This window comes from Cetorhinus maximus, chromosome 2, assembly GCF_964194155.1.
Source record: "Cetorhinus maximus chromosome 2, sCetMax3.hap1.1, whole genome shotgun sequence".
In the NCBI taxonomy this organism is placed as follows: domain Eukaryota; kingdom Metazoa; phylum Chordata; class Chondrichthyes; order Lamniformes; family Cetorhinidae; genus Cetorhinus; species Cetorhinus maximus.
Window position 1 is genome coordinate 39404093 of NC_135880.1, and position 144179 is coordinate 39548271.

General features: G+C 44.0%; 1 protein-coding gene across 3 annotated transcripts; it reads right to left on the minus strand.

The window, feature by feature from the left end:
• Window positions 1-41627: 41627 nt before the first annotated feature.
• Window positions 41628-120007, minus strand: LOC144693639 (proteinase-activated receptor 1-like). Of its 3 annotated transcripts, none has more exons than XM_078563496.1 (2): window positions 119797-119997; window positions 41628-45278 (listed from the first exon to the last, which is right to left on the minus strand). In XM_078563496.1, the coding sequence occupies exons 1-2, from the start codon at window positions 119861-119863 to the stop codon at window positions 44059-44061; spliced, it is 1287 nt and encodes a 428-aa protein (XP_078419622.1). In that variant the 5' UTR covers window positions 119864-119997; the 3' UTR covers window positions 41628-44058. The 3 variants fall into 3 exon arrangements, with proteins under 3 accessions (XP_078419622.1, XP_078419613.1, XP_078419630.1); XM_078563487.1 differs by lacking the exon at window positions 119797-119997 and adding an exon at window positions 51965-52293; XM_078563504.1 differs by lacking the exon at window positions 41628-45278 and adding an exon at window positions 110486-112826 and having other exon boundaries at window positions 119797-120007.
• Window positions 120008-144179: the final 24172 nt, after the last annotated feature.

Here is a 144179-nt window from a genome sequence, read left to right on the forward strand (position 1 = left end):
AAATCCACAGGCCCGGGTGAGATGTATCCCAGGCTGTTGAGGGAGGCAAGGGAAGAGATATCAGGGGTCCTGGCAGTAATTTTCAAATCCTCTCTGGCTACAGGTGACGTGCCAGAGGACTGGAGGACTGCTAACATTGCCTCATTATTGAAAAAAGGAGGGAGGGATAGACCAGGAAATTACAGGCCAGTCAGTCTAACCTTGGTGCTGGGGAAGTTACTAGAAAGAATTCTGAGGGACAGAATATATCTGCACTTGAAGAGATGCAGATTAATCAGGGATAGTCAGCATGGATTTGTTAAGGGAAGGTCATGTTTGACAAATTTGATCAAATTTTTTGAAGTGGTAACCAGGATTGCTGATGAGAGTAATGCATTTGATGTGGTCTACATGGACTTTAGCAAGGCTTTTGATAAGGTCTCTCATGGCAGACTGGTCAAGAAAGTAAGAGCCCATGGGATCCAAGGCAAAGTGGCACGTTGGATCTGAAATTAGCTGAGAGGCAGGAAGCAGAGGGTGATAGTAGAGGGATGTTTCTGTGACTGGTAGTCTGTTTCCAGTGGGGTTCCACAGGGCTCAGTGCTGAGGCTCTTGTTGTTTGTGGTGTACATAAATGATTTGGACTTAAATGTAGGGGGTATGATCAAGGAGCTCGTGGATGACACGAAAATTGATAGGGTGGTAAATAGTGAGGAGGATAGCCGTAAACTGCAAGAGGATATCAATGGACTGGTCAGGTGGGCAGAGCAGTGGCAAATTGAATTCAGCCCAGAAAAGTATGAGGTAATGCACTTGGGGAGGGCTAACAAGGCAAAGGATTATACTATGAATGGTAGGACCCTGGAAAGTACCGAAGATCAGAGAGACCTTGGTGTGCATATCCACAGATCCCTGAAGGTAGCAGGGCAGGTGGATAAGGTGGTTAAGAAGGCATATGGGATACTAGCCTTTATTAGCTGAGGCATAGAATACAAGAGCAGGGAGGTTATGCTGGAACTGTATAAAACGCTGGTTAGGCCACAACTGGAGTACTGTGTGCAGTCCTGGTCACCACATTACAGGGAGGATGTGATGGCACTGGAGAGAGTGCAGAGGAGAGTTACCAGGATGCTGCCTAGAAGAGAGAGTCTGATCTATGAGGAAAGATTGGATAGGCTGGAGTTGTTTTCCTTGGAGCAGCAAAGGTTGAGAGAGGACCTGATAGAGGTGTATAAGATTATGAGGGGCACAGATATGGTGAATATGAAGGCATTTTTTCCATTAGTAGAAGGGTCAATACCCAGGGGGCATTGATTTAAGGTAAGGGATAAGAAAGCTAAGAGGGGAGTTGAGGAGAATTTTTTTCACCCAGAGGGTAGTGGGAGTCTGGAACTCACAGCCTGAAAGGGTGGTTGAGTCAGAAACTCTTGTAACATTTAAGAAGTATTTAGATATTCATAATGGGAAAATGGGATTAATGTAGTCAGAGTTTTGTTGACCTGCATGGACACGATGGGCCGAATGCCCTCCTTCTTTTATTCCCGGCCCAACCTTATCCTTTTCCGTAACTATCCTAAATCTAACTGAGTTGTGGTCACTTTCTCCAAAATGCTCCCCTACTGCCTACGGCCTTCCACCTGCCCGGGCTCATTTCCGAATATTAGGTCCAGAACTGCCCCCCTCCCCTGTCGGCCTTTCTACGTACTGGCTAAAAACGTTCTCCTGGATGCAACTTAAGAATTTTGCTCCTCCCTACCTTGCACACTAAAACTATCCCAGTTAATATTTGGGTACCTAAAATCCTCTACTATTACTGCCTTATTATTCTTACACTTCTCTGAAATTTGATTACATATTTGATCCTCTATCTCTCCCTGACTTTTGGGGCCTTTAGTACACACCCAACAACATGTTTGCCCCTTTTGTGTTTTTTACTTCTACCCATAAGGCCTCATTTGATGATCCTTCCAGGATATCATCCCTCCTCACTGCTATAATTGATTCCTTGATCAATATTGCGACTGCCTCCCCCACTCCTCTAACCCCCTCTTTATCTCATCTGAACACCCTATAATGAGGATTGTTGAGCTGCCAATCCTGCCCTTCTTTTAGCCAAGTCTCGGTCATAGCATTATATCATACTCCCACATGCCTATCTGTGCCTTCAGCTTGTCTGTTTTATTCCTCAAGATCCTTGCATTAAAATATATTCCTTTAGCCTTGCTGAACTCACTTTTTTCTTATCTAGCCTATGTTTCCTCTGCCTTCCCGATTCATTTACTAGCATTTCAACTTCTAATTCCACCTCAGCTTCTCCCCCCTCTAAACTACTTTTCAGGATCCATCCCCCCACCAATTTAGTTTAAATCCACCCTAACAGCATTAGCAAACCTTCCCGCCAGGATGTTGGTCCCATTCCTGTTCAGATGTAACCCGTCCAACTTGTACAGGTCCCACCTCCCCCAGAAACAGTCCCAATGCCCCAGGAATCTAAAGCCCTCCCTCCTGCACCATCTCTCCAGCCAGGCATTCATCTGCTCTATCCCTCTGTTCCTATACTCACTACTGCGTGGCGCCTGGAGTAATCCGGAGATTGCTACCTTTGAAGTCCTGCTTTTCAATTTCCTACCTAACCCCATAAAGTCTGCTTGCAGGACCTCATTTCCCTTTCTTCCTTTGTCATTGGTCCCAACACCCTTTCCCTTCAGAATGCCCTCTAGCCGTTCCATGACATCCTTTACCCTGGCACCTGGGAGGCAGTCCCATAAGGATTCTTATTTTCCAAGTAATGTGAGACCTGGTTAATTTTTTTTAACCAAACTTTAATACTTCACACTTATCTGTGATGAGCAGGTTCTTAAAGGTAGTGACCTGACCTTTGACCTGGAAGAAGGAATTTGTTTTTAAGAATGTTTGAAAAGGACTTTTAAGAGTTTGCATCAATTGTAAAGGAATCAATTGTAATTTTCTTTGATAATAAGAAATACTGATCCACGTTTTTTTATATATTTGTACATGGATGTGGGTTTTGCTGGCTAGGCTAGCATTTATTGCCCATCCCTAATTTCCCTTGAAAAGGTGAGCTGCCTTCTTGAACCACTGCAGTTCATGTGATGTAGAAACACCCACAGCGCTGTTAGGAAGGGAGTTCCAGCCAGGATGATATGTGGCTTGGAGGGGAGTTTGCAGGTGGTGGTGTTCCCATGCATCTGCTCCCTTGTCTTTCTAGGTGGTAGAGGTCACAGGTTTTGTAGGTGCTATCAAAGGAGCCTTTGTGAGTTGTGACCTGGCCACCCAACAAGCAGTGGAGCTGAAGGGCGAAGGTGATCAGCACACAGATACAGACACAAAGAGAAAGCAGACAGAGACAGAAAGGGGAACACAGAGAATTCTTTTGAGGAGAAGGAGCAAATCACCCTCAGGAAGAGGTTGTTTTACCATGTGGCAGAAAAGGAGTCAGGAGCTCTTGGAAGGCACATGCGAGCTGGCTAAAAAGGTTTAAAACCTGGATAGCTGCGTGAATAGCTCAGAGACTCTTTAAATCGGAGTGCTTTCCCAGTAGTGGCCAAACCAAGAGCCTGGGTTTTATTGGATTGTTGGCTGAAAAGGAATTCTGAAAAGTTACACCGCTGTTATAACCTTAGGGAGAAAGGGTTCATAGAAATGTGCCATGTTGATGATAATCATACCTGTGAAATTCAAAGATGAAAGTTGTTGAGGGATAGGACTCCTGACCTACCCTGCATGAATAAAGAACAATATATTGTGGAACTGTGTAGCTATGTAGTGCCACATGTCTGCGGGGAGTGATGCGGGTGCTTGTGGCTGCATAAGACATATCTTTATTGTATCAACTATTTAAAGTGAAATTTACCTTTTTTGAAGTATCATTTGCCTGTTAATTCACATTTAATTTACTTTAGTTTGATTTGTGTTAAAGTAAAAGTTGGAAAAAAATGAAATTTTGTTGGTAATTTCTTCTTTGGGGGTCATTCAGTAAATTTGTTTGTATTGGTTTACAATTTTCCCACGGGAATCATAACAGTTTAAAGAGGGAGTTTCAGAGGAAGTAATGAGGCAGCTAAAGGTTCTCTCAACAATGGTGAGACAAAAAGATCGGGAAATGCAGACAATCACGCAATCAACAGGCTAAGAGAAACAAGGGAATGTATAAAACTGATGGTGGCTGCATTGTCACTGGACTACTGATTAGGGATGTAGGTTCAAATCCCACCACGGCAGATGGTGGAATTTGAATTCAATAAAAATCTAGAATTAAAAGTCTATTGATGACAATAAAACTATTGTCGATTGTTGCAAAACCCATCAGGTTCACTAATGTCCTTCAGGGAAGGAAGTCTGTTGACCTTACGTGGTGTGGCCTACACATGACTCCAGATCCACAGCAATGTGGTTAACTCTTAAATGCCCTCTGAAATGGCCTAGCAAACCAGTCAGTTCACCACCTTCTCAAGGGCAACCAGGGATGGGCAATAAATGCTGGCCCAGCCAGTGAAGCCCACATCCCATGAATGAATTTTTAAAAATTGGGTGGATTGAGGTTGCGAAGGGATTTGAAGATACAGACAAAAATTCTAAATGTAAAACATGTTGGTGAACAGGCAGCTAAAGTTAGTTTGTGAATTTGGGGATAATGGGTGAACAGGACTGAGTGCGGAGAAGAATAAAAATAGTTAAGTGTTGCACAAGTCAGAAATTATGGAAGCTGGAGCGTCAAAGGCTAAAAGCAGGGCAGTAGAAAAATATTCTGTCACCAACAGAAGTATGGATAAATAATTTCAGCAGTGCAAGGGTTGAGGTAGAAAGAGGTAGTGCTGCAGAGGGAAACAAGAAGCTGTGGTGATGGGGGAAGTGGTGATTGGATCAAACAGAGGTCAAGTCCTTCTACCATCTAGTTCAGCCTGAATAAATGGCTGGTACATGGTTGGAGTCAGTGATAAGGAGCAAAGTTTATGGCAGTGGTCAAAAATAACAATAAAATGTATTGTCACTTCTGGGCTATCTCAGATACGGGAGCAAAATTTCCTGGGTCTTGACCACACATAGGCCTGCAGTGCACACTTCAGAGGCATCCTCTAATCGGTCACCTTCAATTAAGGATGGCAGCCAGATGCCTGAGGCTAGAGGCTCGGTCAGAGAGCCCGCAGCTTTGGAAGGTTGCCAGCCCAATTGAAAGAGGTGGCACTACTCAGGCAGAAAGGAGAGTGTGAGGGTGCATCAATATGGAGAGGCCCTCAGAAATATACATCAGATTCCTAAAATGCAGAGGGACGAAGCTAGTATTCCCATCGGACTGGAGGGAAAGCCCTCTGGAAGAGTCATTTGGGCAGCGGCAGCCTTTCCTGCCTGCGGTCATCATTGGGATATGGTGCCTCCAGCACTGATGGCTACCTGTCTTGCCACTGGGAGGCTACCTCCTCTTTAGAGCTAAAAATAAAAATACCTGGAAAAACTCAGCAGGTCTGGCAGCATCTGCGGAGAGGAATACAGTTAACGTTTCGAGTCCATATGACTCTTCAACAGAACTAAGTAAAAATAGAAGAGAGGTGAAATATAAGCTGGTTTAAGGGGGTGGCGTGGGACAAGTAGAGCTGGATAGAGGACCAGTGATAGGTGGAGATAGCCAAACGATGTCATAGACAAAAGGCATGCTGCCAGACCTGCTGAGTTTTTCCAGGTATTTTTATTTTTGTTTTTGTTTTGGATTTCCAGCATCCGCAGTTTTTTGCTTTTATCCTCTTTAGAGCTGCTGGGTTTAGCACTCAGCAGGGGGCTGCACTGACACCTGGGAGATTCCAGAAGAGTTCTCCACATCCCCATCATTAGGTCCTTAATTGGTCATTATGGCTACGCACCACTGCCGGGCAGATTGCCGCTACCATTGTTCATCCGACTGAGGCAAAATCACCCGGAAACGGTAATGCGCTGCCGCACCAACCAGCACACTAATCTCCAAGTTTGGCCCCCATCCCTGCCTCCTGCCTCCATAGCAGCAGGAAGATACCAGCCAACATAAATAATAGCATTGGTTTTGGTTTTGGTTTTAGCTCACAGGAAAATTGAGGCTTCATTTTAACTTCACGCATCAAATAGACTAGCAGTGGGTGAAAAGCTCGCCTATTCCTGCTGGCAGGTGGCTAAAGCTATTTAAAGGGTTGGATCTCATCACCATACAGTAAATGAAATGAAAAATTTGCATTTATACAGCTCCTTTCATGAGGTCAGAACATCCCAGAGTGCTAAGCCAATGAAATACATTTTTTTGAAATGTGGTGACAATGTGTAGGAAATGCAGCAGCATACTCACACCCAGCAATGTTCAATAACTAGTAATGTGATAATGGCTGGATAATCTGTGTTTTAGTGATGTTCATTAAAGGATAAATATAGGCCAGGACACTGGGAATAACTTGCCTGCTCTTCTTTGAAATAGTGCCATGGATCTTTTGTTGCTACCTGAGAGGGCAAAGAAGCCTCAGTTTTAATGTCTCATCCAAAAGAAGGCAACTCTGCCAGTGTTGCATTCCCTCAGTGCTGCACTGTGAGCCTCTGCTGCTTTTTGTGCTCAAGTTTCTGGAGAGGGACAATGAACCTTCTGCCCCAGAGGTGAGAATGCTACCTACTGATGCACGGCTGACGCCATGTCATCAGCCTGCAACATGCCTTCAACTGCAGCTGTTTGGCTCTGGCACAATGTCAGGCAGCCAATGTTGAGTCAGCAGGCAGGCAGGTAGGTCCAGGAGAGCTGATTGTGGAGAAGGTGCCTGAGATGACACTGCCCCTCAATAATCCTGTGAAACGCAAAGCAGTACACCTGATTCTTCTGGAGATGTAACAGGGTTTAAGCAGGTGCAGAGTCAGAGAAATGAGTAGGCTCAGGGAACAGCACTTCACTTTCTGAATTTACACTTTACAGCCTTTCAGCCGCAACACTGAGTTCAACAATTTCTGATGATGACCACAGTTCCCATTTTTTGGACACCTGCTATTGGTAATGATTTTGCTAGTTCCACTTACACCTCCTTTTGACTCATCTTTTGTTTCTTTACTTGTCCATCATCCCTTTTGTCATTTATGCTGGGATTTTCCATGCCCGCTGACGTCAGGCATGTTGGGTGGCATGAGCAGACGATATGGCGAGAAGGCCAAAATTTGGTTTCATGATGTCGTGAAACCAGTTTGTGATTGTCCGCTTCGCCCACCATTGGTAGGCCACGTTTCCCGCCATCGGATGTCAGGAGCCTCATTTTAATAGCTCTGCACATCATTATAAGCCCAGCCCGCTGGAATCGTCTCTCACCCGCTGGATCGTCCGCCCACGTCAGCAGGATTGCACGCTGACATGCTCAACAACAGCATATAAAAGGCGCGCACCTGGCGGGCTGCACTTTGAGGGAAACTCAGAGGTGAGCACACAGCAACATTGCACAGCACTTGCCCGGGTCTCCTGTTGGGCTTCAAGGTTGAGGCATGTTGAGTGCGGGGGTTGCTTGGGGCAAGGGCTGCCCTGCGATCGAGGCGACATGGGGGGGTGGGGGCAAGGGCTGCAGTGCGGTTGAAGGTAGCGCACAAGCAGGTGCGGGATGTGGGGATGTGGGCAAGGGAAGCGGCCACACATTAGGGAAACCTTGTATAAAGTGACCATTCATCTGCAGCTGAGATAGTTCAGGCGCAACCATATTGACATGATTGGAGTCGGACCTCTAGCATTTCTGCCCACTCAAGCAACGCAGAGGCATCAAAGTGCCACCAAGCGCTCCAGAGCTTTACATCCCTCGCGCACAGACTGCAAACTAATGAGCATTTTAGTGGACTGCAGAACAGCTGGATGACTGGACATGTTGTACAATCTCCTTGTGAAAGCTAGCCATGTAGCAGTCACTGGTGGAGATGCTCACAGCCTCTTGCAATGTCATCATCCTGGTTTGGACTAGTCTCCCCATGGCTCAAGCTAACAGTGCAGCATTGCAGTGCGGGTTAGGAGAATGCCTGCGACTGAGCTGAGAACACAGCATGCAGTCCAATGGGCAAATCTGTCATCAACCAGTCAGGTGGGGTGGGGTGGAGGAAGATGGGGTTTCAGGCAGCCAAGCAGCACATTAATCCCTGGCCATCCGAGTGATGGCCAGCACTCTCCGCAATGCGCTAAGAAGCCTTCACACTTAACCTAAGACAGGTTCTTCGTACACCCATGCTAACCACGTGTTTCTCTCTTTCATCCTGCAGGAGGAGTATATCAGGATTATGGAGCCTGGTGACCTAGCTGTATGCCTGGTGGTGAACAGAGAGTGAAGACGATGGAGAAGAGAGCAACTGAGGCACCTGCCTGCACAGTGGAAGGAACAACACCGCCGGGAAGATGGGGTGGCTGGGGCTCCTGCACATGCCGCTGAAGAACCACAGCGAGCCGTCATTGGTCATCACCTAGCAACACCCAGGATCTGTAGATGCCACTTTTCATTCCTGAAAATGACCGAGAACCGGTGTCGCTGAAAATTGTGAATATCTAGGGAACTGGTCGATCACATCTGTCAGCTGCTGCAGGATTTGGTGCCACGGGGACATGGAGGGCATCTACTGCCAATGGCCGTGAAAGTGACCACGGTGCTCAATTTCTACACCAGTGGCTCCTTTCAGGGCTCCACAGGTGACCTCTGTGAGATATCACAAGCCTGCACACACAAATACATCTGTGAGGTCCCGGATGCCATCTTTGCAAGGGCACACAACTTTGTACATTTCGCCCAGGACCAGGACAGTCAGGATGCAAGAGCGATTGGATTTTGCCATGTGGTGGCCTCAGGCTGCAGCAGAGCAAAGGTATAACGAGGCTCATGCCACAACTCGCAACTTGGTGGAACAGACCATTGGGATGCTGAAAATGAGGTTCCAGTACCTGGACCGGCCTGATGCAGCCCTGCAATATAGTCCACAGAGGGTGTCACACATTGTCATAGTCTGCTGCACCCTTTACAGCCTGATGCTGCAATGGGGAGAGGAGCTGGCTGAGGAGGAGATTCAGGAGCTGGAGGTCTCCTCCAATGAAGAGGACACCGATGGGGATGAGGGTGAGGAGGTCCTTGAAGGTGACCATGATGGTGATGAGGCCCTCACACTGGTCAGGCAAGGCAGGCGCACTCAAGAGGCCCTTATAGCTGTTAGATTCGTGGTGGATGATCACGGCATGCAGTGAAGAGTCACCATAGATCCTCACATTGCATCTATGAATGTTTGACTCCAATCTGGCTTATGGTGGTGCACATACACTCTATGATAAAGCTCCTGTCATGGAGACTCAGTGAAGGCCCTAATAGTCGCTCGATTCCAGGAGGATGATGACGACATGCAGTGAGGACACTCCATAGATCTTCACATAGCCTCTGAGGACGTCTGACTCCTGTCTGGCCGAGGGCAGCTCAACTGCACTCTCTGATCAGGGTCATATCATAGAGACCAGCCATGAAATTTTAAAAGCATTCTTTAAAAGCCTTCAGCACCTGAGCCCTTCAGGAGCACAGTCATCAGTCACAGATGCTGAATAGATGGAGGCCAACCCCATCTTAAAGGTGCTGAGAGCACAGAGAGAGAGAATGACGGAACTCTGTGTTGTCAGCCCACAACATTCTCGCAGCAATGACAAGCACCGTCAAGGTGCAGGCATCACTAATATGACCAAGGAGTGAGAGGTAGACCACCACTTTGGTCTGAAGGCTGCACAGAGCACAGGGAAGAGGCCCTGGACTGAGACACCTGCCTTTATCTTGTGCAGAAAGGTTTCATGCCTGAGTGACACGAACACTGCTCATCAGAACAAGGAGCCATAGACAGGGAGACATTCTTGGGAGTTTATTGACATTAGTAAACATTATGTACAAGTGATTAACACTCATGCCCAGGCTGTGCAACTACGTCTTCTTCACTTTCCTAACCCTGCCAATATGTCTTGGTGCTCCTAAGACATCCACAGCGGAGGCGTAGGCAGCCTGCTGACAGCAATACCCTGTCTGTGATGACCTTGGCGGGCGTCTGCTGGAGGGCCGAGACTTGGAAGGCCATGGCCTGCTTTCAGGGTCCTGCTGTGTGGCAGTGGCACCCTCCTCAGCCTGTGGAGCTGGAGCTGCTGAGGTCACAGGAATAGGGGATTCGGATGGGCCGGACACTTCCGGAGTCACCTGGGTTGATGGCCCCAGTAGGTGCAACTGCTGATCCTCATCCCTATGGGTGCCCAAGGGCCTCTGGCTGACTCCTTGAGGAGAAGGGGTAGCTGGAGTGAGATTGAGCTGCCCGCACCCCTCTTGCGCCAACACTGTTGGAGCCAACTATGGTGTCAGCGATGGAGTTCGGCCCGTGTAACAGTACAGGAGCAATATCCTGGACCAGGGTCTCCATGGCTGCTGCCATCCTACCAGTGTTGACCTCGGTGCATTAGCATGTAGCGCTATCAACTCAGGCTGAAGGCTGACAGACTCCTCCATTGTGCCTTGCAATCTGAGGAGTGCAGCGGACATCCCTTCCTGATATTCCCGAGCTTGCCTTTGCAGCTCCAGCAACTGTGACATGACCAAGTCTAGATGCTCATCAACTGACAATTTGAAGTGAAAAACAACTTGTATTCATATAGTGCCTTTACTGTAATGAAACATCCCAAGGCTCTTCACAGGAGCATTATAAAACAAAATTTGACATAGTGTCACGTTAAGATTTATATTAGGCTGGATTTAATGCATTTTGAGGCATCCCTGAGGTTTCCAACCTGTCCCAGCAGTGCCCACCTTTCACAGTGGCACTGCTGAGACTTCAGAGCTGCTGGCCTTCTGATTGGGCCGGCAGCATCAGGAGCTTGCCCGCCATCCCAATTGGATGTGAGCCCGTTGGCAGCCAATTAGCAGTCTGCCTGCAGTAAAATCACCGAGTCTGTCTCACTGCCCCAGGGGTGGGCTTGGGACCCGCTTTTTGGCTTGACATAGGGTTGCTGAAGCCAATGGTAAAGGCTTGAGACCTACACCTAACTGGGGGTCAGAGAAGTGGTGGCGGACCCATGAGGAAGCAGCCTGGAGCAGGAGAATATAAATCAGGACCAAGGCTCAAGGCCTACATTTACCTGGGACTCGGAGAGGCATACCAGTCAGATGCTGGGAACCAGCCCATTCAAAAGAAGAGTGAACAAAAATAGTGACATCACAACAAAGAAGTAAATTGACTGGTGGGAGAAGAAGCTAGCTGTTTGGTGAATATCTGGTAAGTGGCTCAGGTGTATTCTATTCCTAAGGTTTAAAATAGTACAGGAATTGGAGGTAAGGTTAATAAAATATATGAAAAAGGAAAATAAATAATTGAAGAAGATAAGTAGATAATTAAACACATTAATGATGGCATGTGATGTGTCAAGGCTGCCACATGTGGCAACTCATGGATTCCATTGGGCAAACACACCTGCAGTAAGTGTTTGCTGCTTGAGGAGCTTCAGTTCAGAGCCATTGAGCCTGAGGCTGAGCTGCAGACGCTGTGACACATCAGGGAGGGGCAAGGTTACCTGGGCACTTTGCACGAGGAGATGGTCACACCCCTTAGGATAGGGGCTTCTGATCTGGGAGATGGTCAGGTACAGGAGGATGTGACTGCAAGTAAAGCAGGTAAGGGGACCCAGAGGACAGGAGTGCAGGAGCCTCATTCTCTGCAATTAACAGCTTGGAGGTTCTCTCAGCTTGTTTGGATGAGAGTGGGGACTGCCGGGTGGATGAGCTAACTGACCGTGGCACAGTGGTACAGGAAGCCATTCAAGTGGTGGAGCAAAAAAGAATATAGTGGTAGTAGGAGGCAGTATAGTGAGGGGGATTGACACATTTCTTTGTAGCCGAGACTGAGATTCCAGATTGCTGTGTTGCCTGACCAGTGCCAAGGCTCAGGACACCTGATCAGGGCTGGAGAGGAAGTTGCAGTGGGAGGGGAAGGATCCAGTGGTCATGGTCCATGTAGGTAACAACGACACAGGCAGGACAAGGAAGGAGGTTCTGCAGAAGGAGATTCTGCAGAGTCAGTATGAGGAGCTAGGCACCAAATTAAGTAGCAGAACCTCAAAGGTAATAATCTCTGGTTTATTACCTGAGCCACATGCAAATTGGCATAAGGAAAATAAGATGAGAGAAATGAATCCGTGGCTCAAATAGTGGTATGGGAGAAGTGGGTTCCAGTTTGTGGGTGCTGGCACCAGGACTGGGGAAAGTGGTTGACTGCATAACTAGGGAAAAAGAGAGGGTTTTGAACTAAATAGCGGGTGCGAGAGATCAAAATTTGAAAGATGTGGTAGATCAAAGAGCAGAGACAAGGAAAGAAAGAAAGGTATTAATATGGGAAATGATAAACAGAACGTAACAGGAAGTAAAGAGTAAATCAGCAGTCAAAGCTAGATGTTACAAAATTAATAAAAGGGCATAACAAAAGGCTCTGTATCTCATTGCACATAGCATTCAAAGCAAAACAGATGAACTGATAGCGCAGAATAAATAACAAAGAAAAGGAAAGAAAAGTACAGCAGAGGAACAGGCCCTTCGGCCCTCCAAGCCTGCGCCAATCATATTGCCCGTCAACTAAAATATTTTGCATTTCTGGGGTCCGTATCCCTCTATTCCCATCCTATTCATGTATTTGTCAAGCTGCCTCTTAAACCCCACTATCGTACCTGCTTCCACCACCTCCTCTGGCAGCGAATTCCAGACACTCACTATCCTCTGCGTAAAAAACTTGCCCCGCACATCACCTTTATAGTTTTCTCCTCTCACCTTAAATCTATGTCCCCTAGTAATTGACTCTTCCACCCTGGGAAAAAGCTTCTGACTATCGACTCTGTCCATGCCACTCATAATTTTGTTAACTTCTATCAAGTCGCCCCTCAATCTCCGTCGCTCTGGTGAGAACAATCCGAGTTTCTCCAACCTCTCCTCATAGCTAATAACCTCCAGACCAGGCAGCATCCTGGTAAACCTCCTCTGCACCCCCTCCAACACCTCCATATCCTTCTAGTAATGTGGTGACCAGAATTGAATGCAATATTCCAAGTGTAGCCTAACCAAGGTTCTATACAGCTGCAGCATGACTTCCCAGATTTTATATTCAATACCCCTGCCAATGAAGGCAAGCATGCCATATGCCTTCCTGACTACCTTATCCATCTGCATTGCCACTTTCAGTGACCTGTGGACCTGTACACCCAGATCCCTCTGCCCGTCAATGCACTTAAGGGTTCTGCCATTTACTGTGTAATTCCTGCCTGTATTAGACCTTCCACAATGCATTACCTCGCATTTGTCCAGATTAAACTCCATCTGCCATTTCTCCGCCCAAGTCTCCAACCGATCTATATCCCGTTGTATCCTTTGACATCCTCTTCACTATCTGCAACTCCTCCAACCTTGGTGTCATCTGCAAACTTGCTAACTAGCTCAGTTACATTTTCCTCCAAATCATTTATGTATACCACAAACAGCAAAGGTCCCAGCACTGATCCCTGCGGAACTCCACTAGTCACAGCTCTCCATTCAGAAAAGCACCTTTCCACTGCTACCCTCTGTCTTCTATGACCAAGCCAATTCTGTATCCATCCTGCCAGTTTACCTCTGATCCCGTGCGACTTTACCTTCTGTACCAGTCTGCCATGAGGGACCTTGTCAAAGGCCTTACTGAAATCCATGTATATAACATCCACTGCCCTTCCATCGTCGATCATCTTTGTCACTTCCTTGAAAAACTCGATCAAGTTAGTGAGATACGACCTCCCCTTCACAAAACCATGCTGCCTCTCACTAATACACCCATTTGCTTCCAAATGGTAGTAAATCCTGTCACGAAGAATCTTCTCCAATAATTTCCCTACCACTGACGTAAGGCTCACCAGCCTGTAATTTCCTGGATTATCCCTGCTACCCTTCTTAAACAATGGAACAACATTGGCCATTCTCCAGCCCTCTGGGACCTCACCCGTAGCCAGTGAGGATACAAAGATTTCTGTCAAGGCCCCAGCAATCTCCTCCCTCGCCTCCCTCAGTACTCTGGGGTAGATCCCATCTGGCCTGGGGACTTATCCACCTTAATATTCTTCTAGACGCCTAACACGTCATCTTTTTTGATCTCAACATGATCCAGGCTATCTACACACTCTTCCCTAAGGACCGCTAAGTCCTTCTCTTTGGTGAATACGACCTAATAGCCATTACAGAGACATGGCTCGAGGTTGACATAAATTGTAAACTGAATATTGAAGTGTGTGTGACATTTAGGAAGGACAGGGAGTTAGGAAAAGATGGAGTGGTGGCTCTGTTATTTAATGATGGTATTAGCACATCAGGGAGGGATGACATAAGTTCAGGAAAGGTGAAATTGAATTAGCAGTTCAGAGAAGGTTTACTAGATTAATACCTGGAATGTGCAGCCAAGTCTTATGAGGAAAGGCTTGTATCCATTGGCATTTCGAAGAGTAAACGGAACCCAATTGAAGCATACGAGATTCTGAGAGGTCTTGACAGAGTCAATGTGTAAAGGATGTTTCCTCTTGTGGGAGGACCTAGAACTGGGGTCAAATAAGGAGCGTAATTTTCCAATCCTGCTGGCGGGGTGATAGGTGACGTGCGCAGGAAATATGGTGCGACCTGCTTCATGACAGCGTGAAGGCAGGTTGTGATTTTCCGCTCAGCCCGCCGATGGCGGGCCACATTTCCTGCCATCGGTCGGCAGGGAGCTAATTGTAATACATCAGCATATAATTAAAAGGCCATCCCACCAGGCTCTTGGAACCCCTCCATATCGTCCATCCATGTCGGCAGAAAGCACGCCAACGTGTTTCACAACAGCACGCAGGCAACGTGCACTTGGCGGCCTGCACTTTGGGGGAACTGAGGTGAATGAGCAGCAGCGTTCTCCACAGCTCACCCGTTGTTTACAGGCCTCAGGGGCACCAGGGGGTGGGGGCAACTGATGCATGGCCCTGGAGGCAACTGCTGAGGTGGGGGGATGTCCAGGGGCAGGTGTTTGCTGGCCTCGGAGGTGACCATTGTCGGTGGGGGGGTGGGGGTTGGGTCAAGCGTTGCCCTAGCGCTGCATCCTGCGCACAGGCAATCAAGGTGGGGGAGCAGGGTAAGTGAGGAAAGTGGCCACACATTAGGGACGCCTGTATAAAGTGACCATGCCTCTGTAACTGAAACAGATCAGGCACAGCCACAGGATTGGGGTCTGGCTCCTAGCCTGCCCCCTTGCAAGCAACGTGGAATCACCAAAGGGCCACCAAGCGCTCCATACCTTACCAGCCCCGTCCCCCACCTCCCCACGACCACCCCCGGCACAGACTTTGAGTCCACCACCTATTTATTGGACCGTGGAGCAGTTGGACTGCACACGTTATACAATCTCCTCGCCAACACTGGCCATGTAGTGGTCACTGCTGGAGGTGCTCACAGCCCCTTGCAATCTCAGCATTCTGGTTTGGACCAGTGTCCCCCATGTCGCAGGTTGACAGGACAGCCATGCAGCGCACTCATCTCTGGCCATCCAAGGGGTGACCAGCACTCTCCGGGAAATGTTAAGGGGCAGACACACAGGGCCAGGAAAGGTGCTAAGTACAGCCATGATAACCACATCTCTCTCTCTTTCATGCTGCATGAGGACCATATCAGGATCATGGATCCTGGTGACCTAGCTGTAAGCCTGATAGCCCACAGAGAACGGAGAAGACGGAGGAGAGAACGACTGAGGCACCTGGTCCACAAAGGCAGGAGCAGCAACCTCATGAAGAAGGGGCAGCAGGGGCTCCCGCACAAGCTGCCCAGGTGCGACAGTGAGCCGTGACTGGTCAGCGCCTAGTGACACCCAGGGTCTATACACGCCGCCTGTCATTCCTGCAGGTGACTGAGAACCAGTGTCGGTGACAACTGCTCATGTCCAGGGACCTGGTGGCTCACATCTGCCACTTACTGCAGGATTTGGTGCCAAGGGGACATGGAGGGCATCCACTGCCAGTTGGTGTGAAAGTGACTGCGGTGCTCAATTTCTACACCAGTGGCTCCTTTCAGGGCTCCACAGGTGACCTCTGTGGGATTTCATAATCCGCCACCCACAAATGCAGCCATGAGGTCACGGATGCCATCTTCTCCATGGCACACAATTTTGTGCATTTCACCCAGGACTGGGACAGCCAGGATGCAAGTACCATTGGATTTGCCCTGACCTCGGGATTCCCACAGGTGCAGGGTGCGATTGACTGCACTCATATGGTGCTCAGGTCTCCATCACTACACTCGGTGAACTTCATCAACCACAAGGGCTTCCACTCACTGAATGTGCAGTTGGTATGTGACCACCGGAAACGCATCCTGCAGGTGTGCACATGGTTTCCAGGGAATGTGCACGACGCCCACATCCTGAGCCACTTGCAGATCCCTGCAATCTTCCAGGGTCCACAGAAGCTGCAGGGTTGGCTCCTCGGGGACAAGGGCTACCCACCGAGGCCGTGGCTGATGACACCCGTGTGGCGGCCTCAGACTGCAGCAGAGTTACGGTATAATGAGGCTCATACTGCAGATTCCAACTTGGTGGAGCAGACCATCGGGATGCTGAAGATGCGATTCTGGTGCCTGGACCGGTCTGGTGGAGCCCTGAAATACAGTCTGCAGAGGGTGTCACACATCATCATCGTCTGCTGCGCCCTTTACAACCTGGCACTGCAACAGGGAGAGAAGCTGGTTGAGGAGGAGATGGAGAAGCTGCACATCTCCTCTGATGAGGAGGACACCGATGAGGATGATGTTGAGGGGGTCCTCGGTGGTGACAATGACGGGATGAGGCCCTCACACTGGCCAGACAAGGCAGGTGTGCTTGGGAGGCCCTCACAGCTGCCAGATTTGTGGAGGATGATGATGACATGCAGTGAGGTGTCCTCATAGCAGTAGTGAACATTTGACTCTAGCCTTGCTTATGGCAGCGCAAATACCCTCTGTGAGAATGCTTCTGTCATGGAAATGCAGTGGAGGTCCTAATAGTCACTTGGTTGCAGGAGGATGATGACGTCATGCAGTGAGGACATTCCATAGATCTTCACGTGGCCTCTGAGAATGTCCGGCTCCTGTCTGGCCAAGGGCAGCTCACTTGCGCTTGCGATCAGGGCCATCTCAGAGACACAGGCATGAAACTTTAGATGCTTCTGATGCTGTGTCCGCCTTCAGCACCTCAGCCCTTCAAGAGCTGGTGCATAGATTCACTGGTCACAGATGCTGGTGTGATGGGGGCCAGCCCCACCTTAAAGGTGCTGAGAGCAGTAAGAGAGAATGAGAGAACTCTGTGGCACCTGCCCACTACATCCTGGCAGCAATGACCAGCACCACCGAGGTGCAGGCAACAGTAATGTTTCCATGGAGTGTGAGGCTGGACCATCACTGTGGTCTGAAGGTTGTGCAGAGCACAGGGAAGGGGCCCTGGACTGAAACACCTGCCTTTTATCTTGTGCAGAAAGGTTTCACTTCTGAGTGACAAGAACACTGCTCATCAGAACAAGGAGCCATAGGCAGGGAGACATTCTTGGGAGTTTATTGACAATAGTGAACAGTATGTACAAGTGATTAACACCAGTGCCCAGGCTGTGCAACAGTTCATAGCACCCTCGCCTTTGAATCAGAAGGTTGTGGGTTCATGTCCCACTCCTGGAAACCAAGAACTGTGAATGTACTCGAAAGAGTTACATGCGATCTGTTGATAACTCGAAAGAGTTACTTTTACCTAACTTTCCTAGCCCTGCTGCTACGCCTTGGTGCTCCCCGGACATCCACAGCAAAGGTGGAGGCAGACTGCTGACAGTGACGCCCTGTCAGTGATTGCTGGAACCTCACTTGGTAGAGCAGCGCCGACCTCACCGTCAGCACAGGACCAGTCCCGGTCATCGCTGGCCAGCTGGATGGTTATGTTTTCGAATTCTGTCAGAACTTTAATCTCCAGCATCCCTCCACCTATCTTTCCACCAACCTTTCCCTCCTGTTGTGTGCCAGTTTCTGCTGTATGGATAGAGATGGGGAGAGTGTATCAGGATGCCTGCCAGGCCAGATGATAAGTATGCCTGGCCTGTATGGGTGGTGAGTGTGAGAGAGTGAATGGTGATGTCCCTTGCACTGGCAGTGAGTGAGGGCCCTGTGGATGTGTGATGGGTTTGTGAGTGTGTGAGTTGGGAGTGATGAAAAGAGTGACTTACCCTGGCAGAACAGAGAAGATCATTCATCCTTTGTGGCACTGGGTGGCTGTCCTCTTCTGAAGGGCATTTGAGCTGACCACTGCTGCCACCACCTCCCAAGCCGGGTTGGTGACTTTTCTGCCCATCCTGCGGCCAGAGCTGGGGTAGAGCACATCCCAGAGGGGCTGCATGGCATCCAGCAGTCGCTCAAGGGACCCATCGTTGAAGCGGGGGGCTGCAGTCTTTTTTCCTTTGCTGGCTATGTCTCCCGGGCAGCGGTGGTGAGCTGTTGGCAATGAGCGCTTTGCTGGCAGCTGCCTGTTAAAGATGGCGGCTGGCGTGATGCAACAGCAGGGTGATGGCGGGTGGACAAATGAAACCCTGCCTGTCATGGAAACAGCGTGTTTTGCAGGAGTGAATAAATAATGAGGCGGGTTCAGGATGATACAGCATGAAAATCCACCATTTTCGATGGTGGTGAGCTGCCTTCTTGAACTGCTGCAGTTCATGTGGTGTATATACACCCACAGCGCTGTTAGGGAGGGAGTTCCTGGATTTTGATGCAGCAACAGTGAAGGAATGGCAATATATTTCCAAGCAGGATGGTAAGTGGCTTGGAGGGTAGCTTGCATGTGGTGGTGCTCCCATGTGTCTGCTGTCCTTGTCCTTCTAGATGGTAGTGGTGTGGGTTTGGAATGTGCTGTATAACGAGGCTTAGTGAGCTCCTGCAGTGCATCTTGTAGATGGTACACACTGCTGCCACTGTGTGCCAGTGGTGGAGGAAGTAAATGCTTGTGGATGTGGTGCCAATCAAGTGGGCTGCTTTGTCCTGGATGGTGTCAAGCTTCTTGAGTTGGTTGGAGCTGCACTCATCCAGGCAAGTGGAGAGTATTCCATCACACTCCTGACTTGTGCCTTGTAGACGGAGGACAGGCTTTGGGGGGTCAGGAGGTGAGTTACTTGCCACAGGATTCCTAGCCTTTGACCTGCTCTTGTAGCCACAGTATTTATATGTCTAGTCCAGTTCAGTTTCCCAGTCAATGGTAACCCCCAGGATGTTGATGGTGAGGGTTTCAGCAATGGTAATACCAGAGAATGTCAAGAGCGATATTTAGATTCTCTCTTATTGGAGATGGTCATTATCTGGCACTTGTACGGCGCGAACGTTACTTGCCACTTGTCAGCCCAAGCCTGGACATCAGCCAGATCTTGCTGCATTTGGACATGGACTACTTCAGTATCTGAGAAGCCTCGAATGGCATTGAATATTGTGTAATCATCAGTGAACATCCCTACTTCTGATCTTATGATGGAAGGAAGGTCATTAATCAAGCAACTGCAGATGGCTGGGCCTAGGACACTAACCTGAGGAACTCCTGCAGTGATGCCCTGGAACTGAGATGATTGATCTCCAACAACCACAACCATCTTCCTTTATGTTAGGTATGATTCCAACCAGCAGAGAGTTTTCCCCATTGACTCCAGTTTTGCTAGGGCTCTTTGATGTCACACTTGGTCAAATGCTGTCTTGATGTCAAGGCCAGTCACTCTCACCTCACCTCCGGAATTCAGCTCTTTTGTCCATTTTTGAATTTGTATGTTCGTATGTAACATTCAACCCTAGGAGTGAAATTTAGAATCACAAACAGTAAAACAGATTGTAAAGCCAATCTGTAAAAGGGACTCTGTTTAAATTTTAAGAGCAACGTGCATTAAGGTAGGTTACATTTTTAAATCAAAATGAAACTCAGTCCTGATGAGTGAGAATTGATTAGTGTGTTTTTGCTAGTCGTGTGTACAAAAATAAACTTGTACGATAAAATGAATGAATAATATATTGCATCTTTCAGGAAGATAACAACATATTACTTGCTACATAATTCATTTCATCAATCTCCTCTACACACTATTTTCTGTTCCTTAAAACAGAGATGGCAGCACCTTTTGATGCTGTTTCTACCATCACATGCCATTGAGCATATAAAGGTATTTCTATATCAGCATGTCACTTCTAACATACATTTATCATTTAAACCAATGACTTATTCACTGATCTGATAAATCATAATTCTGTTCACCACGAGACACTATAACAAATTCCATGCTATTGTTATAGTGCATATGTCAATGGCGGAGCATCTCTGAAGCTTATTTGCTTCAGTTTAAAGAGTATTGGGAATTCTGAAAAGCTAGGTCATGCCAACAGGCACAGCTCCATTGATAAAGGAGGCCATGGTTGCAATAGAGAGTGAAGATATTGGCCAACAGATAGGGGTTGAAAATATTTCAATGGAGTGAAACAAAGGATTTGGTCCAGTGTTGTTCCTTTGCACCTGCTATGTGCCTCCATGGCAATAGCTTCAGGATGATGGGAATCTCTGTGAGCAAATTAAATGACAACCGGGGCAGTGTTGCTGTAATTGGAGATTTCATTTATTTATCTGTTAAGTGGATTGATTAAAACAACTACGTTGTGAGGGAGGGAAGACAGAAATGTGTGTTGATACTGTCAATGATTATTGAGTTGAATATTAGAGGGAATAAACTATTGGTTTTAGTCCTTAGCAGTGATCTTGAAAGCACATCTGATTTCTATGTAGTGAGCTTTCAGAGCGTAGTTATCAAAGTATCATCAAATTGCAGCTAATTTGGCAAATTATCGCTGCAGTTCATTCAGAAGAGTTCAATTTTCATATACGAAGGAAGATTTAAGGAAAGTGCAATGGAGCACACGGCTAAATAGAAATAATTGTGATACAGAAGTGACATTGGGGGTAGGGTCGGGATTTCCTATCCTGAATCAGGATGGGACAGAGGCATATGGCAAAAATATAAATAGTGCCAACGGCTCGCGTGCCAGTCTGCTGCCTTCATTCCCCACCCTAATGGCTTTCCCGAGGGGTGGGCATGGTGATTGGGGTGCAGGCGGGAATGTCGCCCGCCTCGTTAATTGGGCATCTTGAGTCACTTAGGAGTTGGTTAACAGGCTATCTTTACTTTCATGAGGGCCGGCAGTTGTTAGGCGCTCCCTGAAGCTGACCAGCGGGAACAGAGGTGCCAGTGTTGAAACAGTTTGATGGAAAAAAGTGAAAGTTTGAACAAAATAACGACTGAGCAACAATGAAGCTTTAATAGCAAACCAACCCTTATCCAGGGTCCCAGTTCTCCATTTACCTTAGCCATTCTGAAAATGAAGGTCCTCTCAATTTTTTAACGCCACACACAGATGGCAGCCACTGCAATAGTTGCCAATTCAGGCCAGATGTGGCCCCTTCTCCGGTGTCCTGCCTCCATTTCTGGCTACTAATTGGACCACAGATCCACCTCTAAAGTCGGTAAGACCCCAACCCATGAAATCCCACTTCCTGATATGCAGGCGATGGAGGTGGGAACGTGAGCCGGGATCAGTCCCACCTTCCAATTCCTGCCTCGAACAGGAAATTTGGCTCCAGGTTTTATTTAATCAATACTCCTGGATACATTCTTTTTTCAGATAAACAGGAGGGTTCAACTAAAGTGAAGTCTAAGCGCTTAAGAACATAGATATGTTTTACATTGTGTTTAATGCACAATGAAGACATGAAGTTAAGGTAAGATTATGGTTAACAACATGGGTAGATCAAAATGGCTTTATCTGTGAATGAGCAAATCCTACCTTTGATTATAATAACATTCCCAAGTCATTTTTTTGGGAAAGCAAAGATGCAAAGTTCATTGAGATAACTTGGAAAAGGATAATATAACCTTAGACAATATAACTATATATGGTTAAAGATAAGGCCACAATGGCTTTGCATGTTCACCAATCTGCTGATGTATGGTAATATATTACCTCCACTTAACACAATAAAGATATATGGCAATATCCTATATAAACCCAGCAAAGTGACTAAATAGAGAGAGAATGATCATAGAAAAATTAGGTATTTGTAAATAATGGTCTTAGTCAGAATTAAGGTACTCAAGATCAACTGTGAGGCTGAACCTGATACCATTTAATCCAGAGTGCTAAAGGAAAAATATTGTGCGAGCCATTAACTCACCTACTTCTAAGATATTTGAGACTCCACTGGTCAAACTTAAGTGGCAAGGAAATCAGACTTGGAGAATGGTAGGCCTGACAGTTGTAGAAAGTTATTTTTACAGGAGAGTTTGGCAGTTCTTTGAGTTTCAGTATGGCATTAGAAAAACAAAGAATCTGGCTGTGATCTTTGACAAAAAGATGAAATATGGATGATAGCAATCCATTATGTGATATATATCTTTATTTCCAAAAAGTAATCAGTTGTGTGCTGTACAGACAACTGTTTTGAAAAGATCACATTAAATGGGATTAGTAGGTAGATCATATCGCCAGACAAGTTACTCCTTGCAATCTTGTTGACATCAATTAAAGTAGATCCATGTGGCGCCCCTTTTTCTCTCTGTTTTTAAATCATTGCTGTTCATTATCTTCATAAATTATTTGGATGAGGGCATTAATGGAACATTAAAAGTTTGCAGATGACACAAGCAAATATGCAGTGCTAGACAATTTAGACCAAGTTAATGGGCTGAATCTTGCTGGAGCAGAACATCTCTTGGCATATACTGTTAAACTCTTTTCTTCGCCCTTCAGTTTGGAAACTGTTTGTGTCAGAACTTTCCAGAAATGTTAGCTGATAACAATGTGGCAAGGGCATCTGGGACCTCAGTGAATGGGTGGGGACCAATGGGGCATCTCCTCAATCAATGAGATTTTAGGGATTGGGAATGAAACAGAAGAATGACAGAAAAGGTGGGTGAATTGAAGTCAAATTCTGTACAGAAAGAGAAATAAGAGGGAAAATTAAAAAACAAAAAAAAGAGACAAAGGAAAAGTCAGAGAAAAAGGTAAACATTTTAAATTGAGATTTTTGAAATATCTAAGAGGAAATTACTGCAGGCCGGGATGAGACTCAACAGTTTAAATAATTCCTTTTCTGGGCTGGAAAAATTAATTGGCATTGTACTACTAATTATCATGTCATTACAGAGGCATTTAGACTGAAAGGCAGTTACTAGCCTTAATTTTCTGTGGTGTGCTTAATAGCAATTAATGTGAAAATCCTGCAAGCCCTTAAAAACAATGGGGAGGCTAAGGGCTAAAGCCAACAGCATAGTGGCATAAACTGATCAGCAATTTCTGGAAATTTGCAACTCGTGCTCTATCCTTTGTCGCTGAACTTGCTGGCCGATTTGTCCCTTAATAATGGCTTGCGCAGTTAACATGTTATTAATTCTCCAGCAAGACCTGGCCCAAGATCTGATTGAAACATGTAAGATCCTGAAGGGTCTTGACAGGATGGACGTGGAAAGGATGTTTCCTTTTGTGGGAAAATCTAAAACTAGGGGTCATCCATTTAAGACAGAGATGAGAATTTTTTTTTCTCTCAGAGGGTAGTGAGCCTTTGGAACTCTTCCTCGAAAGGTGTTGGAAGCAGAAACTTTGAACGTTTTTAAAGCAGATAGATTCTTGATTAACAGGTTATCGGGGGTAGATGGGAATGTGGAGTTGAGGATACAATCAGATTAGCCATGATCTTATTGAATGGCAGGTTCGAGGGGATAAGTGGCCTACCCCTGCTCCTAATTCGTATGTTCGTATGTAATATATTCCAGGATGATTTAGGTAAATTAAGGAGCTATGCCCCTGCAAGATAGATTACTTTCAATGTGGATAGATGCTATGTATCAGGTTTGGAAAACCATAGGCATGTGTATGGCATGTCGCGATGCTCACTGAAGGATCAAGAGGGGGAAATGGAGGTCATATTTGATAAATCATAAATCATTATCACAAATAGTGTGATAAAACCATTAGGAAAGCCCATAGAGGTTTTGGGTATATTGCTCAAGTAATGCAATATACAACTACGGATACTATACATGGGCTGTACAAGGATTCCACATATACCCTGTCAAGACCCTTCAGGATCTTATATGCTTCAATCAGACCTTAGGCCAGATCTTGCTGGAGAATTAATAACAGGTTAACTGCGCAAGCCATTATTAAGGGACAAATCGACCAGCAAGTTCAGCGACAAAACGAATTGCAAATTTCCAGAAACTGCTGGTCAGTTGCACTTGGAACATAGTGTCCTGCACCTGAGGCTGAGACCCTGAGTACAAAGAAAGACAATCAAAATAGGTTATCATGGTAAGGTTCAGGAAGTAGAATTATTTTTTTCAGAGAAATACAGGCTGAGGGGAATATGTTTAAGGAGTTTAATAATATAGGAATCAGACTCTGTTTGGTTATGGTTGGGTGAACTTTTTGAAATTGATAAGGATGATAAGACTTTGCGTTTTTATATAAAATCACCAGGCAAAGAATTAGATTAGATCCTAGGAAGTGTTTCTTTAAACAGAGAGATCTCAGCCTCTAGAGCAGATTGCTGAAGTATTCCCTACAGTTGTTTAAAAGGGTCCCCACGAGACTTAAAATCTCCTGTTGACTAGGCTAATTTGTCAATTAGCTGCCAATAGTCTCAGTATTATCACTAGAAGAATAAAGGGCAATGTTAAAAGAAGTACTTTCACACAGATGATTACTGGAATATGGACTGCTTTACCATAAATGGCTATTAACACAGGAACACTATTACAATTTAAAAGATAATTAGATAAGGATCAGAACAGAAAAAGCTATGAAAAATATGTGGAACGAGTAGCAAAGTAGGATTACAGTGGATAATTTCAGTTGAAGATTTAGCTCTGGGCATAGGTGTGATCTGCGTCTAATTTTATAATTCTATGACTCATCAGCAGCAATGTCACTGGAGATCTGCCAGTACAGCAAAATATTAAGTTAATTCAAACTCAGATATGATAAGCATAAAAATACCTCTGTATGACACTCAAGAAACTTTGTCCATCCAGGACAAAGCAGCCTGCTTGATTGGTACCCCACCACAAACATTCACTCCATCCACCACCGATGCACATTGGCATCTACAAGATGCCCTGCAGGAACTCACCAAGCCTCCTTAGACATCACTTTCCAAGCTCACAGCCTCTACCATCTAGAAGGCCAAGGGCAGCAGACACATGGAAACACCACCACCTGGAAATTCCCCTCCAAGCCACTCACTGTCCTGACTTGGAAATATACCACCGATCCTTAACTGTCGCTGGGTCAAAATAAGATATAAGACGACCATAAGACGTAGGGGCAGAAGTAGGCCATTCCGCCCATTGAGTCTGCTCTGCCATTCAATGAGATCATGGCTGATCTGATAATCCTCAATTCCACTTTCCTGCCTTTTCACCATAACCTTGATTCCCTTACTGATTAAAAATCTGCCTATCTCAGCCTAGAGTACACTTAATGACCCAACCTCTACAGCCCTCTGTGGTAAAGAATTCCACAGATTCACTACCCTCTGAGAGAAGAAATTCCTCCTCATCTCTGTTTTAAATAGATGCCCCCTTACTCTGAGATTATGTCTTAGACTCTCCCACAAGAGGAAACAACCTCTCAGCACCTACCCAGTCAAGCCTATCATCCTATCCACTTAACTTAGACACTGACCTTCCCTTGGCCTGTCAATTTCCCTGGCCTTTAAACTTACCTGCTTTACGGCAGCAAGTGCTGTAAAAAAGGGGGCGTGGCTTCCTTGAATATGCTGGAGCTAGACTTCACTGGGGTCTGCGAGGATTCTTTCGATGCAGGCCCCAAGCAGCTCCAGCGAACGGAAGTCTCAATGCAATTTTCAAGACCACGTAAGTGTGGCATTTATTTCTTCTCATTTCTGCAGGCTGGCACTTTCTGACGCTAGTCGGAATTTACGGCCCATTGTTCTAGGAAACTGTCCCGAATACACTCTTAAATTCTTGCTCATCCCTACCTCTGCCAATTTGATTTTCCCAATCTACATGAAGATTAAAATCACCTATGATTAATATACTGCCTTTTTACATGCCCTCATTATTTCCTGATTTATTCTCTACAGCATAGCTACTGTTAGGGGGCCTATAGACTACTTCCACCAGTGTCTTCTTCCCCTTGTTATTTCTTGCCTCCATCCATATAGATTCTACATCTTCCAACCCAAGATCATTTCTTGCTATCATACTTATTCCATCTCATACTAACGAAGCTATCCCACCACCCTTTCCTTCCTGCCTGTCCTTTTGAAGTCTCATACCCCTGAACATTTAGTTCCCAGCTTTGGTATCCTTGTAACCATGTCTCTGTAATGGCTATAAGATCATACCCATTAACCTCTATTTGTGCCACTTACGCATTAATTTTGTTCCAAATACTAGGTGCATTTAAGTAGAGGGCCATTAATTTTGCCTTTTTACCATTTTTTCCCCTTTGACCCTACTTGCTGCTGTTTTTTTATGTTTGTACATCTGTCCCTTCCTGTCACACTCTGGGTATCATTACCTAAATAGCTGCCCTGCAATGCTGCCACATCGTTTTGCTTTGTAAGCATACATATCCCCTCTCCAGAACCATTCCCCCTTCTATTTAGTTTAAGGCCCTCTCAACAGCTTTAGCTGTTTGATTCACCAGGACACTGGTCCCAGCACAGTTCAAGTGAAGCCCGTCCCATCGGAACAGCTCCCTTCTACCCCAGTACTGTTGCCAGTGCCCCATGAACTGAAACCCATTCCTCTCACACCAATCTTTGAGCCATGCATTTACCTCCTTGACTTTATTTACCCTATGCCAGTTTGCCCGTGGCTCAGGTAACAATCCTGAGATTATTACCTTGGAGGTTCTGTTTTTTAATTTAGCTCCTAACTGTTAAAATTCTTTCAGCAGAACCTCCTTTTTAGTCCTATCAACGTCGTTGGTACCAACATAGGTGACAACAACTGGATCCCTCCCCTTCCACTCCAAGTTCCTCTCCAGCCCTGAGGAGATGTCCTTAACCCTGGCACCAGGCAGGCAACACAGCCTTCAGGACTTGTGCTCATGGCTACAGAGAACAGTATCTATTCCCCCTAATTATACTGTCCCCTACCACTACTACATTCTTATTTCCTCACCCCCACTTGAATGGCTCCCTGTACCACAATGCTGTGGTCAGTTTGCTCATCCTCCCTGCAGTCCCTGCTGTTGTCCATACAGCTTGCAAGAACCTCGTAACTGTTGGACAATTGCAGGGACTGAGGCTCCTCGATGCAGGCTTCCCGTACCCGCCTCACCTGCAATCACACCCTCCTGTCCCTGATCATAGACCAAATTTGTATTACCTAATCTGAGCAGTGTGACTGCCTCCTGGAACAAAGTGTCCAGGTAACTTTCCCCCTCCCTGATGTGGCGCAATGTCTGCAGCTCAGACTCCAGCATCTCAACTCAGATCTGATGTTCCTCAAGCTGCAAACACTTACTACAGATGTGTTCACTCTCGATCACCTTGGCGTCCAGCAGCTCACACATGCTGCAGCAGCAACACATCACCTGTCTTGCCATCACTATCCTATTTAATTTAATTTATTAATTAATTACTCTAGTATCCCTGTTCTTTACACTTGAAGAGATCCCGCTCTTTACGCTTTATTGTAATTCATTTTTTTTACACCAAATCCTGGAACTCCTTCCCTAACAGTACTGTGGGTGTACCAGCACCACATGGACTGCAGCTGTTCGAGAAGGCAGCACACCACCACCTTCTCAAGGGCAATTAGGAATGAGCAATCTTACTGGGCTGGCTGGAAGCGGGCTTTGTGGTAGTCACCTGGCACAGAAGGAAGCGCTGGCACCATGTTTAAAGAGCCACCATCACATGCATCCTGATGCAAATAGTCTTTGCCTTAGTGATCCTCCCTGCAACCATCTTGAGAAGACTAAGGCCAGCAAGATTTCAGCAACCCACTCCCACACACCCCCAGCTTCCAGGAACCATTGATACGCTCCAGAATCCTCCAGAATGTACTATGCCCTTGCCACTTGGGCACTGCCAATCTGACTGGGATAACCATCTAGTAGCTGCACGGCCTAACCCTTATAAGGACCCTCTCTGATGAGCCCCTTGACAGGAATACAATCACATCCAGAGGGCCTTGAATCCAAATAAAATCAATGGCTGACCAACTCTTTTCAAGAAAATAAAGAAAAAAGACTCACTCCACGGCTTTCGAGTGTAGCAATAACAACAGGTGGCCTTTCCGTTGCCGCCCTATAAATCCTGCCAAGGCCCCTAACCTTTTGTCCTGTGTGCTCACCGTTAAATCCTGGGGAGTGACGGGGGAGGAGGGGGGGGGAACATATGTGTTCTATTGCCACATAACAAATTTAAGTGCTTTTCACTTGCTCATTTTGAAAATGCTGGCGGTGCCCCCCACATGGCTTGTCGTCCGTCATTCATAACATTTCTAGCCCGATGCCATCCCATGCAATTGTGCACCCTCCCCCACCCTCTCCTGTGCCTATTGTTGTCTTTTTCTGCTGAAACTATCAACATATTACTTGAGCAATCTTCATATGATTCAACTTGTGGAATTTGGATTTTCTTTCAGTTTTTCATGGGATATGAGTGTTAGTGATAAGGCCAGCATTTGTTGCCAATCCCTAATTGCCCTTGAGAAGATGGTAATGAGCCACCTGCTTGAGCCACTGCAGTCTAAGCACACCCACAGTGCTGTTAGGGAGGGAGTTCTAGGATTTTGACACAGCAACAGTGAAGGAACAGTGATATATTTCCAAGTCAGGATGGTGTGTGACTTGGAGGGGAACTTGGAAGTGGTGGTGTTGCCATGCACCTGCTGTCCTCGTTCTTCTAGGTGCTAAAGGTCGTGTGTTTGGAAAGTGCTGCCAAGGGAGACCTGGCAGGTAACTGCAGTGCATTTTCTATATGATACACACTGGTACAAGGGGGTGGGTGGTGGAGGGAGTAAATGTTTAAGGTGGTGGATGGGGTGACAGTCAAACGGGCTGCTTTGTCTTGGATGTTGTTGAGCTTCTTGAGTGTTGTTGGAGCTGCGCTCATCCAGGCAAGCGGATAGTATTCCATCACACTCCTGACTTGTGCCATGTAGATTGTGGACAGGAAGTCAGGAGGTGAGTTACTCGCCATAGAGTTGCCAGTCTCTGATCTGCTCTTACACCTGCAGCGTTTATCTTGCTGGTCCAGTCCAGTTTCTGGTCAATGGTAACCCCCAGGATGTTAATTGTGGGGTATTCAATGATGGTAATGCCATTGAATATCAAGTGATGGTTAGATTCTCTCTTGTTGGAGATGCTTATTGCCTGGCACTTGTTGGCACAAATGTTACTAGCTACATCAGCCCAAGCTTGATGTTTTCTAGGTCTTGCTGCATATGGACATAGACTGCTTCAGTATCTGAGGAGTTGTGAATAGTACTGAGTACTGTGCAATCAACAGTGAACAGCCCCGTTCTGACCTTATGATGGAAGAAAGATCATTGATGAAGCAACTGAAGATGATTGGGCCTAGAACACCATCCTGTGGAATTCCTGCAGCAATGTCCTGAGACTGAGATGATTGATCTCCAACAACCACAATCATCTTCCTTTGTGTTAGGTATGACTCTAACCATTTGTAAGTTTTCCCCCGATCCCCATTGACTTCAGTTTTACGACGGCTCTTTATTGCCATACTCAGCCAAAAGCTGCCTTGATGTCAAGGGCAGACACTCTCACCTCAGCTCTTGAGTTCAGTTCTTTTGTCCATGTTTGGACCAAGGCTGAAATGAGGTCAGGAGCCAAGTCGCTCTGGTGAAACCTGAACTGAGCATCATTGAGCAGGTTATTGCTGTGTATGTGGCACTTGATAGCATTGTCAATGCCACCTACACTTTGCTGATGATCAACAGTAGGTTGCTTGGGGGGTATTTGGCTCGGTTGGATTTGTTCTGCTTTTTGTGGGTCAGACATACTTGGGCAATTTTCCACTGTTGGGGAGATGCCAATATTTTAAATATGCTGGAGCAGCTTGGCTAGTTGTGGAGCACAAGTCTTCAGTACTATTGCCGGGATGTTATCAGGGTCCATAGCCTTTGCATCATCCATTGCCTTCAGCCATTTCTTAATATCGCGTGGGGTGAATTGAATTGGCTGACAACAGGCATTTCTAATGCAGCGAACCTCAGGAGGAGGCCAAGATGGATCATCTAATTGGCACTTCTGGTTGAAAATAGTTACAAATGCTTCAGCCTTGTCTTTTGCACTAATGTGCTGGACTCCCCCATCATTGAGGTTGGGGATATATGTGGTTCTGATTATTGTTTAATTGACTGTGATAATGCATGACTGGATGTGGCAGAACGACAGAGCTTTGATCTGATCCATTGGTTGTGAGGTAAGCTTAGCTCTGTCTATACAATGCTGTTTCTGTTGTTTAGCATACATGTAGTCCTGTGTTGTAGCTTCACCAGGTTTGCATCTCATTTTTAGGTATGCTTGCTGCTGCTCCTGGCATGTTGTATTACACTCCTTATTGAACATCATTAAATTTTCGGGTGTTATGTGCATACGACATTCGCAAACTTGGTAAAGTGTTTTACAAGATAGCATTTCAACTAACTCTGAATTTAATTAACTGAAGGACCAGTTAAACGGTCATACGTGTGATCAAAGCAGAGTTTCATCATGTGGCCAATAGAGATTTGTGTACATTAGTTTTTGATGAATGGATAAATTGAATGTGTTGTTAATAATTGATGTTAGGCAGCTACATTCTTTGGATTGGAGGAGTAGCAAAGTCTTAAAATTGTCCTGAAAATACCCATAAAGATGTGCTATCTACAAGAAATAAGCACATTGACCTGGAATTTGCTCTAATAATAAAGGTGAGACTACCATTATTACAGGCTAAATCTGACAGCAACTTCTGCCATCCGCACATGCACAGTTAAACACAGAAATCCAGAAGTTACTGTCAGAGATATTCTGCTCCCCCATAGGGTGCGCTGTTGCAGTCCTCCCTGATAAACTCAGCACTGAAAACACTATGATGACATGTACATGTGGTAATTACCCATTAGTTCCAGTCAAAAGTTGCCTGCAAAATTAGGGCTGGCACATTTAGGAGAAAGCGAGTTTTAATGGTGATAATTACCGTTGAACAATCTCTATAAAAATAATTTTAGAAGTGTGACGTCTCATTCCCTCTGAAGAAAATTAACAATTCAGATCTTTAATTGACATAATATCTTCCTTTTACTTTACATGTTTTTTTCTTTTATCTCTATCCCTTAATCCCTTTATTTCCCCACATAATTTAGCTTTAATTTATATTTCCTGCTTTAAACTCCCTAGTTTGAACTCTGCGACGCCTCTGCGGTGGCCAAGATAGGGCCTTAAGCTGCAATGCCAGTTTATCCCATGCTAAGCAGAGGGTGTCATCTTGGAGTTGTGCTAATTATGCTATTATTGTGATAGATATGGCCATCCAGAGAACTGCTAAGGGGATAGTTGATAATTAAATTGCCTGCTAGCACTCATTAAAGAGATTGCATGCCATATTGATGACTAGTGCTGCAATTAATGACATCTCCAAACAAAAACCATTTGAACAGGAGTAATTAATCCTTGCTGAGCATTTTGAGTGTGACTTAAAGCCACACTGAGTTCTAGGGCAGTTAATCAATTAATGCCCACTTAAGGGCCTCATCACACTGCCGCTGGTATTAAGCCAGTGGAGGATGGGGGCTGGCCATGCAGGAAGCAACCCGCATGGGATTGTTTCTGGGTTCCCATGGGGTGTTCCCTCATTCAAAGACATTCAGTGCCTGATCAAGGGACCTGGCATCGGGAAGGTGGGAGGGCCCCACTGAGAGCCAGCCCCCTGCTCTCGTTGCCGACCCCCCTCCCCCGCAACAACCCCCCCCAACCCCTCTCCCCCCACCATCCCACCATAATTCACCTGTGGCCTGAGATCCAGCAATGATACTACGCCTCGCGTGGCTGTTGTACCCGTAGCAGCCTCCGCCTTCACGGTGGCACTGCTGTTCAATAGAGCTGCCCACCTTTGATTGACCATCATCTCTTGGCAGGTGGAACTTCCACCCCCTGAGGTCCTTGATCCTGCGGAAGGCCTGTCACTGAACAGTTAAGAGCCTGAGTGGGCCTTCCCTGAAAGAGGCAATGCAGAGCTTCCACCAGATTTCCAACTGGCGGATGAGACCCCTGTTGCCTCCATTAATACCACCCTAGGTGACAGGGGATGTCATGGCTCATCTAACCAGACAGCAGCTGAGCACTCATACAACAGAAGCCACTTGACTACCTGATTATCAGGATGCTCAAGCAGAGGTTTAGATGCAGGAGGTGTCCTACAACACTCAGCTGAGAAAATGTCCAGATTCATGGCGATTTGCTGCAAGTTCCTCAGTTTGGCAATCAAGAAAGACCAGCCATTACCACCAACATCATACACTGTCTGGTGAATGAGGTTGCTGTGCCAGAGGGCCAAACTCAGGATGCGCAAGTGGAGCAGGAGGAAGGCAGACAAGGGAGAAGACCAGAGGCTTCTACTCGGACAGCCTGCACCTGGGAGTCACGATCTAATCATCACCATTTAAGTGAAGAGCGTTTTTGAGAGAGGTCCTCCACTGCAGAGCACTTTGCCACATGAGGTATCTTCCACAACTGAGGATCCAACAGGCAGTCCATCATCTTCACTCAATCTTTTCAATCGCTTCCTCATGAAGATCACAATAAAAAAAGATAACCAGTTCATCACTATCCTATTACCATAATCATTGTTTATATACATTAAAAAGAAACAATGTAAACAGGACACAGCCAACAGCATTTGTAAATATTAAAGGATTTACCATGGTGCTTACCCATAATGGCTATCTATAAGTGCTCTTACATAATATGGAGCTTTACAAAGTGCACCGCTAGTGAGAGCAGCAGGTGAGGTGTATGGCTGCTAAGAATCTGACACCCTTGAGATTCTGTGGGTCATGATGGCGCCATCTCAGCATAGGCTTCAGCAGACTGGGCCGCTTACCTGACAGGGAGCCACAAAGGTCATGGTGCAGTGGCCGGGCTAGGGAGTAGCAATGCTAGTATCTGGAGAGAGGCTGGTAGATTCCTATTCCAAACCACAACCTCAGGGCATATATTCAGCCAGCCCACTTATCTGCTGGAGGGAAGATCCGGCCATCAGAGATATTCTGCATTTCAAGTGAGGAACCCTGGACAGCAGTGCAACACTAGTAGATCTTGCACCAGGAAGCCTGCAATGAGTCTGGGTGTGAGGATAGGTGTGGGTGATCAGGAATAGTCATGTGCGTGTGTTTATAAGGAAGCTGGAGTAGTCACATACCTCAATGCCCCCTGCTCTAGCTCTGACCATGGCATTCCCCACTCACTTCCCAATCATGGCCACTCCTCAAAGGGGGTGATCTCATGCAGACATGGTTCACATTCACCATCAGGCCAGGTGCTGCTGTCACTTTCTTTCCTGGAAGAGAAATGGTGGTAATTGTGAATGAATGTATTGATATGTGTTCCAAAGAAAAGTCATATTGGACTTGAAACGTTAACTCTGTTTCTCTCTCCACAGATGCTGCCAGACCTGCTGAGTTTTTCCAGCACTTTCTGTTTTTATTATTGATATGTGTATTTGTGGGTGATGTCTCACAGGGTTGAAGTGCTGAGATGTATCTAAGGTGTCAGTAGTGTCTGCGGAGGATGCAATAGTGTTGGACATGTGAATGTCAATGTATGGTTAGATGATGGATGTTGTGTGTTTAGGTTGTGATGCTGGCGCTGGTGATGCAGTTACTGAGAAGTGTATTCACGAAATGGGATCCTACCTTGACCACACTTGTCAAGTCACTAAAGTTATTGTGTCACTGGAGCCATGCCCTGGAATTGAGGATAGGGCTACTGGCTGCAACCTCCTGGCTGATCTCTTTCTACATGCACCATATCAGTTGACTCAGTGTGGACTCCTTCCCTACTGGGGGTAAAGGGCCTCCTCCTCCTCCTCTGCCTTTCCACCAGTGTCGCATTGGAGAACCTGGATGTCCTGTCTCTAGCTCGTTCAGACACACTTCCATATTGGCTTCTCTCCCCATCAGTGCACTCCACACCTTCAGTGGAAGTGGGTGAGCACAGGCTACATATGAAGCTCCAGGCTTCATATCTAATCAGTGTTCGAGTGCCCAACAACACCCCTTTGTCCTTTTGTCTATGACATCTTTGGCAATCTCTTCTTTGCCTTCACCTATCACTGGCCCCCTATCGAGCTCTACCTGCCCCACCCCCCTCTACCAGCTTATATTTCACCCCATTTCTCTATTTCCTTAGTTCTGATGAAGGGTCATACAGACTCGAAACGTCATCTGTATTCCTCTCCGCAGATGCTGTCAGACCTGCTGAGTTTTTCCAGGTATTTTTGTTTTTGTCCTAGATTTCCAGCATCCGCAGTATTTTGCTTTTACATTATTGCAGTTGTCAGGTTCAGCACCCCCGGGCACATTGAAACAATCATCAATGAGCACCAAACAATTGTGTGCTAAATTTTAGACTTTCAAACAGGCATTCCTTATTAACAAGGCACCCACGTTCTCCCTGTTTGCAAGCAACAGCGAGGCTTTTTAATCAGACTGAGAATTACTTTGAAAAATGTGCAGAGTTGCCACAGATCCCCTGCAGAGGGCGTTGCACTGTAAAAGACTCAATGTTTTGTGGAATTTATGGATTTGTTGACAAGCCCATGAAAAGTTTGAGAGTTCTCAGTGAGGTGGACAGTTGGCACCGTTCTCATGTCACTACAGTCAAAATCTAGGCCATTGTGTTTAATATACAGATTATTTAAGAGGCGAGGTGTAAGGGAAAGGTTGCACCTTTCAAAGGCAGGCTCACCACACTCTTTGGAATGGCTCATTCTGTATTGGCCCTCACCTTCACACAAACTCTCACCTGTGCCTCCAAGTAGTTGTTAGCATGGGAGACCGGCCGTACCCTGGTACACTTCTTCGGGCAGACCAAACCAGGTGAAGGTAGCCATCGGGCCTCCTACATCAGTGACTTAGGGAATGGTCTACCCTGGCATTCGGAGACCGATTCCAAAGGACTGGGGGTATGAGACCAATCCAAAGTCCAATGATCTGGAAGGCGAATCAGCACAGTGTTGTCTAACGTGTAGAACTCAACAAGACACAGAAGACGTCCTGGTTACCCACTACATTTGGATCTATCACCAGCTGTCTGGACTCGTCCTGCCACTGGACCAAGATAGGTCAGGACGAGAGAGTGAGGCTAATGATATGCAACTCTGCTCACTATAATCCAGTTCACATGTGTCAAGTTCGTCATCTTTTTATCATCTGTCTTCCATTATCTATCTATCACAAGTCCTGTGGCAATGGGTGAGCAGCGAATCAGCAGGTGTGGAGTCACTGGGAGCTGTAGTCATGAACCTGTACACAGATGGCTCAGGGAATAGGGTTGTTTTCACTGGAAAGAAGTGGAAGTTAGCAGCCCCCTGAGCAATTGAGCAGCCCTTTTCAGGACTGGTGCCCTAAACATTGTCTGCTTCACCTTCTAGGCCAGCAGGCTGCAGCTAGCAGGAATCCCATCAATGTGGTCAAAAGTCAATCTCCAAAAAGAAAGTGAAGGTGACACTGGTCACTATTGGCACATGGAAAGTGCGTACCTTCATGGAATGTGCGTACCTTCATGGAAAGTGCGTACCTTCATGGAAAGTGCGTACCTTCATGGAATGTGCGTACCTTCATGGAAAGTGCGTACCTTCATGGAATGTGCGTACCTTCATGGACAACACCACAGCTGACAGACCTGAGAGAAAATAGCTCTGGTCGATAGAGAGCTGGCTAGGCACAACGTCTAGATCACCTCCCTCAAAAAGACTCATCTACCTGAAGTGGATCAGCTAAACATTCTTTTGCAGAGGCCATGGAAACGAAGAATGGTGCAAAGTTGGTGTAGGCTTTGGTGTCAGTGAGTTGACTTGCCTTCCCAATGGTGTTAATAATGGTCTGATGGTGCTTAAACTCCCCCTGCATGGCAACAATCAAGCAACTCTCACCAGTAGTCTTTGTCTGCACTGGAGTGCTGTGTTTGGCTGCAGTAGAGGACTTCAGTTGGAGTTTGGTGACTGAGGGAGTTTATCTAAAGTCTAGCCTTTCTTTAATTTAGCAATTAACTAAAAGTTGCTGTTAGGGTTGGAAGAAGGTGAGTTTTAGTCCAGTCTTAAAACAGGGCTCATACAGGCTCAGCTTGCAACTGCAACTAGTTAATTAGATAACCGGCTTAATCAGGTTTTCAGAGGCTAGGTTCAAAGAGTATAAAGTTAGGCTATCGTATAGTGCAGACTTTGTCTGCGCTGGAGTGCTGTGCTTTCCTGCAATAGAGAGCTTCATTTGGAGTTTGGTGACCGTGTAGGAAAGAAGGGGTGGTTTAGTCTAAGGGGGGGTCACCCCATGAACAGCAAATGGCAGCCCCCGAGGAGCGACTCCCCCGCCTCGCCCCCCCCGCACCGACTTCCTTCCCGCTCTTTAACCAGGTTAAAGATCAGGCTTCCTGCTCCCACTCTGCTGACCATGCCAAATGTATTATGGTGTGGGCAACGTATTATTAGGGTCAGTAGGCTTGATAACAAGCCGAATTGATCCTCAATTGCTCATTTTAATATGGCAGGCAGGCTGCCAATTTTGGTGCCTGCCCGCCAACAACCCTTCCCCACTGCGCCCGCCCCCCCCCCCCCTCCGTATTATGGGGTTGAGCTCCCAGGTGGGTGGGAGGGTGGTGGGATGGGCACCCACCACATTATACATACCCCTTTACCCCTGCCGGGAGTACGTAAAATTCAGCCCCCCATCTCTACAGTTTTTTCCTGAATTACAAACCATCATTATCCAAGCACAATGCCTACTGAAGCATCCACTGGACTGTCCAATGCAAGTTCAGAGGGATGCAAGACACTTGGCAGAATCAGAAAGCAGATGAACTTCAATCATATGCAAAAACAAAGATTGGAAGAGATTCTATGATGCTCTGAAAACTGTTTATGGTCTCCAGTCTACTGGTCCATCACCAATCCTCTGTGCTGATGGGCCAACACTGCTCACAGTAAAAGCCCAGATTCTGGAAAGATGGTTTAACCACTTCCTCAATTGGTCTTCACCCATCAATGAAGAAGCAATCAACAGACATTTGCCATTAACTGCTCTGTTGATGACCTTCCCACATTGTTAGAAATGACCAAATGCAAACAAACTCCTGTCTAGCGGCAAAGCTCCAGGAGCTGATGCAATCCCAGCTGAGGTCCACAAGGCTGGAGGTCAACGCCTGGTCAAGAGAGTCACTGAGCTCTTTCTGGCTATCTGGGAGCAAGGAGCCATCCGACAAGAATGTAAAGATGCCTCCATTGTCCGCCTGTGCAAACAGAAAGGAACTCGCCAATCTTGCGATAATCAAAGGGCAATCTCACTCCCCTCTATTGCCAGCAAATTCTTTGACCTCCTGACTTGCTTAGTGCAACATGTCAACCAGATCAAAAATAAAAATACCTGGAAAACTCAGCAGGTCTGGCAGCATCTGCGGAGAGGAACACAGTTAACGTTTCGAGTCCGTATGACTCTTCAACAGAACTAAGTAAAAATAGAAAAGAGGTGAAATATAAGCTGGTGTGGGGGTGGGGGGGGGGGGGGGGGGGGGGGGCGGGGTTATAGCTGGATAGAGGGCCAGTGATAGGTGGAGATAGCCAAAAGATGTCATAGACAAAAGGACAAAGAGGTGTTGAAGGTGGTGATATTATCTAAGGAATGTGCTAATTAAGGGTAGAAAGCCGGACAAGCAAGGTACAAATAGCCCTAGTGGGGGTGGGGTGGGGTGAAGGAATCAAAATAGGCTAAAAGGTAGAGATAAAACAATGGATGGAAATACATTTTAAAATAATGGAAATAGGTGGGAAAAGAAAAATCTATATAAATTATTGGAAAAAAAAGGGGGGGGGGATCTGAAAGGGGGTGGGGATGGAGGAGAGAGTTCATGATCTAAAATTGTTGAACTCAATATTCAGTCCAGAAGGCTGTAAAGTGCCTAGTCGGAAGATGAGGTGCTGTTCCTCCAGATCTGCTGACAGAGAGTCAGTGTAGTTCAGAAAAATTTGAGGAACCATTGATTATGGTGTTTGGGATTAGGGCAGCTCCAGAAAAATGCGAAGAACAGAACGTGGACCTCTACATCACGTTTATTGCCCTAACCAAAGCCTTTGACAGATAAAAAAGAAATTCAACTGCCCTGAGAAATTCATCACAATCATTTCATGGTTCCATAAACAGCATGCTCACGCATGTCCTGGATAATGGCGAGTCTTCTGACCCATCCCCAGTCACCAATGGAACTAAACAGGGCTGTGTGCTAGCACCAACACTCTTCAGCAGATTTTTCTCCACCATGTTCTCCAATGCCTTCAATGACAGTGATCCTGGCATCGAAATTAGATATCGCATGGACAGGAAGAAGCTCAATTGGAGATAACTCCAGGCAAAGACCAAAATCTCCAAGGGCATACTTCACAATTTCCTGTTTACTGATGACTGTGCACTAGCTGCTGGTTCAGAGCTGGACATGCAATGTAGCATGGACTTGTTCTCGAATGCATGTGACATACTCAGCCTTATGATCAGCACAAAGAAAACTGAAGTAATGTGCCTGCCTGCTCCAGGAAAGCCCTACCTCAAAGCCAATGACCAGAACCTGTCAGCACTAGGTAAGTTCACTTATCTTGACAGAACATTCTCTCGAGCTGCCTATATAGGGGAGTGGGAGTGGCAAATTGGTAATGTCATCTGGAGTAATCCAGACACCCAGGCTAATGTTCTGGGGACATGGGTTCAAATCCCACCATGACAGCTGGTGGGAATTTCAATTCAGGTAATAAATCTGGAATATATAAAGCTAGCCTCAGTAATGGTGACCATGAAATCATTGTGAATTGCTGTAAAAATCCATCTGGTTCACTAGTGCACTTTAGGGAAGGAAACCTGCTGTCCTTAACCAGTTTAACCTATATGTGACTCCAGACCCACAGCAATGTGGTTGACACTTAACTGCCCTTTGAAATAGCCTAGCAAGCCATTCAGTTCAAGGGCAATTAGGGATGGGTAATAAATGCTGGCCTTGCCAGCAATGTCCACATCCCATGAAATAATACATTTAAAAAATTGATAAGACAAATGCAAGAATTACCAAAGCAAGTTTATCAACATCCTGGGGGTCACCATTGACCAGAAACTGGACTGGATTAGCCATATTAATACTGTGGCTACAAGAGCAGGTCAGAGGCTAGGAATTCTGTGGTGAGTAACTCACCTCCTGACTCCCCAAAGCCTGTCCACCATCTACAAGGCATGAGTCAGGAGTGTGATGGAATACTCTCCACTTGCCTGGTTGAGTGCAGCTCCAACAACATTCAAGAAGCTTGGCACCATCTGGGACAAAGCAGTCTGCTTGATTGGAACCCATCTACTACCTTAAACATTCACTTCCTCCACCATTGATGCACAATGGCAGCAGTGTGTACTATCTACAAGATGCACTGTAGGAACTCACCCAGCCTCCTTTGACAGCATGTTTTAGCGATGGGCAATAGATGCTGGCCTTGCCAGCAATGCCCACATCCCATGAATTAATTTTTAAAAAGTAAAGAGACAAATGGAATCCATCGGACACTGAAAATGATTTCTGATATGGTCAGGTATCAAAAGCAAATAAACATCAGATTACTTCTCATAACTTTTCTACTTCGATGTTAGAAATGGTTAATGATGTCATTTCCTCTGATGGTTGAAAAGATTCTGTTCAGCTTTCAAATGAGCTTGCTTCAACGTCAAGCTCTATAATAGGCAGCAGCCTTAACATCTCACTGCTTGTTATGATTTGAACATTTGTTTTATTCTTTCATGGGATGTGAGCATTTTATTGCCCATCCCTAACTGCTGCCTTCTTGAACTGCTGCAGTCCATGTGGCTTAGGTACACCCACAGTGCTGTTAGGAAGGAAGTTCCAAGATTTTGACCCAGCGACAGTGAAGGAACGGCGATATTGTTCCAAGTCAGGATGGTGAGTGGCTTGGAGGGGAACTTGCAGGTGGTGGTGTTCCCATGTGCCTGCTGCCCTTGCTCTTCTAGGTGGTAAAAATTGTGGGTTTCGAAGATGCATTTGAAGGAGCCTTGGTGAGTTGCTTTAGTGCATCTTGTAGATGTTACAAACTGCTGCCAGTGTGTGTGGGTCGTGCAGGGACTGAATGTTGAAGGTGGTGGATGAGGTGCCAATCAAGCAGGCTGCTTTTGTCCTGGATGGTGTTGAGCTTCTTGAGTGTTGTTGGAGCTGTACTCATCCAAACAAGAGAGTATTCCATCACACTCCTGACTCATACCTTTTAGATGGTTGACAGGTTTTGGGAGTCAAGAGGTGAGTTACTCTCTGCAGAATTCCCAGTCTCTGACCTGCTTTTGTAGCCACAATATATGGCTAGTCTAGTTTCTTGTCAGTGGTAACCCCCAGGCCATTGATAGTGGGGGATTCAGTGATGGTAATGCCATTGAATGTCAAGGGGAGATGGTTGGCAAAGGTCATTGCCTGGCACTTGCGTGGTGCGAATGTTACTTGCCAGTTATCAGCCCAAGCCTGAATGTTGCCCAGGTCTGGCTGCATATGGACAGAGGTTGCTTCAGTATCTGAGGAGTCGCGAAAGATGTTGAGTATTGTGCAATCATCAGCGAATATCCCCACTTCTGAGAGCCCTTTCCATCCCTGCTTCTTGTCCTACTCTGTGTGTCGTCTGCTCAGTCTTTCAGCCATGCTCAATACCAAGAAGAAACACTACTATGCCACACAAGTCTGGAAGCAACTGCTTTGCACACAAGTCTTTCCACCACCAAAAATGTACTTCAGTACTTGCTATCCAGCTCCCTGTACAATTTCAAAACTAATCAATTATATGAGCACTCAAAACCTGTAATATTGCAGCAACAGCCAAAATAAATAAACCAGTTTCCAACCAGGAAGTCATTTATGATTCTTTAAATAGTGTTGATGGTGGTGCGGGAGGGGTCCTTCATGCTGATTAATGTTGTGTCCTGTTGTGTGGGGTTAAGAGAGGGCACAGGCTGGCAAAATAGCAGCACAGGTGTCAAATCAGCACTGCACGCTGGTTGACATCATGAACTGCCTGCTGTGCATGCTGCTGGATGGCAGATGTGCACACACTTACCCCTTTAACAATAAGGTGTCAAGTGCACTCTTCACTGGTAGTGTGTGCACGCACTTCAGCTGAATTCTGGATGTTTAAGAAGCCTCATAACACCCAAACGAAATGGTTGCTTCCAGGCCCAAATTTACCTTAGTGCCTTCTTATGGAACAAAGGTTGGAAATACTGGCAAATGTCCAAATTGTAAGAGTATGTGTCAATAAGGTAGCTTCCAATTATATCTGACTGAGTTTATAAATTTTTATTTTAAAACGTAAGTATTAGTTTTATCCATTTTCATGCAATTTTAGACAAAATATGTTTAAACATAGTACGATTACATACTTTATAAACTAACTGTAAAGCAACCAACATAAAATACCCATAAAATGAAACTTTACCTTTCCACAGCAATATAAGAAAAATGGAGCACAATCTTATAGCATTATATACAAACATACACAGGAATATAAAATATTATTCTTGTTCTCGCATCACTTGTAGCATTCACTAACATAATCTTTTCAACCGGAAAGTTATTTCACATTGATGCACAGACTTGTTTGAACCCATTTTTGTAACAAATTAAAAGAGTGGCAGGCTGATCTGGAATGTAGAGGCAACAGATAATTGAAACAATTCTAATGGCATTGTTTCATTTCTAATCACTACTAATACTATACTCGTATTTGGTTGTAGGAGCCTCTGCCAGTAACAGCTGTAAAACCTAATGAATATTCATGGAATTCTGGCCTATTGAATATGATTATGTAAATATGTTCCTCATAAAGAGTTGAAAATTACAATTCATATTTTCACATAACTGTAAGGGCCAGCCCTTGTAATAACAAAAGGAACTGAAGATCTTGTAACAGGAGCAGACCAATTACAAAGGGAAGAACATCTGCATTTATATAGTGCCTGTCGCAACCTCAGGATGTTCCAAAACGCTTTGCAGCTAATTAAATACTTTCTGACATGTAGTCACTGTGAGCTTCTATTTGATCATACATGTTTGAAGCAAATGAGAGACATAATGCACAGTTGAATGCATTCACAATTATACACTGGCTTTGATAGCTGCAGCAATATAAATGGGTACATCTTAGAGCAGTTACAGAATTATATTCCACTATTTCATCTTGAGGCAAGGTTTCATCTAGAGCATGTTACTTCTTCCACTTAATCAAAATAACAAAACATTAAATGCACTGTATTTAATTTATTCTAATCTTGAAAAGTTACCACATGTAATACAATTTAAAATAATGTTTTCAATAAGCTAAGAGTCCAAGTCATAGAAGATAGAATTCCAATTTTACTTTTCTAAGCGAGAGATTAGACTATCGCCTATCACTGAAGAGAACAATTTTGATCTTAACATCGTGCTGATACTTTGGGGCTCTTTGGGGCATTAGATTAAAAAAATATTGGCCTAGGTATTGTGGTCAGCAGCGAAGTAAAGGTACTGACTGCTGACCTCAAAGAAAGCTGCCCACAAAAATCTAACAATTTCTGTGGCATGAATTTCCCTTCTGCACAGTAGTTTAAATCTGGTGTCAAATGAGGAAATGTCCTGGCATCCAGCAATAATGATGTCAGCAAGCATGTAGGCAACCAATCAATTTTGAAGTATTCACACTTAAAATGCATCACTTTTAATTTAAAATTTAAGACAGTGAAATAAATGAGTGACCATATTAGGATAGAAGCTAAAATAAAGATAAACAAGCTTAAAAATATTTATGTTTTATGTTTGTAAAAATGTGGAATTTTTAATCATTGTGGAGAATTTGGTCTTCCACAAATATAAAATTAGCTTTTCGGGGCCAATGAGGGTGTTCAACAGTAATTATGAAGTCATCATGCTGTTAAAAACTTAGTTATACCTCAGTGAACCAGCTGTAACTTTTTCTGTGGTTTTACGGCAAGACTAACAAGGTTAGAGTGGGTGTTGTTATCAATTTATGGTTGCAAGGGAGACAGCAGTCTCTGGGGAAACTCCTACAGCGTGTCCTATATGGAGAAATATAGACTCACTAGCAGCAACTCAAGGTTTCTGGACTATTCTGCACATGTCCAAACTCTTGAAGTTGCTGTCAGTTTCAGTGGAGTGATGACGGCAAACACTGACAGTTTCACCATCCTTACCAAAGCAAAATCTGGGCCACTGTTTTTCTGATCAGAGGAGCTTCTTCCAAAACCCTTCACCCGGTTACTCCCCCATGAGAAACAAAAACAAAATAAAGGCTGCCCAGCAACATAAACCTTTAATAATAATCCACCAAACTAAGAATAGGAACAATTTCTTTTAATCCTATTGACAGGATTGGCTTGTGACAAGGCCAAGTCTGCATAGTAGTTTAAGGGTTAAGGTGATTATGAATCAATTACACTGAACTATAATGTTATTTCAGCAACAAATATGTTCTGAATCTACTTGATGAACAAACCATGCAATGTGAAATATAACCAGAACAGAAACATTTTAATTAAATCTGGTCTAAAATCATACTTTCTGTCACAGATAAATGTGAAACAAATTCACATTGAACAATAAAATCCAATGAAGCTACAAAGTTAGAGGACATTGTCACATAATAAGGCCAAATTGCAGGTTATCATGCCTTCATAAAATATAAAAATTAAAAAAACCCACAAAAAAAAATGCAATCAATTTAGGCTAGCAATTTTTTGTAGCAACTATCGTTGAAACTGGAGTTTCCTGTTTTACAGCTCTTAGGCTCTGTTTGACTACTCCCAGATTCAGTGACATCCCTAGGACACAGAAGATTCTGAAAATGCATCTGGAACATGGTTGAGGCATGATAATAAATCAAAGGGTCGAGGCAACAGCTCACACTGCCTATGCACACACAAAGCATGTAAGCAAAATAGAGAGAGTCACTTGGTGCATAATAAAAATGAAGATAATGTATGAGTAAAATAATGTTAGTTGGTGCAAAGCAAACAATGAAGACAGAAAGCACAATCACAGCCAAACAGATAGCACGTGTTTTCTTGCACTTGTTTGTTATGTTTGCTGAATGGAGGGTTGAGATAGTACATATGTAGCAGACTGAGGTCACAAGCAGGGGAATTACAAAGAGCAGAAAGCACAAAGTGGGAAAATAGTAGCTGGAAAAGTTTTGTAGTGTAGAGAGAGGTAGCACATCATGGCAGGTTGTAATGTTCAGCTCAGTAACATACACCGTTTGTTCAGTAAGGAGAAGTGGTGCAGCACCACCAATAGCTGCAAGCCAAACGACAAGGCAAAGTACAATGGCACGGCCTCGGGTCCTCCAGGAGGCAGATCGAATAGGATAAACCACAGCGAGAAATCGGTCAATACTTATGCACATCATCAGCAGCACTGAACAGTACATATAAGCATAAAAACCACCAGTAACTAACCGGCACAGGAAAGAGCCAAATCCCCAGTTATTACCAGAAAAATGGTAAGCGATTTTCAGGGGCAGCATCAGCACAAATAACAAATCTGCTGCTGCCAAATTCATCATGTAAATTATAGTCGGCTTTTTAAATTTCATTCTGAAGTGAATCATTAAAATTGCGACACAGTTGAGAAGCAATCCCACTGCAAATATAATGGTATAAACAGAAGGAATAAATGCAGTCATCCATCGACTGGTTAGGTATTGTTCTGCTGTATTTGAGATGGCTACAGCTTCCCCATAGCGTTCCTCAGAGTTTATATCAGGGACGATGAATTTATTGTCATCCGATCCAAATCCAGATCCATCTCTGAATCCACTTCCATCGTACTGGCCTGAACCTTCACCTTCAATTTTCCCATCAAGATCAACAAATTCTGAAGGTTCAGGGTTCGAAAAGGCTGCGAAGCTTTTGGGATTTACTTTACCCTGTGATGAGTGGCCTGAAAAATAACAATCAAAAGGCTAAAATTAATGTTTCCAATTACTCAACAGTGAAAACATTGTTTTTATGTTAGATTCTGTGTAATGTCATTTTTGGGAGTCAATGAAAGCATTATGTTTTGGACACATACTTTTCTAGAGCAGGGCAGCAGTCATAAGTAACATAGAACATCAGAAACAGTATTATATTGGACCACTATACTTTATTTACAGTCTACCATTGGAGATTATCACCAATCAGTTTGGAAAGGTTGGAGAGATTTCCTCGCATAAAAGATTGTTAGGACATGGGATACTCCTACCCATAACAGTGGTGGCTATGAGAATCTGCAATAACTTCTAAAAGGGAACAATTTGAAGTTTTATTTTCCCCAGTGATACAGGGGTTGGAACAAAATAAATAGTGCTTAATGTCTTCCTCTGTTTTATAAAAATCTAAGATTGTATGATTTCAGGGTGGTTTGTACTAATGTCTGAAGTGTAATATTAAATATGAAATCACCAATATAATTGCAATGAATAAAATCCCATGACTTTTTGAGCTTATCAATTCTTTATAATATTTTTGTAGTGCAAGATCAGTTATCCCATCCTTCTCCCTTTGCCACATATACCAAATCCAACTATTACTTGCTTTTGATTATTTTCTTCTTTGGAAGCAATCATCTTGTTGCAGATCATCCTTGGATTCTTATTCTAAAGGGGCTGCAGTGAAGAGCAATTAATTTTGGTAATGTTCTCACCTCACCTTGGAGTTCCAAGTGCATTGTTGAGTGAGACCCCAAATACTTATCAGCCAAGAAATTTTCATCCAATATTACTCTTAGCTGAAACACTCATTTTAACACTTGGTTAATTTTGTTATTTAGTTAATAAGCAATATGTTGGTATGGTAGTCACAGAGGCCAGATTCAAATCACAGAACAGTACACTAAATGGCACTTAATACTGTACAGCCTCCAAATGTTTCAGCTACTTACAGATGACTGAAATCCGTTATTTATAAAGTTTAATGGGGAACAATTGTCTGGTAAAACATTGCATTCTGATTGTATTGAACTGAAAGTTAAACTTAACATTTGATTTCAAAATTGATCATTTTAATCTGGCAAAAGTATTTGTTTCATAAGAGATAACTGCAATTTAACATTCACTTCTTCCAGTAGCAGCGACCTTACTGTTTCTGTGACAGATATATTTGTGATGCTTGAGACCTAAGCTTTGGGAAAGTCTACCAAAATGTATTTTGTGCAAACATTATAAGCAAAATTGCTAATTGCATTCTCTTCTAGGAATTGTCTCCCAAATCTATTTATGCGCTGAAGCAACCTAGGATGATTGCCTGTCTGGTTTGCCAACCTGTTCTCAGTCGAGAACAATACTTTTGCTTGTCTCTGTGGCCTGAGAAACCACTGTGGGGATAAATGCAGCACAGAATACATCCTTGCCAAGTCTGTTGTTTTGATTACATTTGTGCTGGCCAATGGGCGTTTTCACACTAACATGCAAAGCAAGACTTGCGCACACATAACTAAACCCATTTGCAAGAAACAACTAAGTATCCAACGGACGTCATAGCATTTCTGATTTACGGAGAGGCATTTCTCAAGCCAAGTTCGGGACACATTACATCAATTACCCTTGCCCAGAAATTAATCAACACGCACTCTCCACTCGAATTATAGTTCTTATTATATATGTTCATAAAATACCAAAGCCACATTATGAAACTTGCAGAAATAATCTTACCCACAATGTTTACTGAATATAACAGCTATAAAATAATTGGATACAAAAATACCACTGAAAAACTTCAGAGGCAAAATTAAAAATGCAAGAGGAGTGTTACGCTTGTTTCTGTTAGTTTTGCAGCCAGCTTCCACTGTAATATTGGGCAGAATTAATTAAACCATCACAAAGGATCGTGGAATTTACCTCCAAAACCATTTACACGCGCGCTTTCTAGAATCTTATAGGTTGGTTCAAGATTCAATCCACACAAAACTCGCCGTGCATCAAGGTCAAAATGGTGATATTTTGCCGATACCATTGGTTCTTAAAAGCTCTCTAAATTGTGTACATTTTCCGAGCGCACAGGCACTAGTAAGTATACTTCAAAAAGATTTTCAAATCAAATTATGAATAAATGGAGCTTTGTATATCAATGGAACTATTAACTGGCTCTACAGTCTTAAAGTCATGTTCAGTGCTCTTAAAACGGGTATCTTAACAGTGAAGGATTGCACGCCTTTATTAAAAACGCTCATTTTGATGATTAACCTATTTTCAGCTGTATTAATAAAATTGTACCGTTACCGCTTTTAAATACATCAGGAATACTTTCCAAGTGGAAAAAAGAAAAAAAAAAGAATTGTTTTCTATTGCACTGCCTGATTAAACTAGTTCATAGATGATTTTGATGTTTAAGGTAATGCAATTAAGTTTTCGAGGAAACTACCCAACCAACGCAATTTCAAGCGCAGAATGAGCGCAATTGTCCAATTGTGTCCAAAGCGGAAAATCTACCCCCAAATGCTAAAAGTCTCCCATAAAACTTGGAAGATACTGCAAGAATTTAGCTTGTTCAGCTAAAAAGAAAATGAACACTGATTAAGTATAAGCCTGTAGAATTTCACGTCCAATTCTGATTGCCAAGCCATGTAGAATGTCTAGAATGCACTCCCACAACATGCAAAAAAAGCAACTCGAGCCAGTTGCTCCAACAGATGTTTTTTTTAGAAAACCAACTTCCAAAAGCAACATTGGAGGAAAATAATTTGAAAATGAAAACAAAAGCGGAAAACAGCCAAGGATTTTTTTTACATCAAACAAGTCCCGCCACATTTACACCGGTCACTAATGAAATGAGCTGAATGAAAATCTTTCAGTTAATCTGAATATTTTCCTGTTCTGCGGTCTGCCACTTTGCTTTAATTTTCATTCGGGTTTCTTGTGTATTTTTCCCTGTAAGTGGAGCTGCATCAAGAAAACTTTCTCTACCATGTGTCCACCAGACACGGTTTCCATGTGTTATTCTGCAGCATTCATAACTCGCTGCTGACTGTCAACTGTTTCTCATCTCTCTCCCAGCTTCTCATTGCGTATTGCATTTCTTTACTGATTGCTTTCCTTTGTGTTTCTGTCTCTTTGCTCTTTACCTTTCTTCCCTTTCTTTTCTTCTTTGCTTCTCTTACTCTCCCTCCCTCCCCCTCTAAACTTTAATCTTTTCGCTTTAATCCTTGAGTTTCCATTCCGCCACCCTGGGCCTTAAGATAAAACAGCCGGAACAAAATGGCCATGAGACTTGGGGACAAAGTAAACAACCTGTGTTGTTTTCCCCAGAAATCTCGCTGCTTAGTATAATTCCAGTAACTGCATGGCAGCAATCCCACTGGTCATATCTGTGTTCTGATCATGAAACATAGGAGGCAGGAACATTGGGAACAATATGCAGTATCTCTTAGAGTATCTGTAAAGTCTTTGAAAATATTCTAATCGTTCTCTATCGATAATGCATTAGTCACACCTCAACACATTATTCCATCCATACAAAAACAGAATTACCTGGAAAAACTCAGCAGGTCTGGCAGCATGGACGGAGAAGAAAAGAGTTGACGTTTCAAGTCCTCATGACCCTTCAACAGAACTGAGTAATATTAGGAGAGGGGTGAAATATAAGCTGGTTTAAGGTTGGGGGGGGGGGAGGGTGGGGGGAGGGAAGTTGGGGGTGGTTGTAGGGACAAGCAAGTAGTGATAGGAGCAGATAATCAAAAGATGTCACAGACAAAGGAACAAAGAGATGTTGAAGGCAGTGATATTATCTAAGCGAATGTGCTAATTAAGAATGGATGGCAGGACATTCAAGGTACAGCTCTAGTGGGGGTGGGGTGGAAAGACTAACAGGGCATTAAAGGTATAGATTTAAAAATAATGGAAATAGGTGGGAAAAGAAAAATCTAATTAAATTATTGGAAAAAACAAAAGGGAGGGGGAAGAAATGGAAAGGGGGTGGGGATGGAGGAGGGAGTTCAAGATCTAAAGTTGTTGAATTCAATATTCAGTCCAAAAGGCTGTAAAGTGCCTAGTCGGAAGATGAGGTGCTGTTCCTCCAGTTTGCGTTGGGCTTCACTGGAACAATGCAGCAAGCCAAGGACAGACATGTGGGCAAGAGAGCAGGGTGAAGTGTTAAAATGGAAAGCGACAGGGAGGTTTGGGTCTTTCTTGCGGACAGACCGCAGGTGTTCTGCAAAGCGGTCACCCAGTTTACGTTTGGTCTCTCCAATGTAGAGGAGACCGCATTGGGAGCGACGAATGCAGTAGACTAAGTTAGGGGAAATGCTGCTTCACTTGAAAGGAGTGTTTGGGCCCTTGGACGGTGAGGAGAAAGGAAGTGAAGGGGCAGGTGTTGCATCTTTGGCGTGGGCATGGGGAGGTGCCATAGGTGGGGGTTGAGGAGTAGGGGGTGATGGAGGAGAATGGCGGCATTCCGTAGGGATCGTTCCCTCTGGGACACCCTGGTCCGCTCCTCCATCACCCCCTACTCCTCAACCCCCACCTATGGCATCTCCCCATGCCCACGCAAAAGATGCAACACCTGCCCCTTCACTTCCTCTCTCCTCACTGTCCAAGGGCCCAAATACTCCTTTCAAGTGAAGCAGCATTTCACTTGCATTTCCCCTAACTTAGTCTACTGCATTCATTGCTCCCAATGCGGTCTCCTCTACATTGGAGAGACCAAACGTAAACTGGGCGACCACTTTGCAGAACACCTGCGGTCTGTCTGCAAGAAAGACCCAAACTTCCCTGTCGCTTGCCATTTTAACACTTCACCCTGCTCTCTTGCCCACATGTCTGTCCTTGGCTTGCTGCATTGTTCCAGTGAAGCCCAATGCAAACTGGAGGAACAGCACCTCATCTTCCGACTAGGCACTTTACAGCCTTCTGGACTGAATATTGAATTCAACAACTTTAGATCTTGAACTCCCTCCTCCAGCCCCACCCCCTTTCCATTTCTTCCCCCTCCCTTTTGTTTTTTCCAATAATTTATATAGATTTTTCTTTTCCCACCTATTTCCATTATTTTTAAATCTATACCTGTAATGCCCTGTTAGTCTTTCCACCCCACCCCCACTAGAGCTGTACCTTGAATGTCCTGCCATCCATTCTTAATTAGCACATTTGTTTAGATAATATCACTGCCTTCAACATCTCTTTGTTCCTTTGTCTGTGACATCTTTTGATTATCTGCTCCTATCACTGCTTACTTGTCCCTACAACCACCCACCACCCCCCAACTTCTATCCCCCCACCCCCCACCTTAAACCAGCCTATATTTCTCCCCTCTCCTAATATTACTCAGTTCTGTTGAAAGGTCATGAGGACTCGAAACGTCAACTCTTTTCTTCTCCGCCGATGCTGCCAGACCTGCTGAGTTTTTCCAGGTAATTCTGTTTTTGTTTTGGATTTCCAGCGTCCGCATTTTTTTGTTTTTATTCCATCCATAGTTTGTCACACCCAGTTGATAACGCCAGCTTTTATCAACAGGAAGTGGACAGTCAGTGTGCGCAGAAACACAGGGACGCGGAATAAAAACAGTCACAGACCTGCTATGTCCCATCCATGTTCAAAGTTTGATTACTTCTGGTGTAAAGGAAGACATTGTCCGAAGTTTCCTAACAGGGCAGTCAGGAACTGAATCCCTTTCTCATACAGTGACGAAGTTTTTGTTTTCAGGCAAATGTTCAGCATTTGCAAGGTTCTCTTTATATGTCGAATTATTTAGGTACTTTGTGCCTTCGTCCAAGGAAGGGGGCGGGGAGCGCAGGGGGATGTGTGGTGTTTACGGATTAGCTCTCATAATCTAGAAGCACAGTGGCGGGGACTTCTCGTTGCGGTTGTTGCAGAGTAGTATCCAGGCGGATTTTAGTCAGGTTTATAAAGCAGCCTCAAAGCGCCCCACGGTGAATAGCTTGTCTGGGGTGTAGTGAACCAAATATACGCACAGACGATGGGATGATGTCTTCACACATAGAAAAAAAAAACAGTTGCCTACTTACGAATCAGCTTGCGGGCCAATAACCTTCAAAAGTGCTGAATCTATTTGAAGTAGCGCCGTACAATCTCGCCAGCACATCACTGTGTTACAGTGCGGATCGATGAACAACAAGCGTGAGAAAGCCTGAATCCCGACACTTGTCTAATCTTGGCTCTGCTCTGTGCGAAGGGACATCAGTGGACCCGTGGGTTGAGCACATACCTACCTACCCATTCCATCCCCCCCTTCTCCACAGCCTCCCTCCTGGATGTTTAAAAGGGTCGAGGTGTAGAAGGAATAACGGGGAGAGTAAGCAGACAGTGGACAGCAAGTCAGCGTCCACACCCCCTCAGCTCGGGCACTTGTTCAATTCCCCTTCTAGCTGCTGCGTAGATCTCAATCCCAGAAACTGAACAAGGCTAGAAACTAGTAAGAAGCACCCCAGGTCCGATTACTTTTACACTGACACAGCAGAACTTCCAGGGAGTTCATTAATTAACTCCATGTATAAATTAACTCAGTTTTAGTATCTATAAACTATTAACCCCAATTGGTTCTATTGTATCTGTTTTATATATGTGCATTTTTTTATAAAAAAGCTTCTATATTTTCACATTTTCTATATTTTCATCATTTAAGATGATTTCTTACCGTGTTTGAGAGCTGAGATCGTGGGCAGCAGCGCGACCCACAACACAAACTGAACTTTCCAAGCCATCCCGAGTGAATTCACTCCACAAAAAAATCCCCGCTCCAGCTCAGGTTAGCTCCGTTACTGAGCCCGAGTCAGATATAAATAACCAGCTCCCTTGGAGGGAGAAACGCCAGGGAAACCCGCAATATGAGGAAGGCGAAGTGAAATGCACGGGATTTTTGTTTAGCTTCTCCCGGCTCGGGTGCGCTTCTTTTGCTGTGTGTGCGTGTGTGAGGGCGGAGTGCCTCCGGCACCGTTCCTGGCGCTGCTTCTTCTCACCCCGAGCAGGCTTTGATTTCATAACTCCGCTATTTCCGGAGAGGATTTAAAGGAGCAACAGAGCCCGCCCTCTCAGTCCGCCTACAAAAGCCACTTCTCCCAGTCAGGAACACCACACCAGTTAGCAACTCAAATTAAAGTGTAATAAATCCTGCAGCCATTAAACTTGGTGATGGGGCGGGGGGAGTCAGGTTAAGTTTATGACGTTGGGTCCATATGGAGTAGACAGCGTTACATCCTTAAGGAATTCCCTTGTATTTCCATGAATCACAGAAACTGTTATGAATTAAGCTCTTTGTGTCTCTGCAGCCCCCCCCGCCCCCTGTGTTTGGTACCGTGCCGCTGGTAAAACCACACCGGTGGTCACATCTGATGTGTGTCATTTTAGAAGGGGGGCAAACAAGAAGAGCCACTGCAATGAAGCGGTGGCACTTCTTGATCCAGTGGAATTTCCGCCCTGAAAGGAGCCGCTCCAGGTCAGTTCCTGAGGGGGAAGCTGGAAATTCCTGGAATCTGAGAACCTTTGGAAGGGTGGTGGGCTGCTGATCCATCCAGGAGGCCAGCCAGATTCGTTCTATGAAGCTCACTGAAAGGGGAAGCGTGTTTATCCTTATGGACTTGTCTTTATTGAAGTTACTAACGTTGCCCACCCACCACAAGCCCGACAAGCAAGGGAGCTCCCAGCTTCTGCCTGTATTCCCGGCGCTGGCGGGGGAGCTGGGCTGGGACAGTGATGCTAGCTTCAATGGTACCTCAACATTCCTGGGTTACAGAAAGAGGCATTGGATTTGGAACAGGATCAGACTGGGTTTTGATGACACTTTCTGTGGCTTTAATGTCCTGCCGAGACTCAGCACCAACCGCCACAGACGAATAATTGTTATTTGGGCTAGGGACTGTAGTGTGAAGTGAATAAACATTGATAACCAGTTAACGCCCTGTCAAGGAATTTACAGCAGCATCTGTTTATGAGGAAAGCACTAAGATAAAAGCAAAAAACTGCGGATGCTGGAAATCCGAAACAAAAACAAAGATACCTGGAAAAACTCTGTTTAAGAGGAAGCGGGCAATATTACTAGGTAAAGATTCATGCACAAACAAGTCTCCAAGCTGACACAGTTCTGAGAATTCATTCCCCAATTCCAAGAGCCTGCTGGACAAGTTGTCGTCATTCTGAGGGATTGGTAGCAGTTCCTCTCAGTTATCAAGATCAATGTCACCAATGTACAGCACGTTGTAACGTGTATAATACTAACAACTCCTGTGGAGGTACTATCACTATAAGTGTTAACTCTAGACCTGTTAATACTGTGCGAATGGGAACGCTCAGCTAGTAACAGATAACACCTGCCTCCCGTAAAACAGAAAATGCTGCAAGTGTCCTTCAGGTCTGGCAGTATCTGTAGAGAGAAAAACGAAGTGAACAAAGTTTCTGAGCTGAAATATTCACTTTGTTTCTCCATCCACAGACACATAAGTTTTCTTGCTTCTCCTTTTATGGGGGTGGAGCTGAATGAGGTGAAGCAAAATACTGCAGTTGCTGGAAATCTGATGAAGGCCAAAACATTAACTGTTTCTCTTCACAGATGCTACGTGACCTGCTAAGTATTTCCAGCATTTCCTAAGATTACACATGTCACTATCTCCCTCATGACTTGATAATCAACAGGACTCAAAGTAACAAACATGTAGATCAAGCAGAAGACTGTTTGAATTGATCACAACTTTATCAGACCTGATCTCCCTCATGGAAACATAAATGGTGCGGAGACGCTGTGGCAATTGAAATTTTCCTCTATCGTACTGTCCTTCGTGATCTCCGCCATGATCTCCCTTACATGATCCCATTCATTTTGCTGGAAGTGTGCTCACTGCAATCAAATGAAAATGGGGGTGGTTAATTGCAATTCCGTCCCACAATCATCCCAACATTCACCACCACAGTGAAGTTGACAAATCTTTGGCCTGTATAGCAACTCAGGGGATTAAGGAAATTGCGAGTGTGAAAGATCACACCAAAGTAATATTCTGCAACACAGTTTTGATTGGAAACCATGCCCACTAGTTTCTGAACAGTCAAAAGTCTTTTGAGAAACTTCCATCTATGGAAGTAATAACTGTTGCTACTGCAGAAGTGACTACAGCACTTACCCCTTCTTCCTGATTTCTGGAGGCTGCAATGATCCCCTGGACTGCCATAGTCACCACTGCCTTCCTCGTGTCATGTCATATTTCCCAATGTAAAAAAATCTATCACCCAACTCTTTAATTTTGCAGATCTTGGCCATCTTGCTAACTATGCAACCACATTACCCATTAATGCACGTCCAGGCAAACAATGATCCCTTAACCAACATCACTAAATACAGTATCTGTTCATTTCCTTCATTCCTATTTGTGGAACTTTGCTATGTACAAATTGGCTGCCATGTTTCTCTGCATTATAACATTGGCTACATTGCCCCTCTTTCATTGATGAAGACACTTGCTGGTGTATAGTACATGGGTATTACCAGAGGCAGAGTTAGTGAGAATTCTGGAAGCTGATAGAGTCCTACCAGTTCCACTTCTGTTAATGACACCAGACTACAATCAAGTAAGAACAACAGCAACCCACCCCCCAAGGAAATCCTAACATAACTGGGTTCCCCCTATAATTCATCATCATAGGTCTTCACCCGCCTTAGTCAGCAAATCTGCCAGCATTAAGAGTAAGATTTCACATCACACTGTGTTTCCCAACCATAGAAAAATCAGGAAACAGAGCAAAGGGGTCTGTACAGTCATGCTTTTCAAATTTAACAACTTAGAAATTAGATGTTAAATTTAATTTTTTTTTTGATGCTATGTTCACATTTTTCATAATCCTGTTTTAAATAAGGTGTTATGGCGCAACGGATGGTAAATGCCGAGCTGCTCAAATCCCAGAGGGAAACTTGAAACAGCTGCCACAACTGTTTTTGCAATTTGTATTTTATTTTGAGATGCATGCCTTGAATTCAGTCGTAATAAGTCCACCAAGTCTTAGAGGTTTTTTTTACAAAACTAAATTAAACATTTATTAATAGAAGAAAAGATTTTAAGCACACACATAGGTCAAAAATTACCATTATGATAATTCTTAGCTCCTCTAATTAATCTGACTGCCAGTTACACCCCTGTTAAGGAAAAAGTAAAACAAGATAGATTTCAACAGACCCAGGCAAAGCACACAATATCCTGGACAGGGATATTCTCAATGAGTTTTCTTGGCTTCAGTTCCTATAGACAGCAGCTTGGTGCATAGAAACTGGAGGCTTTTCACACTTGTTAGATCTTAGAATTCTTCTCCTTACACATAAACTCATCTCCTTTATAAGGTTTCTCACTTTTTAATGTAAATTCCATTGTACCAATATGTCTTTGCAACTTTATTTTTTCCATAACATAAATCATCCATAGTACTCATATTATCAGTAATCTTTGGGAAAAATAAACACACTGTTTGGTTTAGCCTCTGTTGGCTAGGTGTAATACCTCACCATCTCTTTGAAATTCATGACTCTGGTTTATCTAAAAATGCAAATGTTTCTCACGCCTCACATTCTAAAACGTCAGCCATGTTTACATATTTAGCATTTCAAACCTAGCTTCCCTTTTGATAACTCAAAACCTCCAGACCAGCTGTTTCCAATTCAATTAAATCCCACACACACAACCTCACAAAGAGAAACTCATCTAAACCCCACTATTAACCTATCTTTACAATAAATCGCAATAATATGATGAAAATTATTATATTTTCATGAAAAAGGTCACAATTCTGGTAATAGAGCAGTAACCAGACAAAGTTAAAACAGTTGCAAAATGTTGTTAATTTTAGCTTATGTGACTGGTGTAACTGTAGTTTGCCTTAAAATGAGATCAACACATAGTCAAGTAGCACCAACAAAACACAAGTTGTATTTGAAAGCAAAAACATAGAAATGTTACGAGAAAACAACATTTGTTTTTTAAGACAGAAAGAAATGCTGGAAATACTCAGCAGGTCTCCAGCATTTTCTGTTTTATTTCAGATTTCCAACATTTGTGGTATTCTGCTTATCGATATTTTGTAAGCATTGAAAGTGTTAAAATATGTAAACACTACGATGCAGTTAAAATTGGTTGATTATAGAAGTAATTAAACGAAGGGAAACTTGGTTTCCATATTATAAATGAATAACGTTACAATGAATTCATAGAATTGTACAACACAGAAGGTGGCCTTTCTAACACAATATGGCTGCAACTGTTTCTCAGCAGGAGTTAACCTTTTAGTGCCACTCCCCTGTCTTTCCCCCATATTCTTTTAAACTTGTGTTTTTAAAAATACTTATCCACTTTCCCCTTTAGGGATTCTGCTTCCACTATTGCTTCTGGTAGGAATGTTCTAACAACTCTTTGCATTTCTTTAAAAAAACATCCGACTTTCCCTTTATTTATTTGGTGATGACCTTAAATGTACCATCTAGGTAGAAACACCCAAACCAGTGAAAATAGGATGATCGTTTCATGTTACCAATTGATTCAATAATGTCACCTTTTGCAAAGGTAAGGAAACCTCATTGGCGGCAAAGGGAGTAAAGTTTCCCACCTCATTCAGTCTCAATTTTATCCAATGGCAGCCAGATTTCCCTGCAGTATAGATTTTGAAACTCTGCCTTTAATAAGGAAGAGGTATAATAATGAGTGTCAAGGGAACAGCTCAAAATCCCCATGCACACTGACAGTATGTAAGCAAAATAGGGGGAGTAATTTTCTGCATGGTAAATGCGCAAATAATGGTATCAGTCAAAGAATATTTGTTGGTGCAAAGGATATAATGAACACAAGAAACATGATGAAAGTAAGATGGATTGCATGGCTTTTCTCTGAATGTGTTTGTCATGTTGGATGACCTAAGGCTTCTAATAATTGATAAATAGTAGAATAGGGTCACAATTAGAAACAACTGAAAGAATAGATTATATAGTATAGGGAAATAGAGGAAATATGTAACACAGCATCCATGAAGTGATATTGAGATCTATCACATAGGTGGTGTGCAAGGTAAAAACATAGGGTTTGATTTTACCACAGGCTTTGAGATCCCGATATTGGGATGAAATGGGAGTCCTGAGTCCACACTTTCCAGCACCAAGGTCGCCCCACAATTTTCTAGATAACGACATTAAGGGATATGGGAATAGTGTGCGAAAATAGCATTGAGGTAGACGATCAACCATGATCTAGTTGAATGGCGTAGCAGCCTCAAGGGGCTAAATGGCCTACTCCTGCTCTTTTGTTCATTACAGTCTCTTAACTGCCTGCCTCCAGTTAAGAATGGCAGGCAGGCTGCTATTGTTGCCAGTCCTATCAGAGAGCCAGGGCCTTTAACTATGGAGCGGGTAGCTGATCCAGCTCACAGCCGGCTACTGGGAAACTTCCCCGGTGCTCGGACTTCATTGGGGAACTGTCTCAATACAACTCCCTGCAATTTTACTGGACATCCCATCTCTGTTCCTGCCATGCAGAGGCCGGTAAAATTCAATCCATAAAGTCCCAACAATTGTTACTGGACACACGACACAGCAGAGTGCACCGCACAATTCCTAGTTTTCCACTGGGAGAAGTGGGAAATATCTGCCAACACTTACACAGATCAACAATAGCATGGAAAAATACATATTAGCATCTAATATGCCGTAACCAAGTGGCACAAAAAGGAATCAAAACACCGATTATTACCCAAAATGTAGTAAGAAATCTTTAGTGAATGCAACAGCATATAGACTGCGTCAACAAATGACACATTCACTGAGTATGTCACAGCTGATGAATGCAATCTAGTTTTAAAGAGAAACATGTAAATTGCCAGGCTGTTCAGAGGCAAACTCAAGGAGGGAATAAATATAGTTTCCAAGAACTATGTTAGTATCAACCCCACAGTATTTGGAATAATGTCACAATTATAAAGTTTATAACATTTGAGAAGGGATGAGTTTCTCTATCCCTGTAACTCACAGACACAGGCAGCCTGCCAGGATCTGAGAGAGGGAGCAGCTAAAGGCCAAATATCTCTATGGGGAGGATTATCCCCATGTTGGGCAGACCGACTGGGAGCAGGCGCGGGCAGGCGCGAATCCGATCACTGCCCGCGATCGGGTCCACACCGCCATTTTACGTGGACGGGCCAATTAAGACCCGCCCAGCGTATTTCTCAACTCCCGAGGGTAGCGGGAGTGGGCAGGCAGCGGCGGGCGTGCACAGACGGCCGGGTCCAATGGCGACCCGGTGGCCTGTTTAAGTGAAGTCCTGGCAGCCTTTGCAAGGCTGCTCACAATGGCCAGGAGAAGAGCACATCAGAGGGCCACTGTGCATCACACAAGTCCAGAGGGTAGGCCAACTGGGCAGGCCAGGCCGGAGGGTAGGGCTGCGGGGCAGGTCAGGCTGGAGGGTAGGCTATCGGGGCAGGTCAGGCTGGAGGGTAGAGCAGCAGGGCAGGCCAGGCTGGAGGGTAGGGCAGCGGGGCAGGCCAGGCTGGAGGGTAGGGCAGCAGGGCAGGCCAGGCTGGAGGGTAGGGCAGGGGGGCAGGCCTGGCTGGAGGGTAGGCTATCGGGGCAGGCCAGGAATGAGGGTAGGGCAGCGGGGCAGGCCAGGCTGGAGGGTAGGGCAGGGGGGCAGGCCTGGCTGGAGGCTAGGCTATCAGGGCAGGTCAGGCTGGAGGGTAGGCTATCGGGGCAGGCCAGGCTGGAGGGTAGGCTATCGGGGCAGGTCAGGCTGGAGGGTAGGGCAGGGGGGCAGGCCAGGCTGGAGGGTAGGCTATCGGGGCAGGCCAGGCTGGAGGGTAGGGCAGCGGGGCAGGCCAGGCTGGAGGGTAGGGCAGCGGGGCAGCGGGGCAGGCCAGGCTGGAGGGTAAGCCATTGGGGCAGGCCAGGCCGGAGGGTAGGGCAGCGGGGCAGGCCAGGCTGGAGGGTAGGCTATCGGGGCAGGTCAGGCCGGAGGGTCGGGCAGCGGGGCAGGCCAGGCTGGAGGGTAGGGCAGCGGGGCAGGTCAAGCTGGAGGGTAGGGCAGCGGGGCAGGCCAGGCTGGAGGGTAGGCTATCGGGGCAGGTCAGGCTGGAGGGTAGGCTATCGGGGCAGGTCAGGCCGGAGGGTAGGGCTGCGGGTCAGGCCAGGCTGGAGGGTAGGGCAGCGGGGCAGGTCAAGCTGGAGGGTAGAGCAGCGGGGCAGCGTGCCCCTTATTTCTCTGATGAGTGCCTAGTTGCCCTCCTGGAGGATGTGGCAGTGCGGCAGGAGGTCCTGCTTCTGAGGGACGGGAGGCGGAGGCCCCCCCACCTGACCAAACATGCGTGGGAGGAGGTGGCCGAGAGTGTGAGCTCCCATCGTGTGGTGCAGCGCAAGATTCAACGACCTCCTGTGCTCGGGAAGGGTGAGTACCATGTTGGCTGAGGTCACTTAATGCAGCCGTCACCCTTTCCCCCCAGCCGCCCCCACCCCCCTCCGCAGCTCTGAGTACAGAGTGCAGGCATTGAATCCTTCACGGCATGTTTGTGTGTGCCAGCAGATATTACCCATGCCTTGTTCACCCTGAGAGGGTTGAGCTAGGGTGGGTTCTGTATCCGCAGCATGTGGGACACTGACACTCAGAGTATAGAAAGTCAAGGATCTGCACCTAGGCAGAGTGCTGGAACGGGAAGCATGTCAAAGTCAGGGTGCTAACATGCTGGGAGGGGAGTTTCCCGGTGGTGTAGCACCAATCCATCTGCTGGCCCTTGTGCTCCACGTGCTTGTGCCTCTTTGCTTAGCAAAATGACACCTTATGGTGCCACATGTGAAGGAGGCAGCATTTGGGCAATGGGGAGGTGGTGGGGGTCAGCCCTGGCTTCTTTGAATGAGTGTGTGGCAGCTGCGGGGTGATGAAGAACTGGAATCCTGCAATGTCCCACTCTGGCTGGGTTGGCAGGGATGCGATGAGAATTCAGGTACAGGTTGGAATAATTGATGCTCTTCTCTCCTTTTCTGGAGAAGACTGTGCACAATTCCACAGAACGGATGCAGACTGGCGGAGGCCAGGCCCAGTTGGCAATCCTAACACCTTATGAGCAGCAGGCCATGGATCTGGAGAGGCACCATGCCCCCAGGTCCACCGGTGACGGTGAGGCTGGGGTACCACGGGGAAGTATGTTTGGCGAGCACTCAGGTCACCATGTGTGTCCCAAAAGCCATGGCACTGCTGAATGCTCAGTGATTGAAGTTAGCAACATGGGTTGAACATTGATTATGGAAGGATGAGCGCATAATGGTCCAGGGGAGCGGCATGCAAATTGACAGTGTCTGCACTGTAACTAATCAAATGTCCTTGTTCTTCCTTTCAGCATCACCGGAGCAGAGCCCAGGAGGAGGAGGCAGAGGGCCCACTTCTCACCCCTAAGGGCCCAGAGGAAATCCATTCACCAAAATCACATCATCTCTGCCAGGCAGGCACCAGCACAAATGCTAGCACCTCAGTGGGAATTAGATCTTCGGCTAGTGTCCTGGGGCACAGCGGTGAGGGCACTTCACACTCACTTGAGATGCAGGCAGAGACAGAGAGTGTCCAGGGCGCCGGCAGTCGGAGGACTGCTGGGGACCAGATACATGCTCAGTCCATGGCTGATGATGTGCCTCTGGAGTCATCCATGAGGCAGCAAACGCTGGATGTGCATCAGACTATGCGGGAGGATCTGGAGGAGATACATGAGACTATGCGTAGCATGGTGCCCGTTCTTGAGTCCACGCGGAGCATCACCAATGCATTGAGCCTCATAGCTGAGCACCATGTTTCCTCCATGGGGAGGGTGGCGACTCTTGTGGAAAGGCTCCTACAGGGGAACAATCAGGGCCTCCTGGGGTTACGCTCGGCTCAACTGGTCATTGCCCATGTGGGAGATGGTTTGGGCACCAAGTATCCCAGCTCGGTGCGTATCCATCCACGGTGAGCAGGGAGGCCCAAAGCAACCTCATGCTGGCGCAGCAACTGCCTGTTGTCTCTGTGGGCTCTTCTCAGGGCACTCGGATGAGGGCAGCAGCTCCTCTGCCCCTCTGCCAGTGAACATGGCATCTGATGAGGCTGCGGCAATTGGGGAGAAGCCACCTGTGGGACTGGCCACTCCCTCCCAGGCGGGGCCATCAAAGGCTACATGGGCCAGAGGATGTCCACCAAGGTCATCGATGCCAACAGGACAGCACAGTGAGCAGGCTGTCCCAGATGCCAATGCCAGTGAGGGGACAGCACCTAGACGTAGCACCCGTAAGCATAAATTTAAGGCACCTCAAGCACACCACGGGTTTCTCACTGGTACTTATATGCTGGCTCATAGTAGTTTATTGAAGACTTGGTGTGATGTCCAACACTTTTTTTTGGTTTATGAAGTTACATTTGTTTACTCAATAAATTTTGAAATGTTGCTATGCCTCAGGGTGATTCCTTACTTCTGCAAGTGGACGGGAACCCATGATGTTATAAGTGAGTTGTTTGACATGGAGCTTTATTGACAAAGGCCCTAGTTAATGTTACTGTCCAGGCAGATTTAGCACTCAGGTATCGAGTCTGGAGCCTACAGCCCTGTTGTGTGTTGAAGGTCCATATGTGCTGTGCTAGCCGAAGGTTCGTTGGATTAAAGCCCCCCGGGTGTCCCTGCCTCCCTGGAGTATGCCAGGGTCAGCGTCTACCCCCTCAGCGTTCTCCTGTGTGTGCTCATCCTTGGACTCACTGCTGGACTCATCGTGTGCATCCAGAGCCACTGCGTCTACATCTTCCTCGTCCACTGCATCACCCCTTTCCAGCGCCAAATTGTGGAGAGCGCAGCATGCAACCACTATCAGCGACACACAGTCTGGGGGGTACTGGAGTGCTGAGCGGTCCAGGCGTCGGAAGCGCATCTTGAGTAGACCAATGGTTCTCTCCACCACAGCCCTTGTGGTGCCGTGAATCCTATTGTACCGCTGCTCAGCTTCTGTCCTTGGATGTCGGAGAGGCATCATGAGCCACTTTTGAGGGGATAGCCCTTGTTACCCAGCAGCCATCCATCCAGTCGGGCTGGAGCACTGAGGAGCCCCGGCACCTGGGAGTGTCTGAGGATGTAAGCGTCGTGGGAGCTGCCTGGGTACCTTGCACAGACTTGAAGAATCAGCATCCTGTGACCACACACTATCTGCACGTTCATGGAGTGGAAGCCCTTCCTGTTGACGAAGGCACTGAGCTCACCTGCTGGCGCCTTGATGGCCACATGTGTACAGTCTATTGCACCCTGGATGTGGGGAAGACAGCAATGGCCACGAAGCCTCTGGCTCGCTGTGTCTGGCTTGTCTAGTCCCAATGGTAGTGGATGAAAGTCAATGCACGCCTGAACAGAGCGTCCGTGACATGCTTGACACAAGTGTGGACAGCTGATTGGGAGACACCGCAGAGATCACCCACCGAGCCCTGGAAAGAGCTGGAAGCATAGAAGTTGAGGGCAGCTGTGACCTTTAGCGTCACTGGCATGGGGTGCCCACCTACACAGGTAGCGGAGATCTCAGGGCCTATCATCTGACAAATGGAGGTGACTGTCTCCCTTGTGAGATGGAACCTCCTTCAGAACTGCACCTCAGACATATTGAGGTAGCTGCTTCATCACCTGTATACCCTTGCAGCAGGATAGTGTCATCTTCTGTGGCCCCTTCCGCCTTGGACTTCCTGTTGGCCCTGCGCCCCTTGTGTCTGCGCCTGTCCTCCAAAAGGTGGCTCCCCTGGAGGCAGAATGTGGACACCTGGCGTCCTCCACTTCTGGCCCTCCATCCCTCCTCAGAGGAGGTGCCTCCAGTGGAAAGCACAACTCCCATTCCCAAGCTACTGGAAGGTTTTCTGAAAGCTGCAGGCCCCAAAAATTATCTTTATTGTAGAGTCCTGACCTGACCTGTCCAAGCAGCTGGTATGAGTTTTGAAATATTCCTGCTCACACAGGCAAGTATAAGTAACTTTCACACTTAAATACCTGACAGATAACATTCACAACCCCACTCACCATCTTATCCCGCCCATGGATGAGGTTTATACAATGTCTCCTACCCGCCTGCCCATTGCGCCCATGCGATGCCCTGAAGATTGCTCAGGCCCCAAAAAACTGCAGTCAATTGCTGCCTCAAGGGCCTTAACTGGGTGATTAATTAATGACGGGTGTGCATCCGAGAACATCGCACGCCCGCCCACCTAAATATCACGACGTTGGGACACTTGCCCCCGCACGCCAACGGGAAAATTCTGGCCTATGGTTCACCATGCAGGAATACAGGTGGCAGCTCGCGCTTAGGTCAAAAAGACCAACTTCATGAGAATTGGAAACAAGGCTGGTTGTTCTAGAGGTTTCTCTAGAGGGAGAATCACCAGGAAAATAACCCACCGTGAAAGACAGCTCTGGGGTTAAAAGTTACGAGGCTGGAGAAAGGAAGTAAACCCTCAGGAGATAAGAATCACTTTGGACGGAGACCAGGAAATCGAATGACTACTTAAGGGACAGTGAAAAGTTTAACTGTGAAATGGGTTTTTTGGTTATGTCTCATTGAAACATAAGATTCTGACAAGGCTGGGGAGAGTGGATGGAGGGATGATGGTTTCTCTGGCTGGGGGATCTATTACGAGGGGTCACAATCTCAGGATATGGGGTAGGCCATTCAGGACTGCAATGAGGAGAAATTTCTTCACTCAGAGGTTGGTGAACATGTGGAATTCTTTACCACAGAGGGTTGTGGAGGCCAAGTCATTGAATGTATTTAAGAAGGAAATAGATAGATTTCTGGACTCTAAAGGCATCAATGGGTATGGGGGGAGAGTGGGAGTATGGCGTTGAGATAGAGGATCAGCCATGATCACATTGAATGGCGGAGTGGGCTCAAAAGTCTGAATGCCCTTCGAGCCTGCTCCTATTTTCTATGTTAAAAGTAAAAGGGGAAAGTTCTGTTCTGTAGTTAAAATTATAGGTTCCTTACAACAATAGTACTTTTAGCCTGTTTAGTTTATAGTAAAAGTCTTAAAACATGAAACATTGTCATGTCATCCTCTCAGCTGTCAAATGAAAGTTTGGATTTCTTTTTTTTAAAGACTTCTGCAGCGACCGTAACAACATTAATAAAAACAAGGCTGTCTTTGGAATTTCTGTTGGCTTCACTGTCATCAGGTAGGCAATACCTTCAAAGTCTGTAAGATGTCCTGTCAAAGTCCTTAATGCAATCAACATGGAAGAGTTATCTGAAATATAAACTCAGAAATTTAAAATTAAGATTCTTCCATAATGTGACAAGTAAAATAATTTAAATGGTTTACATTTAAACTGCTCCTTAATTAATTTAGAAACATTGAAATGTGTATTATTGAGAAAGGATTTTGTATGGGTTTCTGTAATATAAGAAATAGCGCTTGTTGAAATGCAATACATCTTGCTAGGGAATTTTTCAGATGTTGTTATTCCCTTTGTTGATTGCTTCTGTACTGAAGTTAAGTGCTACAGATTCTTTATCGGGCACTAGTCAAATAACTAAGGACACATTTCTTACAATAATACCCTCATAATTATTTTATAGTGGTTATAAAGAAGGCATTGCTGGATCTGGTGCTTGGAAATGAAGTGAACCAACTGTGGGGGACTAGTTGGGTAAGAGTGATCATTGTATTATGAGGTTTAGATTAGTAATGGAGAAGAGCATGGAACGGTCTAACTTCTAAATTAGAAGAGGGCTAATTTCAATATGATGAGAAGGAATCTAGCCAGTATAAAATGGAACCCGAGATTGACAGGAAAAACTGTAACAGAACAATGGGTGATCTTTAAGGATTCTAGACCCTTCTGCCAATGGGAACTGTTTCTCCTTATTTACTCTGTCCTGACCGCTCACAATTTTGAACACCTCTATCAAATTTCTTCTCAGCCTTCTCTTTTCTAAAAAGAACAACGGCAGCTTCTCCAATCAGTCCATGGCCAGAATTTTTCCGTCTGGCGGGATGAGGTTTCATGTCTGTTTTAAAAAACTTTAATAAACTTTATGTGATATTTATTAACATGTCCCATATCATGTGCATTGTCACATGAGGCGGACATGTTAATAATTTTTTTATTTTTCTATTTTTTAAGTTTATAAAACTTTCAGCCCTCTCCCTGAGACAGCACTTAGTCTCAGGGAGCTGTGTGCTCTTTCGCACTTTGACAGTTGGGGAATCCCTCGCTTCCCATTGGGTGGCCCGCTGGGCAGGCCTTAATTGGCCCGCCCACTCAAAATGGGACGCCCGCCCATCAAGGGCAAAATTCTGCCCCACGTAACTGAAATCCCTCATGCCTGGAACCATTCCTGTAAACCTTTTCTGCACACTTTCTATTGCCTTCACATCTTCCTAACATGAGATGCCCAGAATTAGACACAATGCTCCAGTTGAGACCAAACCAATGTTTTATAAAAGTTTATCATAACTTCCTTGTTTTTGTTCTCTATGCCTCTATTTTGTATCCTGTACAGTAAGTCCTCTTTTAATGGTGCCCAGTTTACTGTTGTTTTGCTTTAATGTAGGTAAGGGACTGCAGCGGTTCAAGGAGGCAGCTCATCACCACCTACCCAAGGGCAATTAGGGAAGGGCAGTAAATGCTGGCCTAGTCTGCAATGCCCACATCCCATAAATGAATAAAAACAAAGTTAATGGGGCCTATAATCTCATTAAGGGTTGCGAGATTCCTTTTAACGTCATTTCCTGTGAGACTCAATTGGCACCATTTTGGAGTGGCCTTTGCCCGCTCCCCCACTACTGAGTTGTGGCCTCCCCAGCCTCAGAGTTGCGGCTGAAACTCCCACTCCCTGCCTGATCCTCTCACCACTTCCCTCTCCTGAACCTGCATTCCCGTGTGAAGATCCAGCTCCGATCCGAAGCCAATGTTGTGGAAGTGCAAGTCCCGATGGTGCAGAAGTGCCGAACTGGGGCTGCTACAATCCATTTTGTTTTAATGCTTCTGCCTCGCTGCTTCACAGGCACGGGGAGTGGGAGGTTCGACCAGAGGGTGAGTCGGGGACTGGGGAGGGGGGGGCAACAATTCAGAGGTCAGGGGGGTTGGCGGGAAGGCCACAATTCAGAGGTTGGAGGGGTTGGGGGGGAGGTCAAAATTTGGAGGTCAGAAAGTAGGGAGTGGTGGAGGCCACAACTCGGAGGTTGGGGAGGGGAAAGGCCACAACTCAGAGGGCTGGGGGGCTTGAGGGAGGATCTGCAGTGACCTGGAGGATCAGGGAGCAGGATGTTTGGGAAGCAGGATTGACGGTAAGCAGGAGGTACCTTAGGTAGAAAGTTACTGTGATAACTTGATGGAGCAGCAGGTTTGATGAAGAAAAGACTAAACTTTATTTAGGAGACATCTCTCCATCAGAAGCCCCACCCTCAAGATTACCCGCTCAATAAGCTTATTGGTTGAAGCCCCTGTAATCACAACATATGATGAGTGATTGACAGGAGGGAGGGACAATACATCTAGTTACTACACTTCCTCCCCATTTAAGTTTCTTACATTTACAATAAAAATAATATCAGAAAAAGCAGCAAACATTTGTACAGTCTCTGGTGATTACAAATCAAGTCTCTGATGAGCTCCACTGTTAGAGCAGTGTAGCTCTACTGAAGGAGGTTCCTGAACAGGATTAACGGGATCTGGAGCTGCACTAGGAGATACATCGTTGGAACTGGGTAGTTCTATATTTGGCAACTCATTAGATATGTCTGGAATATCAGCTCTAGGATGATCACACACCTCAGAAGTTGGCAGCGAAACATCAATCACAGGCTGATCTTGCATTCGTTGGGATGTTTCTCTAGCCCTAATATGATCTACGTGTTTACGTACAATTCTATCTTCGACTTGCACTTGAAAAAATAATGGACCAGTCTCTGAAATGATGGCTTCTGGAGTCCAACAGGGTCCACTTCCAAAATTACTCACATACCCAGGGTCACCATATGGAAGGTACGAGCCTTGCTGTGTAGATCGTGGTTCAATTTTTGATTATTCTGGCTCTGTGCCACCTTCCCCTCGAGATTTGGAAACACCAAGTGTAAACACGTACGTAAACAGCGTTTCATCAGTAACTCTGATGGTGTTGAGCCTGTAGTAGTATGTGGTTTTGTACGGTAACAGGAGAAATCTGGAAAGGTGCGGCTCCAGAGTTACTCCAGGTAACTCCTTGATACCAGCTTTAAAAGTCTGGACAGCTCTTTCGGCGAGACCATTGGATGAAGGATGCCAGGGAGCGGTCTTTATGTGCCAGATACCGTTCAGGTCCATTCAGTGTGAAATTCCACACTGGTGAAACCTGTTCCATGACCAGAAACAATAATCTCAGGTAAACCATGTATACTGAAGTAATGGCACAGCTTTTCAATAGTTGCGGCTGAAGTTGGCGTTTTCACTTCGTAGACATCAATCCATTTTGAATGTGCATCGATGATTAATGATGCCTAGAAACGGTCCCACATAGTCAATGTGCTGTCTAACCCAAGGTCAACCAGGCCATTCCCATGGGTGAAGTGGAGCTGAAACAGGTAGCTTCTGGTGTTGCTGGCAAAGGGAACAGTGTTAAACCATGCTCTCGATGTCACTGTCTATCCCTGGCCAACAGACGTAGCTACGTACCAGCATCTTCATCTGCGGTTTGACAACCACTGTGGAGCTCTGCCTAGAGTGACTCTCTACCCTGTGATGGGAGCACCATCTTGAACACCACAGCAAAATTCCGTCTTGACAACTCAGTTCAATGCTTCTGGAATAAAATGGTTGTGAGTAATCAGACACAAGTGTTCTTGGCCATCCTTGTAAAACAAAATCTTTGACTTTTGACAGTACTGGGTCTCTGTTTGGCACATACATGTGATGAATCCAAGTAGTTTAACAATAACACTAACTCTTGTGTAACAGGCGTCCCAGTAACAGAAGGCGATCACGTGCATCTGCATTGGCTATATGCCAGTCAGGGTGGAACAGGAATATGTACTCATAAGCTGATGATGTCAAAACCCAATGTTGGATTCTGTCTGAAGCTATAGGTGGAATAGCTTTGTCTTCGCTGAACAAACCTGTCAGTGGCTTATGATCAGACACAATTGTAAAATGTCACCCGTGTAGCTATTGGTGAAACTTGTTGGGAGGCCAGGTCGTCAGGCAAGCACAGCAGGCGGGCCCGGGAGCAGCTGGGAAATTGTCCGCCGCCCGCAATTAGCTCCGGACCACGATTTCACGCTAGCTGGTCAATTAACGACCAGCCAGCATGAAAGGTGCGCTGAGAAGCGCAGTGCTGGCAGGGTGGGGGGGAGGGGTGGGAGGTGTGCGAGCGCAAAAGCCTGCACATACGTGAGGGAGCACGCACTGAAAGCTCCCTGAAGGCAGAGAGCTGCCTGAAGGAGCTGAAGAATTTTAAAAACAAAAGTAAAGAATTTGAAAATCATTTAAAAATGTCCCCACATAGGACTCACTTGCATGAGCAGAAACATAATAAAAACGATGACAAAACATTTATTTTTTTTTAAATTAATGTTGGAAACCTCATCCTGCCCGTGGATGAGCTTTCCTAAAAGATCCAAAGGCCGCCTTGCCGATTCGCCTGCCCACCAACCGTAAGGTTGGACGGGCAGCGAAAACTAGCTTTCTATTAATTGATTAATGGCTTTAATAGGCCTGTTAATTGTCGACAGGCGCACTGCTGACTCTCGTGCGTGCCCGCCAACCGAAATATCGCGCGAGTGCGCGATGACGTCAAGATGCTCGTCCAACATCATCGTACGCTATTTTACACCTGATCAGGTCGGGCACGCACCCACCCGTGGGACGTAAAATCCTGCCCCGACACCAAATACAACCGAGAATCCTTCTTTTTTAAACTGAGAGTAGCCCTTTTCAGCTTGGGAAATTGTTCTTGAAACGTGGCCAATGGTTTTTTCTGATCTGTCCTGAGGTGATAGAATGGCTCCTACACCATAAAGAGAAGCTTCACACGTCAACACTAGCTCTTTAGATGGGTCATAATGTACCAAAAAGCATGATGACTGAAGCAGTTTCTTCACAGTTACAAAGGCTTCTTCTTGCTCTGAACCCCCTGACAAGCAGTGGTTCTTCCTCAGCAACAAATGTAGTGGTGCCAGTACAGTGGATAGATTAGGTAAAAAACAGCTATAGTAATTAGTCATACCTAGGAAAGATTTAAGCTCTGTCACATTAGACGGTGATGGTGCATCTTTAATTGTTTGGACCTTGACTTCAGCAGGATACAACCCCATAGCGTCCACTCTGTGACTTGGGTAGGTTATCTCCGATGGTTGGAATGTGCATTTTTTTCGCTTCAAACACACACCTGCTTCCATAAATCTTCTCAGCACTTCCTCAAGGTTGGCTAAATGCTCAGCTTCGGTCAGTCCAGTGATGAGAACGTCATCTAAGTACACGACCCTGCAGGAGACTCTCCATGGTTCACTGAAAAATAACGTATGCTGATGAAACTCCAAAAGGTAATCGGGTGTACTGAGGCCTTTATCCGTATTAATTGTCACATATTCTCTTGACTGCTACCCAATTCCAATTGTTGATAGGCATATTCGTGTCTAGTTTTATATATGGCTTGCCTCCTGCTAACTTGGCATACAAGTCATTGATTCTAGGAATGAGTTTTTTGTCTAAATTTGCTGCTTTGTTAACTGTCAGTTTGTAGTCACCACACATACGTATAGTCTGGTCTGGCTTGACCTTTGGGACTATGGGTGCGGCCCACTCTGACCAGTCAAGTTTTATTTTCTGCAGCCAATCCCGACCCAAATGATTGGGCCCCTCCCCCTTTACAATTATCACAGACAGTTGGGCTGTCTGTTGTTTGTGGCAGACTGGGACAGCAGCAATGACTTTGACCTGAATGGATTCACCAGTGTAAATTCTCAGCTTGGTGGATGTCCGCTCTAATGTCAATGGATGACTCTCTTCACTGAGGTACTTGAACTTGTGCTCCCCAGCAACAGTAGTTGAAGCACTGGTCTCCATCTCCATCTGCAGTCGCTTGCCATTCACTTACAATGTCACTGTAATGGGCTCAGGTTTAACAGCAGTCACATGATACAGAGAGTATACATCAGTAGTAGCAGCCTCAGCCTTTGCTGTATCAGTTAGCACAATTAGATTCCTTTGTTGTTTTGCTGTTTGCCTATCCTTCGTTCTGCACTGCCTAACTAGGTGTCCTTTCCTGTGGCAATAATTCCATTCTGCCCCTTTGAATCTATAAATGCCTGCTCCATGATTTCCTCTGCATCTGTAACAAATGCGTATCCTATGAGTTGATGTGTTACCATTGGGCTTCCTAAGTCTTCATACAGTGGGCATAGGATCGCATTTAAAACCTGCTGTTCTGTTTTTTGTGCCATGCTCAATGGCAGGTTCCTGCCCAACATGGAGTACGATGCCATTATTCACATGCTGCAAAGCCTACAAGACTCTTGTGCCACTTTCCATAGCGAGAGAAAGTTCCAGGGCATGCTTGAAATCGATGTTGGATTCGGCTAGCAAGCGGCGCTGTATGGCATCATTCTTGACTCCGCATACAATTCTGCCCCACAGCATATCATTCAAGGCATCCCCAAACTCACAGCATTCGGTTAACTGTTTCAGATTTGCCACAAAGGTAGCAATGGCCTCTCCTGGGGAATGAGCTCTTGAATTAAACTTGAAGCACTGCACGATCACAGACGGTTTGGGCTGAAAGTGCGATTTCACGAGTTCCACTAACTCATCGCACGACTTAGAACTGGGCACGTTTGGGGCAGTCAGGTTTCGAATCAGGTTATACATTTTGCTTCCGCATGCACTCGGCAGGGTAGATTTACATTTTTCTTCAGCAATAATCTCGTCCACAATGAAATAGAACCCAAGTTGCTGGACATACTGGCGCCAATCTTCAATGTTAGCATCGCACGAATTGATTCTTCCAAACAGTGACATGACTGGTGAGTATTGTTCAACTGCGTTTTACTCACATCAACCAGGGTGAAGTATGCAGCAGAAGTCAGTTTTATCCTCATTGCCAAATGTAAGAAATGGATGGAGCAGCAGGTTTGGTGAAGAAAAGGTTAAACTTTATTTAAGAGACATGTAAAGGTGTTTGCACGCGAGACGCGATCTCTCCATCGGAAGCTCCACCCACAGGTTTACCCGTGCAATAAGCTTAATGGTTGAAGCCTCTGTAATCGCATCACATGATGAGTGATTGATAGGAGGGAGGAACAATACATCTAGTTCAGGGGTCGCCAACATGTCGATCACGAGCGACTGGTAGCTCGCCTTCTGCCAATGAGTAGCTCACATTAAGATTTGAAAAAATAACCATAAGTAAAAAGACTGCAATAAGTAATAACATGGGTGGCAGGTGCGACATGCCGTAAGTGAGGATTGATATAAGTCGAGGACCATCTGTACTAGCGCAACTCTGCTACCTAGCGTGCAGCAGGAAAAATAATCTACCCTTGTTGACATCGTAGATGCAGAGGCAGTTCCATCCAAAAAAAGGCAAAAGACATAGTATTTCCATCAAGAATGGGAGAATGATTTTTTGTTTTCAAGCATTAAAGGCAAGTGTGTTTGTTTAACCCGCAGTGTCAGAGTTCCAGTGAGGAAAAAAGAGCAATGTTGAGAGGCATTTTGCAACAGTGCGCAAACATTTTGAGAGGAATTTTCCTACAGGAAGCAGTCTGGGGTCACAAGAAATAAGTGAACTAAAAGCTGTAGTACAGAGACAGCATTCTTTTTTTACAAAACCAACCAAGAGAGCTAATGCAGCTGGAGATCCCTAGCTTGATATGTACCCTTATCAATCCGTATATTTTCAATATATGTTTTAGTAGCTTGGGATAAATTTCACTCATCAGAAGTAGCTCTCATTAAAGAAAAGGTTGGCGACCCCTGATCTAGTTACTACAGTTACATTGTTCTTTTATATTTTAAAATTGTTTAATTTTAAAAGTTATTTCATTTACTAACGTAGGAATTCAGCAATTAGTCGTTTGGTAGTACAGAACTCGAGTATTGCTGAAAAAAAGAAACATGATATTGAAGCTTTTCGTCCTGTACTCGTCAGGATAATTCGCAAGTTAGTTAACTAATCCAGCATATCCAGGGTTCAGATTCAGATTCCAATTAACTGCTGTTAACTGCTGGTTATCAGTTAACTGGTGCATTTCTCATGCCACTCCTCTACCAATCGGAGCCCACTTACCAACCAATTTGCACCCTCTTCTCATGCAGTATAAATTGTTGTTCCCTTTACATATTAGCAATGTAAAATATCTCAACTTAGAGGGTTTTTTTCTGAGAAGGAAGGTCCTACAGAACCTAACTACTATTGATTCCTATGGGAACTAATGTTTCACTTAAGGTCAGTCATGATTTTCAGGAACACAACCACAACTTTAAATGAAGACTTATTGTATGCCTTATTAACCATTTCCTTAAACTGCCCTGCCACCTTCAATGATTTGTGCCCAAAATTACAGCCTTTATTTTATATTACCTCATTCTTCTGACCAAAATGTCTCACTTCACACTTCTTAGCATTAAATTTCAACTGCCGTCTGTCCAGCCAGTCTGTCAAACTGTCTACCTCCTCTTCAAATCTCTCACTATTGTCCTCACAGTCACAATACTTGCAAGTTTTGTGTCAACTGCAGATTTTGAAATTGTGCCCTACACACCTAAGCCTAGGTCATTAATACAGATAAAGAAAAGCAGTACTCCTAATGCCAACACCTGGGGAGCCCACTATATACCCTCATCCAGTCCACAAAACAACACTACTGTTTTCTGTCACTCAACCAACTTTATATCCATGCTGAAACTGTCCCTTTTATTCCTTGAGCATCAAATTTGCTGACAAGCCTATCATGTGGCACTCTATCAAACAGCTTTTGGAAGTCCACACCAATTGCATTACCCTCATTAACCCTCTCTGTTACCTCATCAAAAAACTCAATCAAGTTAGTTAAGCACAATTTACCTTTAGTTAAGCTGTGCTGGTTTTCCTTAATTAATCAGATTTGTACAAGTGACTGTTAAGTTTGACCCTGATTATCATTTCTAAAAGCTGTCCCACAACTGAGATTAAACTGGCTGGCCTGTAGTTGCTGGAGTTATCCTTACACCCTTTTTGAACAAGGGCGTAACTTTGCAATTTTTCAGTCCTCTGGCACCACCCCTGTATCTAAGGAGGATTGGAAGATTATTGCCTACAATTTTCATCCTTACCTCTCCCAGCATCCTCAGATGTATCCCTTTCAGTCCTGGGGAATTTCCAACTTTAGGTACAATCTGCTTTTCTAATTCCCCCTCTTTAGCAATTTTTAGCCCATCCAATGTCTCAACTATCTCTTGTTTCATTATGACTTTGTCAGCATCTTCTTCCTTGGTAAAGATAGAACCAAAATACAGCTTTAGTGCCTCAGCTATGTCCCCTGCATCCATACATAAATAAGACCCCTTTTTGGTTCTTTATTGGTCCAACTCCTCCTTTTACCATTCATATGCCTATAGAAGACTTTTAGATGACATTTTATGTTGGCTACAAGTCTTATCTCATACTCTCTTTTTGCTTCTCTTATTTCCATTTTCACTTCCCCTCTGAACTTTCTATAGTCAGCCTGGTTCTCAATTGTATTATCAACCCGACATCTATTATACACAAACTTTTCTGCTTTATCTTACTCTCTATCTTTTTCAGCATCCAGTGAACCCTGGCTATCGTTGCCCTACTTTTGCCCCTTGTGAAAATGCACTTCTACCTGTACCCAAACTGTCCCTCTTTAAAGGCAGCCCATTGTTCCGTTACAGCTTTGCCTACCGATCTCTGATTCCAATTTATCTGGGATGGATCTGTCATCACCCTGCTGAAATTGGCCCTCCCCAATTACTTATTTTTACTCTAGATTGCTGCTTGTCCTTCTCCACAGCCAACCTAAACCCTGTGATGCACTATCCTCTAAATATTCCCCTTCTGCCACTTGATCCACTTGACTCACCTCATACCCAAGAATCAGATCCACCAATGCCTCCTTCCATATTGGACCAGAAACATACTGATCCAGAAAATCCTCGTGAACATACCTCAGAACCTTTTCCCCCTCTCTGCCCTTTATGCTATAATTATCCTAGTCTATATTAGGATAATTAAAGTCTGCCATAATAATCACTCTATAGTTTTTGCACCTCCCTGTAATTTCCTTGCAAATTTGTTCCTCTCTATTTTTCCCACCAGTTGGTGGTCTATAGAATCTACACAGCAATGTAATGATTCTTCTATTTTTTCTTAGCTCCAACCAAATAGATTCTGCCCTTGACCCCTCTAGGACATCCTCCTCTTCAGCACTGTAATCTTCCATATGCCTCTCCAGCATGCCACATGCCTTCCTGACTACCTTATCCACCTGCATTGCCACTTTCAGTGACCTGTGGACCTGTACATCCAGATCCCTCTGCTCATCAATGCACTTAAGGGTTCTGCCATTTACTGTCTAATTCCTGCCTGTATTAGACCTTCCAAAATGCATTACCTTGCATTTGTCAGGATTAAACTCCATCTGCCATTTCTCCGCCCAAGTCTCCAACTGATCTATATCCCGTTGTATCCTTTGACAATCCTCTTCACTATCTGCAACTCCTCCAACCTTAGTGTCGTCTGCAAACTTACTAATTAGCCCAGTTACATTTTCCTCCAAATCATTTATGTATACTACAAACAGCAAAGGTCCCAGCACTGATCCCTGTGAAACTTCACTAGTCACAGCTCTCCATAGAAAAGCACCCTTCCACTGCTACCCTCTATCTTCTATGACCAAGCCAATTCTGTATCCATCTTGCCAGCTCACCTCTGATCCCGTGTGACTTTACCTTCTGTATCAGTCTGCCATGACGGACCTTGGCAAAGGCCTTACTGAAATCCATGTATATAACATCCACTGCCCTTCCATCGTCGATCATCTTTGTCACTTCCTCGAAAAACTCGATCGAGTTAGTGAGACACGACCTCCCCTTCACAAAACCATGCTGCCTCTCACTAATACACCCATTTGCTTCCAAATGGTAGTAAATCCTGTCACAAAGAATCTTCTCCAATAATTTCCCTACCACTGACGTAAGGCTCACCGGCCTGTAATTTCCTGGATTATCCCTGCTACCCTTCTTAAACAATGGAACAACATTGGCCATTCTCCAGTCCTCTGGGACCTCACCCGTAGCCAGTGAGGATACAAAGATTTCCGTCAAGGCCCCAGCAATCTCCTCCCTTGCATCCCTCAGTACACTGGGGTAGATCCCATCTGGCCCTGGGGACTTATCCACCTTAATATTCTTCAAGACGCCTAACACCTCCTCTTTTTTGATCTCAACATGATCCAGGCTATCTACACACTCTTCCTTAGACAAATCGACCGCTAAGTCCTTCTCTTTGGTGAATACTGATGAGAAGTATTCATTTAGTATCTCTACTGATGAGAAGTATTCATTTAGTATCCCTTTTTCACACAATGAGTGGTTCGGGTCTGGAATGCACTGCCTGGAAGTGTGGTGGAGGCAGGTTCAATCGAGGCATTCAAGAGGGCATTAGATGATTATTTGAGTAGAAACTATGTGCAGGGATACAGGGAAAAGGCAAGGCAATGGCACTAGGTCATAATGCTCATTTAGAGAGCTGGTGCAGGCACGATAGGCCGAATGGCCACTTTCTGTCCTGTTAAAATTCAGTGACATTGTGATTCTGTGATTCATTCTGGAAGAAAATCCATAGCCCCAAAGAGAGATCTGAACAACTTTACAAAAGTAAATATATATTTAACAAATTTTCTTCCCAGGCTTGACAGCTGAGACTGTGGGAAGCAAGCAACCCACAACACAAGCTGAACTTTCCAGCCCACCCCAAGTCCTCTCCACAATCCCGATTTGACTCAGGTTGGGAGTGTTCCTGTCCCCGAGTCAGACAAGCCCTCTCCCCCTGAACCTCTTCTACAATAAATAAGCGGGCATGCACCAGGCTGAAAGGTCACTTCTCTCAATGGGTTTTTGGCAGCCGAGTGTTAATGTGAAGTTTATTTTTCTTTCTCTCCTCGTACAGCCACAGTTTCTGCATCTTGGCAGATCAGCCTGACACCAGCCTTTCGTTTTCTCAGTTTATTTTTCCAAACAATTGTAGCCCTCGATGTACCTTGCTTTTTGCCTTCTGAATTTGGTTTTAATATTACTGTCTCACATCTTTTCTCGGTGCATTTAAAAACACACCAAATTTGGGGGAGCATGAGACTTTGAAGGTGAATCAGTGATAGCAGATTAGAGTTTAAGGGGTGGAATTTTCTGTGGGGGACATAATCGGAAGATTATGCTTAACCGTGCTCCCATTTTGCCGATGTCCTACTTACAGCCAAATTTCCTCTCAAGCTCATGAATGCAGCCGGAGTGTAAAAATGGGCATTAACAAGTGAAAGCCAATGTAGTTGGGGCCTGTAGAAGGCACCAAATGCGCACCGCATGTCCCTCCTTTATGTATATAAAAAATAAAATTTCAAGCCATCTAATTTGATCATGCGCATTAGGCATGCCATCTTGAAGAACGTGCAATCATGGAAGATTTTCAGTTCTTAATGTGACTCAGACTGAGACGATAAGAATGCATCCAAAAGGAACAAAATGATGGTCAGACATCAATGAAGATAAATTTGAAAAAAGGTGCAAAAATTGCTCTGAAAAACCAGAAAAGCAACTTTTTAACAGCACCTATCTAAAATGCTGGGCTCTGGTTGGCAAGTGGAAGTAGTTGGGTGAGGCTATTAATGATTGCAAAGGAGAGTGCAGCATTATGCACTTTGTTGTCTGTTTCTCTTTGCTCCCTCATCTATCTTCCTTGGTGATATTTGATGCCAATTGTCAATATAAAGAATAAAGGAACAAAGACAATCAAAACATGCTGATAGGATGATTTGTGTCCCAGGCTGCTGAGGGAGGCAAGGGAGGAGATCACAGGGGCTCTGACCCAAATTTTTAATTCCTCTCTTGCCACGGGGGAGGTGCCAGAGGACTGGAGAACTAATGTAGTTCCGCTATTTAAGAAGGGTTGTAGAAATAAGCCAGGCAACTACAGACCAGTGAGTCTCATGTCAGTGGTAGGGAAATGATTGGAGAAAATTCTGAAGGAGAGAATCTATCTCCACTTGGAGAGGCAAGGTTTGATCAGGGATAGTCAGCATGGCTTTGTTAGAGAGAGGTTATGCCTAACAAATTTGATTGAATTTTTTGAGGAGGTGATCAGATGTATAGATGTGGGTAGTGCAGTTGATGTAGTTTATATGGATTTCAGCAAAGCCTTTGACAAGATCCCACATGGGAAACTTATAAAGAAGGCAAATGCACATGGGATACAGGGTAATTTGATAAGGTGGATTCAAAATTGGCTTAGTTGTAGGAGACAGGGGGTGATGACAGAAGGATGCTTTAGTGACTGGAAGCCAGTGTCCAGTGGCGTACCACAGGGATGTGCTCAGTCCCCTATTATTTGTAATTTATATAAATGACATAGATGACTATGTGGGGGGTAGAATTAGTAAGTTTGCAGATGACACAACAATTGGCTGGGTGGTTAACAGTGATCCTGAGTGTCTTGGGCTACAGGAAGATATAGACAGGATGGTCAAATAGGCAGATAAGTGGCAGATGGAATTTAACCCTGAAAAGTGTGAGGTGATATACTTTGGAAGGAGTAATTTGACATGGAAGTATTCAATGAATGACATGACACTAGGAAGTTCTGAGGAACAAAGGGACCTTGACGTGTGTGTCCATAGATCTCTGAAGGCGGAGGGGCATGTTAGCGGGGTGGTGAAAAAGGCAAAAGGGACACTTGCCTTTATCAATCGAGGCATAGATTACAAAAGTAGGCAGGTCATGTTGGAGTTGTATAGAACCTTGGTGAGGCCACAGCTGGAGTACTGTGTGCAGTTCTGGTCACCACGTTATAGGAGGGATATGATTGCACTGGAGAGGGTGCAGAGGAGATTCACCAGGATGTTGCCTGGGATGAAACATTTAAGTTATAAAGAGCGATTGGATAGACTTGGGTTGTTTTCGTTGGAGCAGAGAAGACTGAGGGGTGACCTGATCGAGGTGTACAAGATTATGAGGGGCATGGACAGGGTGGATAGGGAGCAGCTGTTCCCCTTAGTTAAAGGGTCAGTCACGAGGGGATACAAGTTCAAGGTGAGGGGCAGGAGGTATAGGGGGGATGTGAGAAAGAACTTTTTTACCCAGAGGGTGTGACGGTCTAGAATGCGCTGCCTGGGAGGGTGGTAGAGGCAGGTTGCCTCACATCCTTTAAGAAGTACCTGGATGAGCACTTGGCACATCATAACATTCAAGGTTATGGGCCAAGTGCTGGTAAATGGGATTAAGTAGGTAGGTCAGGTGTTTCTCATGTGTCGGTGCAGATTCGATGGGCCGAAGGGCCTCTTCTGCACTGTGTGATTCTGTGATTCTGATCAATATGAAATCAATCAAACATTGTACTCATATCTACTTCCCTCCTTTTGCCCTGTACTTTACTACTTTATCTTGTGGATTTTTTAATCCAAATCTAATTACCTGTGGAAGATTGGCAAGGTTTTGGATTTAGTTCAAAGCTCACCGGCTCACAGAGAGTGCTTCCACAGCTTGACAAGTGATTGCCAAATTCTTGTATTGCAATTCACCCATCAAGCCCTGCACCCACCTTCAGCTGCACTTTCCTGCTGTCAGCCTTTATCACAGCATAGGGGCAGTTTAGACAGCACCACCTTCCACCTCTCCTGATGGTCAAGGGCAGAGGGCACACCATCTCCAGCAGCTCCAGCAGCAGCAGGAGCTGCCTTCTCCTCAGGCTCCTGCCTCTCCACTAGGCAGATGGGATGGGCACCAAGATCCAACAGAAAAGTGGCGAGACCCTGAACATTGGGTCTACAGCCAAACGAATTGTTGTGGGAGCTGCACTTATCCAGGCAAGTGGGGAGTATTACATTGCACTCCTGACTTGTGTCTTGTAGATGGTCGACAGGCTTTGGGGAGTCAGGAGGTGAGTTACCCGTTGCACGATTCCTAGCCTCTGACCTGTTCTTGTAGCCACAGTATTTATATGACTAGTCCAGTTCAGTTTCTGGTCAACGGTAACCCCCAGGATGTTGATAGTGGGAGATTCAGCGATGGTAACGCCATTGAATGTCAAGGACGATGGTTAGATTCCCTCTTTTTGGAGATGGTCATTGCCTGTGGTGCAAATGTTACTTGCCACTTGTCAGTCCAAGCCTGGATATTGTTCAGGTCTTGCTGCATTTGGTCATGGACTGTTTCTGTATCTGAGGAGTCATGAATGGTGCTGAACATTGTGCAATCATCAGTGAACATCCCCACTTCTGATCTTATGATGGAAGGAAGGTCATTGATGAAGCAGCTGAAGATGGTTGGACCTAGGACATTACCCTGAGGAACTCCTGCAGGGATGTCCTGGAACTGAGATGATTGACCTCCAACAACCACAACCATCTTCCTTTGTGCTCGGTATGACTTCAACCAGCGGAGAGTTTTCCCCCTGATTCCCATTGACTCCAGTTTTGCTAGGGCTCCTTGATGCCACACTCTGTCAAGTGCTGCCTTGATGTCAAGGGCAGTCACTCTCACCTCACCTTGGGAGTTCAGCTCTTTTGTCCATGTTTGAACTAAGGCTGTAATGAGGTCAGGAGCTGAGTGACTCTTGTGGAATCCAAACTGACCGTCAGTGAGCAGGTTATTGCTAAGCAAGTGCCACTTGATGGCACTGTTGATAACCCCTTCCGTTACTTTACTGATGATCAAGAGTAGACCAATTTGGTGGTAATTGGCCAGGTTGTATTTGTCCTCCTTTTTGTGTCAGGACATACCTGGGTAATTTTCCACATTGCTGAGTAGATGACAGTGCTATAGCTGCACAACAAAAAATAAGCATGAAATAAACACAGTGATATATAGGTTAATGTAAATTCAACTAATTTTTTTTTCAGAAGAAATAATGATTATTTCAGACCACAATGTAAATGTATTTTGTCTTTTGTGACCATTTATTTTAATGGCCTTTTTTTAACAAAAATGATATAAAAATAATAACATAATGTCCCTTGGAATGGGAATTTGGCTTATACTTCCAATTTTCTAATGCCTCTTTAACTTCTTGTTTCTTCCTTTCTACATACTTACAATTAATCTTCTTTTTCTTTCTGTCTGGGTATCTTCTCCTGTTTTCATTTCCATGAACTTAATTCTGCTCTCTCTCTCAACATCTCTGATTATTTCAATCAACCCTGAATTTTGACTTTGACAGCTAACTCCATTTAATGGTTGGGACTGTGACATTGACTGATTAGTCTTAATCAAAGACCCCAGCTCACTTTGTTCTACTGGTGGATTCTGTGATACCAGCAAACCTGAGCCTGCACTTTCTTTCTGTCTTTCACTTTGGACTGTCAGGGTTCTTCAGATACGCTGACAACTTGGGCCTGGCGTTCTGGGCTAAAGAAATCCTACCTCAGAAAATGGAGACTTTGACCAAATTCTGCCCAGAATGTTGTTTTAGCCTTCCACCTAAAAAACCTGAACACCAGGGAAGGATTTCATGTCCAGTCTATGGCTGATTGATCTCAATGATCTAATACCAAAGTACCTTGTCAACACTCTTGAGCACAAATTGACCTGAAGGCAACACCTCGAGAACACCAGAGCCAAGGTCAAGATGAGAATTAATCTCATATGGAAACTGGTGGGTACCACATGGAGCAGCAGATTCAATGCACTACACACTGCTCCACTCACCCTGGACTACCCAAAAGCAAATATTGCTGTTCAACCTGTCTCATGAGCTGCTACACAAAGATGGTAGATATCAACTTCCGCGAAATCGTGGGGATTATTTCCTAATGTTGAGACCATCACAGCTTGAACTAGCACACATTGAACCTCCTGATGTCCAAAGGGAAAACATCCTCCTCAAAGAACACTATAGGTTGACAGCTAATGAAACATTCCCATTGATACAGGACTGCCAAAAAAAACCCACCCACCCACCTGAAATTCCATAGCTCCTAATAGAGCACATTCCACACCCTACAAACTGATGACAGCCCCACCTCTCGATGGTGCACTTCCTGGTGGACTGCAAACATCACAGCTGCAACCTGGTAACTGACCCAAGTGGTGAAGTCCCAAAATTTAACCTTTCATGAAAAATCTTGGTAACTGTCAACCACTTGAGTACAGACCAGGGAGGATGTGGCCACTTGCTCCATACGTGGGACACGAGGAACAGCTCAAATTGTGAACTTCTGCCCTGATGGATCCATTCCTGGTGGCATCACAACCATTCACATTGTGCCAGCTGAAGCCTTTGAATGTATTTTTAACCTCAACATTGAAATTTAACAACTTCCCCAACCATACAAAATATATATACTTTGGACTGTAGGAGGAATTTGGACTATAGGAGGGTTATCATACTCTCCTTTCGTCGGATTTCCCCTTTCAAGCAAATGATGTGCATGACACTGATGAAGTCTCTCTCCAATCTTCGCTAGCTATGTGGATGCATGTAGTCTCTTTTCAACAATTCCAATCACATTCTTCTCCCTATTACCTCAGTGGTTTTCACCATGCCCTTCTGACCAGCACCAAAGTCTCTAAGTTTCATGCCTGGCATTTCACCTTCACTCTGTCTTGCATGTAGTCTCTTTTCAACAATTCCAATCACATTCTTCTCCCTATTACCTCAGTGGTTTTCACCATGCCCTTCTGACCAGCACCAAAGTCTCTAAGTTTCATGCCTGGCATTTCACCTTCACTCTGTCTTGCTTTTTTATTGATGTCAGGCTTAAGCAAACTAAACCTTGTACTAGGAACATAAGTAAACAGTAACTCATAAGTTGAGAAAACTGTTGTAGGCTATGAACGTATTCTGTAAAGGAGCAGAAAACAGTCTAGCCTGTGTTAAGAGGGAACATGGAAATCACTGCCTAGCTTGTCACCTAACAAAGACCTCATCGCATCTTTCTGTTGGACCACACAGTGCTACGCGATGTGGTGGTACCAGAGAGTGTTTGACTACATTCTTACTTAGAATTATTTCAAGATCTTCTGATGTAAACTATGGGCCATTGTCTGATACCAACAACTCCAGAAACACATACATTGCAAGCCACTTCTCAAAATTTCAATAGTTTTGGCACTTGTGGTATTGGGTATAAGCTCAACATTTATTCACTTGCTATAGCTATTGTCACGACTCACTGGGGATAGTGCACTGCAGTATCAAGCCCCACTGCTCCCCAAGCCGCGATTAATGTAAAAAAGTTTAATCAACCCACCTAATTGTTTAATTTAGGTTAACAGAATACGAATGCCAATAAACTTAATAAGAAAATAACTGTTTATTGAACAAATTGTCTTTAACCAGTGGCAAAAGAAAGAAACATGAACTGCTAATTTCTAACTCTATAACCTAAACTCTACCCCTTCTCAAATCCCTATACACACAATACAAGACACATAAGACACACAAAAACATGGATTTTAAGGGTGGGATAAAACAGTTCAGTAGCACCAATTCCGAACTACATGATTCGATGAGTTGATTTTGATCAATGTCTTCCAAATTCCTTTCAGTTCTTTGTTGGTGACATGAGGTGGTCTTCCAGCACTTTCAGTCTTTAGTTCACTGGTTGAACACTTACCTTTCAATGGCTCTACCAGTTATTTTCCCCTCTGCCTCTTAACAGGGCTTTTCAAAGAGAGAGCAGATTATCGAGATATGAGGAGAAAAAGCCAGCTAGCAATTATTGTAGAATTACTGGAATCTGACACACACAGGAGAAAGAGGTTTTAGGTCATTTTCTTTTCAGGCTAGGAGCTATTCTGCTGCACTGCTCTCACACAAACACTGGTCACCTGGTCAGAGGCCAATTGAAACATTGTTGCCAGGCAGATCCCCATTAGACCAGACTCCTCCTTGGCTCCATCCTGTCTTTCATGGTACACTCTGTACCAGGACAGCAACATTGTATATATCCCTCACACTATTCCAATGGACATGTCCTTCAAACTGCAGCCATTGTAATTTTAATCCACAGTCCAACAGAAATTAAAATATATGTTTTTTACACTACCCACCAAAACAAGATACTCTTTCTCTTCTACTTCAAAGAAATTGCTATGTACTGGTTCCCATGTTTTTCTGAGTGTTTAGCCATGGAATGAAGGGAAATTTAGGTGAACCATTTCTCCTTCTGAGGCAAACTCTTCCCAATATCCTTATGTCTCTTCTTCAGAGTTAACTCTGTTTCTCTCTCCTCAGATGCTGCCAGACCTGCTCAGTTTTTCCAGCACTTTCTGTTTTTATTTCAGATTTCAAGCATTTTCAATATTTTGTTTTTACCTTCCCAATATCCCTTCAGAACAACCCATCTGCCAACCTTAAACACCATTCTCTCTCTGGTTTCTATGCTCCTGGCTCCTTCAGGTCCCTCTATATCTTTACCTTCCTCCTTTTCCTTAATGATTGCCTGTCAAACCACCTCCTTTAATTGAATGTTTCTAAGATCAGGTGGAAGGATTTGGGACCAGGTCTGATATGTTGTCTGTGACCAACCCAACTCATAAGGATACTATAAAGTTCCATTTTCAGCACCTTCCCATACCATTAATTGGTTTTGTGATTACCCTTCCACTGTGGTTCAGTTTTAGAATGGACTTTAACTTTAGGAATGTAATATTCACGATCCCTGTTATTAAATATCTCCAGTACAGTAGTCAGCAGGCCGTTTTTCCATCTGTTGGCTTGAACCCTCACCTATCCCATGTGGCTCAGTATTCAGTGCATGAATTGTGTGTAAATATGGAATTAGAGCATCTAATGTAAGGGCAGGGGTGTGTGACAACATATCTAACTGCAGCCAATTCAGCCTGATGGGCACTGTGTGTATTGGGGAATTTGGTAGCAAGTTCTACCTCCTTCGTCAGGTAATAAGTTCCTCACCCTGTTTTCCTTTTCACCTCAAACATGAGAATGGAGCCATCCACATCAATGGCTTGTCCCTCTGGGTGTAGTCCTGATTTAAAACATCTCTCGGTTTCCCAAAAATCTTCAACAGTGCCTATGTGTGGCTCTCCCTGATAACTAAGGTTGGCTGTTAATTTAGGATTTTCTAGTCTCTCCACCCTTAGATTCCTTCCTTCCAATAATAAAGTTCCTTTAGCGACCCTGGCACTACACAGTTCCTTCCTTAATCTTCCCATTCAATAATAAATAAATAAAGTATGATGAGTTAATAACATGATAAGTTGAGTACTAGTAAACACCCTGAAGTGTTTTACTGTCCAAAAGGATACTAACAGATGTCATTCACAAAATGGAATACATTTCTCTATATCTGATAGGACCCGGGAAGCATAGGCCCCTGGTCTGAGGTAACTATGTATCTGCATGAGAACTGCACTCAGGCTAGTATCAGTGGCTGCAGATTCCAGGTAAAAACCTTTGTCAGTATCTGCTACCACAGATTTCAATTAAAATAGTATTACTGTCTCTCTGACAGAACACAAGAATTAGGAGCAGGTGTAGGTCATTCAGCCTCTCGAGCCTGCTCCGCAATTCAAAAAGATCATGGTTGATCTGGTTGTGGCCTCACCTCCACTTTTCTGCCTTCCCCCCATAATCCTCTGTAGCGTAGAGTTCTGCACTCTCTCTCCACTTAAGTAATCTTTTCTATGCTTCCTGCCAAAATGGACAAGTTCACATTTTCCCAAATTTCACTCCATCTGTCAAATTTTTACCCAAATTTTTACCCACTCTCTTCAACTATCTAAATCCCTTTGTAGAGTCTTAATGTCTTCTTAACAACTTACTTTTCTACACATCTTTGTGGCATCAGCAAATTTAGTTGCCATACATTCGGTTCTTTCATCCAAGTCATTGGTATAGACTGAAAATAGTTGAGGACTTAACACTGATCTCTGTGGCACTCCACTAGTTACAGCTTGCCAACCTGCTAATGACCCATTTATCCCTACTCTCTGTTTCCTGTTACCTACAGTTAATGAGATAGAAGAAATAGTGGGAGCTTGTCAGAAAGGTACAGCGATTATCATGGGGATTTTAATCTACAAATAGACTGGAAAAATCAAATGGGTAAAGGTAACATAGGTGACAAATTCATAGAACGTTTTCTGTATAATTTCTTAAAGCAACACCTGCTGGAGCCAACGAGGGAACAAGCTATATTAATGTAGTAATGTACAATGCAATAGGACAATTAATGACCTCATAGTGAAAACGCCCTAGGTAACAGTGATCATAATATGATTGAATTTTACATTCAGTTTGAGTGTGAGAAGAGTGGGTCTAAGGCTCATATTTTAAACTTAAATAAGGGCAATTATGGGGGCATGAAAGCAGAGCTAGTGAAAGTGAACTGACAATTTAGATTAAGGAATAGATCAATAGAGATGCAATGGCAGGTATTTAAGGGGATATTTCAGAATACACAGAATAGATACTTTCCAACAAGACAGAAAAATTCTATGGGGAGGACCCATCATCCATGGTTAACTAAATAAGCTAAAGAAAACCTTAAAGAAAAAGCATATATTGCGCAAAGATGGGTGGCAGGTCAGAAGATTGGAAAGAATATAAAAAACAGCAAATAATGACTAAAAGATTGATAAGGAGGGAAAGATTAGAGTATGAGAGAAAGTCAGCTAGAAATATAAAGACAGATAGTAAGAGTTTCTATAGATATTTTAAAAAGTAAAAAGTTAACAAAGTGAGCGTTGGCCCTATATAAAGTGAGTCTGGGGAATTAATAATGGAAAATAAGAAGGTGGCAGATGAATTGAATCAGTATTTTGCATTGGTCTTCATGATAGAGGATACAAGTAACATCCCAGAAATAGCTGTAAATCAGGAATTGGAAGGGAGGGAGGAACTCAAGAAAATTACAATCACCAGGGAAGTGGTACAGAGCAAATTGTTGGAATTGCAAGTTGACAAGTCCCCGGGTCTGGATGGATTTCATCCTAGGGTCTTAAAAGAAGTGGCAAACGATATAGTTAATGCATTGCTTTTAATTTTCCAAAATTCACAAGATTCGGGGAAGGTTTCATGAGACTGTAAAATAGCTAATGTAACTCCTTTAATCAAAAAGGGATGGAGACAGAAAGCAGGAATCTATAAGCCAGTTAGCTTAACATCTGTCATAGCGAAAATATTAGAAGCTATTATTAAAGACGTTATAGCAGGGCACTTAGATAAATTCAAGGTAATGAGGCAGAGTCCACATGGTTTAGTGAAAGGGAAATCATGTTTAACCAATTCATTGTAGTTCTTTGAAGAAGTAACATATGCTGTGGATAAAGGAGAACCGGTGGATGTACTGTATTTAGATTTCCAGAAGGCATTTGGTAAGGTGCCACATCAAAGGTTATTGCGGAAAATAAAAGCCCACAGTGTAGGGGGTAGCATATTGGCATGGGTAGAAGATTTGCTAGCTAACAGGAATCAGAGAGTTGGTATAAATGGGTCATTTGCAGGTTGGCAGGATTTGATGAGTGGTGTGCCACAGGGATCAGTGCTGGGGCCTCAACTTTTTACAATTTATGTAAATGATTTGAATGGAGGGACCAGTGATATGGTTGCTAAATTTGCTGACGACACACAGATAGGTAGGAAAGTAAATTGTGAAGGGGTCATAAAGATCTACAAAATGATGTAGATAAGTTAGGTGAGTGGGCAAAGATCTGGCAAATGGCATATAATGTGGGAAAATGTGACGTTGTCCATTTACAGATCTCTGAGATGCAAAAGGATCTGGATGTCCTTGTATGCAGGTGCAACAAATAATTAGCAAAGCTAATAGAATGTTATCATTTATTGCAAGGGAAATTGAATACAAGAGTAGGGAGGTTATGCTTCAGGCCATTCATGAGACCACATCTGGAGTACTGTGTACATTGTTGGTCTCCCTATTTAAGGAAGGATGTAAATACATTGGAAGCAGTTCAGAGAAGGTTTACTAGATTAATACCTGGAATGGGTGGGTTGTCTTATGAAGAAAGGTTGGACAGACTAGGCTTGTACGCTGGAGTTTAGGTAACTTGATTGAAACATACAAGATTCTGAGGGGACTTGACAGGGTGGATGTGAGAAGGATGCTGCCTCTTGTGGGAGAATCTAGAACTAAGGGTCACTGTTTAAAAGTAAGGGGTCACCCATTTAATTCAGAGATGAGGAAAACATTCTCTCAGAGGGCTGTGAGACTTTGGAATTCTCTTCCTCAAAATGTGGTTGAGGCAGTCTTTGAATATCTTTAAGGCAGAAGTAGATAGATTCTTGATAAACAAGGGGGTGAAAGATTATCAGGGTAGGCAGGAATGAGGAGTTGGTTAAAATTAGATCAGCCTTGATCTTATTGAATGGCAGAGCAGGCTTGACTTTCAAAACCCGGGGTAGGAATGTTCACAACTTCCCAATCCACTACACACGTAGACAGTAAAGGGGAGGGAGGGGATAGAAAAAAGTGGTTTACAATTATGGATAGCAACAGTACGAGAACCCCAGAAATTACTATTAGTTCACATGATTTCCAGAGTCCGAGAAGTCAAAGTCCAGAGGGTGTTTCGCTCGTGGTGGAATTCCGTCTCGATGAGTTTCTGGTTGGAGATAATAATGTGAAAATCCTTGAAACAAATGATGCTGCTGTACGATGGGCCTTTCTGTGGCTGGACCACTTGGTAAGCGTTGAGCAAGCAGGCTTAGTGGAATTGAGAGGTGGTATATGACTGCTTGCTCAGCAGGGCTGCTGGAGTCCTCTCCAGTTGGTGTTAAAACAGCAGTCTAAGGATTTCTCAGTTCTCAAAGGATTATAAAGATTTCAAAATGGTCACTCTAGCCATGTGATCTTCTTTCTCCACAATGATTTCAAAAAGTGTGTTTATCCAGTATCTGGAATTGGCTTTGATTTCAGAACTGAAAATATCCCTGTCATTAGCTGTTGAAAGTGTTGCCATCCATTTGAGGGCCTGTGTCAGGTCATTGTCTAGGCAGACCCTCTGACTCCACTGGAAGGGTAAGCTTATCGAGGTGCAAATGATGTCCCTTTGTCCCCCCAATGGTCCCTTTTAGAAACGGACCTGGATAGTCCTAGTTGTGAGATGAGTCTCTTAGCAGCTCTGCAGGCATAATAAGTTTCGATCTGTGAGCCCCCTGGTTTTGTGATTACAAGGGATCTGTGTAATGAGGTTTGAGATTCCAAGGATTGAGAGAGGAATTCTTTTCTTCTTGTAATCACTGTTAGTAGCTCCCAGAACAAAGGACCAATCCTGTGGTCATGTGACTTGTAGCATCCTCCCATTTTGATCCAGCAGAAAGTCTATTTTAAAAATAGCAAAAGCATAAAGTTTTGGTACATACAGTGTTGGATTTCTTTTCATGTCATAGGGACTGAACAATACATTCAGCAAGGCTCCTTCGACAGCCATGACGACTACCATCTACAGGGACAAGAGCAGCAGATAGCTGGGAACACCACCACCTGGAAGTTCCCCTCCAAGTCAATCACCATCCTGACTTGGAAATATATCACCGTTCCTTCACTGTCGCTGGGTCAAAATCCTGAAACTCCCTCCCTAACATCACCATGGGTGTACCTACACCACATGGACTGCAGCAATTCAAGAAGGCAGATCACAACCACCTTCTGCAACAAGGGACGAGCAATAAATGCTGGACCAGCCAGTGGAGCCCACGTCCCATTAATGAATAAAAATAAATAATACAAAGATAGATAGGAAAGCATGTTGTGAGGAGGATACATAGAACAGAATGTTCCAGCCCCCTCCCACCAACTGCACACTCCCCCCCCCACCGGGGATACCCCGGGCCAGGGCCGGCGAGCCATTGAAATCTCCATTCACTTCAGTGGGACTGGAAGATTCTGCCGGCATGAGGTGCTGGAAACTTCCGGCCAAAGAGCCTGCAAAGGGATTTAGGTAGGTTAAGTGAGTGGACAATAATTTGGCAGATGGAGTATAATGTGGGGAAAAATGAGGTTGTCCACTTTGGTGGGAATAAGAAAGCAGAATATTATTTAAATGGAGAGATTCTGCAGAACAGAGGGATCTAGATGTCCTCGTACATGAATCACAAAAAATTAGCGTGCAGGCACAACATGTAATTAGGGAGTCAAATAGAATGTAGGTCTTTACTGCAAGGAGGCTGGAGTATAAATGTGGGAAAATCTTGTTACAACTTTATGGGGCATTGTTGAGATATGGCCTAGAGTATTGCATATGGTTTTGGTCTCCTTATTTAAGGAAGGATATATTTGCATTGGAGGCAGTTCAGAGAATGTTCAGTAGGTTGATTGTCGTGGTGAAGGGGTTGTCTTATGAAGAATGGTTGAGCAGGTTGTGCCTCTAATCATTGGAGTTTCATACAATGAGAGGTGATCTTATTGAAACATATAAGATTCTGGGGGGGCCTGAAGGGGTAGATGCTACGAAGATGTTTCTTCTCACGGGGGAATCTACAGCAAACAAGTACAGCTTTAAAATAAGGAGTCTCCACTTAAGACAGAAATGGGGAATTTCGTCTTTCCAATGGTTACTAATCTTTGGAATTCTTCACTCCAGAGAACATATTCAGGGTTGAGTTAGACAGATATTTGATCTATAGGAAGTCAAAGGTTATGGCAGCAGTCAGAAAAGTAGAGTTAAGGCCATCATCAGATCAGCCATGATCTTATTGAATGATGGAGCAGGCACGAGGGGACAAATGACCTACTCCTGCTCCTGTTTCTTATGTTCATGTGGGGGATTATTACAAATAATCCCATCACTGCCCATTCCCACCCATCATGTTCACTGGGCTATGACCATATGGAAACCTGCTATTCCATGCTATCTCATTCAGTCATAGTGATCTTAATGAAACCCAAGGGACACGATCAGGCATAAAATAGCACACAATGACGTTGGGCGAGCAAGCCGACGTTATCATACACTCACTTGATATTTCAGTCGGCAGGCATGCAGAAGAGTCGGTAGTGTGCCTGCTGGCAATTAAGAGGCCTATTAAAGCCATTAATGTAGTAATTGACCTGGAGTTTTTGCTGCCCGTCCAGCGTTACGGTTGGCGGGTGGATGAATTAGACCATAAGACCATAAGACATAGGAGCAGAAATTAGGCCATTCGGCCCATCAAGTCTGCTCCGCCATTCAATCATGGCTGATGAGTTTTAATAAGAATTAGCCAGGTAGCCTTTGGATTTTTGAGGAAACCTCATTCAAGGGAGGGATGAGATTTCCGATATTAATTTTTTAAAATATAAGAATGTTTGGGCAGAATTTTTATCATCGATGTGTTTAGGTGAGTAATTCTTAAGGCTGGAAATTTTTTTTCAGAATTTCATAACCTTTGTTTTTGGCTTTAAAACTCTTCAGCTCTGTGAGACAGCTCTCTGCCTTCAGAGAGCTTTCATTGCACGCTCCCCTGCGCTCGTGTTGACTTCAATGCTCACTCTTCTCTTGCCCCCATCCCGGCAGCGCTGGGCCTTTCAGCGCACGTTTCATGCAGGCTGGCCATTAATTGCCAGCCAGCGTGGGATCACAGTCAAGGGGGCCGATCGTGGGTGGTGGCCTGTTTCCCAGCTGTTCCCGGGCCCGCCCACCGCGTCCACCCGATCACCCAAAAATCCTGCCCAATGGGTTTATAAACTGGGTATATTTGAAGCAGGAGGCTGTAAAACTGCTTTCAGTGAAAGAGATGGAAATGCACCGATTTGTCACTAACTGGCTGATCTGTCTAGGAGTGAAGGTGGTTGGCTAGAAGGACTAAACAGGTTTACTTTGTGAAGGGAGTGTGACCAGTAGCAACATGATTAACCAATAGATTAGATGGAAGGCTGTGAACATTGAATGGTTTGTCTTAACATAGTTACCTGGTAATGTAATTTAGAATGTCATAAGTAATGTGATCAGTAAAACTGACCCAGTGTGACTGGTGTATCATTGGGTGGAATAGTTGACTTTGCAGTTGCTCATAAATCTTCAATATTGTTGCATATAGTTAGTCTGTGTTCTGGAACCCCAGTTACTAATGGTTATACAGCTCTATTCTCAGGTACTTTCCTGTTGTCCCTCACCTACTAGCTGCTATCTGTCCTCGAATTTGGTGCTCACTCTCTTTTCTGTAAATGTGCATCTACTTAACATCAATGATAGATATTCCATGGTATTGCTGGTGTCAGTTTGAGGGTGGGAAACAGCTACCAGTCTTTACCTGAAGGTGGGAAACAGTTTCCTGTCTTTACCTGAGGTTGGGAAACAGGTACCAGTCTTTACTTGGCCCCACGCAAAATTCCCAGGAAGGCCAACTGCTCCCCCCACCACCTGCTCCCTGCATGTACAAAATATAGCTAAGACAACTGGTTCAATCACTAGAGGCAGTCTCTGGGACAATAACTTGTTGAAAAGCCTTGACCTAATCAACACGTAAACTACATTGGAATTGGATTCAGCTCCATGTCAGACCCCCACCAGCACCGATCAACTCTCATGTCTTATTGATACTAACCCAGCATCAACGCATCCTGATCAATGATATTCAGCATCATCAATGATCAGGAATGCTCAGCTTTATGACAGCCCAGACCTACGAAACACAAGTTCTGTTTCAGAAGGACATTGGAGCAATTGAATCATTCTCTACCATGAGAAGGGATGGCAAAATATTCCCATCACTGCTCATTGCCCTCAGACATTGTTTTCTGGCTCCCATGGAAACCTCTTTTTACATTCTAGCTCATTATGTCATTGTGACCTAAGTAAAGTCCCAGGGTGTTGGAGAAACACTTTCATCAAAGTGATGCACTTTAACTGCATGAGGCAAACAATGCCATCGCGCGGGAAGTCTCACCCTCACAAAGCTTATCGCAGTCAGATCCAGCATCACAATAGGTAACTGATTGATCTATCTAGGAGTGAATGTGGTCGACAAGAAGAATTGATTAAGTTTACTTTGTGAAGGGAGCATGAAAAACGGTAACGTCACCAGCCGATAGATTCAGTGGAAGTTTGTGGAGATTGAAAGGTTTGTCTCAGCATGGTTATCTTGTAATTTATGAAGGGCATTATAAACTCGATAATACTGTTGCACAGTAGGGTGAAGTAGTTGTACTTGTTGTCATGAGTAAATCTTCCATTTGTTTGCTCATACGTAGCTGGGCCTCTGGAGCCTGATTTCTGATGGTTAATCAGCCGCACTCTCAGGTCTCCCCTTGGAGACCCTGACTGATCATCCTGCTGCCGCGCTGTGAGTTTGGTGCACATGCCCTGTTCCGTAACTATATTCAGCTACTTAACATCTGGAGATCTCCCATGCCATTTTTTTTTGAATTTCTGGAGGTTGGGCAAACATTTTTTATTAATGTTTGCTAGACCAACTTTAAAACCCCAGGTAGACATTTACCCCCTGCCACCAGCAGGTACAGGATATAGCTTAATGGAGCTGGTTCATCTCCCATAGCCTTTTTCTTGGCAAGGACTTGTTGAAAAGCCTTGGCCCCAACAACACATATAGCCCAGCAACAATTTAATTCAGCTCCATCTAAGGCCCCCAACAATACTGATGGACTCTCTTGACTCTGGCACCAAGCCAGCATCAGTGCAGTTCTTGACCAGCACCACCGATGATCTGGAGTGTTCAGTCCTACAGTGCCCAAACCCAGGGAGCACAAGCACTGCTTCACAGGACATTGAAGTATTGGAATCATCCTCCACAAAGAAAAGGAGAAGGCAAAGAATTCATCACCATTGGCCACCCGCCATGCTCACTGGGTTGCAACCACATGGGAATCTGTTTCTATATTCCAGCTCATTCTGTCATTGTGACTTAAATAAAACCCAAGGGAATTTGTCCAACACTTTCATCAAAGTGAGGCCTTTAGCTGGTTGAGTCAAATGGCAACATCACAAAGCAAGCCTCACAGTGAGGATCACAGTGGGATCAGACATTACATACATTAGGTTTAAAAATAAGTGAATCTAATCAAACTGCACAGACTGTTACTAACTGGCTGATCTATCTAGGATTGAAGGTAGCTGGCTAGGAGAACTGAACAGGTTTACTTCATGAAGGGAGCATGACCAATGGCAACATATGAACATAGGAAATAGGAGCAGAAGGAGGCCATTCGGCCCCTCAAGCCTGCTCCACCATTCAATAAGATCATGGCTGATCTATTTGTGTTTAGAAATCCACATTCCCATCAACTCCTCCAAAACTTTGATTCCCTTATCAAACAAGAATCGATCTACCTCCGCCTTAAAAATATTCAATGACCCCGCTTCCACCACCTTCTGAGGCAGAGAGTTCCAAAGTCGCACAACCCTCTGGGAGAAAAAAATTCTCCTCATCTCTGTCCTAAAAGGGTGACCCCTAATTTTAAAACAGTGCCCCCTAGTTCTGGACTCACCCACATGAGGGAACATCCTTTCCACGTCCACCTTGTCAAGACCGTTCAGGATCTTATATACTTCAATCAAGTCACCCCTCAATCTACTAAACTCCAGTTGGAAACAAGCCCAGTCTGTCTAACCTTTCCTCATAAGACAACTCGCTCATTCCAGGTATCAATCTAGTAAATCTCCTCTGAACCGCCTGCAATGCATTTACACCCTTCCTTAAAGAAGGAGACCAAAACTGCACACAGTATTCGAGATGCGGTCTCATCAATGCCCTATATAACTGGAGCATAACATCCTTACTTTTATGTTCAATCCCTCTCATAATAAAGGATAGCATTCCATTAGCCTTCTTAATTACTTGCTGTACATGCATACTAACTTTTTGTGACTCATGTACTAAAACACTTAGATCCCTCTGCACCTCGGAATTCTGCAGTCTTTCTCTGTTTAAGTAATATTCTGTATTTTTTATTTTTCCTGCCAAAGTGAACTTCACATTTTCCCACATTATACTCCTTCTGCCAGATCTTTGCCCACTCACTCAACCGATCTATATCCATCTGCAAATTCCTCATGTCCTCTTCATTGGTGGAACATCAACTGGTGGATTAGAAAGAAGGCTGTAGACATTGAATGGTTTGTCTCAACATGGCTACCTTGTATTGTAATTTAATGAGCAATATGATCAAATTGTTCAATGGGCAATATATATAACTGGCTCAACAATATTGATGCATTGTAGGTTGGATTAGTTGAAGTTGCTGTCACCAGTAAATCTTCAAGGTTATTGCTTATAGGTAGCCTGGGTCATGGAGCCTAGTTACTGATGGTTATACTGCCCCATTCTCAGGTACTTCCCTGTTGTCCCTCACCAACTAGCCTCTACCTGTCCTTAAATTTGGTGCCCCCCACCCCCCCACCCCCGTTCTGTAAATGTATGCAACTCATTAACCTTAACTGTAGGAGTCAAAGAGTCCCAATGGTTCCAATCACTCAAGTTCCCTGTTCTCTGGGGTGTGATCACATGGAAATTCTAGCACAGCGTGGCACTGCATTCTCAATGAAGCCCAAGATTTTGCCGAACACAAATTCATCAAGGTGTGGACTCTTTAACTGACGGGTCAAACTGCAAAATCACAGTGCAAGTGTCAGCCTCACAATGCACATCGCAGTGAGATCAAACATTACAATATGCTTGTAAACTGGGTAAATTTGAGGCTGGAGGCTGCAAAATTAGTTTAAGTGAAGGAAATGGAGCTACCCTGACTGTTACTAACTGACTGATGTGTCTAGGAGTGAATGTGATCGCCTAGAGGAAATGAATAAGTTTACTTTATGAAGGGATAGTGGACAATGGCAATCTCATCAACTGATGGATTCAATGAAAGTTTGCAGAAGCTGAAAGATTTGTTCCAACATGGTTATCTGGTATTGTAATTTGTGGCACACAGTACAAACTCAGTATTACTGCTACACAGTAGGTGGAATAGTTACATTTGTTGCCATGAGTAAATCTTCCATCTGATTGTTCATAGGTAGTTGGGTGCCTGAACCCTGGGGGAGAATTTTCTCCCTGTCAGGCGGGCCAATCGGGAGCGGGCGAGGGCAAGCGTGAAGCCAATCGCCGCCTGCATTCGGGTCCACGCCGCCATTTTACGCAGGCCAATTAAGGCCCACTCAGCGTGAAACATGGCTCCCGAGGACAGCAGGAGTGGGCGGGCGGCAGTGGGACTGCACTGACCGCCGGGTCCAGTGGCGACCCGGCGGCCTGTTTAAAGGGTGCGCAGGCAGCCTTCCAAAGGCCTGTCAACCACGGCCAGCAGAAGGGCTCCCGAGAGCACTGCTGGTGATCGGGCCAGACAGGAGGGCAGGTCGGCGGGGCACTGTGCCCCTTGCTTCTCAGACGAGTGCCTTGCTGCCCTCCTCAGGGTCACTTAACACAACAGTTAGGTCTCCCCCCTGGCACCACCACCCCTACCCAAACTCTGCATGTAATTACTGCATTGAATCATTCATGGTAAGTGGCCTTCGCTGGGCAGGCCAGTATTTATTGCTCATGTCTAGTTCACCCTGAGAGGGTTGTGCTGAGCTGGGTTCAGTATCCGCTGCATGTGGTAGACTTACACCCACAGCACTGTTTTGGGGGCGACCTCAAGGATCTGCACCTAGGCACAGTGCTGGAACTCCGAAACATGTCAGAGTCAGGCTGCTGACTGACTGGGAGGGGACTAAATAAGGCCAGAGGTTGAGATGGAGTGAGTGAACAAGTGAATAATCAGTTTCTCAAATTATCCGCCAATGCTTGGAACTCAGGGTCAAGATTTGAAGAGTGAAGGATGGGAGTTGAATAAATTCTTCACACAGATGGTTAGAACTAATAGCTATGGAGACAATAACAGTAAAACTACTCAAAGAAATTGTTAGTTGTCCATCCAGAATCAATGGCATCTTCTGCCTTTAATACTAAACTGGAAACAGTAACATTACATGAAACTAAACAAGCCAATCAGTTTGGTACCCAGAATTTGTATTCAGTATTTATGGGTTAAACGGTTTTACAATATGAGGGGAGCTATAAAATACTTGTTGTAACCCATTACTTTCCGTGTTTAATTTTCTATTCTGCCACAGATGCAGAGTTTGTATCAGGATGAGTAGAAGGAATGGGGCCCTTATCAAAACTACCCAAAAGCAAGTGGATCTAATACAAGAGAGAGCAAATCCTGACCAAAAACCAATCAATGCCAGTAGAGAAACATCAAAGGAGGCAGCAGTGCAACTGAAATTCTCCTCACACCGTGAGTGCAAATGCCGCAGATTTGCACTAAGTGTGGTAGCAGGTGGGTAAAAGAACGTTTTACTGACTGACCGTAAGACTGTGTCCCTAGACACACAGTGTTAGTAGCAAACAGTTAGTCCACAAACAGCGTGGGTCACCCACCTCTGTCAATGTGACACACTGGGCAGATTTTAACTGCCAAGGGAAGGTGAGTGCAGGTGTGTGCTGGTTGCTAAAGCCCCGAATAGTGATGTCCAGATGGGATTCTGACCTGATCACTTCTTGGTTTAATTCTGAACTTACGACGAGTTCCTGAGCTGAGTGGAAATCACCAGGTTCAACAAGGTGAGAGAGCAGCAGGGAGAGCTTAACCAGTGGAACTGATAGGCTGGGAAGCCTTCAAACAGTGAAACTGAAGGGCTGCAGGTGAGAGGCTGCTTCTCAGAGCATTTCTCCTGATGCTGTGCTTTTGCTGCTTGACAGGTGGCTTCCAACTTTTTGAAGTCAGTTCACTTGTCTTGGACCTCACTCACCTTGACCTGTACTTCCCTGCTGTCAGCCTACATCATATCATGGGAGCAGCTTATGCAGCTTGATCCTGGTCCTCTGCTGAGGAACAAGAGGAGCAGCAACACCAATACCAACAGTACCAGTGGCAGCAGCAGCAAAACCAGCAGCAGACCAGCTGCCTTCTCCTCAGGCACATTCCCCTCCACAGGGCAGAGGTGATGGACACCATCATCCAGCTGGGAGGAGGTGAGGCCCCAAAACAGTGTCTACAGGCAGAGGGTCAGCTCTTTTGTCATGTATGAGCTCCAGTGTCTGAGGAGTCTCAGGCTTTCATGACAGGTCGTTGCTGACATCTGCAGCCTCCTGGAACAAGAACTCCTTCCTCATGGAGCAGGTGGCACCTGAAGGAGTTATACCTCTCAGCATTCCCCACCTCCTGAGGCTCTTGAACCTCATGGGTCATTGTCTCCAGGTTCAAGGGGCTAACACCCCTGCTGCTCACTTCCTCGGCCACTTATATCCATGTTTGCTTGGTTTAAGCTATTGGCTTCTTCCTCTGATCCTTGACAAATATCACCTCATTTCAGTCCCTCAGCGATCCTGCAACAAGGACCTCCAGCTAAGTCTCCATTTTACTTTTCATTCCTGTGGTTGCAGAAGCCTCAGGAATCAATGAACCTTTCAGTTATTCTATCCCCTGCCTGGGTTAAATGTTGTCCACATGCTGCAGATGTCAGCAGTGACCTGCCATAAAAGCCTGAGCCTCATGAGAAATACTTCCTTTCACAGATTTACCACGTCATTCCATCCACCCGCTCTGGTTGGTCGGGAATCAGCGGAGAAGGATGCTAATTCTGTGGCTGAATTAGCCACAACAGCATCCACTACTGAATCAAACTGGTTCCCAACCCTTGACTGACTTCCCTGCTGTGGGCAGGTCAGTTAGGATAAGACTCCGCCCATTGTTTTCTCCATTGGTGCATGAATCATGGAGTGAGATCCCTGGTGCCACATTTGTTCTGTGTGGGAACGTAACAGTCAGGAGAAACAACTGCTCTGTGTTTCCACCCTGGCCAGTGGATGATCCACCTTGATGTAGTCCAGAATGTACAGAATATTGTGTCTGAAGATGGATCTAGTTAATCTTGTACTGGGCTTGCAAACCATATTTCTCACCTACCCCTGGGTTAAAGGCTGCTAGTCTGACCTCGGGCACACTGGGGAATTCCAGGTCATTCGGAGAGTGAAAATGACCCTCTTTTTATTTGGAGAATCTACATTTTCTCCAAAACTATCCAATTGTAACTCAGAGTGACAATGGCTGGTCCAGGGCCAAATGGATCAAAAGAGACTTATTCACGGGCACTAGATCCAAACAGTTCAGTTGAATTGCTTGTATCTAGATCTTGTTATTAGCTGATTGATGGCCTGGCTTTTCCCATGGAATGCCTATCAGATTATTGTATACCCCCAGTGTGACAATGACCAGGGACAAACTACATGTCTCCCAAATACATCTGCAAACTTGAGCCACTCTCATATCTCCAGCAGTGGATATCACTGATCAGAGTGGCTTAGGTAATACTTGATCAGCTGACTTAAGCCTCTGTTCCCAAACAAGTGCCACCATCATCCTTGTCCTCAGTATTTTGTTGGGTTGTCACTACCTGTGGTGCTTAATCACCATTAAGCAGTTATGCAGAAGTTACCAAGAAGCCTTTATTAACATTACTGAACTATGTACATATTTATAGTGTAGGGTACAGGTATGGAGAAGACTTGCCCAATTTCCTTATATGTTTCTACCTAGCTCTGCACTGACCTACGCCCTAGGTCATGTGCCTTCTTACACCACCGGTGGGCGGTGCTGTACTCAGTCTCAGGTTAAGTTACCGGACCCTTCTACTATACCTCCCCCCAAGTCTTTATCCCCTGGATATAGACTGACAACAGTTACGTTCAGTTTGATTCAAGTCTTCGGTTGTTATAAGTCTTGTGTACTTAACTTCAGTGTTGCAACTACAACTATTCTAAATCTAAGCTACTCATGATTTACATTACAATATTAACAGCATGCATTGACAGAGTTCATACTACCCCATCTCCCCCCATCAAGTCTGAAATCAGGAGTTGAGGTGGTCTGGAGGTCTTGTACCCCTGCCATGTCTCATTTGCCTTCTGGTCAGGAGAGTGGTAGGATCTAGGGGCTGTTCATCTTGGTGGTGAACCAGTGGTTGCAGCTGGATGCAGACATGACCTCATGCACTTTGCACTATGCACTATGCCTGGTCGATCAGGTTCCTGTGGTGATGATTTGGTACCGTGAGTGGTGGTTGTTCCTTTCTGGGTGGACAGGAGTGGTATCCATCCAGCTGGCTGTTGTGTCCCTTCTTTACCTTCCTCCGCCTTTTCTGGCATCTGGAAGTCTTCTGGGGTTGAGGGGAAGCCGTCCTGTGGATGGAAGAAGAGTGTAGAGGTGGCTCACCCTTGTTGAGTAGTGTTTGCATCCGGCTGCTACCTGGTTCCAGTGCGCTATGTGGTTTCATCACACTAGCTGGTAGATGCTGGGTCTGTGTGTAGGTTGTCATCTCTACCGACTGCACTGTGGTCCCTGGTGGAGGCAGAGGCTCTACTGGAAGTTATTCTGGCTTTGGCATCACCTCCACTGGGGGTGCTGTGGTAATCTCCTGCACTGTGGGTTGGTCTGGCTCTTGGTTCGGTTCAGGGACTTGAAAAGGAGAAGAACAGACCTGATCTGCAAACAGGAAAGAGGGGTTATAAACAAAGTCAACATTGGGTTGCTGCTTCATAGTTGGGCTTTTAGGAGGATGGGTTTCTGGCTCTGTGGGGACTGTGGTTGTCTTCACATTTTCTGCCAGTTGAAGGAGATTGAGAGCTATCCAGACGTCTCTACTGAGGAGTGAAAAGAGTTGATTTCAAATGACATACATAACTTCTGTGATCTGTCATCATACCTTTATGGCTCCTGAATCATTCCAATGACCAGGAATTGGACTCCCCCTGCACCGTAGAGTGGAGAGTCCATGGTTCAGGCCCAGCACATTGGAGCCACAGTTCCTCGTCCGATAGGATGGTCACTCTGGTACTGGAACCTAACTTGAAATTGGTTAGATGGCCATTCACTGAGATGCTGGCGTTCCAGAAGGAAAAGCCGCATCATCTGATGTTACCCAGGAAGAAGGGCCGTGTGTTTCCTGGGTCGGTGGCTTTGACTTTGTGGATGGCTTTCAGTTTGTCTGCGCAGTGCGGAGGGCATGACTGGCATAGCCTGCTGAAATGCCACTGTTTGTGACAGTGGAACCATTTAGCAGCACTGGCTTGACATTGATCTTTCCTGTAGGTGCGCTTCACCCTGCAGCGCTGGCACAGTCGTTCAGCAGAGCGGTTGGGGGTTGGCTTACCCTGGCTCGGATGGCCCCTGCACTTCTGGGCCAGATGTGGTGGACCAAAGTGTGGCTTCTGCCCATGAAGTGTTCACACCTCTAAGAAAGGCCCAATGTTGTTCTTGCTGCTTGAACAGCTGGATGCCATGTGTGAGGTCAATCTTTGGTTTGGAGAAGATCAGAGAGCAAACTGTCCGGGACACCCACCATGACTCCATGTCGGATTAATTTGGATTTCAGATCTCCATATTCACATCCCTCTGCCATGGGGTAGGTGTTGTTGATAAAGGAATCAACAGGCTCCCCAGGCTGCTGGACTCTCCTGTTAAATTTGGCACGTTGCAAGATCTTGATGGATCACAGGTTGAAAAAGAGGTTGAAAGATTTTAAAACATCTTCAAACGTAGCAGATGATTCTTTTATGGCTTGCCTGGCAATGATATCATCTACAATCAATTGAATAAACTAATGTGCTGACTAGTTCTGCCTCCAACTTTTTATTTAATCCTGCAGCTGCACTATATCTGAGGAACTTTTACCCCCAATAACTCCAATTATAAGACTAGTCAGGGCCATAGATACAGCACATTGGGGGTGGTAGGGAAAAATTGTGATCCATGGTTAAAAAAATTTTAAATGTGGGTGTTCCTTTAAGACAGCGGAAGATTTCAACATGGCACCGCTGGTATTGCTGAGAAGAAGATTTTCGCATGCTTCAGGGTTTGGGCGTGACTTTCAAAATGGTGGTGATGGCCCAGGAAGAGGAGGAAGCTGCAAAATAGCGATCATTTCTTTTTCTTTCTTTAGTGGCACTTCCGACTCGGAAGCCATGTGGAGAGGGCGCCGAGTCGGAGGTCAAGCTAGTGACGAACATACAACTGAGTTTTCTGCCTGACTGGTTTTGCAAAAAATGGTTCACAGGACTGACTTTCCCGGAACTTTAAAAAAGTTGCATCTCACCCTGCAGGCTGCTGGCTGCTAGCTCAGCTTTATTGAAGCTGCTTCCACAGGGATTCAGTGGAGACTTTAGCTCAAGCTTAACTTCTGCCTTTTGTTCTGTTTCCAGTGCCCTTTGTGAGCTTTTCAGGTGAGTTTTCTCAGCTTCTCGCTTCTTGAGTGAGGTTGTTTCAGAGCAGAAATTTGTTGCCGGTGTCCTTTTCTTGATTTCTTCAACCTTTTCACAGAGGATGTGGATTTTCATTCCCAGCTGCCACCATGTTTTGTTGGGTTGTTGCTACCTGTGGTGTGTGCTGTTTAGACACCATTAAGCAGTTGTGTAGAAGTTACCAAGAAGTATTTATTAACATTACTGAACTATGTATATATTTACAGTGTAGGGTACAGGTATCAAGAGGACTATTTTAGACCTCATAATGTGTAATGAGACAGGGATGATTAAAAAGCTCATAGTGAAGGATCAGTTAGGAAAGGGCAATTATAACGTGATAGAATTTCACATTCAAGTTTGAGGGTGAGAAACTTGGGTCTGAAACTTGTGTCTTAAAAGTAAATAAAGGTAACTACAAAGGTATGAAGACAGAGTTGGCTAAAGTAGACTGGAAAAAATGGGTTAAAACATAAGACAGCAGGGATGAAGTGGTAGACATTTAAGATGAATTGTGAAGTAATAAACCGGTTCAAAATGTATACAACGGGGAGCTGGGGAGTGGTAGAATGGGAAGTATGCATAGTTTAAAATGTCTCATCAGATAACCTCAAGAAACTTTGCACTATTATTTGGGGCTAGGAGTCCAAAACTTTTCACAAACTTCCTAACAATGGCCTTGGTGATTTTAATGTGTCAAATGTCCATGGGATCAATCTTCCTTTAATAATTCTACAAAGCCAACTGCAGCAGAGTGACCATATCAGTGGTATTAAATGGCCCAAAAATCCTCTTACGAATTCTTAGGCCCAGATTTTTGTCCCTGAGTCAGGTTCGCCAAGTGGGAGATTTCCCAGCTTGGCAAACTTGATCTTTTAAAAAAGTCTACCTGCAGTTGGATTTTCGGTCAGAGGGAGCAGGCTGAAACTGGAGTCAGTGAGTGAGACCCTGGAATGAATGTAGAGGTTTTTGGGTGTGGAGGTGGGCTGTGCACAAGGCAGTATGTTTAAATAAATATAAAACAATAATAAAACAAAACAATTTCTCCAACCCTCATCCCCTGCACACTCACTATGTCCCATCCATGCCAACCTATGCCAATGCATGCTCCCACACCCCCTTACGCCCCTATGTCAATTTAGTGCCCCTGTATCCAATCACCCTTGCCCCATACCCCAGTGCCAACTTAGTGCCAACTGATGCCAACCTAGGCCCTCATCCACCATCCTTTGCCCTTTCCCCTTCCATGCCAACTCACCTAGACAGTTCCTTGACAGCTTTGATAATTCCTGGACAGCTCTTTGACAACTTGGCAGCTCTTTAACAATTCCTTGACAGGTGGACAGTTCCTTGACAGCTGAACAGCTCTTTAACAGTTCCTTGACATCTGGACAGTTCCTTAACAGCTGGACAGCTCTTTAACAGTTCCTTGACAGATGAACAGTTCCTTGACAGCAGGACAGCTCTTTGGCAGCTTGAGAATTCCAATGAGTTTGTGCGTAAAAAGTACACAATCATGGTCATTTTTAATAATCCCAAAGGGTGCTTTACGTCTATCCTATCCAGAGGGTTACCTTACCTCTCCAAAGGGGTATCCAAATGCCTCCTCCAAGTTCAGATCTCCTCTTATGTTCTAATCTGTACACTCTGGAATCCACACACCTGGTCTTCCAAAATCTCACTTCAGTGGAGGCAGCTGGTGATTTAAATGGCCAGCTGCCTCGGCAAACCTTGGAGAGGCTCTCCATCATAGCAAAAATCCAGGCATAACTCTTTCAATTTACATAATGCTCGCTGCTTCAAGCCTCCAGTTGACCTCCTCTCCTGATTTGTCACGTCTCTCCACTCACTGCTTCCCTCCCGACCCTCCTGCTCGTCCACTTGTCACTTGTTCCCCTGCTCACCGGCGAGCGGGAGGGAAGCACCGAGTTGGGGGCAGGTGGGGTATGGGGGGAAGTGGGGGACAGGAAGGGGGGGGATCAGCAAGCAGGAGAAAAGGGGGAAAAGATGAGTGGGAGGGAAGGGGTGATGCAGCAAGTGAGAGGGAAGCACTGAATGGGAGGGTCTGGGAGGGAAGCGGCGAGTGAGGGGTAAGGGAAAGTGGTGAGTGCGGGAGTCAGGAGAGGGACAAGCGAGAGGGTCAGGGGAGAGTCGGAGAACAGGGGGTTGGGGATGGAAGCAGCGAGCAAGAGAGAAGCAGTGGCGGGGGAGCGGAAAGCAACAGGCAAGTGGTGAGTGGGGGAAACTCTTTCGAGTTATCAACAGTCACAGATTGCATCTCTTTCGAGTACAATCACAGTTCTTGGTTTCCGGGAGTGGGACATGAACCCACAACCCTCTGATTCAAAGGCGAGGGTTCTATGAACTGAGCCACAGCTGACACCTCGTGAGTGGGGGAAGGTGCAGCGTGCAGGCCACAGGAAAGACAAGTGGTGATGTAGCTTTAGGCTCCAGGAACTGACACGAGTGAATTTCAGCTGTTATTCGCAGCTGGTTAATCATGTCAGGCTTAGCTCTTGTTCATTTCCTATCATGGGGGAGTCTTGCAGTTCTTTGCTTGTGGGCTAGAGTGACAGTAAACCTCATTTAACCATCAGGATGTGCACAGCTGTAATAGTAGTGTGCAGCCCTTGATGGATTGTTGCACAAGTACACAGATAGAAGGGAACTCTGTTGTGAACCATAAAGAGGATAGTGTAGAACATCTAAAGGGCATAGGCAGGTTGGTGCAATGGGTAGACAAGTGGCAGATGAAATTCAATGCAGGGAAGAGCGAAGTTATTTATTTTGGTAGGAAAAATGCAGTGAGACAATATAAAATAAAGGTTATAATTCTAAAGGCAGAGCAGGGGCAGAGGGACCTGGGTTGATATGTGCATAAGTCATTGAAGGTTGAGAAAGTAGTGAATAAAGCTATGACATCCTGGGCTTTATCAATAAGGGCATTGAGTACAAAAGCAAGGAGGTTATATTGAACCTGTATAACACACTGGCTCATCCTCAACTTGAGTATTGTGACCAGTTCTGGGCAGCACACCTTAAGAAAGATGTCAAGGCATTGGAGAGGGTACAGAAAAGATTCACGAGAATAGTTCCAGGGATAAATAACTTCAGTTATGTAGAAAGATTGGAGAAGTTGGGACTGTTCTCCTGGGAGAAGAGAAGTTTGAGAGAAGATTTGATAGAGGTATTCAAAATCATGGATAGAGTAGATAGGGTGAAGCTGTTCCCATAGACCATAAGACGTAAGAGCAGAAGTAGGCCATTCAGCTCATCGAGTCTGCTCCACCATTCAATGAGATCATGGCTGATCTGATAATCCTCAACTCCACTTTCCTGCCTTTTCCCCATGGCCTTTGACTCCCTTACTGATTAAAAATCTGTCTATCTCAGCCTTGAATATACTTAATGACCCAGCCTCTATGGTAAAGAATTCCACAGATTCGCCACCCTGTAAGAGAAGAAATTCCTCATCATCTCAGTCTTAAATGGGCGACCCCTTACTCTGAGATTATGCCCTCTGGTCCTAGAATCTCCCACAAGGGGAAACAGCCCCTCAGCATCCACCCTGTCAAGCCCCTTAAGAATCGTATATGTTTCAATAAGGTTGCCTTTCATTCTTCTAAACTCCAGTGAGTACTTACCCTCTCTTCATAAGAAAATCCTTCCATACCCGGGATCAACCTAGTGAACCTCCAATGCTAGTATATATTTCCATGGATAAGGAGACCAAAACTGTTCACAGTATTCTCAGTGTGGTCTAACTAGTGCCTTGTATAGTTTTAGCAAGACTTCCCTATTTTATATTCCATTCTCTTTGAAGTGAAGGCCAACATTCTATTTGCCTTCCCTGTTACCTGCTGAATTTGTATGTTAGCTTTTTGTGATTCATGCATGAGGACCCCCAAATCTCTTGGTGCTGCAGCTTTCTATAGTCTTTCTCCATTTAAATAATATTCAGCTCCTCCTGCCAAAGAGAAAAACCTCACGTTTTCCCATATTATATTCCATTTGGCAAGTGTTTGCCCACTCACTTAACCTCTGTTACTCTTTGTGTCATCCTCACCACTTGCCTTCAAGCCTATTTTTGTGTCATGCGCAAACTTGGCTATAGAACATTCACTTCCCTGATCCAAGTCATTAATAAATATTGTAAATAATTGTGACCCCGGCACTGATCCCTGAGGCACTCCACCAGTTACAGGTTGCCATCCTGAAAATGCCCCCCTTATCCCAACTCTCTGTCTTCTATTAGTTAGCCAATCCTCTATTCATGCTAATATACTACCCCCAACACCCTGGGCTCTTAACCTTTTAAGTAGCCTTATGTGCGGTACCTTATCGAACGCCTTTTGGAAGTCCAAATATATTACATCTGCTGGTTCCCCTTTATCTATCTTGCTTGTTCCCTCCTCAAAGAATTCTAATAAATTTGTTAACCATGATTTCTCCTTCATGAAGCCTTGCTGATTCTGCTTGATTATATTATGCATTTTTAAATGCTCTGCTATTACATCCTTTATAATAGACTCTAGCATTTTCCCAATGATGGATGTTAAGCTTACTGGCCTATAGTTACCTGTTTTTTGTCTTCCTCCCTTTTTGAATAAGGGTGTTACATTAGCAGTTTTCCAATCCTCTGGGATATTCCCAGAATCTACGGATTCTTGGAAGATTATCACCAGTGCATCCACTATCTCTGTAGCCACTTCCTTTAATATCCTAGGATGCAACCCATCAGGTCCAGGGGACTTATCGGCCTTTGGCCCTATCAGTTTCCCTAATACCTTTTCTCTAGTGATAGTTATTGTATTTATTTGCTCCCTGCCTTTTGCTGCTTGATTATTTAGTATTTTTGGAATGCTATTAGTGTCTTCTACTGTGAAGACTGATGCAAAGTATTTATTCAACACCTCTGCCATTTCCTGGTTCCCCATTATTATTTCCCTAGCCTCATTCTCTAAGGGGCCTATGTTCACTTTGGCATCTCTCCTTTTTATATATTTAAAGAAGCTCTTACTGCCCATTTTTATATTACCTGCTAGTTTACCCTCAAAGTTTATTTCCTCCCTCTTCATTTTTTTTAGTCATCTTTTGTTGGCTTTTAAAACTTTCCCAATCCTCTGGCTTACCACTAATCTTTGCCACATCGTACATTTTTTCTTTGAATTTGATACAACTCTTAACTTCCTTGGTTAGCCATGGATGGTTTACCCCCTTCCTGGAATCCTTCTTTCTCACTGGGATATATCTTTGTTGTGAGTCATGAGCTATTTTCTTAAATGTCTGCCATTGTTCATCAACCGTCTTTTCTGCTAAACTCCTTTCCCAGTCCACTCCAGCCAACTCTGCCCTCATTCCTTTGTAATTACCCTTATTATTGAAGGATTGAGAACCAGAGGGCACGGATTTAAGGTAATTGACAAAAGAAGCAATGGTGACATGAGGAAAAAAAACGTATGCAGCGAGTGGTCAGGATCTGGAATGCACTGCCTGAGAGTGTGGTGGAGGCAGGGTTTCCCAAGGCTTTCAAAAGTGAATTGGATCATTATCCAAAAAGGAAAAGTTTGCAGGGCTATGAGGAAAAGGAAGGAGTGGCACAAGCTGAATTGCTTCTTCAGAGGGCCAACACAGACACAAAAGATCAAATGTCCTTTATGCTGTAACCATTCTATGCTTCTTTGAAAAGAAACCATAATCATCTGTGATTTAATTGCAAAAACTCAACATATTTAATTTCAACCCTGCAGCTGTTTTCCCACACTGTCTGAAATAAACTTGTTCATTCAAAGTAAAGCTTTGACCTCTTTATACATCAAAAGGAGTCTGAATTCTCTGAAATCCAGATTCCATTTCTGACCACATCCAAATTAGTATCATGCCAAGAGAATCGCAAGAACTGGCCCTTATCTGGAACCTATTCAGAGGTACTAAAGCTGACAATCTCCTAATGTAACATTATTATTTAGTGAATGCAAATCCCTGAATGCAATAGCCTCCGCATTTGTTGAGTTTAAGGTGATTAGTCCACCACTTAGTCTATAGAGGGGACATTCCTCAGTAATATTTGTGTCTCGCACAAGTCCATAAGGTGTTTGTACTGAGGCCCCAGCATTGGTGGATGGCTGCACAGAGTACCTGGCCCATCTTGAACTTGTTTAGCAAGGACTACTCTTGCTGTGGTGGTTCAAAGCCTGCCATTCGACAGATGGGATTTATCACAAGGAACTCGTTAGTGACTTCTTGTGTTCCCATTCCTTGATCCAAAGAATGTCTGCTGGTAGATCTTGTATGTAAAATATAATCTTGTGAACACCCATGTGTGCAAACAGCAGCCTTTTCTCTAAGTCTGGATTTTTAAGTCTATTTCTCATAAAGGAAACTCCCAGTTCCTCTGCTTGTTTGCTGGACGCTTCACCAACCAACATTTGTTCAGCTAGAGAATCTGCATTCCTATTCTCATGAAATATTCAACGTAACATTGAACTGTAGTTATAAGTCCCAGTCATCACAATATCATCCTCAAGATGATACTTTCCATATTTTCTTTAATTGTAAATGAGACATGGGTGTAGAGCATAGATACTTGTATCCTTTTAAGTTTATTCATGATTAATGAACTTATATTTGCATAGTGTCTTCATGATCTCAATACATGACAAAGTACTTTGCAGGCAGTGAAGTACTTATGAAATATTTACACTGTTGTAAAAATTATTTATCATTTATCACGAGTATTGCTGAAAAAGGAGACATGCTATTGAAACTTTTTATCTTACACTCATCAGGATAGCTATGCAAGATAAACCAACAGTAAAGGGAACAACAATTTCTATTGCATGAGAGTGTCGATTGGTTGGCAAGTGGACTCTGATTGGTAGAGGCGTTGCCATGGAGAATGTAGCAGAGAACAGTTAACTATTAACTGCCAAGCTTTTGTTTCACATTCAAACCAGACAGGCCGACTCTGATTGGCCAATGCATTGCTATGAAGAATGAACCAAGCAATGACGGCCTGCAAGCTTTTGTTTAGTTGGAGAAGGTGTAATACATGGTCATGCTCCTTCTGCCTGCAAAGGACAGGGCTTTGTGTGTCTAGCATGCATAAGTGAGCCAAACTGCAAGCCCGACTGCTTAAATTGCTTTTCAGTGTAACTCTTAGCATAATCAGGATTGTTTACCAAGTGCTGTCCAATCGTGGAATCACATCTAAGGTTGGACAGTATGTTTTGAGTTTTGCAAGCATGGGCTGCTTGAGTATGGTCAGTACTTCGTCTGTTATGAACAGCCGAAGGGACGAGTTATTTGATAAAATCTGCAGGTAGTTGGGATGTATGGCCTACATACCTGGCATCATACTAGCACTGAAATTTATACACCACATTACTTATTTGTGTGATAGGCAGAATGTCTTTTTGGCTTGATGGCAGTGTCCTGTTAGTGGCGAATACCACTCGTCTCGCTACAGCATAGTAACATCATGAAACAGCTAGCTTCACCTGTTGCTCAAATTTTTGAGATACCTTGCCCTTCCAGGGTAATCTGAGGTAGATTGGTCACTTTTCAGGGACTACAGTGGTTCAATAAGGTAGTGCACCACCACCTTCTCAAGGGCAATTAGGAATGGGCAATAAATGCTGGCCTAGCCAGCAATGCCCACAACCCATGAATGAATAAAAAACATGGTGGCTTTAGACTCATTCATGAGTTTGCATAATATACAGTGAGCAATGATCTGATCAGGGTAGTCATTAACCTGCAGGAAGGCTTTGATGCACGCTATTTCAGCATCAAGCTTGCATGGTGAACAAATGGCTCAGGCCCTATTTATGAGGCTGCCGATAGGCCAATCTGAAAGCACATAGAACTGTAGGAATCCCAACATGTATATTGATCAGTGAAGGTAGGCTTGTGGCAGACACTAATAGAGAACCCTTTAGCAGATTTCTCAACTAGCACTTTGAGGAAAGGGAGCTCATTTGCCTGCTCCATTTCAAAGGTGAGTTTGAGTGCAAGATGAAACCCATTAAGAATCAAGATTGTTTAGTAAGTATTGTCTAATCACCTCCTACCCCTTGCATATTTCCAATATCTAGGTAATATGTTTGCTATATTTGAATCTGCAACTAGTTCTTACATGCAGTTGCAAATTCAAATATAGCAAACATTATCTACATATTGGATATATGCAAGGGCTAGAAGGTTAGAAAGTGATTGGACAACACATACTAAACAATCTTGATTGTGCTAAAAGTTACACTGAAAACCAATTTAAGATTATCAGTTGGGCTCACAGTGTGCTCACTTATGCAATCTAGAAGCTACATGTATTCATACACAGGGTCCTGTCCTTTGCAGACAGAAGGAGCATTACTACACATTATGCCTCTTCCACCTAAACAAAAACATTGGGGAACCACCATTGCCTGGTTCACTCATCATGGCAATGCCTTGATCAATCAGAATTTACCTGCCTGGTTTGAATTTGAAAAAGCTTAGCAGTAACTGTTCTTGGCTGAATTCTCTGTGGCAATGCCTCAACCAATCAGAGTCCACTTCCCAACTAATCAACACTCTCTTCTCATGCAGTATAAATTATCGTTCTCATTTATTGTTGGTTTATCTTGCATAGCTGGCCTGATGAGTGCAAGACAAAAAGCTTCAATAGCATGTCTCTTGTTTTAGAAATTATCATTTATTTAACCAAATATACTGTAGATTTAACAGTGCAGAAATTCATCTGGAACGATTTTACATCTTATGTAAATAAACAAACATGGTTACATTTCCAACTTGGAATTAGCTTAAACGTGGATTTATTTAATGTTTTCATTTTATGAACTACACCTGTTAATATGGTCAAGTGTTATGTCTCAACAAATCACAAAAAGAAAAGCAAAATACTGTGGACACAAAAATGCTGGAAATACTGAGCAGGTCAGGGAAATCTTTTGAAGAGAAAAAGAGCAAACATTTCAGGCTGATGATCTTTCATCAGAACAAATCACACACATTTTGCAGTATCAGAGGTACAAATTTTAACTATATTATTGAGACAAAATGTTTTATTGTTACCTTTTAACAGTATGTGAAAATATCAAGAAATGCAAACAATACATAAAATACAAATTTCTCCTTCCTCTCCAAATCACTCAACTCCAGAAGTGGAGTTTCTCATTACAGTAGAAGTGTCATTTTTCTCTTTTCATCAGGTGTGGAAGGTTTTGGTGCAACAGAATTCTCTGTCTTTGGGTTTGCATTATCAGGCTTTGTGGCACTTGTACCACACACTTCTCTGACGAGCTGCATCTGTTTTATATTTTACATGGAGAGCCTTTTAAATGACACTTGATGGGCTCTACTGCAGATGCAAAGGTGTTCGAAGTTGGCCGAGTAAATACAGTACCGGATAAGTTTGATTGAATAGCCGAGTCCACACTTGATAACAATAAAAGGGTTCATTCTCATCAGTATTTAAGGTCAGTTCTTTTACAGCTTATGAAATTGACATGCAAATTATGACTGGTATGAATCTCAAACTTAAAAGGAAGGCGGATGAAGGACATGCAACGGAATGGAATTTATTTGACCAGAGCTTTTAAAGCAGTATCATTGGGAAACTAGACTGTGGTTTACTTCCTTCTGTTCTCAGACAGCAATTTAATCTGGTCCAGTCTGTGGGATACCACTTGTGGCACACTTGCAGTTCAAGGGTTAAAATGCCTAACATCTATTAATACTGTGGTCTGAACTTACAATACACAGGTGAAACTCAAACTTGTCAAGGTTAAAGCACATAAGTTTTTTAGAAGAACTGCAAAACTAAGACTAAGGTTTGATGAGAGGTATGTTTTGTTCAGAGTATGAGTATCTTTGCTAGCTGGCTGATGCTATCCCTGAGGCGGCCATATCTGTTGTCCTTTGTGACATTATCAAAAAAAAAGCCCCTTAGGACTTATACATCATGTGATCAACAACTTTTTGTAGATGTAATGAATGGGAGTTAAAGTTTCTAATTTCTTATTCACTTCTTTTATTTGACGACCAGCAACTTCCCTAGGATAAAGAAGATTTTGCAACTTACTCTTGAAGACTGATGAGACATAATAATAAAACAAAGGGTCGAGGCAACAGCTCACACTGCCTATGCACACACAAAGCATGTAAGCAAAATAGAGAGTGTCACTTGGTGCATAATAAAAATGAAGATAATGTATGAGCAAAATAATGTTAGTTGGTGCAAAACAAATAATAAACACAGAAAACACAATTATAACCAGAAATGACGCACGTCTCTTTCCACACTGCTTTGTCACGTTTGCTGAATGGAGAGTTGAGATAATACATATGTAGCAGACTGAGGTCACAAGCAGGGGAATTACAAAGAGCAGAAAACACAAAATGGGAAAATAGTAGCTGGAAAAGTTTTGTAGTGTAGAGAGAGGTAGCACATCATGGCAGGTTGTAATGTTCAGCTCAGTAACATACACTGTTTGTTCAGTAAGGAGAAGTGGTGCAGCACCACCAATAGCTGCAAGCCAAACGACAAGGCAAAGTACAATGGCACGGCCTCGGGTCCTCCAGGAGGCAGATCGTATAGGATAAACCACAGCGAGAAATCGGTCAATACTTATGCACATCATCAGCAGCACTGAACAGTACATGTAAGCATAAAAACCACCAGTAACTAACTGGCACAGGAAAGAGCCAAATCTCCAGTTATTACCAGAAAAATGGTAAGCGATTTTCAGAGGCAGGATCAGCACAAATAACAAATCTGCGGCTGCCAAATTCATCATGTAAATTACAGCTGGTTTTGTCAATTGCATTTTAAAGAGAAATATTAAGATTGCCAGAAGGTTTAGAGGCAAGCTTGTAATTAAAACAAAGGTGTAAACAAAAGGAATCACTAAAGTTGTCCAGAAATTCATTAGGTAATATTTCACTGACTCAGAAACTTCAACCACTGAACGCTTAAAGTTTGAAGGTTGTGAAGATGTATTAAATCCATGTCTTGATGAAGTTCCAGTTATGTTCTGCTGTGAGTTATGCCCATTCACATTATTGTTGCACTGAATACGTTTAGCAGCAAAGGTTTTGGGTATAAAACCGCCTTGACAACTTGGTTTCGTATCTGAAAGATAAATCAAATGTGTAGTTAATATTTTCTTATCACTCAATGACATAAACAGAAGCAATGAGTAGAAGGCAATACAACACCGTAAGCCTGCGCTCCAATTCAATAAGATCATGAATGAGCTTTTACATTGGATTTACTTTGTGTCCTATTCCCACATCCCCTGATTTCCTTACTGCCTCAAAATCTATCGTTCTCAGTCAGTGATACTCACTGTCTGAACATCTACATACCTCCGGGATAAGGACTTCCATAGATGCACAACCTTCTGCCTGAAAACACACTTCCTCATCTCAGTCCTAAATGGCCGATCTCTTATCCTGAGACTATATCCACGAGTTCTAGACTCACCAGCCAGGGGAAACAACCCCTCAGCATCTAGCCTGCCAAGCCTTCTAAGAAGTTTATACATTTCAATGAACTCACCTCTCATTCTTCTAAACTCCAAATAATACAGGTCCCTCTACTGAATCGCTCATTGGAGGACAGTCTCTTATTTTGTAACTCTTTGTGGCACTCCATCTAAAGCAAGTATATCCTTCCTTAAGTAAGGAAACCAAAACCGTACACAGTACTCCAGGTATTGTATCACCAAAACCCTGTATAACTGCAATACCTCCTTACTCTTATGCTGCAACCTCTTTGCAATAAAGACTAACATGAAATTTGCCTTCTTAATTGCTTGCTGTACCTGCGTGTTAACTTTCTGTGATTCGTGTACAAGAACTCTAAGTCCCTCTGAATACCAACGTTTAGTAGTCTGTCAACTTTTTAAAAACAATCTGCTTTTCAATTCTTCCTACTAAAGTAGATAATTTCCCACTTTACACTCCATCTGCCACCTTCTTGCTCAACCACTTCGCGGCGTTGCAGTCTCTTTGCACGTACCCCACAACTTATTTTCCCACGTAGATTTTACCATCAACAAACTTGGGTGTATTACACTCAGCCCCCTCATCTAAGTTATTGATATAAATTGTAAATAGCTGAAGCCCAAGCATTAATCCTTGTGGCGCTTTGCTAGTTTACACACTGCCATCCTGAAAATAAGCCATCTATTCCTACTCTCCACTTTCTATTCACCAACCAATCCTCAATCCATAACATATTTCACCAGTCCCATGAGCCCTAATCTTGTGTGTGACCTCTTGTGTGGCTACAGGAACATATTATAGGCAGCTTAGTCAATGGCAAGCATTAAGTCAATAGGTCAACTCTGAGACAGAAAAAAGTTCATGGGTTCAAGCTCCAGTCCAGAAATGTAAGCACATCATACAGGCTGGCGTGCTAATGCAATATTAAGGGAGTGCTGCACTGTTGGAGGTGTGGTCTTTTGGATTAGATGTTAAACTGAGGCTCCAACTGCCTGTTTAGATAGACAGGAAAGATTATATGGAACTATTCAAAAGAATAGGTAAGTTCTTTAAGTCCGGAGCAATGTTTATCCTTCATCTACACCACCAAAAAGGTGGACAGAGAAATTCTCTCATTTCTGATTGCTGTTGCAAATTTTAAAAAAAATAATTAATTCACGGGATGTGGGCTTCGCTGGCTGGGCCAGAATTTATTGCCCATTCCTAGTTGCCCTTGAAAAGGTGGTGGTGAGCTGTCTTCTTGAACCACTGCAGTCCATGTGATATAGGTAAACCCACAGTTGCTGTTAGGAAGGGAGTTCCAGAATTTTGACCCAGCGACAGTGAAGGAACGGTGATATATTTCCAGGATGGTGAGTGACTTGGAGGGGAACTTGAAGGTGGTGGTGTTCCCACCTATTTGCTGCCCTTGTCCTTCTAGGTGGTAGTGGTCATGCGTTTGGAAGGTGTTGTTGAAGGAGCCTTGGTGAATTCCTAGCTCTATCCAGGTATTATGACACAGCTGATGGCAAAAGCTGAGTTGCTCAAATCCCGGAGGGAAACTTGAAACAACTGTCATAACCCATTTTTGCAATTTGTACGTTTTGAGATGCAGGCTTTGAATAAGACCGAGTCTCAAGAGGTTCTTTTTAATACAACTAAATTAAACATTTATTAATACAAGAAAAATTGTAAGCACATACATATGTCTACAAAATTACTACAATAATAACTACAAAAATCCACTAATTATTCTGACTCTCAGTTACACCCCTGTTAAGGCAACAATAACACTCATAGAATTAAAGAGACAACTGGTAGACAGCACACCCTAGACAGTCGCATTTAAAATTTGTTTCTTACAGCTCTGGGTTCGTGCAGACAGACTTGAGGTTTACAGGCTAGAGGCTTCTCACACTTGATAGATCTTAAAATGCCTCTGCCTTACACACAATCTCCTTTCTCCTTTGTACATATCTTTCTCTTTGAATGTAAATTTTCCATTGTATTACTAGGTTTTTAATTTTACCTCATAACAATAACATCCTTTGATTCAAACAATTTTATTAGCAAGCTGAAAAAAATAAACACATTGCTTGGCGACTTCTAGCTAGATGAAGGTTTCACCCATTCTTGTGAATGCTTTACTTAAAAATGCAAATTTTTACCTATGTTGACATCTATGTTTCTAAACTTCCCCATGTTTATCTAATTACCATTTCAAACCTACTTCTTTCTATACATCAAAGACTCTAGACCAGCTGGCTTTAATCCAATTAAGACACTATTTATTTCTAAAACAAAAACAGAATTAACTGGAAAAACTCAGCAGGTCTGGCAGCATCGGCGGAGAAGAAAAGAGTTGACGTTTCAAGTCCTCATGACCCTTCAACAGAACTGAGTGATATTAGGAGAGGGGTGAAATATAAGCTGGTTTAAGGTGGTGGGGGGGGGGAAGAGAAGTGGGGGGGGGGGGTGTGGTTGTAGGGACAAGCAAGCAGTGATAGGAGCAGATAATCAAAAGATGTCACAGACAAAGGAACAGAGGTGTTGAAGGTGGTGATTACCTTCAACATCTCTTTGTTCCTTTGTCTGTGACATCTTTTGATTATCTGCTCCTATCACTGCTTGCTTGTCCCTACAACCCCCACCCCGCCCCCCGCCCCCCACTTCTCTCCACCCCCCCCTCCCCACCTTAAACCAGCTTATATTTCTCCCCTCTCCTAATATCACTCAGTTCTGTTGAAGGGTTATGAGGACTTGAAACGTCAACTGATTTCTTCTCCACCGATGCTGCCAGACCTGCTGAGTTTTTCCAGGTAATTCTGTTTTTGTTTTGGATTTCCAGCATCCGCAGTAATTTTTTGTTTTTATCTCACTATTTATTTCTAGGTGTCTTTTCAGCTCCTTCCTTCCTTTCACCTCAGAATCACAGAACTGTTATGGCACAGAAGTCTAATTGGACAATCGTGTCTGCAGCTGCTCTCTGAATGAACTCACTTAGTGCCATTCTTCCACCTTCTCCACATAACCCTGCACATTCTTTCTTTTCAAGTAACAGCCTAATTCCCTTTTGAGTGCTTCGGTTGAATCTACCTCCACCATACTCTCAGGCAGAGTATTCCAGACCCTAACCACTGAAAAAGTTTTTCTTCATATCACTATTGCTTCTTTTACTAACTACTTTAAGCCTGTGCCCTCTCATTCTTGATCCTTTCATGAGTGGGAACAGTTTCTCCCTATGTACTCTGTCCAGACCCCTTATTATTTTGAATACCTCTATCAAATCTCCTCTCAACCTTCTTTTCTCTAAGGAAGACAGTCCTAAATTCTCCAATCTATCTTCATAACCGAAGTTCCTCATCCTTGGGATCATTCTCATGAATCTTTTCTGCACTCTCTCCAAAGCCTTCACATCCTTCCTAGAGTTTGGCACCCAGAATTCGACACAACTATCCAGCTGAGGCCAAACTAGTGGCATATCAACATAACCTCCTTGCTCTTGTACTCTAGGTCCCTATTAATAAAGCCCAGGATACTGTATGCTTTATTAACCAACTTCTCAACCTGTCCTGCCACCTTCAATGACTTATGCACATATACATCCAGGTTCCTCTGCTCCTGCAAATGCCTTAAGAGTTGTACTGCCTATTTTATACTGTCTTTCCATGTTCTTTCTACCTAAATGAATTACTTCACATTTCTCTGCATTGAAGTTCATCTGCCACCTGTCCGCCCGTTCCACCAACTTGTCTGTGTTCTTTTGAATTTCTACATTATCCTCCTCACAGTTTACAATGCTTCTGAGTTTTGTATCACCTGCAAACTTTGAAATTGTGCCCTGTACACCAATGTCTAGGTCACTAATATTAATCAGGAAAAGCAAGGATCCCAACAATAACCCCTGGGGAATGCCACTCTAAACCTTCCTCCAGCCTGAAAAACATCCATTAACCATTACTCTGTTTCCTGTCACTCAGCCAATTCCGTATCCATGTTGTTACTGTCTCTTTTATTCCATGAGCTATAACTTTGCTCACAAGTCTGTTGTGTGGCACTGTATCAAATGCCTTTTGGAAGTCCACGTACACCACATTACCCTCATTAATTCTCTCTTATCTCTTCAAAAGACTCCAGCCAGTTAGCTAAACATGATTTTCCCTTAAATCCATTCTGTCTTTCATTAATTAACCCACATTTGTCCATGTGACTATTAACTTTGTCCCGAATTATTGTTTCTAAATGTTTCCCCAACACGGAAGTTAAACTGTCTGCCCTGTAGTTGCTGGGGTTACCTTTACACCCTTTTTCGAACAAGGGTGTAACGTTTGCAATTCTCCAGTCCTTTGGCACCACCCGAGTCTAAGGAAGACTGAAAAATTATTGCCAGTGCCTTCAAAATGTCTACACTCACTTCTCGCAGATTCCTTGGGTTCATCTCATCCAGTCCGGGTGTTATCAACTTTAAATACAGATAACCTATCCAATAACAGTTTCTTTTCAATTTTAAACTCTTTGAGTGTCTGAATTACCTCCTCTTTTACCATGGCCTGGGTAGCATCTTCTTCCTTGGTAAAGACAGTTGCAAAGTTTTCATTTAATACTTCTGCTATGCCCTCTTCCCCAATGTGTAAATTCCCTTTTTGGTCCCTCATCATCCCTACTCCTCCTTTTATCACCTTTTTACTATTTATATGCCTATAGAAGACTTTGGGATTCCCTTTTATGTTAGCAGCAAGTCTCTTTTCATACTCCCTCTTTGTTTCTTTTATTTGTTTCTTTTTACCTCCCCTCTGAACCTTCTATATTCAGCCTGGTTCTCAATTGTAAATTCTACCTGACATCTGTCATAAACACACTTTTCTTCATCTTAATGTCTATCTCCTTTGTCATCCAGGGAGCTCTGGATATGTTTGCCCTATCTTTTCCTTTCAAGGACCTTGACTATGCCCAAATTATGTCTTCTTAGAAAGTAGTATATTTAATGCTTTACTGAATAGTTTCTTGCCAGCCACTAATGAAACTTGCATGTGCATGCAACTCTGCAAAAAGCCATGGTAGTCGTCAGCAGAAAACTTTTAAATGGTGAATCACTACCAAAGCATAATTCATGCATCGACATGAAGACGAGGAGTGGCTTTGATAGTCACATGTAAATAGAATTATGATTTACTTCCTATTCTGGGGTGAATGAAATAGGACAATCTTGGCCTAAGGATCTGTATGCCAACATTCCCCTAAAAGACAATGCCTTATATTTACCTGGAAAAACTCAGCAGGTCTGGCAGCATCGGCGGAGAAGAAAAGAGTTGACGTTTCGAGTCCTCATGGCCCTTCAACAGTTTTGCTGAAGGGTCATGAGGACTCGAAACGTCAACTCTTTTCTTCTCCGCCGAAGCTGCCAGACCTGCTGAGTTTTTCCAGGTAATTTTGTTTTTGTTTTGGATTTCCAGCATCCGCAACTTTTTGTTTTAATGCCTTATATTTGATTGATTGCCAAACTCAGCCTTTTAAAATTGGTCAGCCCATTCTATGAACTGTCCAATAATGAGTTACAATTTAAGGTTAATTGTTAGACTTAAACTGTGTTAACCAGGCACAGCAGAGAATAGAGAATTGTCTTTGTTCATTAAAAATTGGTCTAGCTATGGAAACTCTCATAAAGCCTTTAACTACAAGTAAAGGTGATAGACAGTCCAAGTTCTAACACCCAATGGGACTCAGTTCAGGACTGCTGTGCTGTCACTGTGCATCTGGAAAAAAGAAGTTTCTGAAAGATCTAAGCTATCATGAGGTAGTTATTGCCTTTGAACATAAATTGGCAAAACACTAGGGTATGTTACCCGGGGGGGGTGGGGAATCCATCCTGGTTTGATTTCCCCACTCCACAACAGTCTCCATTTTCAGTCGCTGTGGTCTCTCCTTATCCTTATAAAAGATGCCAATCGCTTGCGTCCATTTTGTTTGGTAGCTGCTGGGTTCCTTCCAGCAATTCCCCTGTACTCCCCTGTGACTGCACTGCAGCATTTGATCCCCCCCCCCGGTGTTTCTAGGAATTCATCCTAGGACAAATGTGATAATTTATCGTTGAAGGACGATTGGTAAATTGTTAAAAGATTTGACTGCTCCCCAGTTTGAATTTATAAATTCTCATGCTTGCCTTTTGCCAGCTGTATGGTTAGTCCTGCAAACTGTTTTACAAGTAAACAGATGGAAAAAGGTAACGTTACACGAGGAAAAACTTAATATCTTTAAAATGGAATACGGTATGGATCGTGAGGAAAAGCCAATGAGAAAGTCCCGCTCCCTCTGGATTTTCTCAATAAAAGTGGGTCTATGATATTGGGATAAAGTGTCACTTCCAATTTGTTACTTGTGAACTAGTGCAGAAAATGTAAAGGGTGGCATATTAAGTTCCAACACTGTTGCCAGCTGAGGTCAGGTAGCTGCAGTGAATCCTGTGGAGACTGTATCTGAACTTGCTGCTGCTGCTCTGACCACCCTGGCTTCAAACTGGGGGGAAAAAGGCCAGATATGCCCCAGCTCAACCTCATGCGCTCCTCTGCTCCCCTTCTCCCCTCCCCGCTCCCCTTCTCCCCAGACCGATTTCTTACCGTCTTTGAGAGCTGAGATCGCGGGGAGCAGCGCGACCCACAACACAAGCTGAACTTTCCAGATCATTCCGAGTGGATTCACTCCACAATCCGGCTCCGGCTCAGGTTAGTTAGTTATAACCACCTCCCTCAGAGCCTCTTCCACAGTGAGATCAGTGACTTCGGCTTGCAAAGTTTAACAAATGAGCTCCGCTTGATCGTTCGTTGAGTCAGATCCTCTGGTGGATTTGGGCGCTTCCTGAGGCAGTGTGTGGGTTGGTGTTTGACGTGTCTGCCTTAAAAGGAACGCGCCTTTCCCACTTAACCAGCCCATATTATTTTCCTAATAGAATATAAAAGCACGATTTATTTCCTTATTGTTTTCCTTCATTCCAACAGGGACTAAAGTTCAAAGCACTTCAGTGGCTGTAAAGTGCTTGGTGTGACAGCCCTCGGTTGTGAAAGAGTTAATGGGTTGGATTTTATGCAACCCGTCGCAGTGGGAAAGATGGCAGCCGAGCCCACCAAATGGTGAGAGAGGCCCCATGTCCATCTCCCGGTGGCAGCTAAACCCTTCCCCCATTAGGGCGGAAGGGGCTGACAGGATCCCTGGTTGGGGTGTCAATTAGGCTCATTAATGAGCCAATTGTCACCCATTATCACAGAGCCCATTGTAATTTATTGGTGGATCAGTAATTAATTGAGGGCTGAACAGTTTTCCCATGCCCTTGGAAGACTGCCCTTGGCCTCTTGGGGTGGGGTGGGGTGGGGGGAGTTCCCTGATAGGCATTCTTTACCCAATCGATGGACCCAACATTGGGTAGGGGGTGGATGCTAAAACTCATCCTCCTTGCCCTTGCCTCCGACCCCCCTCCCCCATCCTGCCCTCACTCACCCTTGGTTTGGGCTCCCAAGTTGATCCTGGGCCTCTGGTAGATGCAGTGCTGGCAGAAGCCATCTGGCAGCATGAGGAATTGCCAGCCTCTGATTGTCTGGCAGCTCTCAGCAGGCAGGACTACCACTGCTGGGACCTCAATTGTGGGGAAAGCCAGCCAGTGGCCACTTAAATGCCTGAAGGACACTTGATTCTGTCAGGCAGCCCCCACGGAACTGACCGGTTCCCCACCAGTTCTACGACTGCTGGACGAAACTGAATCCTAGCCAAAGAGTCATTACGGCACAGAAGGAGCCTATTCCTGTAAGCAGCAAGGTCCAGGTCATTAACGCTTGCTATTGCTCACATCTCCCCATATCTCTTGCCCCAAACCTGAAATCTGCATTCACTGGTCCTTGAACTATCAGCTAATGGGAACAATATTTCTTTGGTTATTTTATGTAAATCTGTCATTATCCTGTACACCTCTATCAAATCTTCTCTCAACCACCTTTAATTCGAGGAGAACCCCAGTTTCCCCAATCAATAGCTAAATTCCTTCATCCCTGGAATCATTATGGTAAATTTCCTCCACACCCTCTGAAGGACTCTCATATCCCTCATAATGTGTCATGACCAGAACAGGACTCAATACTCGTGTTATGGCCTAACCAGAGTTTTATAGTCAGCATAATGTCCCCGCTTTTGTTCTTAATGGATGGGATTTAATGGAGTCCACTGGAGTGAGCTATATGGTGAGTGGGACCCCATAAACGCAGGGGAAGCCACACAGCCCATTCCTGCCAGTGGTACTTTGTCAAACACTTTCTTAAAATCTACACAGTCAACATCCAATGCTTTCCCTTTATCAACTTCTCTGTTACTTCAAAAGATTCAGTGAGATTAGTCAAACACCCTCTGCCTTTTATAAATCCCCGCTGCCTCTCTTTAATTATGTCCAACTTTTCCAAGTGCCTGTTGATTTTCTTCCCTGATTATTGTTTCTGGAATACCATGTACAATTCTGGGCACCACACCTTTGAAATAATGGCCCAGCTCTTCCGATCATACGAACATACGAATTAGGAACAGCAGTAGGCCACTTGGCCCCTCAAGCCTGCTCCACCATTCAATAAGGTCATGGTTTATCTAATTTTAATCACAACACCACATTCCTGTCTGCTCCCTGTAACCTTTCACCCCTTGCTTATCCAGAATATATCTACCTCTGCCTTAAAGATATTTAAAGAATGCCTCACACACCTTTCGAGGAAAAGAATTCCAAAGTCTCACAACCCTCTGAAAGAAAAAATTTTTCCTCATCTCTATCTTAAATGGGTGACCCTTAATTTTAAACAGTAACCCCTAATTCCAGATTCTGCCACAAGGGGAAACATCCTTTCCACATCCATTCTGTTAAGTCCCCCCAGGATCTTATATGTTTCAATCAAGTCACCTCTTACTCTTCTAAACCTCAGCAGATACAAGTCTAGCCTATCCAGCCTTTCCTCATAAGATAACCCACCCACTCCAGGAATTAATCTAGTAAACCTCTGAACTGCTTCCAATGCATTTACATCTTTCCAATACACTGTATAAGGGAAGCATAACCTCCCTACTCCCGTAATCAATTCCTCTCACAATAAATTATAACATTCTATTAGCTTTCCTAATTACTTGCTGTACCTGCGTACTAACAATTTTGTGATTCATGTACTAGTTCACCCAGATCCCTCTGCATCTCAGAGCTCTGCAATCTCTCACCATTTAGATAATATGCTTCTTTTTTTATTCGTCCTACCAAAGTGGATAACCTCAGTTTCCCACATTATACTACATTTGCCAGATCTTTGCCCACTCACCTAACCTATCTATGTCCCTTTGTAGTCTCTGTATGTCCTCTTCACAACTTACTTTCCTTCCTATAATTGTGTCATCAGCAAATTTAGCAACATAACATGGGTCTATTCATCCAAATCATTTATATAATTTGTATTTATCCAAATCATTTATATAATTTGTAAACAGTTGAAGCCCCAGCACTGATCCCTGTCACACACCACTTGTCACATCCTGCCAACCAGAAAATGACCCATTTATGTTAATTTCCTGTTAGCTAGCCAATCTTCTATCTATGCCAATATGTTACCTCCTGCTACCACGAGCTTTTATTTTCCAAAATAACCTTTTATGAAGCGCCTTAAAAAATGCCTTCTAGAAATCTAAGTACAATGGATCCACTGGAACCCCTTTATCCACAGCAATAATACTGAAGACTTGTGCTTCAAAACTTGCCACACCCCTAGCCAAGCTGTTCCAGTACAGCTACAATACTGGCATCTACCCAGCAATGTGTAAAATCACCTAGGTATGTCCTGTACACAGAAAGCAGGACAAATCCAACTCGGTCAATTACCACCAAATCAGTCCACACTCGATCATCAGTAAAATGGTGGAAGGGGTCATCAACAGTGCTATCAAGCGGCATTTGCTCAGCAATAAGCTGCTCACTGACGCTCAGTTTGAGTTCCGCCAGGACCACTCAGCTCCTGACCTCATTACAGCCTTGGTTCAAACATTGACAAAAGAGATGAACACCAGAGGTGAGATAAGAGTGACTGCCCTTGACATCAAGGCTGCATTTGACCGAATGTGGCATCAAGGAGCCCTAGCAAAACTGGAGTTAGTGGGAATCAGGGGTAAAACCCACCGCTGGTTGGAGTCATACCTAGCACAAAGGAAGATGGCTATGGTTGTTGGAGGTCATCATCTTAGCTCCAGGACATCACTGCAGGAGTTCCTCAGAGTAGTGTCCTCGGCCCAACCACCTTCAGCTGCTTCATTAATGACCTTCCTTCCATCATAAGGTTAGAAGTGGGGATGTTCGCTAATGATTGCACAATGTTCAGCACTACTCATGACTCCACAGATACTGAAGTAGTCCATGTCCAAGTGCAGCAAGACCTGGACAATATCCAAGCTTGGGCTGAGAAGTGGCAAGTAACATTCGCACCACACAAGTGCCAGGCAATGACCATCTCCAACAAGAGAGAATCTAACCATCGCCCCTTGACATTGAATGGCATTACCATCACTGAATCCCCCACTATCAACGTCCTGGGGTTACCATTGACCAGAAACTAAACTGGACTAACCATATAAATACTGTCGCTAGAAGAGGCTAGGAATCCTGCCTAACTAACTTACCTCCTGACTCCTCAAAGCCTGTCCACAATCTACAAGGCACAAGTGTGATGGAATACTGTCCCCTTGCCTGGATGAGTGCAGCTCCAACAACACTCAAGAAGCTTGACACTGTTTAGGACAAAGCACCCTACTTGATTGGCAACTCATCCACAAATATTCACACCCCCCACCGCCGACGCACAGTAGCAGCAGTGTGTACCATCTATAAGATGCACTGCAGGAACTCACCAAGGCTCCTTAGACAGCACCTTACAAACCCACGACCAATATCATCCCGCCCCCCGCCAAACGACTCACCTTCCTGACTTGGAAATATAGTGTTGTCCCTTCACTGTCGCTGGGTCAAAATCCTGGAACTCTCTCCCTAATAGCACTGCAGGTGTACCTACACTACATGCACTGCAGCTCTTCAAGAAGGCAGCTCATCACCACCTTCTCAAGGGCAATTAGGGATGGGCAATAAATGCTAGCCTTGCCAACGAAGCCCACATCCCATGAATGGATAACAAAAACTTGTTACTTCTTCAAAGAATGCCAATAAATTGGTTAAACATGATTTCCCTTTCACAAAACCATGTTGACTCTGTCTGATTACCTTGAATTTATCTAAGTGCCCTGTTATAACATCTTTAATAATAGCTTCAAACATTTTCCCTATGACAGATGTTAAGTTAACTGGCCTATAGTTTCCTACTTTCTGTCTCCTTCCCTTTTTGAACAATGGAGTTACATTTGCTATTTTCCAATCTAATGGAACCTTCCCCCAAATCTAGTGAATTTTAAAGGAAAATTAAAACCAACGCATCAACTATCTCACTAGCCACTTCTTTTAAGACTTTAGGATGAAATCCATCAGGACCCGAGAACTTGTCAACCCACAGTTCCAACAATTTGCTAAGTACCACTTCCCTGGTAATTGTGATTTTCTTGAGTTCCTCCCCTCCTTCCATTTCCTGATTTACAGCTATTTCTGTGTTGTTAATTGTATCCATTATAGTGAAGACTGATTTTTATGACACAGCAGTTGGTAAAGGCTGAGTTATTTAAAATCCCAGAGGGAAACTTTAAACAACTGTCATAACCTATATTTTCAATTGGTATGTTTGAGATGCATCTCTGATTTCAGAAATGAAACCACCAAGCCATCAGAGGTTTTTATATAAATTAAATGAAACATTTATTAATTTAACAAGGAATTAAACACATACACATGTCTACAAATTACTACCATAATAACCTTTAAATAAATCCCCACTCCTAGGTAAATCTTCACCAAAGCAACAATAACCCATAGACTTAAACAGACACCAGGCAATGCACATTTTATCTTACAAATTCAATATGAGGTTCCTTTCAATTTGGTTCCTTTGCACCGTTGTAGGCTTACAGGTGGCATGCCTCTGACTTCCACACACAAAAACTCTTTTCTGTATATACCTAGTCTTCCCTTTGAACACAAATTCTCATTGTATCACCAGGCCCTTTAAACTCCACCTCTTCTAACAACAAACCCCTTCCATAGTACCAATTTTATTAGTAATATAAACATTGTTTCCTAGCTTGGTGCAAGGTTTCACCCCCAGTCTTTGAATGGTTTATTCAATAAAATGCAAGTGTACCCTTTACCTTACTGTTTAACATCTCAAAACTATTCTACATCAAAGCACCCAGACTAGCTGGCTGTAATCTAATTAAGACACACACACTCCCACAGACACAGACCCTACTACAAGTCCAATTTAAAATAATTTCCAATAACATGATATACATTAAATCTTCATGACAACAATGCAGAATATCTGTTCAATTCATCTGCCTTCACCTTATTTTCCATTATTAACTTCCAGACTCACTTGCTATAGGACCAAGGCTCACTTTGTTAATTCTTTTCAATTTTAAATATCTGTAGAAAGTCTTACTATCACCAATTAAAACCAATTGGTGACCTGTGGTCAGACACACCACTCTCTAAAACCAAGTGACAGATGCCACCCCAAACAGATGCTATGAATCTCTCAACCGCTCGGCCCAGATGCTTATCACACTGTGAGCCAACCAGTCTCAATGAACTCCATCTTTCACATGAGGGTTTCCAATCTCCACTCTTCAAGAACTCGCTTTGGAATTTTCTCCCAAACTGACGTTTTCTCTCAAACGTCTTCAGCAAGAGTCCACCTCCAGGGTTTCGAACTCTCCTTTTGATGTCCCTCTCCCCTGGGTCACCACATGCATTCAAGCCTTCTTCCACACTTCAAGCCCACTCAGGGACAGAGGTGGGAATCTGTGTGTGGAGCCAGAAGAAATGGGAGAGAAACTGAATGAATATTTCTCATCAGTATTCACCAAAGAGAAGGACTTAGCGGTCAATTTGTCTAGGGAAGAGTGTGTAGACAGCCTGGATCATGTTGAGATCAAAAAAGGTGTCAGGCGTCTTGAAGAATATTAAGGTGGATAAGTCCCCAGGGCCAGATGGGATCTACCCCAGAGTACTTAGGGAGGCAAGGGATGAGATTGCTGGGGCCTTGACAGAAATCTTTGTATCCACACTGGCTATGGGTGAGGTCCCGGAGGACTGGAGAATGGCCAATGTTGTTCCATTGTTTAAGAAGGGTAGCAGGGATAATCCAGGAAATTACAGGCCGGTGAGCCTTACGTCAGTGGTAGGGAAATTATTGGAGAAGATTCTTCGTGACAGGATTTACTACCATTTGGAAGCAAATGGGCGTATTAGTGAGAGGCAGTATGTGAAGGGGAGGTCTTGTCTCACTAACTTGATCGAGTTTTTCGAGGAAGTGATAAAGATGATTGACGATGGAAGGGCAGTGGATGTTATATACATGGATTTCAGTAAGGCCTTTGACAAGGTCCCTCATGGCAGACTGGTACAGAAGGTAAAGTCGCACAGGATCAGAGGTGAGCTGGCAAGATGGATATAGAATTGGCTTGGTCATAGAAGACAGAGGGTAGCAGTGAAAGGGTGCTTTTCTGAATGGAGAGCTGAGACTAGTGGAGTTCCGCAGGGATTAGTGCTGGGACCTGTTTGTAGTATACCTAAATGATTTGGAGGAAAATGTAACTGGGCTAATTAGTAAGTTTGCAGACGGCACTAAGGTTGGAGGAGTTGCAAATAGTGAAGAGGATTGTCAAAGGATACAACGGGATATAGATCGGTTGGAGACTTGGACGGAGAAATGGCAGATGGAGTTTAATCCTGACAAATGCGAGGTAATGCATTTTGGAAGGTCTAATACAGGTAGGAATTATACAGTAAATGGCAGAACCCTTAAGTGCATTGACGGGCAGAGGGATCTGGGTGTACAGGTCCACAGGTCATTGAAAGTGGCAACGCAGGTGGATAAGGTAGTCAGGAAGGCATATGGCATGCTTGCCTTCATTGGCAGGGGTATTGAGTATAAAAGCTGGGAAGTCATGCTGCAGCTGTATAGAACCTTGGTTAGGCCACACTTGGAATATTGCGTGCAATTCTGGTTGCCACATTACCAGAAGGATATGGAGGCAAAGGAGAGGGTGCAGAGGAGGTTTACCAAGATGCTGCCTGGTCTGGAGGTTATTAGCTATGAGGAGAGGTTGGAGAAACTCGGATTGTTCTCACTAGAGCGACGGAGATTGAGGGGCGACTTGATAGAAGTTTACAAAATTATGAGTGGCATGGACAGAGTAGATAGAAGCCTTTTCCCAGGGTGGAAGAGTCAATTGCTAGGGGACATAGATTTATGGTGAGAGGAGATGTGCGGGGCAAGTTTTTTACGCAGAGGGTAGTGAGTGTCTGGAATTCGCTGCCAGAGGAGGTGGTGGAAGCAGGTACGATAGTGGTGTTTAAGAGGCAACTTGACAAATACATGAATAGGATGGGAATAGAGTGATACGGACCCCGAAAGTGCAAAATCTTTTAGTTGACGGGCAATATGATCGGTGCAGGCTTGGAGGGCCGAAGGGCCTGTTCCTGTGCTGTACTTTTCTTTGTTCTTCGTTCACACACTCTCTCTCACTGACTCAGCCGTCAACAGTACACCACTGCTTCACATGCCCATAACAAAGAGTAACAGACCTTCAACCATCTCATTGGACCTCCTGGCCTCTCACTTTAAATCTGCTTCCTGCAGCTTTTCTTCCTTTAAGCTTGAAGCCTTCCTCTGCTCCTCACTCTTAACTTCAATAAACAGGACATTTTCTAGGTTTCTGTCCTTCCTTTGACTAGAAGGTCTTCTTGGGACTTTCTCCTGTTCCAGTCCCCTGGATTTTTGGGACTTTCTTCTCTAGTTTGGAACCTACTATCTGTCCCTTTTCATGTCCTGCCTGTCCTGGCACCTTCTTCCAACTGCCCTCATACTGCTGTTTTTTGTGTGCGCGTGTGAGTGTGTGGGTGTCCCGCTCTGGACCCTTGTTGCCAGGCAATAGCACCGTTTTTTCTAATCTTGTATTGGCTTTAACTTCTTTGCAGGAGCCATAAAACTCATTAGAAATGCAGGTATACAAAAAGAGCTTTAGACCTGCTGTCTCCACTTAAAAATGAAACTAGATCCTAGGTTTCACCTTTTAACCCACAAATAGAAAACAATATAAATTAAACTTAAAGCTATACTTCATTCTTAACGCACCCAAATACACATATAACCTACTTAACCTATTTCCTAACATATTAAATGACTTGAAGTGTGGCGTGCTTAAAAGTATTCGTATCTTTGCATTTTGAAAATGGCGACCCACAATAATGTGGTGAAGAGGAGTCGTCTAATTTTCACAGATGAGGAATTGAATATTCGGTTAGGTGGGAGAAAGGCAAATATACATCCTAGGGCATGGAAAATCTAAACCTCCAAGGAAACAACAAAGCATGGCTTGGAAACTGGTTGCAACAGTCCTTAATGCCAACACCATTGTGCTCAGGATGGTGGATCAGTGCCATGAGAAACTCAATGATTTTATGCGTTCAGCCAGGGTATATGTACATCTAAATACATAAAGTAATTTCTGAAACTTACAATCCTAGTTCGTGACTTTAAAAATTAAGAAAGGTCAGAAATGTTTGTTCTGTCTATGAACTTTATGAGGTGTCAAAAATGCAGTTGCCATGGAGATATGTTGAACTAGTTCCATCCAATCTTGACAAGACAAAACAGTTTCTTTGCTAACTTTGAGGTGCCAAAAATGCCGGTGCCTTTTTACATTTGACTTATTTTTGATTTGTGTTGTTTATTGATGTATTTAAGCCTTCATTTAAAAATGTTCCAGTTCAGATTTGTTGTTTATTTGAGTTATATTATTATTATAGTTATCATCTATTTAAGAGTTCAGTGGTTTTGATGTTGTGATAACACATTTGTAGCAGTCTGTAAAGTTTTATGAAAAACATTTATTCACAAATACAATGTAAGAGATACAAAAATCTTAATGTTTTGATAATACAGACGCTGTTAGATGTGCTGAGTTTTTCCAGCATTTTCTGTTTTTGTTTCAGCCATCCTGTAATTCCTGGTGATATTGTCATGGCCCAGCGTAACTTTGAGTTTGCCAGACAAATGAGTCATGGGCACTTCCCGGTTGTTTGCATTCACATTGAGGATCCTCATTTGGGCATCACATACTATCATCACATTCAACAAATGAAACCCCTTCTTGTTGATGAATGAAACGGCCTCATCTATTGGCGCCTTCAGTGGAATATGCTTTCCATCGACAGCCCCGATCACTTTTGGGAAACCAGCAATCTTGTGAAATGCGAGGGACCCCTCCTTCATCCTCACAGGGTATGTGTCAAAAATAATAAACTCTGAAGCCCTACAAAAAATTGCCTCAATGACCTGGTGAATGCCAGCCCTCACAGCATTCTGCGATATGTTGTACATGTCACTAATTCCATGCTGAAAAGACCAGACGCAAAGAAATTCAGCGCTGCTGTGAGATTCAGCTCCACTGTTAAGGCAGTGCGGCATTTTGAGTTTGGCTTCAGGTCTTCCTTCAACATTTCACAGAGGCATCCCATCACTTCTTTGCTGAAGTGTAGTCTCCTGACACACAGCTCTTCTGACATCATTTCCTATGATGTCCTTTGCCTGTACACTCTGAGGTGGCTAATGGATCTCCTCGCTCAGCAAGCGAACATGTTGCCTGATTCTTCTCTCATGGTGCCTGTGCCTACGTCGAGCCCTCAATATAAGTAGAGTGGTTCCAATAAGCAGAGCAGAAGTTGTGATGTGTTGAACCTGACTCCAGATCAAGTTTGCAATCTGCACTGGATTCTGGAATACCCGTCGGAGAAATAGTTCACATCATTACAGAAGGCTTGCATATGTCCTTTTAAGCATTATACTTTTCTAAAGCAATTGAAATAGCCAAATTACATAATTGTAACAGTAAATGCAGAACTCCTTTTCAGATATATCAAATTTACTATTTAAGAGGCTTCTACGGATCAACATTGCATTCAAGAGACTCTTAAAACTGGAATACACCACACTGCATTAAAATGCATCGTAAACACATATTTTACAAAATAACATTAGCTGAAGCTTATTACATACATTTCTATGATTCTTTCATATTAGACATTTCATATGAAAGTACTTCTTAATGGAATAAGCAGCAGAATTGCATGATTAAAATTTCTATAATTTTTACACTTTCTGTATGTTACATGTACTTTCAACATCTTTTAAACATATATAAAAAAACTCACCTACCTAAAGCATCTCACTGAAATGTCTGTTGCCTCTCATCACTGCAGTTAGTCCAAGAATGAAAGTGTGTAAAGAAATCCATGTAAATACTTGCCTATCATTGAGGCAAGTTAGTGTTATGACATCACTTTAAATAGAAGCCCTCCAGCATAATGTACTCCACTATGTAGTTAAAAATGCTGAGTTGGAAGTTCTAATGCAGTGTGCTTTTAGTGTGCATGTGTGCACGTCGGGACTTTGATGGGGGTCCCAATGCGCAACTTCCAGGCTACGCTACCGGAGCGCCGGTAAGTAATACAGAAATTAAGGCCCATTATGATCACTGCTACCTAGGGGCGCCGCTCAGTTCATAGCACCCTCGCCTTTGAATCAGAGGGTTGTGGGTTCATGTCCCACTCCTGGAAAACCAAGAACTGTGATTGTACTCGAAAGAAGTTGCAATCTGTGACTGTTGGTAACTCGAAAGAGTTTCACTATGAGGTCGTTAATTAATCCTATCTCATTGCGCAATACCAGGTCTAGTTCGGCCTGTTCCCAGTTGCCTCCAGAATGTGCTGATCTAAGAAATTATCCCAAAAACATTCTATGAATTTGTTATCTACATTACCTTTGCCCATCTGATTATTCCAGTCTATGCATAGATTAAAATCCCCTATGATAATAATTGTCATACCTTTCTGACAAGCTTCCACTATTTCTTCTTTGATACCCCGTCCTACCAGGTGATTACTGTTAGGGGGCCTGTACACCACTCCCACAAGTGACTCCATTTCCAACCCTGATCAGACAAAAAAAAATGCACACTTACCTTCCTCCGATTTTTCTTGTGATGGCAGATACTTCACATCCAACCCAGTGCAACAAACCTCAGACGGAGCAGCGCAGAGAATCCACACAGAAACAACACCCCTTGCTGCTGTGTTCCAGTAAGTAAAGAGTTTAATTGTCCCAGAGCTTCTTTGAAAATGTACAGAGAGAAGGAAGTGTGTAAGGTAAGTGGGTAAGAGGCTAAGGGGGTAGAATGGGTGAGGGGATAGGGTAGGTGAGGGGGTAGGTGGGTAGGCAAGTGGATAAGGAGGTAGGATGGTGAGGAGGTAATGTGACAGAGGTAGGGCTGTAGGTGGGTAGTGTGGCAGGGTTGCAGGTGGTTGGGTGGGTCAGGGGGTAGTCAGGTCAGGTCAGGGGGAGTCAAGGGATCAGGGTGGTAGTTTCATGGTGGGGGCTAGTCAGTTCGGGTCAGCGTCTAGTCAGGTCAGGTTGGGGGGGTTAAGTGGGGTAGTCAGGGGGTCAGAGGTAATGGGGGGGTGGTCAAGGGGGAATTGGGAGTCCTGTCTAACATTTCCTGGGTAACTATCCAAGTAAGTAAGTCAGAACCGTCTAAAGTTTCTGACTCTAACTCAAGAGTTGGAGAATTTTTTTGGTGGGTCCCGGGGAGTGGGGGAATTGTCCATCAGAAATTCAAACTTCCAGGGAAATTCCAATGGAGTCTGTGCACTGGGGCTTCCGAGGGGTCCCGTGGTGCATCTTCCGGGGTACATCCAGTCTCTGACTATGCGGACACTGCAAGATCTGGGTCATCATATTAGCTTTGGAGGGAGATCTATGTAAATTCATCAGAGTGTTAGCAGGTATCCAAAGACTTACGCTATGAGGAGAGATTATATAAATTAAACTTGTATTCCTGGAATATAGAAGGTTAAGGGTGATTTGATTGAAGTTTTTTTTAGGATTTTGAAATTAATTGGTAGGGTGGATAGTGAGAAATAGCTTCCACTTGGTGTGAAAATAGCGCAAGAAAACAACCTTAAATATAGAGGCAGCCTGTTCAAGAGAGAAATTAGGAAACAAATTCTTCAGGCACAAGATAGTAGGAGTGTGGATGTCTCAGTCACAAAATGCCATAGATCGAGTAACACAATGATTACTTTTAAATTTGAGATTGATAGATATTTGCTAAGGATATTAAGGACAATGGTACCAAGGTGGGTGGATGGAGCTAGGATAAAGGCCAGCTGTGAACCCATTGTATGATGGAACAGGCACAGGGGGCTAAATATCTCTATGTTCCTATGTACTTCATGAAGGAACCTGCAATAATCTTTTCCCAGACTATATGTGCCTCGTGCTAATATCACTGGTTTCAAAATGGCATAAAGCCCAGTCAGGTTTTCACACGTCACACATTCAGCACACCCACATTCTTTCAAGGCATGATTATTACTTTCAGCGCTCCTTTACCACAAAGAATGTCAGGTATGTGCTGAAGAGTAATCAACCCTATCTATAGGCCCAGGTTGCCTTAATGATTACTGTGCCAACTACCATTCAGACTCCTGGGGCAGGATTTTTCAGTCGGCGAGCGGGGGCAGGGCCCACTCGCTGAAGCGTTAAATGATATGAGATGACATTGGGCGGAACTCCCGACGTCACCCTGCCCCATTAAAATTTTCAGGAAACTCTTTTCGAGTTACCAACAGTCACAGATTGCAACTCTTCCGAGTACAATCACAGTTCTTGGTTTCCGGGAGTGGGACATGAACCCACAACCCTCTGATTCAAAGGCGAGGGTGCTATGAACTGAGCCACAGCTGACACCTCTAAAATTTTCAGGAAGGCGGGGGCGCAGCAAAATCGGCTCAGCAAAATCAGCTGTGCGCCTGCCGACCTGTCAATGGCCAATTGAGGCCATTGATAGGATCAATTAAGCAATTAAAGGGCCTGCCCATCCAACCTTAAGGTTGATGGGCAGGCCAGGAGCCCCGGTGGCAACTAGAAAAAACATGAAACCTCACCCACCAGCGGAATGAGGTTTCATGCAGGGTTTTAAAAATTTTAATAAAGTTGTTATGGAAATTATGAACATGTCCCAACTCATGTGACATTGAGGGGACATGTAAGGGAATTTTTTTTCTCTATTTTTAATATTGTTGAAAGTACAGCCAACCTTCCTGAGGCTGCACGAAGCTATACGCAACAGAACACAACAAATAAATAAACATTTAAACAAGTAAATACTTCAGCACATGGGATTTTTTTCCCTTTCCTCATTTCTGGCATTCATATTATGTTCCATTTTGTAGAACTGTTGTCTTTCTTTATTTCTATTGATTTGCAGGATTCCTACATTACGACAATGAGGACACTTCCAATAATACTTCATTAGCTCGAACGCACTTTGGGACATCCTGAGGTTATGTAAAAGGGCTATATAAATGTAAGTTCTTATTTTCCATTCCACAGTTTTTGTTTAGAAACCAGAATAATTTAAAAGCTTATCTCTTGTTGCAATTTCCCAAATCCTACCCTGTGTCTAAGTTTGAAGTGGTTTCTATATTAACCATATCTCTAATTGGATGGAGCTGACTAAAAAGGTTGCTTGCTCACCTGGTTGAACTGTACATTTAGGGATATTGACAGAATCGTGTCGCATTATACCCTTGAATTTAATATTTAAGAACTACAATTCGTGGTGTGGAGTTCAGCATCAATTGCAGTTGACGTTGGCATTGAACCATGGAAATACATATTACATAGAATTTACAACACCGAAACAGGTTACTCGGTCCAATCTGATCATGTTTCCTTCTATCCTCCTCACAAGGAGCAGTTGCATTTTCATGTACCTGCCTTGTTTCCATATCTCTTTAATCCCTTCCTTTCAACCACCTATCTAACCCTATTTTAAAATATTTGCATGGTCTCTGCTGTAACCATGTAGTGCATTCCATATTCACACATCTCATGTATATAAAAAAGTATTTCGACTGCCTTAAATCTTTTGCATATGATCTTATATTTATATCCCTTAAACCTAGATCCCTCACTTACAGGAAAAAAGTTTACTTCAACCTGTTGTAGTTACTGTGGATCACTCCTTCATAATTTTAAACACCTCTATCAAATTATCCTTTAATCTCCTCCATTATAATGAAAACAGTCTCAATTTTTCAATTGTTTCTTCATGATTGTATTTCTTTGTACCAGACTACATCCTAGCAAATCTGAAATGTGCCCTTTTTATTATCTCAATTACCTTCCTAAATTGCAGAGCCTAATACTGTACACAGTACTGCAACTACAGCCTTATAGATACACCATTACAACTCTCAACCTTTATATTCCATCTTTCTTGCCATTAAGCCCATTATTCCGATAGCATTTTTGTAGTTTTATCCACGAGTTGTTATTTTTAAACAGTCACACCATTCAGCTTTCTCCCATTCAAAGTATAATTATTACTTTTTTTTTAACCAAAATGTGCCACCTCAGATTTACTTACATTATAAGATCATAAAAAATAGGAGCAGGAGTAGACCGTTCGACCCCTCGAGCCTGCTCCGCAACTCACTAAAATCATGGCTGATCTGATTCTGGCCTCAACCTTACTTTCCTGTCGGCCCCCTCATAATCCTTGACTCCCTTGTCAATCAAAAATCTGTCTAACTCAGCCTTGAATATATTCAATGATGCAGCCTTCACTGCCCTCTGGGAAGAGAATTCCAAAGCCTGACGACCCTCAGAGAGAAAAAAATTCCTCCTCATTTCCGTCTGAAATGGAAGACCACTTATTTTTAAACTGTGTCCCTTGTTCTAGACTCTCCCAAAGGGGTAAACATCCTCCCAGCATCCAGTCAAGTCCCCTCAGAATCTCATATGTTTCAATAAGATCACCTCTCATCTAAACTTTACTGAGTGCAGTCCAAACCTGCTCAATCTTTCCTCATAAAACAACCATTGAGCTTCATCTGTCACGCCATTTTGGCTATTTAACCATCTTATTCACATGCCCTTGCTGAGTGATTAGAGAGCAAGCCTCTGTGAGCCCTTTGCCCACATCTTCAACAGAGTCAGTGACAGTTCCCTTAGACTGAAAGTTAGCCCATGTAGCTCCTATTTTCAGAAAAGGGGACAGAAATAAGAGCCAGGGAAATACAGGCCCATCAGGCTGACATTAATATTGGGAACACGCTAGAAACAATCATTGGCTTTGCCTTGGCGACTGAGGGAAGGCGACATTCGAGGTACACTTCTGGAAAAGTAGGTCCTGATGTGCACAATGGAATGCGATTGCTATCGGTAAGGTTGATCTTGATGCTGAACTGCCAAATTCAGACAGCAACAGTCCATGAACAGGTTAAAATTCAAGGTGGTCAGTTCAAAATCAGACAAAAAAGATGAACAAATTACAAAGAACAGAAATGAAATTAAAATCCTATTTCTTTGGCCCTAATCATTCGCATTAACTCTCGTAGCTTTCTCTAAGCCCTGAGGATATGTATAGGTTGGTGTATGTGACAAGACATGATGAATCCACAGATTACTTCTTAAATTGTGAAGTTTAAGCTCAATTAGTTTATCAACATATCTGAACTCACAAGTGAACTGCCTTGAAATATAATTCTACCTATACTGTACAATGCATTAAGGTATTTGTTTTGTCAGTGGTTATAGAAAATTATTGGCCCATGTAGTTTTTTTCAAATATAAGCAGCGCCCTACAATTAATCTAAACTGAAATGATACTATACCATATAATTCACATCATAGTAGTAATGGAGATTTGCAGAGCATTATAGAGAAATAGCGCAGAAAAATTTGTTTCTAGCTACACTGGTCAGCATTCAGGCTTGGGCTGACAAGTGGCAGATAACATTTGTGCCACACAAGTGCCAGGCAATGACCACCCCCAAGAATCTAACCATCTCTCCTTGACATTCAATGGTATTACCATGACTGAATCCCCCACTATCAACATCCTGGGAATCACCATTGACCAAAACTTAACTAACTGGACCAGCTATATAAATAGAAGAGCAGGTCAAGGCTGAGAATTCTTAGGAGAATAACTCATCTCCTGACTCCCCAAAGCCCGTCCACCACCTACAGGACACAAGTGTGATAGAATGCACTCCATTTGCCTAAATGAGTGCAATTCCAATAAAACTTAAGAAACTTGTTATAATCCCAGCTGAGATTACCCAGCTTGATAGATCCTAACTTTTATTTGTTTGTTTAGATACATGGAGAGTAGTTACTGAACAGAGCTACCAGAGTCAGCTAATGAACTTTCAACAAAAGCATAAAACATTATTAAACAAGGAAAGATTAATTATATTACAATACTCCTTCACCCACAACTATAACTTTACAGACGTATACAGATTTGCAAGGATAACACAAGTTACAAAATCTATCTTATACTGCCATGTTCACAGTAAGTACACGATCCATGTAAACCAATAGGCACCCTGTGGTCAGACACACCACACCCTGAAACCAAGTGACAGATGCCACCCAGCCAGAAACTATGGGTCTCCCATCAACTCTCCCAGACGCTTGTCACACTGTGAGCCAAACCAGTCTCACCGAACTCCATCTTTCACACGAGGGTTTCCAATCTCCACTCTCCAAGAACTCGCTTTGGAATCTTCTCCCAAACTGATGCTTTCTCTCAGATGCCTTCCACAAGGGTTCACCTCCAGGGTTTCGAACTCTCCTTCCTATGTTCCTCTTCCCTGGATCACCACATGCATTGAAGCCTTCTTCCCTCTCTCTCTGACTCAGCTACCAACAGTACACCACAGCTTCACATGCCCAAAGCAAAGAGCTACAGACCTTCAGCCATCTCTTTGGACCATCTGGATTTGGAACTATATCGCCGTTCCTTCACTGTTGCTGGGTCAGAATCCTGGAACTCCCTCCCTAACAGCACTGTGGGAGTACCTACACCACATGGACTAGCAGTTCAGGAACGTGGCTCACCACCACCACCTTCTCAAGGGCAAGTAGGAATGGGCAATAAATTAATAAAAAATGAGTATATGAATAAAAAAAGTAGGAACCAGATCAGGTCCCTGAGTTTCCCATCCTGAGCTCCACTGTGTAGGGGGGCATCAGTCAAATGAAAGATGCATTGCTGCACAAGGGAGAGAAAATAGAATTGATGTCCTCAATGTGTTGCAATCATTTGTCTCCTGACAGTAAGTGATAGGGTACCACAGATACTGGTCTGGCAGCAGCCACCTTCCCATCCCATCTGCTGCAAAGCCACAGGACTTGTGAAAGAGAAGAAAGTAGATGAAAAATGATCCGAAGATGCACATCTTCAACGGAGTGTAATAGCCTTCATCTAAAAAAATTACATTTAAAAAGAGAATATTTAAGATGTTTTTGCTATGTTTGCATATCATTAAGAATTCTTACTTTTGTTCTTCCCAAAGATAGGCTCTTCAGCTCTGGCTCAAAATTCCCATAGGAAAGCCATGGGCAGAGGCGAACAGCATAATGAAGATCTTTCATTCATCAGGATCATGATAGAACATACCAAGGACATACATGTTGCTAGTTAGTGGCATCAATCTGCAGCAATGAAATTCAATTCCCTCGTTAACCATAGCACAGCATTTGTGTGCCATGTCACCACTGAGGGACTGAGAAGATGTTGGTTCTCCAACACAGCATGAGGGGTGCTGCAAATTGCTTTTCTGGAACAAAGTGATGTAAAACTCTATACTGCTGACATCACGGTCAGAGGTCAGTCGATTTTAAAATTATGGCGAATGCCAATTCTGTTCTTATATTCTAACTTAGCAAACATTTAACATGACATTTGTGTTGTTCTCTATATTTGAATATATCTGTGATCATTACAACAAAAAGATTTATTACTTTAATTACTGGTGCTGCCCACAGCCTTTCCCTAACAGCACCTTAACAGAATAACAATGATTTGAAAGTATGCGAAGAGAGAATTTAAATGAAGGTGTGAAAGATCTTCTACTGGTGCATAATTCCGCATGAAATGGATATAAGCAGCTTCTTATCGTGGTAATGTAAACAATTACTCAGTGGTATCAAGTCTGCATTAATAATGAGAATAAAATTCAACTATACACTTTTCGTGAAATCCAAATTCAAACCCTCAAACCATTTACCTGACAGAAATGGTAAAGTAATGATTAGGAATCATTATAGTTTCAATGCCTACAAAATGTAACATTACAGTTCAGACCACCCAAAGGTGTTCATTTGGTAAGTGCATTGCCTAGAGTGGTACGAAGCCACACTGAGCAGAGCAATGCCAGACTCTGCCCCCTGTTTATTCTGAGTTAGCTGATATTAGCCCAGGGAGGAGTAGTGGGAGGACATGAAGGGTGTCAGGATCCCTCCTCCAGGCAAGGAAGAGGATAATTGAGTCTTCTACTTCAAACATTGTCAACTTACAAAACTATTGAAATGACCAATAGCTACAAAAAAAACTGCCATTGCCTGTAACATATTGATAGCAAATATAGGTCTGAATGTAAGCCTATGACATGTGAAACAAGTAGTTACACTGCGAGTGGACCAAAACAATGTTTTTAACTTTAAACTGCGTTTATAGCCAATAGTCCATCATTTATATTTTAGTGGGGGAACTACCTATGTTATTGGACCTTTGTTCACCTCCAGTAACTGTTCTATTTGCTACTTGATTGTTCTCAAATGGTGACTTTTTGGGGTCAGGACAGGGTTACCTTCGCATGCCAATGTTGGCAGCTATGCCATTAGGGTCATATCTGGGCACCCACCAACTAAAGGAAGCTGCAAACTGCAATGCTGATACAGGAGAACATTTGGTTCTAGCTCGTGAGAGGAGGAGACTTCCTGTGAGCCACCTTTGTAAAGACCTTGGAAAGTTTTGGCTCCTCTTTGAGAATTCATTTGAACTATCAGGTGGGCCCCACTTCCCCAGTTCATCATGCCAGTACACTTGGTCACAGCTAATGCTCCATCCAAAGAGGGTGGAGAGGGGCAGCTCTGAGCATTTGGGGTCCCTTGCCCTATCCATACCTCACACCTCAAATACCATTGGGTTTGTTTGAATTTTGCAGCCCTGATGGAAGATTTTGCACCAGGATGGACCATGGTATCTTACTAAAAGATGCAGATTTTTGCAGCCTTTAGCAAATTAGTTTTTTTCATGGGATGTGGGCATCACTGGCTAATATGCCAGCATTTGTTGCCCATCCCTAATTGCTCTGGGTAGCTTGCCAGGCCATTTCAGAGGGCAGTTAGGAATCAACCACTTTGCTGTGGGTCTGGAGTCAAATGTAGGCCAGGCCAGGTAACGATGGCAGGTTTCCTTCTCTGAAGGACATTAGTGAACCAGGTGGGTTTCTACAACAATCAATGACAGCTCCATGGTCACCATCATGGGATTTGAACCTGTGTTCTCAGGGCCTCTGGATTATTAGTCCAGTGACATTACCGCCACACCACCATCTCCCCCTAAACACACTTCTTCATGCTTGGACAGTTAGTAGATGAAAGAAAATGTGCAAAGACACTGGCAGCCGACATGTACCATAAAGAGGCATTGCCAGTGGAAGAACAGGTCCAACAAAATGAATGTTTATAGTTCTGCCTTTTTGATAGGCATTATAAACGATAGTAGTCAATGTGTTGCTAACACATAGCAACCAAATGATTGAAGGGCCAGGAATGTCATCTCCTTTCCTAATAAATGACACCAGGAACATAGCACAGCTGCCCTCTTTTGCTGTTACATTTCCTAAAACACAGGGGCTCATTGATGGCCTTAATGTGGATATCCAAGCATTGGACTCCTGATCCTCCACTGGTATGATCACCTATGAACCGTGACTCGCCTGCTGCTACCTTCTCAAGTTCAGTAACAGTATTTTCCAGAAACGCGTGTCTCTATGTGGTGCTGGAGAAAATGATGCTGAGAGGCAACGTTACAAATTTTGGGTCTGCCTTAGATATTGTCTCAAGTTCAATGCTGCTGGCTACACCTGTAAGGGGACTCCATCTCTTTTCAGGGGTTTATCCATACTTCTTAGGAGTTGCTAATTCAATAAAGTAACCTCTGGGCTGGAACAATGTCATATGAATTGGATATCATGATCCTTGAATGTACCCTCCTGTGTAATTTTCCTTCTGAAAGGTGGAACCAATGAATACAGATGAAATGAAGTCTATGTAAAGTCCAGAAGGTAGTTTATTGTACTGAATAAATATCAATTCAATTCCATTTTCACTATTGCCCATACGGAAATTCATTTCACGTATTTTCTCATTTGTTTAAAAAATTACATATAAATAAATAATAACAGTAAAAAGGAAGAAAATTACCTTATCAGAGAAGTCCAACTTTTAATCAAAATCTGTATTAAAAACTACTCCAATGCATTAAAATAATCAGTCAGTGAGTCCCACCCTGAGTGCATATCCTCATCTATACACCAAACTTCTGTGACAGGAGTAACATGGCACAAACAAGTTCAGGAACTGATTTGTCCTGCACCCGAGAGACTGTAGCCTTTTCCCTGAGTGCAACCAGCAGTAATACTGAAGCAAGAAGTGATGCTCATTGTTCATGACAAACTTTACTTCTGTCAAAATTCTTTGAGAACAGGTTTTGTTAAGAAGCTGAAAATCTACAGGGAAACAAATTAGCCCTTCAATTGATTTCAGCCTGTGTGCAGATAAGGTGTATGGCCCTCTAATTGAGGCAGCATATGCTAATCTACAGCAATTAGGCCTTGTGGTTTTGAAGAAGCAAACCGAGACACATGGTCTCCATTCTAGCGCCGGAACAATGCATTCTGCTGTATAAGTCTCCTGTCTTGATATTCTCCAACTACCATGAGCAGCGAGATGCATTAGTAATATAGAAATGTCTTTGGTGCCTTGGCTCTGTACTACAGCTGCTCAATCGACAGACAAACTCATACTCGTATACAGTAAATGCTTCATGGAAGTGGTTCTGAGTCATAAAAACGAGACATGTGCAAGTCATTGTCTGACTCCATAATTATAGAACTTAGGGCCATCGTTTGTGGCATGCTATCAGACAACATGTTTTTTGTTTATTTCTTATAAATACCATAATTAGGAATACATATTTTCCTTCAGATTTTTATCTGATGTGGACGCATGGGTTGAAATTGAAAGAAACATACCAAAAATGTAACAACCATACAGAGTAGTGCAAAGACCTCAGCAATGGTTCATGTAATTTTAAATCATATATACACTTCAATTGCAATACACTCAGCATAGTTTCTGAAACATAAAGCTTAGTGTACTGTCACACCCCTCCCACCACAACCTCAGCTTTGATTCTAGGGTTAATGTTGGTGTAAGACAAGGAAGCACAGTAGAATCTTAGAGTCATAGAGGTCTACAGCACAGAAAAAGGCCCTTTGGCCCATTGAGCCTGTGCTGGTCAAACAAGTACCTAACTATATATTGTAAAAATAGTGAACATCCCAAGATATCCTATGAGTATATCAATGGGAAGAGGATAACCAGGGAAAGAGTAGGGCCCATTAGGGTCCAAGGGGGCAGTCTACGGGTGGAGCCAGAGGACATCGGTGGTGTTTTGAACGAATACTTCACATCCGTCTTCACCCAAGAGAATGAGGATGAAGGTATGGAACTCGGGGAGAGAGACTGCGAGGTTCTTGAGCAAATTGATATAGGGAGTGACAAGTTATTGGAGGTGTTGGCAGGCTTAAAAGTGGACAAATCTCCAGGTCCGGATGATTTGTGTCCCAGACTACTGAGGGAAGCAAGGGAGGAGATAGCAGGGGCTCTGACCCAAATTTTTAATTCCTCTCTGGCCGCAAGGGGAGTGCCAGAGGACTGGAGAACAGCTAATGTGGTTCCGCTATTTAGGAAAGGTTGTCGAGATAAGCCGGTGAACTACAGGGCAGTGAGTCTCACGTCAGTGGTAGGGAAACTATTGGAGAAAATTCTGAAGGAGAGAATCCATCTCCACTTGGAGAGGCAAGGTTTGATCAGGGATAGTCAGTATGGCTTTGTCAGAGGGAGGTCATGCCTAACAAATTTGACTGAATTTTTTGAGGTGACCAGGTGTGTAGGTGAGGGCAGTGCAGTTGATGTAGTTTATATGGATTTCAGCAAAGCCTTTGACAAGATCCCACATGGGAGACTTATAAAGAAGGCAAATGCACATGGCATACAGGGTAATTTGATAAGGTGGATTCAAAATTGGCTTAGTTGTAGGAAACAGAGGGTGATAACAGAAGGCTGCTTTAGTGACTGGAAACCAGTGTCCAGTGACGTACCACAGGGATCTGTGCTGGGTCTCTTATTATTCGTCATTTATATAAACGACATAGATGACTAAGTGGGGGGTAGGATTAGTAAGTTTGCGGATGACACAAAGATTGGCTGGGTGGTTAACAGTGAGGTTGAGTGTCTATACAGGAAGATATAGAGGGATGGTTAAATGGGCAGATAAGTGGCAGATTGAATTTAACCCTGAAAAGAGAGAGTTGATACACTTTGGAAGGAGTAATTTGACAAGGAAGTATTCAATGAATGGCATGACACTCGGAAGTTCTGAAGAACAAAGGGACCTTGGCGTGTGTGTCCATAGATCTCTGAAGACGGAGGGGCTTTTTAGTGGGGTGGTGAAAAAGGCATTTGGGACACTTGCCTTTATCAATCGAGGCATAGATTACAAAAGTAGGGAGGTCATGTTGGAGTTGTATAGAATCTTGGTGAGGCCACAGCTGAAGTACTGTGTGCAGTTCTGGTCGCCACATTATAGGAAGGATGTGATTGCACTGGAGGGGGTGCAGAGGAGATTCGCCAGGATGTTGCCTGGGATGAAACATTTAAGTTATGAAGAGAGGTTGGATAGACTTGGGTTGTTTTTGTTGGAGCAACTGTTGAAGGTTCATTCGGACTCGAAACGTTAACTATGTTCCTCTCCGCAGATGCTGCCAGACCTGCTGAGTTTTTCCAGGTATTTTTATTTTTGTTTTGGATTTCCAGCATCCGCAGTTTTTTGCTTTTATCCCAGTCTATCCAATCTCTCCTCATAACTAAAACTCTCCAGCCCAGGCAACATCCTGGTAAATCTCCTATGCACTCTCTCTAGTGCAATCACATCCTTCCTATAATGTGGATTCCAGAACTGTGGCCTAACCAGCATTTTATACAGTTCCAGCATAACCTCCCCGCTCTTATATTCTATGCCTCGGCTAATAAAGGCAAGTATCCCATTTGCCTTCTTAACCACCTTATCTACCTGTCCCGCTACCTTAAGGGACTGGTAGGCATGCACACCAAGGTCCCTCTGATCCTCGATACTTCCCGGGGTCCTACGATTCATCGTGTATTCCTGTACCTTGTTTGTCCTGCCCAAGTGCATCACCTCACACTTATCCAGATTAAATTCCATTTGCCACTGATCAGCCCATCTGACCAACCCGTCTATATCCTCCTGTAATCTAAGGCTATCCTCCCCACTATTTACCACCCCACCAATTTTCGTGTCATCCGCGAACTTACTGGTCAACCCTCCTACATTCAAGCCTAAATTGTTTATATATACCACAAACAGCAAGGGGCCCAACACTGATCCCTGTGGAGCCCCACTGGACACAGGCATCCAGTCACAAAAACACCCCTCAACCATCACCCTCTGCTTCCTGCCACTCAGCCAATTCTGGATACAATTTGCCAAATTGCCTTGGATCCCATGGGCTCTTACCTTTGTTATCAATCTCCCATGTGGGACCTTATCAAAAGCCTTGCTGAAGTCCAAGTAGACTGCGTCAAATGCATTGCCCTCATCTACACAC

Excerpts from the sequence above, each read along its gene's own strand:
- LOC144693639 (XM_078563496.1), bottom strand. The coding sequence starts at position 119,863 with ATGATCTGGAAAGTTCAGCTTGTGTTGTGGGTCGCGCTGCTCCCCGCG. Across the intron at positions 45,279-119,796 it reads GATCTCAGCTCTCAAAGACG|GCCACTCATCACAGGGTAAA; the intron begins GTAAGAAATCGG and ends GTTATTTTTCAG.